The sequence below is a fragment of the Nicotiana tabacum genome, chromosome 7 (genome assembly GCF_000715075.1).
Source record: "Nicotiana tabacum cultivar K326 chromosome 7, ASM71507v2, whole genome shotgun sequence".
NCBI classification, from domain to species: Eukaryota; Viridiplantae; Streptophyta; class Magnoliopsida; order Solanales; family Solanaceae; genus Nicotiana; species Nicotiana tabacum.
In genome coordinates this window covers 41646721-41790899 of record NC_134086.1, presented here as the reverse complement: position 1 = coordinate 41790899, position 144179 = coordinate 41646721, and the positions used below count along the sequence as shown (strand labels likewise).

The 144179-nt window shown below is 36.4% G+C and overlaps 7 protein-coding genes, 2 non-coding genes and 1 pseudogene across 20 annotated transcripts; 5 read left to right on the top strand and 5 right to left on the bottom strand.

Moving 5' to 3' along the window:
- Nucleotides 1–3698: 3698 nt before the first annotated feature.
- On the bottom strand, nt 3699–10423 carry LOC107779804 (uncharacterized). Of its 2 annotated transcripts, none has more exons than XR_001646689.2 (2): nt 10029–10423; nt 3699–4236 (listed from the first exon to the last, which is right to left on the bottom strand). XR_001646689.2 is itself a non-coding variant. In XM_016600295.2 (2 exons), exon 2 carries the CDS (start codon nt 6852–6854, stop codon nt 5709–5711), a length of 1146 nt encoding a protein of 381 aa, XP_016455781.1. In that variant the 5' UTR covers nt 6855–6859; nt 10029–10392; the 3' UTR covers nt 3699–5708. The 2 variants fall into 2 exon arrangements, 1 of the variants encoding a protein (XP_016455781.1); XM_016600295.2 differs by having other exon boundaries at nt 3699–6859; nt 10029–10392.
- A 15657-nt stretch (nt 10424–26080) lies between these two features.
- LOC107825629 (uncharacterized) lies at nt 26081–28584 on the top strand. Its single transcript, XR_012711590.1, has 2 exons — nt 26081–26357; nt 27941–28584. It is a non-coding gene; the product is annotated as an uncharacterized LOC107825629 (transcript).
- Nucleotides 28585–29791: 1207 nt separating this feature from the next.
- On the bottom strand, nt 29792–41639 carry LOC107825628 (uncharacterized; annotated as a pseudogene).
- A 2318-nt stretch (nt 41640–43957) lies between these two features.
- On the bottom strand, nt 43958–45644 carry LOC142162063 (uncharacterized). Its single transcript, XM_075218368.1, has 2 exons — nt 45145–45644; nt 43958–44732 (listed from the first exon to the last, which is right to left on the bottom strand). The coding sequence occupies exons 1-2, from the start codon at nt 45642–45644 to the stop codon at nt 43958–43960; spliced, it is 1275 nt and encodes a 424-aa protein (XP_075074469.1).
- A 1325-nt stretch (nt 45645–46969) lies between these two features.
- Nucleotides 46970–53171, bottom strand: LOC107825630 (uncharacterized). Its single transcript, XM_016652505.2, has 4 exons — nt 52939–53171; nt 47776–48082; nt 47477–47566; nt 46970–47234 (listed from the first exon to the last, which is right to left on the bottom strand). Exons 2-4 carry the CDS (start codon nt 48050–48052, stop codon nt 47089–47091), a joined length of 513 nt encoding a protein of 170 aa, XP_016507991.1. The 5' UTR covers nt 48053–48082; nt 52939–53171; the 3' UTR covers nt 46970–47088.
- Nucleotides 53172–61417: 8246 nt separating this feature from the next.
- On the bottom strand, nt 61418–67056 carry LOC107825631 (uncharacterized). 5 transcript variants are annotated; one of them, XM_075257155.1, is made up of 10 exons: nt 66880–67056; nt 65056–65211; nt 64677–64787; nt 64360–64411; nt 64081–64173; nt 63408–63564; nt 63172–63261; nt 62877–63035; nt 62697–62781; nt 61418–61675 (listed from the first exon to the last, which is right to left on the bottom strand). In XM_075257155.1, exons 1-6 carry the CDS (start codon nt 66942–66944, stop codon nt 63532–63534), a joined length of 510 nt encoding a protein of 169 aa, XP_075113256.1. In that variant the 5' UTR covers nt 66945–67056; the 3' UTR covers nt 61418–61675; nt 62697–62781; nt 62877–63035; nt 63172–63261; nt 63408–63531. The 5 variants fall into 5 exon arrangements, 3 of the variants coding, with proteins under 3 accessions (XP_075113256.1, XP_016507992.1, XP_075113257.1); XM_016652506.2 differs by lacking the exon at nt 63408–63564 and having other exon boundaries at nt 66880–67033; XR_012711589.1 differs by having other exon boundaries at nt 64360–65245; nt 66880–67019.
- Nucleotides 67057–73020: 5964 nt separating this feature from the next.
- Nucleotides 73021–90743, top strand: LOC107825632 (putative serine/threonine-protein phosphatase 2A regulatory subunit B'' subunit TON2). Its single transcript, XM_075257154.1, has 12 exons — nt 73021–73483; nt 75939–76030; nt 76130–76192; nt 76465–76563; nt 77313–77471; nt 79079–79150; nt 79288–79420; nt 79642–79706; nt 86946–87021; nt 87824–87925; nt 89224–89416; nt 90163–90743. The coding sequence occupies exons 1-12, from the start codon at nt 73339–73341 to the stop codon at nt 90401–90403; spliced, it is 1440 nt and encodes a 479-aa protein (XP_075113255.1). The 5' UTR covers nt 73021–73338; the 3' UTR covers nt 90404–90743.
- LOC142162499 (small nucleolar RNA snoR104) lies at nt 89548–89666 on the top strand. Its single transcript, XR_012693759.1, has one exon. It is a non-coding gene; the product is annotated as a small nucleolar RNA snoR104 (small nucleolar RNA).
- A 2926-nt stretch (nt 90744–93669) lies between the features above and the next one.
- On the top strand, nt 93670–96978 carry LOC107787540 (putative serine/threonine-protein kinase PBL10). 7 transcript variants are annotated; one of them, XM_075257152.1, is made up of 10 exons: nt 93673–94126; nt 94210–94445; nt 94540–94615; nt 95054–95185; nt 95286–95494; nt 95736–95862; nt 95938–96009; nt 96107–96290; nt 96368–96500; nt 96589–96978. In XM_075257152.1, exons 5-10 carry the CDS (start codon nt 95291–95293, stop codon nt 96835–96837), a joined length of 969 nt encoding a protein of 322 aa, XP_075113253.1. In that variant the 5' UTR covers nt 93673–94126; nt 94210–94445; nt 94540–94615; nt 95054–95185; nt 95286–95290; the 3' UTR covers nt 96838–96978. The 7 variants fall into 7 exon arrangements, with proteins under 7 accessions (XP_016464612.1, XP_016464611.1, XP_075113250.1 ...); XM_075257151.1 differs by having other exon boundaries at nt 95043–95185; XM_016609126.2 differs by having other exon boundaries at nt 93670–93873; nt 94083–94126; nt 94210–95185.
- Nucleotides 96979–99833: 2855 nt separating this feature from the next.
- On the top strand, nt 99834–105349 carry LOC107787535 (GTP-binding protein OBGC, chloroplastic). Its single transcript, XM_075257148.1, has 7 exons — nt 99834–101052; nt 101305–101578; nt 102336–102624; nt 103622–103781; nt 104150–104258; nt 104568–104799; nt 104910–105349. The coding sequence occupies exons 1-6, from the start codon at nt 99935–99937 to the stop codon at nt 104643–104645; spliced, it is 2028 nt and encodes a 675-aa protein (XP_075113249.1). The 5' UTR covers nt 99834–99934; the 3' UTR covers nt 104646–104799; nt 104910–105349.
- Nucleotides 105350–144179: the final 38830 nt, after the last annotated feature.

The following is a 144179-nucleotide window of genomic DNA, read 5'->3' as shown; positions in this document are numbered from 1 at the left end:
TAATTTAAGGATCTAATGATAAATTACCTAATGATGAAATTCTTTTTCGATTTAAACTATAAATATGCAAAGTTAATTTTGAGTCAAATTCTTTTGGGACATCTACGTAGCCTACCAAGTTTACAAAGTTGATTTTCTAATACTGAAGTAAATCTATGTTGAATGACATTGTAATATTCAATACCTTTGCCTAATATTAGAGACCAAATTCAACTAAAATTTGCATATATTTTACCTTATTTAATAAACTTTGTCCTTTCCTTATTTCATTGAATTGAAACATATATATTCTTTGGATCAGAAAAACTATATATTATTCTCATCTGTCTAACCTATATTATTATTATTATTATTATTATTATTATTATTATTATTATTATTATTATTATTATTATTATTATTATTATTATTATTCCTGTTACTACTACTACTTTAAGAATTTGCTTCTTGTACTTTGTACATATTCCTCAATAAGAATCACTTTATGAAACTGGATGTTACGTGTTTCACAATTTATAACGCAAGACATATTCGTGTAAAGCACGAACATAGAGACTAGTACTATATTAAAAGAACGAAAGCCCTTAGCGTAATGTCGTTCACCTTTTTTATCCTTTAAAAATAGAGTTCACACTAAATAAAATAATCATTTGACTATTTTTCTAATATTTGAAAATATTTATTTAGTAATTTTCTAATATTTAGGAGTAGTCAATGAATTATTTTCCTAATATTTAGAGCTTTGATATTTGAATTTCCTTCTATTCTAGGAGTTCAACGACGGCATTCTAAGAATAGTCAAAAATAATATGCATACTATTTTTTCGGTCATAATTTTATCATTCTAAGGAAAGCTTAAATCTTAGAGAATTCATTTAATTTTTCAATCCCTTCATTAGGAAAGTTTAGTTCGTTTCAATTTCTTCACTAACAAAGTTTCGTTTGATTTTCAATCCCCTCAATTGGTAAGTTTCGTTCTTTTTCAAACCTTTAAAAATGTATTATATATTAGACAAAATAGTAATTTAGTTATTTCCGAAGGACTTTAAAATTATCTAAGATTTTTATTATTAATTTTTTCCTTATTTAAAATATGTATCTCTTTGTATAACAATATTAAATGCACTAAATCTCCTTTTATAAAAAAACTACTTATATTTAGGAGTTTGAGATCATTAATGAATTTGCCACTTTTATTCTCAAACAAAGTTCAACGTTAAAGTCTTTATGAATGGAGACAAGTTTAAAGCCTACGAACACCCAATTATGTCTTCTAAAAATCCTACCAAATCTGGTGGCTTTGTGTTCACCTACATACAAAATTCACAGAAGAAAAACTTTTTCTTTTTCTATTGATTCCACCAAATGACTTAATGTAATTTTTCATATAGTAAGTTATTTGTATTAATTTGTAAATCTTTGAGAAATTATGACAAAAGCATATGGAGTAACAAATATCCATAATTTTAGATTTAATATTAGGTCATACAAATAATAACATTTTTCAAAAGATATAGTTAAAGGACATTCTTTTCAAATTCATGCAAAATCGATAGATCAAATCCTTATATAAAATCGAACGATCTTTTAATCTTAAAAACAAACACTCATTATTTAACATTTATGTATAAAAAATAAGTACATATTATACTCTTTAATTCAATATTAAATTCTAGAAATACTTAATTAATAAAAGGATACTTGACAATTGCACGTCAAGTTCAAATGATACATCTAATTTCAGAGGAGACAAAGATATTATTATTACATCCCTATCATTTAATTTATGTATATCAAGTATACTCATTATTGTTATTTAACTTTTCCCTTATATTTCGAAGTTTTTAATTAATTAAATTTTATGTATTAAATCCTTCAGTATTTGAATTGTATGTAAATTTTTAATATTATACATATAACGAATTCTTTTTTTATTTAAATTATGTAAATTTTTATTTTATAACTCAAACATAATTTTAATAGAATATTTATATAATTATTTTAAATATATTTACACATCGAGATGGAGTACACATGCAAAAAACACGTACCCTAAGATTAGTTATTATAAAAGCACGAATGTTTCACGTTAAATATTGAAAGACGAAAATATCCCCAAAATATTAGCCGCCTGTTATGTCCTTCAATAAATAAATTATATCTTAAACGCTAATACCTAAAACCGTAAAAGCAATTCAAATATTGCAGAGTCCAAGTCAACGTGACATTCTTAGGGTCAAATTAGCAAAGGAAACGTATTCCTTCATTCATTATTTGAATGGAAATCAAAATCTATATTTATTATCTATAGTTCCATACTATAAATATTAGATAATCGAAAAGTTAATTGTGGAACCAAAATAAGTCAAATATTAGACAAATTTCAATTCTTCTTTGCAGAACCGAGTCTAAAAATTACCACAAATATCAGTGTTTACGCCTCATGTCATTAAAGTTAATTCTCTTTTCTTTCTTTAGCAAGTTATGCTCTACTTGAATCTTAATTAAACTGTATGTGGTCTAATCTGCCTTTAACTTTTTATTTTTTATCCTTTAAATCTTTATGGAAAAATATTCCAAATAAACACTTTAAATATTTTCTTCTTTTTTTCTGGTATATTATTATTGAATGTGTGTCTTCGTCGGTATAGACTAGATTTTGGAGACCTGGGCTTTATTTGTGAATTTTTTTAGTTCTAAATATATTTTAGATGTTTTACTATTTTTATAGTTAAATACCAGTTTTTGATTTTCCTCTTTCGTGTTGAAAGATTAGACGGAAGTGTTTAGTTTAATCAGCCAGAGAGGAGCAGCAGTTATGGTAACTTCAAGAGTGACAGATGCAATTAGCAAATTCTGAAGAAGTTTTAATTCAATTAGGATGCATTGCAGATTTTGATTTATACAAATTGCCTCGTGTGCCTTCTTCCTTCTCATGATAGTTTCAAGATCACAATTTGTAAAAATTATTAAGTAATTACATGGCGTGGCCATAAATTTTGAATATACCTATTCCATAAGTGTTTATTGCATTCTTGAAGTGATTTTAAATTTTTTAACATAACTCTTGATCACCCCCAACTATGCCTTATAAAAAGGACATGCGGACGTTGCAAATATAATCTGAGTATTTAGCCCAGAGTCGAACCTACAAGGAATTAACCTATCAATTACTCTTGTTAGACTTACTAAATTCTACGGAATCAACTTCCCAAACATTATAAATAACAATTGAGGGTATTTCTACCAACTACGAATGAATGTAAATAAGCAACTGAAAACTAACTATGATTAACTTGTAAACAATTAAGAGAAGGTTCTAAGGTTATGATTTCCCCATTGATTGAATCCCTTCCAGTTATATTTCACCTAGATTCAGGCAATAATCTCTATCAATCATGAGCACTCTTATTACCGTAAATCTCTCCCGAGTAATCACGACAATTTACTAGACGCACTCTCCCGAGTTACGCTAGCTAGCTTTATTTATTACGGCTTACTTCAGATTACACCCAAGGCTTCATTATCCTTAATCCCGCCTTTACACCCTTAGTTATTGATCCCTCATATACTTTGGGAGTGGTGTTATTCAACAATTACCTAAATATGCACTCTCTCCCGAGTTATGCATACTAAATAGGCACAGCTAATTGAGGATCCTGTCAATTAACTACAACAAGCACATAGTTGAACAAATAGAGATTAAACTGGGCAAACTATATTAACATAACAAGAAGTTCATCCTTCAATAGATTCCATCAAAACCCTAGACTAGAAAATTAGCTACTCATGACAAAACAAGATAAAACTACTAAATTATTCATAATAGGTAATTGCAAGAAAATAAAAGGAGATAGAAAAACTCTAATGTTTGGTTGATCTTCTCACACTTGTTCTTGCCTTCAAAGTAGTCTAAAAACAAGCTTAACACAATCTTGGGCGAGTTTCTAGAGCTTATAAGGGTTTGGAACAAGTTTTCCCGAATTTACACTTTGGTCCCCAAATTCCTGGCGAGTGAACAGTGCTATGCGGTCGCGGCAAGACCGCGGTGAACGCCGAGCATTCTGCCTTGACGCTTAATCTGTCGCGGTTCCACTGCGGTTCCACCGCGGTCGCGGTGGAATTTGCTCAGTCCATTTTCTTGCTTCCTTGTGCTCGGGTACTTCTTGAGTGAGCGTTTTCTTCACATTATTGCCTCCAAAACACTCTGTGGTGCCTCCTCACTTAGAATATTCCCTGCGAAACAAAAGAACAACATTTAGAGCATTTTGTTGGCAATTTGCCTACAAAACAACAATAAAGCATGATAATATTAAGGTGTAAATATCATCTATATAGCCTAATATCAACACCCCACACTTAAATCATTGCTAGTCCTCTAGCAATCCACCACACTCTATCAAAGTTCCTTCCCTAAACGACTCACACCTTGAACAATTTACCAAAGTTGCACCTAGTAGTGAACAACCTTTACCTCAAAAGTCGAATCTCTCGTACCATGCAACATTCGCGCTTACTCAAACTACTCTATACAAGAGTCAAGACTTACCTTTCCTTTGTGAATCACATGCCCTCACATCACACAAGAGAGTAGTTCTACATATAATGATATTTAGAACAATTAGGAACTTAGATAGACAAAATTCGCTCACTCTCAAAAAGAACATTCACATGCCACAGAGATGCACCATAGGCTTGCCCGTAGTGTACTACTCTACTAATCGAGCCCACTCAGTCTAAGATCAATAGGACTTTACTTGGTTGTAATGTAGGTTAAAGGACGGGTAGGATATATTTGGGAATAGTGACTAACCTCCCTAAGCACTTTTAATACAATTACATTAACCTTCAAAATCATACTTATGTCAACCAAACACTCCACCACTTTTTTTTTATTTACAACATCCCCATCCATTAGGTGTCATTGTAACAACCACCACTTATCAACTACTACATTTACTCATTCATTTTTTTGTGTGGTTCTTATTCTTTTACTCTTCAAAACTCTGCACCCTTTCTCTATTTCAATGGTTCCACTCAAAAACCAAATCACCACCACACACTTTTGCTTTTGCATAATTTCAATACCATTCAAGTGCTTAAGGCACAAACATACACCCGGTCAACCATTGAGCTTAGGCGTTACACTCTAGTGTTGATTGTGTTCATGTGTATTAACGCCAATGGATTCTCTTTCTATTTCAGCTCGTAGCTCATCAATGCTAACTAAAACTAAAAACAAAATAACAAAAACTACCGACACCCGGTTCAAGCTAAACCCTTAGAAAAGAACCGTGGCCCAAAGAAAAACCAAGGGGGAGTTACTACACTACCTAAAAATAAAATAAAAAATCTTTTTGGGATTTTCTCTAGACCAACTTCCCTCAAGAACTGTCTCAAATATCCGTCATCAGGAAGAGTCCTTATATATATATTTCAACTTATGTCCCTCAAGAGACCCTCAAGAACCCCGTCGAACGAGATCCATCGTCGGGACAAGTCACTTACCTACTTTAACTTACCTAATGAGATTATTTCTCAAAACACCAAAAACCATCAAAGCGAAACACAAAAAGAAATTAAACAACCAAATTGTTACAAATATATACATACATGGAAGTATCCCCCACCCCACACTTAAAATGTAGACATGTCCTCATGGCATAAAAAATTTAAAAACAGTGAGGTAGAGGAACTTCCCTGTAAGATCACTCCTGATCGGAGACGGTATCTGGGTTCACATGGCAAGCACGACCCAGAGCTCTCAGCCAGCCTAAGAATTTCTTCTCCGACTTCACCTGCCATTCAACCATCGCGTCTACGCGGGCACCCAAATCAGTGACTGAGGTATGCAACCCAGCCATCTCCTGCTCCAAAGCTGTCATGCGGGTACTCCGGCGGGGCTGTGATGGGCATGCCTCATCAACTCTCGTAGGTGGTGGGACCTCAGCTGCCTCCGCATCATCATCGTCAGATTCATCATCTGATTCAACAACATCTACCAGCGGCTCCATCCCAATTCTGATTTTTCTTGCCAGGAACGGGGCTTTCAGTGGCAATTTCCCATCAACTCTAGGGTCTTCAGGGACTCTAGCTAGATGGCACAGCCTGGTGACTAGAGAAGGGAAGTAGAAGCCTTTGAGCAACTCAGGTGATCTAATGAGCATCTCGTCATGGAGGATCCGAGCCACATCAAAATCCCTGTGGGCCATGAAATAGTAGATCGCTGCCGCCCGTGGTTGATTGACATCTGTCATATTGCTGGAGGGCAACATTCGACTGTTGATAATGGTGAGCCAACACTTAGCCTCCCAATTAAGAGACTGGGAGTTAAGTGTGATTCGGTGCTTTATCCATATGTATTCTCTATTTGGAACACAAATAGTCTCAAGAAGAGTTGCCCACAAGGCATTTGTTCGGCTATAAGTACGATAAACATCATATTCCCCCCAGAACACTGGCAGCTGGTACATCCTTCGGATGGCCTCTAGGGATGTATCTACCCGGGTATTGCATACAGTGACAACCCCATTCTCATGTTCCGGGCAGTTAGCATAGAACTCCCTTACCATCTGAACATTGGCCACCTCCGGTACCTCGAAGAAGATGTCCAGCTGATACCTCCTCAACTCATTGAAGATATTTGGGCATTCTACCTCTAAAGCTTGTCGGTCAATATGCACCTCATGTAGCAATTTCTTAGCTGCCTTTGCATTGTACTTGTCCTCTGCCGGTTTGGAGACAAACCTAGTGCTGTCAAACTGTGGTGCACTGGCCTGACTCCTACCTCTCGAAGAGCTTTCCGGTCCACTAGCGGAGGACCCGACATTGCGTCTCTTCCTAGATGAACTCATTTTACCTGTCAAACAGAGAAACATCTCTCAGTGAGTGTGTAAAATGTGTGACTATGGGTGGTTACTCAGACTTCACCACAACCATATCACATTAGCCCCTTATAACTCCATTGGGGCAATTTCCCAAACACCTTGTGGGCAAGACAATTTCTTTATGCACATAGCCCATATGGATACATTAAAGCTCGTTCCAAATCAAAGATTCTACTACACCATCACACCCCACAACACTTCATTCAACACCCACAAACATTCACCCCCTTCCACCACATTATACACACAACCCCTTCACCAATCAATCTCAAAAACGAAATTCAAAAGAAAAAACAAGAAGAAAACTAACAAAAATCAACGAAACATCACTACACAATTACAAATACTAGGCTAGCATATAACTACATACAATACAAAAAGAAAAGAGAGGGGGAAGGTGAGTAGCATACCTTAATGGAAGAAGAGGTGAGAGGAACGGAGATGAGGGAGTAGTAAGAGTGAAGAAGAAGAAGAAGAAAGGGGGGCTTTTTTTTGGGAGTTAGGGTTTAGAGAGAGAGAGAGATTGAGAGATAAAGAAGGGGGGTTCGGATGTTTTGGGTAGTTTTATGAGGGGGGGAGTTTTAATAAGTATAAAATATAAGAGGAAGAAAAGAAGGAAAAAGAAAAAAAAACAAAAAAAGTACCTGGTGCCCACCACGGTCGACCGCGGTCCTACCGCGGCCGTGGTGGGTTTAAAAGTCGGAGGCAGAATGTTAATGTCTCACGCGGTTCTACCGCGGTCCCACCGCGGTCGCAGTGGGTTGGATGACGCGAGGCAAAATACTCGCCTCTCACCGCGGTCGCGGTGCTGCCCAGAATTTTTTTTCTTCCTTTTTTTATAGGAAGGTACATAAGAAAAATACTAACAACAACGTTCGTGGGTTGCCTCCCATGCAGCGCCTGATTTAATGTCGCGGCACGACGCAGATAAGCGCATTTACAGTTCGCTCGACCTCTGAGGTTCTGTCAGGTGGATCTCTGTCACTTTTTTGGTTCAATCATTCCTACATATAGCTTCAATCTCTGCCCATTGACTCTAAATGTGTGAGAGTCTTTCTCCGAGGCAATCTCCATAGCCCCTGAAGGGAATACTTCGACCACCCGAAATGGACCAGACTATTGTGACTTAAGCTTACCAGGGAACAACCGTAATCTTGAGTTATAGAGTAATACCATGTCCCCGGGTTTGAAATGTCGCTCAACAATGTTCTGATCATGCAACCTCTTCATTCTTTCCTTGTACAACCTTGTGCTCTCAAAAGCCAGATATCTGAACTCGTCGAGCTCATGCAATTCAGTGATTCTCGTTGTGCCCGCAACCTTAATGTCTAGGTTCAGCTGTTTCAGTGCCCACCAAACTTTATGTTCAAGTTCCACTGGTAAGTGGCAGGCCTTCCCAAGCACCAACTTATATGGTGACATACCAATTGGTGTTTTAAAAGCAGTTATATAAGACTAGAGTGCATCATCTAGCTTTTTCGCCCATTCAGTTCTTGTGGCGTTTACAGTCTTGGTCAATACACTTTTTATCTCTCTATTGGACACTTCAACCTGTCCACTAGTCTGCGGGTGATAAGGGGTAACCACCATATGGCGTACATCATACTTTGCTAGCAACTTCTCGAAGGCTCAATTACAGAAGTGGGTGCCTCCGTCACTGATAATTGCTCTCGGGGTCCCAAAACGGGTGAATATGTTCTTCTTCAAGAATCCCACTGTCACACCTCCTTTTTACCTACACCCGAAAGGGGATATAGAGAGTTTTTTCCAACATAAAGTGACAATCGAAACGAGATTATTTTTATATAAAATTCAGAGTCGCCACTTGGGATAATTTATGGTGTCCCAAGTCATCGGTTCAAATCTCGAATCGAGGAAAAGATTGACTCTGTAGTACAGTCCGCGAACACAGAAATTCGGGTAAGAAATTCTGTTAACCCGGGAGAAGGTATTAGGCATTCCCGAGTTCTGTGGTTCTAGCACGGTTGCTCAATTGTTATAATTGGCCTATTTACTTGATTTTAGTACATGTTTTAGCCTATGGTGCAATTTTAACTTTAAACCCACTTTTATTTAATTATTTTTTTAGGAAGATTTCAACATTATTTAAAGCACGTCTTGAACCACGTCACATAAATGCACCCGCGGTCCCCAACATATTTTATCTAACATTGTTGAGAGTTGGATTTGGGTCACATAAATACACACCCGAGTTTAAGGAGATTAATTTAAATATCGCACCTAAAGCAACTACGCACTTTCAAGTTTGCGAGAGCCATAAAAAATTTAACTAAATGGCACACCCCGATTTCTAAAGGATTAAAATTAATTAAGTGAGGGCCATGGGTTATGAAGTTTTCTTGCGAATGGCGCACCTCAACTTGCTTCAAAAGAATGTATTCAACTAAAACAAACCATGAATGTTCATAATTAATTATTTCCTAAACTAATTTGAGTTGTTGTGAGGCCATGAATTATGAAAATAACTTTATGGATGAAGTACACCGTTTATTAAACCAAAGGTTTGCTTCAACTCAACACTTTACGGCCAAATTACTTGAACTAGATATCGACTTAACTCGTGAATCAATCCCACATAATGAGCACAACAGATGGACCTAATAATTGAAATATCAATTCCAAAGGCATGATTAGATAAAAAGTGAAAAGATCCCAACAAAATAAATTCTATACAAAAAGACTAAATTGCTAATGCTTCTGATTCAACAGAAAAAACCTATATTTTGCAACTTAAGAACTTAATATTATTAAATTGCTCACCAAATAATGCACCCACCCTTTATTAGTTCAAAATCAGCCTGCTTAAGTTTATTAATTTAAGTCTGTTGCCATCAAAATATTAATTGTGAAGCTTAACTAATTATCTCTTAATAAAGCAAGGAAACATGGAATAAAAAAAACTTATTCTAGCCATCAAAATCCAATTAAACAGATTAAACTAAAAAATCTATATAAACAATAATTTGCAACAAAATGGAGTAAACAAATATTGCCAAGGCATCTTGAAACATAGTAAAGAAGCATCAGTTCAAATATTTAACGAAACATAGCAACGACAAATTAGCGAAATAATGAAATCATGATATTAAACAAAACAGAAGAAGAAAAGAAGAAATAGACCTCAAATGAATATGAAATTTAAATGAGTGGCAGCTTAGAAATGCCAAAGTGACAAAACCGCGAACAAGATCTCCACCGGAGAGCCTCGCCGGACATCTCACTGAACTCAACCCATGATTTATACCTTTATTAATCTTGAGAACGAAAGAAAGAGATGGAGACAAAAATGGGTTGAGACGGAGTTTTTGGGTGATTTCGATTAGTAGACAACAATATGGAGATCAACTTGTCAACCAATCGCAGAGGAAAAAGGTTGGCTGTTATGGAAGGAGATTAAGAAGAAAGATCACTGAGTGTGTGAATTTGCTGTCCAAGGTGAGTGATGCGGCGCTAAGGATTTTTCCTATTCTTTGTTCCTTCCGTTGTATCTCCTCTCTACTGTATATCCCTTTTTAAGTATCAAAATGTGAGTGTCTAGAAAGCCCTAAAAATGTGTGGGGCCCCCATTGCTATGAGAATGTTCTCACCAAAATGCCTATGTGCTCACATGGAATAAACAAATAAGGACCCAACCACAAAATGGAAAGCCACGTTCAAATTTTGCATTCTACTTTTTGCGCTTTTCATTCTTTTCCTTCAGATATTCTTTCGTTTGTTTCTTTTTGGTTGCTTTGTTTGTTTGTTTTTCTTCTTTTTTTCTTCTAAAGTTGAATTAATTTTAAACAAAATAGCTTCACAAATTACTAATTATCTAAGTACAATAGGTAATAGTAAAATAGAAAGAAAATAATCATATTAGAAAAATCTAAATCCTACTTAGCATTCGCTAAAGATCTACAACTTAAAAATTGCACTAAACTAAGTAAAACTATTTTGTGAAAGTTTTCTTACTATCTTTTGTAAAATAAAATGTTAAGACTATTTTTTGTATTTTTTCAAAAATAAAACTAACTAGACAAAATATCAACTAGCTAGAATAAGGGAAAATATTTTTGTAGTTTCTTTTTTTTAGATAAAATAAAGTAAAGAGAGCGATACTAAACCTAAACTGAATATTTACGCTAAAATATGAAAAATCTTGGGGAGGGTCAAAAATCACATGTTTACAGCTGCCCCTCTTTGACTGGAAATACGAAGTATTTTCAGACAAAGAACGACTAGACAGGTTTTTTGACCCGACCCTTACTTACAGGGACCAAAAAACTAAGAGAAATGAGAATGTGATCGAGCCCTGGTCTCTGAGCTGCCTACATATCCTTGGCTATAAAGGAATCAGGCCACGTGTAGTTCAGAAGTGAGTGAGATGATGGAGTATGCCGAGGTGGAGAGCCGGTCGAGGTGCCGTTCCGTCGAGGTTCCGGTCCGCAGTCCTATTATTATATCAAAAATCAAAAAAAATGAAAAAGACTAACTAAGCCTGTCAACTATGAGTTACAAGATTCCTATCTATAAGTCTTCTGAAGCTTGATCTGAAGTCTTGAATGGTTCTTCATGCATACTTTAGATTTGAACCTCGGCGCTTGTTAGCTGCAGGTGCTAGCTTGTTTTTCTTTAGCTTTTTGGATCAAGATCGGACATGCAATGCTTGTGACCTTAGTCATGTCTTGAGCAATCCACCTCTTGTTTCAGCTTCTGCATTTTGGATTCACTCCCTTTTATTCCTTTTTTTTCTTTTCTTATTATTTTTTTGTTTTTGTTTTTTTTTAATTCTGGACTGAGATTACTTCCATTGATCATCTCCTCTATTGACTCGCCTTCTTGCCGCGAGCTTCTGCTACTTCTAACTTGAACTGTTTTCCTTTGAGACTTGAACTGCTTTCCCTTGAAACTCAAATTGTTTTCCCTTGTTCTCCAGGTGGGCGCCTGATTGCTGAAACTTGAACTGTCTTCCTTTGAAACTTACACGGCTTTTCCTCAAAACTTGAACTATTTTCCCTTATTCTCCAGGTGAGCGCCTGATTCTACAACAAAACAGACAAAACAAAAGAAATTTTTCTGCCCCAGTTTACACTAGGAAGATTTGTGAGTTGTTAGCAAAACTATAAATCACCTGCGCTGCTGATAAATGATGCAATGATGAGAGTAAAATTAATGGCTCGACCAGGATGTGTGTCTCTTATGCGTGATTGAACTTGCGGAAAACTATAAACTAAACTTGACTAAAGTAAAGACTGACCCTATTCTCCAAGCGGGATCCCTGATTTCAAGAAAACTAAAAATTGACCCTCTTTTTTTAAAACCAGACTTCCCTTCTTCTTTTTTCAAATTCAGACTTCCCTTTTTTTTTAAATTATTATCCTAGGAGAAAATTCACCGGACTAGGTTTTCTATCTTAGGAGAAAGATTCATCAGACTAAGATTTCGATCCTAGGAGAAAAGTTCATCAGACTAGGTCTCTTTTTCGGTATCTTAGGAGAAAGATTCATCAGACTAAGATTTCTATCCTAGGAGAAAATTCGTCAGACTAGGATTTCTATCTTAGGAGAAAGATTCATCAGTCTAAGATTTTGATCCTAGGAGAAAGTTCATCAGACTAGGTCTTCTATCTCAGGAGAAAGATTCATCAGACTAAGATTTTGATCGGGAGGAAGCTCCATCAGACTAGGACTTTTTATCCTAAGAGGAAAAATATGAAGATCAACGGCAAGATTTTATGCACAATAGCAAGACAAATAAAGGCAAAATTTTGAGAAACTTCCCTTTGTCGGCCCTTCTCTTCTTCTTTTTTCTCTTTTTTTTTGAACCATTTTTCTTGCACTGCTTTGTTCCTGTTTCACACAAAGAAAAATTTGTCAGTTTTAAAAATGGTGGTCAGTTTGTGGCCTTGAGTATTGGGCACCTTGGCTTCTGCTCAATCAGCTTGAGTCGGTTTCAAGAAACTTTTGCTCTGCATCAACCCTAATTGTTTCACACCAGTACCATTTGTATTTGCAACTCAAACAGCCTTATCCCAATTGGAGATCTTTGCTTAGGTGAACTTTTCCGATATCTTGAATGACTTCCTGCTTTTGAGCAATTTGTCTGCTAGAGAAAGTCACCAGTTATCTTTGCTTGCGCCAAGTAGGCTGACAAGAGTCTTTTGGGGAAACCTTTACATGAATCCTCAAAGCATGTTGGTAGTAATAACTGAGTGTGCTGGCCAAATTCACTTTATGCAACTGAAAAGCTGGTAGCAGATTTTGAAATCTTTTCTTGCTTGTTTTGAGAAGGACTGACTCAAAGTGAAGGACACAAGGATGCAAAGAAACAAGTATCAACAAGAAATGCCCCTGTCGGAAGGACAGAAGGAAGAGTTTTTTTTCTCAATAACTAGCCTTAATGATCATGACATGCATTTTAGACTTAGCGGCCGATCTATCAAACTAATTCACTCTTCCCTTTTACTATTCTTATGACCTTTGAAGTCGGGCTTGTTTATGCCAATTCTTCGCACCAGCTTTATGGCTCACTTTCGACTAGTGATGCCCCGAGGAGTTTTCACCAACAAGTCTCTCTCATTTATTCATCTCTACTTACCGTCGCCTTATAGTGCCCATGAGGGTTTCACTAGTAAGACTCTCTCATTTTTTTTTTCTCTTTTGCTTTCTTGTGCGAGCAACTTGACAGTGTTCTATGTTGCGTGAAAACTGTTGCTTATTGCATGCTTCTCTTGGCGTTTCTTGAATGCATATCGGGAGGTCTTCGTTTGGAAGGATTTTGGATAGGGTTGGAAAGAAAAGTCGGCATGAAGGCTCAAAGTAGACTCATACTGAGGGGTTGTAGACTTACAACTCTTGGAATAAACTCTTTCAAAAGTGAAATAAAATCTCTGCCCAGTTTCAGATACTGGGGATTTTTGGCTCCTTTTTTTTGAATTCTTATTTGGGTGGACTGAACCGTGAGGCTGCCTACGTATCCTTTTTTTTAAGGAATCAGGTCGAACGTAGTTCAAACATCTGACCTAACTATTTTTTCATCTTTCGTTTTTTTTCTCTGTCTTTTTTTTCCTTTTTTCTTTTTTTTTTTATTTTCAAAACAGGTTGCCCCAGCTTCTATTTTCTGGGGGCATGGACCTTTGCCAGTTCTTTTCTTCTTCATTTTTTTTTTCTCTTGAAAATTGCCCCAGTTTGTACTCTTGGGACATGGACTTTTTTTTTCTTCTTTTTTTTTTCATTTTTTTTACTCTTGACTCTAAACTTGATTCCAAAAGAGGTGGTCAAAGAAAATAACACAGACTCAAAAGGGGTAGCGAAGGATATAAATTGTTTGTGTAGCAGAAAAAGGGCCTCCCTGCCTCGAGAACGCCAAACATAGTATCTTTTCGTGATCACAACATTGATGAACATGTCTGTCTTCTTGGTGTGTCATGGTCACAAGACACTTTCCATCTCTTAATATCAAACTTTCCAACAAACTTCAATTGATTAAACATCATCAAGCCCGATCTTCACAATGATTTGAAGGTGAATTTTACTCGACCTTAGTTCCAAAGTATTCCAAATCTTTATTCATCCTTAAATGTATTTTTTTAGTTATCCAATTCCAGATTAAATCAGTTCCTAAGATCTGGCCAAACTTTTCGCATGCATGTCATGTCATTATAACTAGCGACAAAAGAACTAGGAACAAAATGACACAAAAGGACAAACTGTATTTTATTGAGTAAAGGATGAAATAGTTTTACAACTAAACAAGCAACCCAAAATACGAGTTACAACCCTAAAATAACCCGAATAATGAAAATAGCAACAGAACAGATAGACAAGACTCACACAAATAGAATGGAGGGATAGAAGGATTTGACTCAATAAAACAAATAAAATTTGGATCACAACCCTGAAATAACCCAGATAATAGAAAAAACATCAAAACAAGCTACCAAGATTCATTCCTAGTAAGGAGGGAATGACTTTTCAATTGCTAGGCTTGACATTTAGCCACAAATTTGCTCATCAGAATCAGCAGAGCCTTCTCCAATTTCAACATCATTAACTTCAGTTAACAAGTACCCAAGAGGATTCTCATACTCCATGTCACCAGGCATCATCCCTATAAAGTGTGCATCATAATGTGCAGATAAAGCATTCTGCGCGATATTCTGGGTGTCACTGTCTTGGATCACAATCAGGTTTTCCTGGATCATCCTTTCTATTTCTTTTTTCAAATCCTGACAGCTTTCAACATTGTGCCCCTGGGCATTGGAATGGTATTCACACCTTTTAGAAGAGTCAAATCTTCTTGCACGGGGGTCCACATGATTTGGAGGAATAGGTGCAATCATATCATACTGCTTTAATTTCTCAAACAAGCTTTCATAGGACTCTCCTATTGGTGTAAAATTATCTTTTAGCCTTTGTTCCCTTCTATACCCCTGTCTTGGATGTGGATTATAGGGCATTTGAAAATTTTGTGGAGGCTGGTGGAGATTTTGCGGTGCTGGTGCTCGCCTTCTGGGGTGTCTTGGTGGCCGGGCAACATACTGAGGTGCAAAAATAGAGTATTGAGGGTTCTGAAGTGGATAATAGTATTCAGGGGAATCATGGGAAACTTGATGAGGTTGCTCATATGCTCTCCTAGGACCTCTTCTCGACCCTGATGTCATTATAATTTCTTCGTGTTTCTCATTCGTGCCACTGAAATTATCAGATTCAACCTGGACAGCCTGAGTTGCGGCTTTAAGAACTGCTTGACTTATAATTTTGCCTGTCTTAAGACCATTCTCTACCATTTCTCCCATTTTGATTGCTTCCGAGAAGGATTTGCCCACTGCGGACATCATGTTTTGAAAATAATCTGGCTCTTGAGCCTGAAGGAAGACAGTGATTAGCTCGTGGTCGTCCATAGGTGGCTTAACACTGGCTGCTTGCTCTCTCCATAGCATATTCCCTGAAACTTTCAGTTGGTTTCTTCTTCAGGTTTGAAAGGGAATTACGGTCTGGGGCGATGTCGATGTTATATTGAAACTGTTTGACAAAGGCCCGTGCCATGTCATCCCAGACATACCAGCGAGACGTGTCTTGATCCATAAACCATTCGGATGCTACTCTCATAAGGCTTTCCCCAAAATAAGCTATTAGCAATTTTTCATTTCTTCCTACACCTCTCAGGTGATTGCAATACCTTTTCAGGTAGGCTATGGGATCTCCATGTCCATAATACTTTTCAAATTTGGGAGTCTTGAAACCAGGCGGCAAGTGGACATCGGGTAACATTCATAGATCTTTGAAGGCAACACTCTTTTGACCTGCCAACCCTTGCATGTTTTTCAACCGTTGTTCTAAGTTTTTCACTCTTTGGGTCATTTCTTCCTGTACCATCTTTCGAGCAGGCTTCTCAATGTTTGCAGGAAGATCAAACGAGTACGAGTGGTACTCAGGAGAGTGGTATTGCTCTTGCTGTGTAGCAAATGGTGACTCATGACGAGGCTGTCCTTGACCACTGACCCATGCTTGACATATTTCGGTAATTTGCTGTTTCAGTATTCTATTTTTCTCAAACACAGTAGACTCTTGTTGAACCCTCTGACCCTGAGTCTCTTGAGCACTTGTAACAGTTTCGATGTTAGTTATCATTTTTCCTTGGATCTTGTATTTCCAGCTTACCACAAACCGACCACCTCAACTTTCTTTACAATTCAAAACAAAACATGTTAGAATGGACTCATTCGGTCCTTATTATTATCAACATTTTTCACTTTTGTTTTTCATTTTTTTTCCTTTTTTCTTTCAATGGTTGATCGAACCTGATGTGGGTTGCCTACGTATCCTGTGTGAACATGAATCAGATCTTGCGTAGTTCGGGAAGATCATGAATAAAGTTAATAAACTAACTTTTTTTTGAATTTTTTATTTTATTTTTTCGAAAGAAAGACTTATAAAGAAGAAAGAGAATATTCTTGGATTTTGATTTTTCTTCAGCATTTTTGCAAAGAAGGACTTCTAAAGAAGAAAGATATTTTTTTTGAATTTTATTTTGACTTTATGAAAGAAATGCTTTAAAAAAAGAAAATATTTTTTAATTTTGAATTTTCTTTTCAATTTTGAAAGAAGAATGAAAATATTTTTGGATTTTTGGAAGAAATTAAAAGAAAATATTTTTGCATACTTTTTAAAAAACAATTAGGGTCTAAAAGAAAGGCTTTCTAAAGAAGCAAGTAATGAAAAATATTTTTGGATTTTTTGAAAATTATGGGCCGGAACTGATGAGGTTTGCCTACGTATATCACATCCGGTGAGAATCAGACCCGCGTATTTCGCCCAATTTTGACGGAACAAAAGAAAATATGACCTATTTTGAAATGAATTTTCTTTTTCTTTTTTTTTTTTCAAAATTTCAACAGAATTTCAGAGTAATTCAAATACCTACCTCTCACTCTCTTTTCTTTTCTCTTTTTTTTTCGATTTTCATTTTTTTTTCATTTTCTTTCCCTATTCTACAAGCCAGTCAGCATGCAAGCCGAAGCAAATGAATACGCAAGTAGCAAGTAGGATGCATCTGGATGGTCTTTTCATTTAGGGTACACCTGTCCTAGACAGACCCAACCCCTGTGTTGAGTCTCCAAAGTCAAATGCGCATGATGCAAACAAACGTTCCTACTAGGTATTCAGCATGAGGCTGCGTTATTCTAAGTTTAAAACCTGAGTGTATTGTTCTAGACCTGGCTTACCCGAGCGGACAACTCGAGCCGGGGGGGGGGGCAGCGTACCGGTAACCAAAAGATCATCCGGCTTTGTAACTTGTCCGAACCTTGTTCTATTTGGGATATGACACTAACAGAAAGAAGTCATGCCAGCGTGCACTCCTCAGAAAAGAGAAGATAGCGGCTTCGTAGCAGTTTATATATAGTTCAAATAATATCAAAGCGGCAAAAAGCAATGTTTAGCACATTAAGCCCAAACATGTAATAAAATCAGATAATAAATATAGCCAAATATAACAATTATTCTAAGCTCAAATTCTTGAACCCTGAACCAGTGATTCTGGGTTCTTTTCCCCAGCAGAGTCGCCAGAGCTGTCACACCTTCTTTTTACCTACACCCGAAAGGGGGTATATGGAGCTTTTTCCAACTTAAAGTGACAATCGAAACAAGATTATTTTTATGTAAAATTCAGAGTCGCCACTTGGGATAATTTATGGTGTCCCAAGTCACCGGTTCAAATCCCGAATCGAGGAAAAGATTGATTCTGTATTACAGTCCGCGAATACAGAAATCCAGGTAAGAATATTTGTTAACCCGGGAGAAGATATTAGGCATTCCCGAGTTCCGTGGTTTTAGCACGGTCGCTCAATTATTATAATTGGCCTATTTACTTGATTTTAGTACATGTTTTAGCCTATGGTGCAATTTTAACTTTAAAACCGCTTTTATTTAATTATTTTTTAGGAAGATTTCAACGTTATTTAAAACACGTCTTGAACCACGTCACATAAATGCACTCGCGGTCCCCAACATATTTTATCTAACATTGTTGAGAGTTGGATTTGGGTCACATAAATGCACACCCGAGTTTAAGGAGATTAATTTAAATATCGCGCCTAAAGCAACTACGCACTTTCAAGTTTGCGAGGGCCATGAAAAATTCAACTAAATGGCATACCCCGATTTCTAAAGGATTAAAATTAATTATGTGAGGGCCATGGGTTATGGAGTTTTCTTGCGAATGGTACACCTCAACTTGCTTCAAAAGAATGTATTCAACTAAAACAAACCATGGATGTTCATAATTAATTATTTTCTAAACTAATTTGAGATTGTTGTGAGACCATGAATTATGAAAATAACTTTGTGGATGAAGTACACCGTTTATTAAACCAAAGGTTTGCTTCAACTCAACACTTTACGGCCAAATTACTTGAACTAGATATCGGCTTAACTCGTGAATCAATCCCACATAATGAGCACAGCAGATGGACCTAATAATTGAAATATCAATTCCAAAGGCATGATTAGATAAAAAGTGAAAAGATCCGAACAAAATAAATTCTATACAAAAAGACTAAATTGCTAATGCTTCTGATTCAACAGAAAAACCTACATTTTGCAACTTAAGAACTTAATATTATTAAATTGCTCACTGTGAGCACGTGATTTTTGCCTCGCATGAATTACTCCTACAGAATCCCCAAAATTAGGATTTTTCTTTTTATTTATTTGGTTTTTAGGAATTAATTGCCCAATTTTCGTGTTTATTAACATTTTTGTGCGCATATTTAATTTTATTTAAATCATGAAAAATAGCAAAAATATCACGCATTGTATTTAGGATTTAATTTTACCTTTTTAAATTAATTAGTAAATTAGTTTGATTTACGAAAATGGAAAAATCACAAAAATAGCTCGTTTTCGCATTTTTAATTTTTAGCTTCGAATTTTGGTAGTTTTCTTTTAATTTGATATTTAATTAGTTGTGGTAATTATTATTTAGAGTTAATTAATTTAATCTGGTAGGATAATTTGGTTTAGGGATTAATTTAGGTTTTATTTCTAATTTTTTTTTGAAAAGAAAAAATGTTTTAAAATAAAAGGAAAATGGGAAAAGGAAAAGAAGTGAAAAGAATAAGATGTTTGGGCCAAATCCATAAAATTCCTCAAATCCCAATTAATTCAACCCCTAAAACCCGTTTACCCAAGCCCAAAACCCGTCTCACCCGGTCCAGCCCCCCTCATCAAACGACGTCGTTTAGGTGACCAGCAGATTTGAGCCGTCGAGGTTCTTTAATCCAATGTGGGGGACCGCTTAATATATATATATGTCCAAACGGCCGTACCCCCTCGTCTCATGTCTCTCAACTTCTCTCTTCAGAGATCGTTACCACGAACCCTATAGCGCCGCCCTCAAAACCTTGCCATCTCCAGTGGTGGCGCCGGTCTCAATCAACACCAAATCAACACCCCAGATTCCCCTTCACCACCTCGTTCCGAATTCTCACTCCTTTTCTTTCGAATCTGTCTGGAACGTCACAAATCTTGATTCAAAGGAGAAGCCCTAGCGCCGCCTTTGTTTTCTCCGGTGGCGGCGCCACCCCTAACCGGCCCCAAACGTCCACCCCAAAATCCTCGCAACCTCCCCTTCCCAAATCCCTAACCAATTTTCCTCGAATCCTTTGGCATTTTCTCGAATTCCAAATCTGAGTGCGAACCCTAAAAACCCAAAATCAATTTCTGTTGAATCTGTTGGCATGCATGACCATAGGCTTCCGATTTGTTCGAGTGTTGAAGTTTGATTCAACGCGAATTGATGCTACTCATTTGTTCTTGACAAAGAACAAGTGATTAGTATCAGTTCCGTTTAAATCAAGATGTCCAGCGTTATTTCGAGTTTAGTCGGTAAGCTTTCTTTATTTTTCTGTCCATTTTGTTATTTCACCTCCTACTCCTCTTCTTTTTCTTCTCATTTTTCATGAAGTAGACCGAAAATTGACCAAGGTTCTAAACCTAGGTTTCTTTTTCTGGATTGATTCATATTTGTATTGGTTCCGACTGTTTTTCAGTTTTCCTTTCAACTTTTAAACGTTGTTTTTGGTAAGATTATTTACTCGTCATGCTTAATCGTCACTCATGACTTTAAGTTTCTGATTTTTTTTCTAGTCGTATGATTAGTTTAATTAGATGTTGCTGACTTGGTAATATAGTTAATTCTAGCTCATTATTTTGTTAAACTCAGTCATTTAGTTTAGATTTTTGTTTTTGAAATCATTTAATTGGTTTCTTCTTCTGTTTTTCATGAATTGCCAAATGGATTTCCTGATTGGTTTTGGGCTTTGGGGTCATTTCTGACCCATTTTTAAGAGAAGCTCATTCATTTTGGTTTGAGTCTTGGGTCAGAATTGACCCATGTGGTCTGTTGTGGTAATTGACTAAGTCTTAAAGGGTAGATTAGGAAATCTAGGTGAGAGAATCTCTTATAACTGAATGGGAAGCTGCCTAGAAGGTGGGGGTTGGGACTTATGTGAAAACCTGCTTTTTAAACTAAGGATTAAATAGCAAAAATGAAAACTTCAAAAGGATGAAAGTGCAAAACTGATTTCATTATTGCTGCCCTAGTAACTTGCCTATAAAGGCATTATTACTTGAGGCTCAAGGGGGATTGGAAAAAAAAAGCTAAGAAACTCAGGGGAAAAAAACAGCTGAAATTTGGAAAAAAAGAATTACTGTTCCATTGAGTTCTATTTCTAATTTTTTGGAATTCCAACTTGCTAAGGCAATCTATGGTTCAGTTGGGTGTGTAAAATGGCTTGAACTTGTTTTTCTCTTAAAGTCTGGGTTTGAGTTCTGGGTCGAGGTCATTGTTTCATTATTGGTTGAGTTGATTTCACTGGATATTTGGTGGAATCTAGGACTTTTCTTGTTGCTGAGTTTTACTGCTTTGGTTTCTGCTGTTACTGGACCTGTTACACTGCTGTTGTAGCTGTTTGTTGCCCTCACATTTTTCCTTTTGTGTATTTTCCAGGTATTTCCCCAAACCGTGGTCAACAAGTGACTAAGAACATGTATTTCGAGTTGAAGCCTGACTGAATGCAAACTGTTTTTAACTCCATGACATTCATTTCCTCTATTTCTTTAATGTTCTGTAATAAGTCCTGAATTACACATGTTGTATCAGTTATCTCATGCCCTTAATATGATATCCAAGTGAATATGTGCTCTTTAAGAGTTTTGGGTGTTGATTAATTCTCTAGATTTTGTTACTTTTTGGTATTGAAAAAGAGTTAGTTAGTTTAAAGTCTCGTGCTATGTTTGTAAGTTTAGTTAAGTATGAATGTTCGTTAATCTGAAGTCAAGCATGTATCCTCAGTAGTAATTCAAAGTTTTTCCTGATGTAGTAGTTATTGGGTAGTGATGAGATTTAACAGTTTGTGTTTGAGTGCAAGAGTTTGTTTTGCTTTAGCATAGACTCGATCTTGAGTCTGAAACCCTCAGTTTTGTTCGTTACAGTGTTGGGCTCCTCGAGCCTTGAATTCTGAAGTTACTTGCAAAGGAAGATGGCATGTTGTTGTTATCTGGACTCGTTTTTGAGCCCAGCAGGGCATTCTTTTAGCTACTGGATTGTTTGGGTAGCAGATTTGACTCAAGGATGCATGGAAGATAAAATTAAAAATTTAGCTTAGTTAAATTGTGTTAATTGTTTAAAATCAGAGTTTAAGTTTGTTAATCTGACTTCATGTTCCATAATTAACATCAGTTTAATTTGTATGAATCATTTGAATCACGAGAACTTGGGCCTAGTGATGGCCCAATAAATGAAGTCAGGGCCATTAATTCAAATAATTCCGGTATTCTGCATGTGTAGAGATTCGATCTGGAGTCTCGCATTTGCCGTTGCCCATTCTCTATGGCTTAGGGCTTGCGTTGAGCATGTATTAGGGCAGACCAATTGTTGGTCTTTTAGTTTTAAATTGATCCGAAATTTTAGTCTTAAAAGTGTTGATCATTCTGTCCTCTAATTAATTGAATTCTCACTAGTTACATTACGAAATGAGCCATATCCATTAGAATATAACTTATGGCCCTCCGAAGCCTAGTTTGAATGCCTCTTTACTTTAGAATTAAAGTGCGTCGCGCCAAATAAAATCTCAAATGCGTGGCCCTCATTTAATTATTTCATTTAAAATACTTAGAAATCGAGGCGTGCCATTTAGCAAATTTCCATGGCCGTCACAAAGATAAAACGCGCAGTTGCTTTAGGCGCGTATTTTAATAATATTACCTTCCTAAACTCGGGTGTGTATTTCATATGACCCAACTCCAATTCTCAACAATGTTAAATAAAATATGTCGTGGATCACGGGTGCATTTCATGTGGCGCGGTCCGAGGACGTGTTTTAAAACGAACTTAATAACAAACTTGCCGATAATAGTTTAACCGAGACGACCATATTTGTTATCTGGCAGAGATTTATTTTCAACACAATGTATGTTATTTACTACAAAGATTCAGTATAGATGAATTACAATAATTTATAATGAGTTCCATATCAATTAAAGAATATTTTATATAGAACTTGAATTACTGGCGATTTTCTTATACTTAAGAAACACAATCGTGAATCCAACTTTAAGAAATAGATAGAGTAACATTTGTACTACACAAAATCGTTTCATATATAAGCAAAACTTCAGTATGCTCGTCCTAAAGAAATTAAAAAAAAACTTTCAGATGATAAACTTTTAAAAACAGAAATAGAATACCGGTACTACACATAATCGTTTAATTAATACAATTTATTGTGCCATTAAACCAGTAAAGAAGTGAAACTTTAAAATTATGTAAAGTTGAATATGTTACCTTTGCATCTTGTAAAATCAACTCGATGAAATTTGGTATTTCAGGCTTGAAACGATTCGAGATTTCCCACATTCGAAGGGCTCTAACTTTGAAATTCTGTTGAGTTGCTTGAAATTTGACTGATTTTATGAAGTATTGTAACCATATTTGTAAAGTTGTGTATTTTGAGCAAAAAGAAAAGAAAATAAAAGGAGCAGCAGACGTTTGGGATAGTATCAGCGTAGGAAACAGTTTTTAAATTATGGAGTTAGGTTTTGATACCCACGTTTGGTAAGACGATCGTGGAGTGTTTGGGATCGTGGAGTGTTTTTTTTTCTTTTCTTCGTGTTTGTACAATTCTCTATTTTTTGTCGAATTTTTAGGTTTATAATAAACTAAATAAAAAACTAATAAAACAACGTGGGTGTCAATTTATTTTTGAACTGATGAGACGCTCGTGAAGCGTCTTATTTTTTCTTTTTTCCTATTTCTATGTAAAAAAATTGTATAAAAAAATTTGGCGAATTCAGGTTTATAATAAATTAAAAACTAATGAAAAATTTAGGAGTCTATTTTTTGGAATTGGAGTAATTGTATTTTTTTTAGTTTTCAGTTTTAATAAATACATGCCCAAAAACGTGGACTCCATGATGTGAATAAATTTTGTAAGTTTTTTTTCTTATTTTAAGTTTTTTTGAATCTCCACATTTATTGGAGGTTGGTCCTAAAACTTTACACAATATTTCGTTGTGACACTTGGCATAATATCATGGATTTGCTTCTCCTTTTATATATTAACTAGTATTAGTACTCGCGCGGATGCGCGAACACTAATCATGTCAAATATTTATTTATTTGAATTATGTGCCAATAGTCTTAGAATTTAAACCTTCTTGATAAATATAGATAATTATTGGATATAAATTAAGAAACACTACATGAAAAAGATTAACCATTTCTCAAATTTCCTAGTTATAATTCTATTTTCTTTTTTGGTATCATTCTCAGCGGTGTCATTGGATCCTGAAAATAGTCAGGAAGCAAAATAATAACTCATAATTATGGCAAAACAATCAAAGGTTGAGACTAGGGGTGTTCATGATTCGGTTTGGATCGGTTTTTCCCTAAAAAGAAACCAAACCAAGTAAGTCGGTTTTTCAAATATTATAACCAAACCAATTAAGTATATTTTTTTCCGATTCGGTTTATGTCGATTTTTTTGGTTTTTTCGGTTATTTGTCGGTTTTTTCTTAAATATAAGACATACACTACCAACACACATTTCGACGACTATATTTTCAACGTAACACTATCAAATCAATTGCCCTTTGAGAAATCTATTAATTACCAAGATATATTGATGATAATTGAATCAAATAGTGATGAATAATTTAAGGACTCAATTAAAAATATATTATTTTAACATGAAATAGATTCTTACACTTAACAAAAGAAAGCTACCAATTAAACTACAATGTAAAGGTCAAGAACTGTACTAAAAGTGCAAACGATTAATATTTACTATAAATTTTTTAAAACTTTGTATAAAAGTATACATATATATAGGTGTAATAATAAATTTAAGAAGCTACTCCTATATTCGGTTTGGTTCGTTTTTTTTTTAATTAAAACCAAAACCAAACCAAATTTGATCGGTTTTTAAATTTCACAACCAAAACCAAACCAAACCAAAAAATATCGGGTTTTTTGGTCGGTTTGGTTTGGTTCGGGTTTTCGAATTTTTATGAACATCCCTAGTTGAGACTATGAAGGATTTTTTGGATACAGCTTGACTCTTGTATTACTACTTGAACTCTTATTTGGTGTGTTGATATCTTTCAAAAAATATTTCTATTTTAAAATTTCAGTTTCTAAAATTTTATTTTTCAATAATAATTATGTTTATAATAATGGAAGTAAAAATATTATCCTTAATTCAAAAACTCAGTTTAGTCGGGTATCTAAAAATTTAAATAATTCTTTAGCCAGTGAATTTATTTTTTCCAGTATGACTCCATTTTGATATTTGACACTAACCATATTAAACATCTGAGTTATTTGAATTATATATAAATAACCTTAAAATTTAAACCTTCTATATAATTATAAATAATCGTCAGATATTAATTAAGAAATACTACATGAAAAAAACTAATATTTTTTCAAATCTCGTAGTATTTTTTTTTTGCATCATTCTTATTGGAGTCATTGGAACCTAAAAATAGTCACGAAGCGAAATAATAACTTGTATTTATGGCAAAGCACAAAGGCTGACACAATATGAACGACTTTTTGGTTACGACATGACTCTTTTACTATGACTTGAACGACTTTTTGGTATGTTGTTATCTTTCAAAAAATATTTTATTTTGAAATTCTAATTTTATTTTGGTATGTTGTTATCTTTCAATAATGATTAGCTTTATAATGATGCAAGTGAAGATATCATCCTTAATTTAAAATCCACTTTAATAGACTATCTAAAAATTTAAATAATTTTTTAGCCAGCGAAACTTTATTTCAGTGTGGCTCTATTTTGAGTTTATTCATATCTCTAGCCACATATTTTAAATTTTGAATACCCTATATATACAATTTTTTTTCTTTGAATCATTAAATGTTAAATTAGTTGATTGTTATTATATAACATTGCACATATTCTCTTAAAATTATTAAGTAGTTTTTTTTCGACACAATACATGGCTTAACATCAATGCAAACTACTCAAATTGCATCTAAATTCAGATTCAAATATCATATCAGTTTTTAGTAATAATAATTTTTTGAAAACGACACACAATGTAAATTAGAAAAAAAATATATTATATGAGTTGAAAAAAATATTTTAAATCGATGAGATAGGATGATTTGCACTTTCCGTCCCTTTAAACTTTTTCCTCTCCACATACATTTCCTTTTCTCTTTCGACAAACAAGACATGCAAAGAAAGAGGGAGAAAATTTAATTGACAACCCAAATTTAATTTGCAGAACTTCTTCCCTTCCATAAACCCTACGACGGCTCCCCTTTCCTCCCACCCCCACCCAACTTTACACTATTTCTCCCTTCAGTAACCTCTATAGTTCTAGAAGAATTCTTCACGAAGATCAAGGTTTGTTCGCAGAGAATTAACTCCAGCTAAAGGTACGCATTTTTCAGAGTTTCACATCATATTGGATTTATCGTTTAGTAGTTAGAAAGCGTGAAGTTTTAGAGTTATTTCGGTATTTTACGAATTAAAGCTCCAATTGATGGAGCTAACTCCCTCTGTCCCGATCTGTTTGGTGTTTTTTCCTCATACCTATAGACAATTTGACCAACATTTGGAGCTAAATATACTAGACTAGTCTTAAAAGTAAAATTTAGATTACTTTAAATGTGATTTCTAGGTCACAATTTTTCTGGTATATAAAATGGAATGAGAATTAAATTTCAAAATATTAGTCAAAGTGTTGATCATCGCCCCCAGGGCTTTGTTCTAGTAGTAAGAGTGTAGCGCCTGACGTGCGCGTTAGGTTCACATCACAGGTTTGAACCTTGCCTCGAACAAACGTTTGTTATTTAAGTGGAGAAAGGTAGAGGGCAGCCATTATCTATCGAGTTTTGGACCTTGTGCCACTGGCCTGGGGGATTTCTCGATTATCAAAAGAAATGTGTCAATCATTTTTGGTTAGATGGAGAATTCAAAATGGGACATGTAATTTAGATAATGCTCAGTTGGGGAATGATCTATGGTCAGCTTCTCTCTGTTAAAAAGGATTTGTAATGGACATTGAAACTTTTTGTGGGATTTTTAGTTTAATTGTCTTAGAGCACGAAACTGTTTGAAAATAGTTTGCTCATGTTTTGAAGCTATCTTTGCTTTGCCCTTCTAATTAAAATTTAGTCTGATTGTGTTTAACTGGTCCATTGATTATTGAAAGTCTATTACATGGATTTCTTTTGGTCTCAATGGAAGTCTTCAGAGCAATATTGCTCTTCTAGTTCTTTAGCTTCTCCAAGGAAGCATTACGTGTAAAGAGCTTACATGATTCTTTTCTGAAGTTGGTAATATGTAACCACTTATAACTTTTGGATCTTTTCTGCTAGCTGGCCTGGGCTTGATATCTTGGTTTACAAGATCCATGAACTTGAGCCCTGTATTTATTTTTCCATTACTCAATTAGTGACCAAATCAGTTGTTATTTTTGACTATGAAGTTCTGTCTTTAGCTTTCCCAAGCACTTTTTGAAAATGCCAGATATTGACATTCTATCGTGATTTGGCAGAGGCATGGTCGTTCTATTTGTTTTTCTCTGAAATTATGTAGAAATTTTTAATGTATTATACAATATCACAGATGTTTTGAAACAGAAAAGGCATGAGATTAGTATTATCCTGGTGAATCCTTCTAGATATGATGAAGCATATCTTGGATATGGTGTTAAGATGTCTCTTTGAGTTTAGATCGATCGTTTGGCCATAAATTGTTTGCATCATAGCATGTACTAACTACTAAGTACTATGTAGTAACTCAATACAAATTGCAAATGTGAAATGCCGGAGTAATCTTCCTTTTTTCTGTATATTGGAGAGCAGTGTGTGCCTCCTAGGGACGGTTAAGACTTAAGACCAAATAATCTTCAGGTACTTGTAGTAGTTGATAATGTTTTTGCTCCAAGTAACCAAGTTGTGCACTTCATCAACAAAAATGAAAAGTAACCAAATTATGCTCTTTTTTTCTGCAGCCAAGCAACAAACATCTACGTGGTGGTTTTCGATAGATTCAAGTGGTAAATCATTGGATAGCGATGACTTCTCAGGAGAACAGTGAAGGTAGTCAACAACCAGCTGCAACAGACAAGCAGTTGGAGAGTTACTCGTATACTAATTGGGCAGACAAGATACAACAACAGTACCAGAAGATCAAAGAGAATGCAGAAACTTACCCCTATGTTTGGGGTTCATATATAGTTGTATATGGGGGATTTGGTCTTTGGTTTGCCTATAGATGGCGAAAGCTCCGTAAAACAGAGAATCGAGTTCGAGTCCTTCAAGATAGACTCCGGAAACTTGTTGATGCTGAAGCGTCAACAAGTTCCTCATCTGCTGCCACTAACAAGGCGCCTCCATCTTCTGATATATCAACCAAATAGATGGGTTTTTTACCCATGCAAGTGACTTCCTTTTCGTTTATACTGAAATTGGGAGTATTAGTATTATTTGGGGGCTAAAACTAAGTTAAAGTTGTCAATGAAGCTGTAAGGATATCACTCCTTTGTGTGACAATACGTGATCACGAAGCCAAAGTTAGCAGTCATATGAGAAAAACAGTTCTTACTAAAAGTTATGTACATTTCTGAGGGTTATATTTTTATCTTTTTTATTTTTTTCCCGTGCTCTCTAGCTGAATTTCGTGTTTATGAATTGTGATATGGTGATCTATTTGAATAATTTGTGCAACTGATACATCGTTGATTTTAGAGAAGAAAAATTAGATCATGCACTTCTCTTTCCTAATTATAACTGAAAAGATATCTGGTTGAGTGTAATTTACTTTTTAGAGGTGATGTAAAAGGGTACCAACATAATATGAGTAAGTTTAATATTTCGAAATTTTTATTTAAGATTATTATTAGTCCCTTGAACCAACAATTTTTTTATTTTCTGATACTTTAATTAAAAGAGAGATGAGAGCATTATCGTTTGAGTTATTTCCTAAAAGAGAGATATGAGAGCATTATCTTTTGAGCTATTTCCTCTCATGCTTCTTGTGCGACTAGATAATGTTGCCCATGCTTCGCATGGGGCCAAACAATTTGCAGCCTAAAGTTGTCTTTATTTGCAACAAAAGATTAGAGCTAAATGAACAAGATCGTAAAATGCGTTACAAAGTACGTATTACATAAACAACAATTGCTACTCTTTTACGCAGAGAGGTCAAGCCACAAGCAGAACATACAAATGTGCATACTAAAATTCAGCAGCAGCCTTATTCCGCAGTCAATTTTCCATACTGCGATGATTGAATTCCATAGGTTTAACATCTTGTACTGGTAGATTTGCAGGTCAGCCCATGGTGTTGGTGCAGAACGGCAAAGCAAGCATCTTAGAATCGGAAGGAAAAAGAATGAAAAAGGATTAAGCTCACCCATTTAGACATATTTTGTTCGTCAAACAATTATGATTGGGAAAGTATACTCAGGGTAACTGGATCCTGAGTGCCGTCGAAGCTTATGAACCAATTATAATGTCAACTGTATCTCATAACTTTCAATACATTTGTATATTCTGAAAGCATACATAGATGACAGTTTATAGCCCGTTTGGCCAAGCTGCAAAAATCAGCTTATTTTGAGAAGTGTTTTTTTTTCAAAAGTGCTTTTCTCAAAAGTACTTTTGGTGAGAAGCAGTTTGTGTTTGGCTAATTAGTTTGAAAAACACTTCTGAGCAACAATTAGTGTTTGGCCAAGCTTTAAAAAAGTGCTTTTAAGTGTATTTTTCTCAAATGTGCTTCTCAAAAAAGTGCTTTCTAAAGAGAAGCTACTTTTTCTGTTTCTCCAAAACTACTTCTGCTTCTCCTCAAAAGCACTTTTTTCCTTCCAAAAGCTTGGCCAAACACCTCAATTTTTGGCCAAAAGTGCTTTAGGCCAAAAAGAAAAAATACTTTTGGCCAAAAAGAAGCTTGGCCAAACAGGCTATAAGAGAGATTTGATAGTTTGAGGCATGATCGGAAGAGTAACTGAGGTCATTCAAGAATGCTAAATGTAAAAAAAGAAAAGAAACCTGCTCTCTTTAGCACCTGCTTTGGATAACTCTTCTTTCTTAAAGTTGACAAATCTTTCACACTGATGTCCAAGAATATACCAGCTTTTGTCATTTCTGAATGAGCTTTCTAGAAAAAGGTAAAAGAACTATAATTGAGCATCTTTACCATTAAGGAGGAACAGACCTCCCTGCATAACTCAAACACGGCAAATCAACATTCGCAGATTGTGTCCATCCATAATCAATTAACTTAATGCTGTGGATGCACTGTTTGTGTCCTTACCTGGCGAGCTAATATTTTCTTAATTGTGTCTGGATCTGCATGTGGTTGCACATCAACATTTGATATTACTGGTATTCTGGGAGTTCTGATCTCTGTTGCACCCAGAGCAGCTTCTAGTCTTGAGACAGCTGGATTCATAAAACTCAGCTAGACGTACCTGGAACAATCAAAATCCAATGTTAAGATGCGAACAGCATTGGCAATTGGCAGCCAAAACAACAGCGTTTGGAGAGAGAGGAAATACCGTCATTAGAACTTTGAATCATTTTGCTTTTGCTTCTACCACTTCCAATCCTTTAAGACCTCCGGAGACTGCATAATTTCCCAGCAAAAATATACAATGTCAACAACAAAACTAGAAAATGCTTAGCCAGGTGCAATATTGCAAAATGTATAATAAATATGGTATTTAGTCTGGTTATAGAGCATTTGAAAAAACTCACGGGGCACAAGAAATTTGCAATCTGAACTTTGTTGGCTTCATCAACTTCCTCATTAGCTGCATCACACAGTTTGTGGACCTTCTCGGAGTCCAGTCCAATTATACTAATCATTGCACTTTTTGCAGCATCAGCAGCATCCTGAAGGAAAGGGAAAGAGTAGATATTTTAGAGTTCCATGCAAGATATATATTCTTTTATCATTGGATTGTTGAACATTACCTAGCTTCTCCTCTTAGCTTGACCAGCTTAAGCCCATCCTCGAAACTGGCAGAGGTAATAGATCAATGGGGACAACAATGAAATTTAAGTACTTGCATTTTAAAGAGTGGTAAATACTGAATGATAGAAAAGTAACATCCAATACATAAGCAACTCCTAATGTATGTGTTTCCATAAGGTTATGCAAGGCAGGAACCTGAAAGCTCCTGCAAACGCCAGAGCAGTGTATTAGCCCAAGCTTAGACCACATGTGACATCAACTGAACTAATTATTTGCTGACCGCCCTCACGAGCACGGAGCATCTCTACTGCAGCTAAGCTAGTGATATAGATAGCTGGCTGGGAATAAGTAAGTTATGAGCTAGTCAAAAATTGATGTTAAGGTTATATCCTATTGTCATCACAAAGATCATCCATAAAATCATCTCTGGGAGGAGCAAAGTAAAAAACAAAGGCATCCATTAACAGCAAAATGTGCATACATTACAGAAGCCTTCCACTTTTATGTTGTAATCCTCAATACCAAACAGGATATGTGGAGCAAAACAAAAGGAAAATGATGAAATGATTAATGAAAGAATACCTGCCTTAAAACAGTGGAGTCTAACTTCTCTTTAGGACCATTAATACATATATCCAAAAGGTCAAACCTGTACACCAAGAGCTCAGAACGTGGATATGTTCAAATGATCAACTTTGCACCTTGGCGTCAGACTTAGGCACCGAGCCCTTTTGATGTGGCCAAAGAGCACAGCTTGCTTGGAGCTCAATTTCTAATTTCTTTTATTTCCACATTACAACAACAAAAGTTGGGGCCATTCAGTGGAACTATGTAATAACCTGATATCTTAAGAGTAAACTTTTAAGTTATGTTGTTAGTGATAATTTATTTAATTTTCACAGGTATTAATATGCATGTACATATATATTTTTTTAAAATGAGATTATCATTTACATAGGTGTAAAGTGCGATGGCTAGCCAAGTGACAATTAATAATTATATAATAATAGAGTGGGCTAAGCCCATCATTCTAGTTACGTGCAAGACCTAGAAGGGAGAAACCTAAAGTGACGAATAAGTGAACAATTAACTTTAGATAACTAAGAGAAATTTACTACAATGTAGAGAGCTTTTCGGTAGTGGCAGGGATTCTCTTGAACCGTTGGTGGCGTGAACTTAGAGAGCTAGAAAGAGTGAAATATTCTTGCACATTACAACTCAACTGTGATGGAAAGGTATAGATTTAATTTTATCACTATGACTATATTTCTTGAATTAATCTAGGAGGGATATTATCACTAATTCTTTTTCTTATAGTGACAAAGATCGAATTGGAACAGAGTGGCCATGGAAAACATTGTAGTATTTATTAGGCCTTGGTAATATGAGTAGAATTTTGTAATGAAAACCTTACTATTTAATAATGGATAAGAACTATTTGAGATTGTCTTTTTGAAGTCAGAACACTTTGCATATGGAATTCGTTTTAGAGTTTTGTATATATTGTTAAATTAGTTGCATTACATAAATTCATGTAATAAGGTTTGAATTCCTCAACTCACGTATAGTTACAGGTGCATTAATGAGCGTAAAGTTTAGGACGCTTAGAAACCCTTTTAAGCCAGGCAAATAAGCTTTGAATATGTGAATTATTAAGGGATTAGTCGACTGTTTAGCATATCAATTGTTAGATTTAGTATAAGAATTCATATTTGACTTATCATAGTATCAAGATTGAAACTTGATGATAGATTGGACTCTACGACTTATGGGTAACTCGATAATATAATTTGTTCGGGGATTTAGCCATAATCAATGGGGAGTCGACTTTTGAGTTAACTTTATTTTGAATGTTTCAAAAGAATTATGAGATCAACTTGACTATTATAATTGATATCGTTAATCAATACTTTTGGATAGATTGATGTTGTTGGAGGCTATTTGATTGGTGTTCTAGACGTTGCAAGGTTGGAAAACTTTTCGTTAGTGAGGTAAGTGAAACTTTAAGCTTTGATGCTTGCTTTTATAAAACCCGTTTTGAAAATGTGTTTTCTCTGCCTGGTCCATGTGTTGGGACAAGCGTGCGCTTGGCAGAATCGGTGGTCTTAAACTAGCCGTAAATATATTATTTTATGAAAAATATAAAAAAAAATATTTTATAATTAGTTTGATAGTTTGATTTGGCTGTGAGCCATGGTGTTGAGTTTGATACGGCTGTGCGCCATGATGTTGAGTTTGATACGGTTGTGCGCCATGATGTTGAGTTTGATACGGTTGTGCGCCATGATGTTGAGTTTGATACGGCTGTGCGCCATGATGTTGAGTTTGATACGGTTGTGCGCCATGATGTTGGAGCATTGTGTATGCCTTTGTACATCACCCGAGCATTGTGTATGCTATGTTACATATTTGAGGCATTGTGGTGTCATTGTGGACTCGTAAGTGTGTTGGTACATCACCCGACCATTGTGTATGCTTCTTGATATATTTGGGGCATTGTGTATGCTTCTGTGAGCATTGTGTATGCTCTGTTACATATTTGAGACATTGTGGTGTCGTTGTGTTGTGTATGATCTGTTACATATTTGGGGCATTGTGTATGCTTAGGTGTGTTGATAAATTTCTTTCACTGCAATTATGATAAGTCCTTGGTGGGTATTCTTGTGGGTTAATTCTTAATAACTCTGTTGATACACATATATTGAGTTATTGTATAATTATCATATTTACTATATCATTCATGTTGTGGTATGTTTGTATTTTCTAACACATGTTCCAGGGGTATTTAAAGTGGCGGGTTGAGGATCTACTGGGTTATATTTACGTATAACTCACTCCTTACCTGCATCTCTATGCAGATACCGTTGCGGGAGATAGAGCTAGTGGCTGACGAGTTTGTTCGAGTGGATCCTATTGCTGAAGTGAGCCACCGCATTGTTCGTGAAGGCGTTCGATTCAGACTTACCTAATTCATGTTAGTTATTTTCTTTTTTTCTTTGGGGTTTGCATACCCGTCAATAAAACTCATATTACTCTGTTAGATGCTCTATGGTCTTAGTGTGGGATTTGGGCTAGAGTTTTATTATTTGAGTGATTTTTGGTTTTCCTATTAATTGATTAAGGTATTGGGCAATAATTATTTCCTCTTTAATTATTAATAATACTAATAGGCCTACATTTTTTTCTCTTAGTGTTTGTGTAAATGATTAAACGTTAGAGAAAGGGGTTCGCCTGGCAGGTAGTGTTAGTTGAATGCCAGTCACGTATAGGGGGTAGTTTGGGACGTGACGAAGTTGGTATCAGAGCTTAGGCTTTAAGTCCCGCGTCATGGAGCAGTGTTTGGTAGAGTCTTGTTCATGGGTATGTAGACGTCCATACTTATGACCTTGAGACTACTGAACATCTAGGATGTTGTCTCTTCTTTCATTCTTTATTCGTGCGTTGAGCTGAACCAAGTTAAACATTGAGATAAACTTTCGCAGATGGCTAAGACACGCGTATCCTCCTCTGTCGGACGACACTAGAAGTTTGAAAATATGTACAACTAAGAGCTTCCTTGGGTACATGGGATTTGCATCTCTTGTTGTTGAGATTGGAAAGATCATAAATTTTGGGATGACTATTTCTAAAGAAAAACTTTGCCAAAATTTTTATTTTTAAAGAAGTTCGAGGGTTAGTCAAAACTTTGGACTATTGTAAAATAGTCTAAGGATTTTTTTTCTTTCTTTTTCCTAAGATTGATTTGTTTAAAATTCGAGGTTGCAGACACAACTCTCTATTGTGAGTTTGATCATGAGAGGAAAGAATTGAGCGCAAAACTAACAAACGTAATAGCTTAGCCACGTTTTGGCTATTGTGATTGGTAGTAAAAGATATTTTGAAAAAGAAAAAAAAGCTTATATAGTTCTCAACTTAATGTCTAATGAAGTGATTTGATAGTATTAAGATATTATACGTGTGATTGTGGTGTAAGAATGCATAAATTAAGTGCACTGACTAGAAGTATAATAGTGGCACTAAGTGATGCAAAACCTATTAATGGTGATCGAGAGCTTGTAGATAAGTGCCAGCTTGGGAGAGAAAATAATACTTAAGCATATGCTTAATGCACCAATATAGTAAGAGAATTTTATGAAACTTGGCACAGTGATATGTTTATCCATTAAAGTAAGGGTAAGACATGGAGTATTGAGATTGTCATGCAAAAAAAAAAATTACTTGACTGTCATCGAGAAAACTAATTAGTTCACACAATTTTGTTAACATACATTGTGTTCGCTAAAGCATATGTTTGAGTAAGACGAGAAACACGTTAACGAGATGGCAATATAGATGAGGATAAAGAGATGACTTGAGCACTTAGATGTATTATTTGCGGTTTCGACCTAAGTGGAAAAGTCTACTATTATTGGCTATTAAATATGTGTGGATCCGGTTTAGAATCACCATATATTTATTGACTGGTTATAAATTGGTACGATTGACCTTGAGGTTATCTTTGGCTTGGATTGAATGACTTAATGTTATCCTAAGCTTAGTTTACATGACAAGACTATTGGATGTTTCATTCCAGTTGAGGATAGTAGTGAATATAAAGGAGTCACTTGGTATGCTTATAGGCTAAGCTACCCTATCAATAAAAGTTCTATATATATAGTAAGTGAAAAGTATGTGTTATATCTAAGTATAACTTGGGGCACCAAGGGTGAGAAACTGATTATTAAGTTAGTTTTATTAGTTAATGAGTCCTCGAATGTGTTTTTAGAGAGCCTACCGAGTATACCATTTAATATGGAGAGAGATTTGAGTAGCGACGTACTGCAAAACGAAAAAAAATTGCTAGTCTATTTTCGTTATATGGACTGGCTTTATGGAGTCAAAGTAACTAAAATAACAAGATGCAGGACTTTGTGATTAAGAAGTCACCAAACCAAGTATATCACTTTGAGGTGCTTAGTTCTGTCCATTGAGAGGATCAGTAGACTATACATATATTCATCAATAATAGACATATGACTTATATTGGCATAAAGGGGAAAGTATCGTTTCATGCTTAGATGATTTGTATCTTCACTTATAGGTTATCTTTTATTTTAAGATAGATTTGTGATTGTGACATTATAAGTGGAAGGTAAATGAGTTGGATAATCTGAAGATATGGTCTAAGATCTATTTTAGTTAGTTTGAACTTCTGATGACATCTCTTGGATACCGAGGTCATTAGTAATGTCATGAACTAGAGGAACCAAGTGTTTAAATTGTTCCTTAGAATTCTTATTATTATGTTCATTAATGAAATATGGAAATATTTTCCTACTCGAATTGAGCATATGGAGGGGTTGAGGAGGGTCTTATAAACATCAAATAATCTTTTTAAATACCGAGATCGTAAGTATAATCTTTAATTTTTATACTGCGATATTTTGAATCATGTGATGCTAAGGATGACAGGTTGATGGCATTATGCTCACTAAGGCACTAGTATGTGTAAATTACAATTTTCTTTATTTGAATAGGTAAAGTTCATCTGTATGAGAGTCCTAACCTTATTTGGGGGGTAGTATTTAGCTCTTAGAGGGGAGTCCTACTTGATAGTGAAAGGAGAGGGAATATTATGGCTAAAGAGTCCAATACGTGTACACCCGTGGTGGTTGGTGTAGGGAGATTTATACTCGATGAGATATATCACTTGCAATATTCAGTACCTTCGAGATCTACATATATGCATTGGGATCTGAGAAAAAGAGTTAATGACAACTGAAGGTAATATATGGTATCATAAATATTATTTTTCAGAGTATGAATTGTTAATATACTAAATATGGGTGTTAGAGACTCGAGCAATCATCACAAATATAATTTTCTCTCGAAGGAAGTGAAAATAGATCATTGTAGACTTTGTAGTTGGTCTACACATTCATAGAGAAAGTTGTGATTATAGTTAGATGATCATGATATGCTCAACGAGATCGCATGCTTGATTTGCTTATATAACATAATAGCCTATGTAGCGATATGTTTAAGAAATAATGTAATATGATGAGATGCCCATATCTTATCTGTGACAAGAGTAACAAGGCGTCGAATATTTATATAGTAGTGTGTGAATGTATCCCACCACTGCTGTATGTGAGAGTGTTATGTGTTCTAGTGTTGTCGTACATGAGAGACTTATGTAGGGCTGCTTGGATGTATTTTAAAACTGACGTATGAAAGAACGGTGGATGTGTTCCATTATAGGAAGGTGGTCGGGGCGCTTTTATGTGTTCTAGTGCAATGGAGGCATTAGAGAGTATGGATATCCTGTCCTAAAATTAGCCAAATGGATATCATATAGCGAGTAGTTCATGATTAGCTGCTTTTAACCAAGTTTGTACCTAATAATAGTTACTAGCTTGTTATGCAGATCTTGTTGTTTGAATTAAATGAAGTTGGTGTAATTCTCCAGTTGGTTGGTTCAAACCTAGTAAGTCACAGCTATTAGGTCCAGAGTTGGTTCTGCAAGCTATGAAAATAAAGGGGCCGTGTTCGTAAGAGAACGACTTCAAGCAGCTTAAAGTAAACAAAATTCCTATAAAGATACGGAAAATAGTGGTAGGGAGATCATGAAGATGAAAAAAAATACTTATTTTGATACCACGAAGGATTTATGAGATTTTTTCCGAAAGACGATACGTTCATAATGAGAGATATAATTCAACCCGAAGAGGTAGAACTTGATGAGAATTTGACTTACTAAAACAGGTGTGATAGTTATTCTTGATAGACAAGCGCGGCAGTTAAGGTCGAAAAAGATTGCTTAAGTGAAAGTATTGTGCAATCAGCCTATAGAGGAAGCAACGGGAGAGTCCAGGCAGACAAGCAGGTATCTACCTGTAGATGTTTGAGACTTCAATTATACTTTCTAATTCGTTCGAGGATGAACTCTTGCTTAAATGGGAGAAAATATAATAACCTGATATCTTAAGAGTAAACTTTTAAGTTATGTTGTTAGTGATAATTTATTTAATTTTCACAAGTATTAATATGCATGTACATATATATTTTTTTTAAATGAGATTATCATTTACATAGGTGTAAAGTGCGATGGCTAGCCAAGTGATAATTAATAATTATATAATAATAGAGTGGGCTAAGCCCATCATTCTAGTTATGTGCAAGACCTAGAATAAGTGAACAATTAACTTTAGATAACTAAGAGAAATTCACTACAATGTAGAGAGCTTTTCGGTAGTGGCAGGGATTCTCTTGAACCGTTGGTGGCGTGAACTTAGAGTGCTAGAAAGAGTGAAATATTCTTGCGCGTTACAACTCAACTGTGATAGAAAGGTATAGATTTAATTTTATCACTATGGCTATATTTCTTGAATTAATCTAGGAGGGATATTATCACTAATTCTTTTTCTTATAGTGACAAAGATCGAATTGGAACAGAGTGGCCATGGAAAACATTGTAGTATTTATTAGGCCTTGGTAATATGAGTAGAATTTTGTAATGAAAACCTTACTATTTAATAATGGATAAGAACTATTTGAGATTGTCTTTTTGAAGTCAGAACACTTTGCATATGAAATTCGTTTTAGAGTTTTGTATATATTGTTAAATTAGTTGCATTACATAAATTCATGTAATAAGGTTTGAATTCCTCAACTCACGTATAGTTACAGGTGCATTAATGAGCGTAAAGTTTAGGACGCTTAGAAACCCTTTTAAGCCAGGCAAATAAGCTTTGAATGTGTGAATTATTAAGGGTTTAGTCGACTGTTTAGCATATCAATTGTTGGATTTAGTATAAAAATTCATATTTGACTTATCATAGTATCAAGATTGGAACTTGATGATAGATTGGACTCTATGACTTATGGGTAACTCGATAATATAATTTGTTCGGGGATTTAGCCATAATCAACGGGGAGTCGACTTTTGAGTTAACTTTATTTTGAATGTTTCAAAAGAATTATGAGATCAATCTGACTATCATAATTGATATCGTTAATCAATACTTTTGGATAGATTGATGCTGTTGGAGGCAATTTGATTGGTGTTCTAGACGTTGCAAGGTTGGAAAACTTTTCAGTGAGACTTTAAGCTTTGATGCTTGCTTTTCAACCCGTTTTGAAAATGTGATTTCTCTGCCTGATCCATGTGTTGGGACAAGCATGCGCTTGGCAGAATCGGTGGTCTTAGACTAGCCGTAAATATATTATTTTATGAAAAATATAAAAATATTTTATAAGTAGTTTGATATTTTGATTTGGGTGTGAGCCATGGTGTTGAGTTTGATACGGCTGTGCGCCATAATGTTGAGTTTGATACGGCTGTGCGCCATGATGTTGAGTTTGATATGTCTGTGCGCCATGATGTTGAGTTTGATACGGCTGTGCGCCATGATGTTGAATTTGATACGGTTGTGCGCCATGATGTTGAGTTTGATATGGCTGTGCGCCATGATGTTAGTTTGATACGGCTGTGCGCCATGATGTTGAGTTTGATACGGCTGTGCGCCATGATGTTGGAGCATTGTATATGCCTTTGTACATCACCCAAGCATTGTGTATGATTCTTGATATATTTGGGGCATTGTGCATGCTTCTGTGAGCATTGTGTATGCTCTGTTACATATTTGAGGCATTGTGGTGCCGTTGTGTTGTGTATGCTCTGTTACATATTTGGGGCATTGTGTATGTTTAGGTGTGTTGATAAATTTCTTTCACTGCAATTATAATAAGTCCTTAGTGGGTATTCTTGTGGGTTAATTCTTAATAACTCAGTTGATACACATATATTGAGTTATTGTATAATTATCATATTTACTATATCATTCGTGTTGTGGTATGTTTGTATTTTCCAACACTTGTTCCAGAGGTATTTAAATTAGCCGGTCAAGGTTCTTACTGGGTTATATTTATGTAAAACTCACTCCTTACCTGCATCTCTATGCAGATACCGTTGCGGGAGATAGAGCTAGTGGCTGACGAGTTTGTTTGAGTGGATCCTATTGCTGAAGTGAGTCATCGCATTGTTCGTGGAGGCTTTCGATTCAGACTTACCTAGTTCATGTTAGTTATTTTCTTTTTTTCTTTGGGGTTTGCATACCCGTCAATAAAACTCATATTACTCTGTTAGATGCTCTATGGTCTTAATGTGAGATTTGTGCTAGAGTTTTATTATTTGAGTGATTGTTGGTTTTCCTATCAATTGACTAAGGTATTGGGCGATAATTATTTTCTCTTTAATTATTAATAATACTATTAGGCCTGCATCTTTTTCTCTTAGTGTTTGTGTAAATGGTCAAACGTTAGAGAAAGGGGTTCGCCTGGCAGGTAGTGTTAGTTGGGTGTCAGTCACGTATAGGGGGTAGTTTGGGACGTGACAAACTATTTATGGAAAAGCTTTTTGAATGATTTCGTTGTAAACTATATTGTAAGTTGAATGATCATCATCACTATCTGTTGTGCCTGGTCGAATTAATAATTTTACACAATTGAAACTTTTTGCTCTTGATAGCGCTACGTAGAGCTGACCGTGCGAAAAAACAGGTTCGCGTAAATAAATTCCCACGAAGTCCAACGTTTGACCTTGAGCTTTATTTATTGTCATAGCAAAACATAATCTCACAGGAAATTGTGTTCTTTTGAAAGGAATAGGCAATTTTTCATCTGCTGATGATAATAATGGTATTCTGGGAATAAATACATGCGTATTCTTAAAGTCCCCGGAGGCAATTTTAGCACTTATAACATGTTTTCGAAGATCACGAGATATAAGTCATGTACCATTGCATAAACCTTCACAAGGATTTAAATTTCGTAACAACATAACAGGACAATTCTTTTTCAAGGTCAATTTATGAGGAGGTAAACCAGCAGGATGTAAAGTATGCAAAAAAATCTTCATATTGACTTTGATTGTTTGGTTCAATAGTCTCATCAAATGCAACATATGTTTTAGGATCACCAGGAAATTGAGCTATGAGCAAATCATTTATTTCATCAACAAAGTCATTTTTAGTTGTCAGAATTACATGTGAAGTCATAGAAGATGCATCGGAAAAACATGTATGTAGATCTGGATAATTAACTCTAGACAACAAATCTAAGGATTGATTTTCAAAAATGAAAGGGATAACAAAACAATCGGGGATTTCAATTTTGTCATAGCTATTTATTTTTTCTAGTCCATTTCCAATTCTCATCAAATATTCACAAAAGGTAGGATCTGTCTTTGCACGCATATTCTCCGATAATCTCAGTTTTTCGAGTTAGATTCCAAATTTCAGAATATAATAAGCTTTCTTGAATAAAATCTTTTTTTTCCGACTCCTAACAACCAAGAGAGTTTATCTAAAATCACCACTTTTCCTCCAAATAGAGCATTTGTATCCATTAGATCCTTCAAGAGAATATCAAAAGTTTCTATCACTTTCTTTTTTGCCATAGATACTTCACCTCAGACAATCAGTTTTGCATCACGTATTAAAGCTGCAAGTGCGCTTTGCTTACTAATGTTGCAAGAATATTGTTCATCGATATAAATAGGAAATTTAAAACAGGAATGAGCAGTTCGCCCTCCTGGGAGGATCGAAGCTGCAACACCTGAACTTGTTGTTGCTAAAGCAACAAAACCTTTTGATCATAACACCAGCTAATAAAGCACGGTATAGAAAAGTTTTTCCAGTTCCTCCAGGTCTGTCAACAAAAAATGCTCCTGATTTGATATGGTTGTGCGCCATAATGTTGAGTTTGATATGGCTGTGTGCCATGATGTTAAGTTTGATATGTTTGTGAGCCATGATGTTGAGTTTGATACGGCTGTGCGCCATGATGTTGAATTTGATACGGTTGTGCACCATAATGTTGAGTTTGATACGGTTGTGCGCCATGATGTTGAGTTTGATATGGCTGTGCGCCATGATGTTAGTTTGATACGGCTGTGCGCCATGATGTTGAGTTTGATACGGTTGTGAGCCATGATGTTGGAGCATTGTGTATGCCTTTGTACATCACCCGAGCATTGTGTATGCTTCTTGATATATTTGGGGCATTGTGCTTTCTGTGAGCATTGTGTATGCTCTGTTACATATTTGAGGCATTGTGGTGCCGTTGTGTTGTGTATGATCTGTTACATATTTGGGGCATTGTGTATGCTTAGGTGTGTTGATAAATTTCTTTCACTGCAATTATGATAAGTCCTTAGTGGGTATTCTTGTGGGTTAATTCTTAATAACTCTGTTGATACACATATATTGAGTTATTGTATAATTATCATATTTACTATATCATTCATGTTGTGGTATGTTTGTATTTTCTAACACATGTTCCAGGGGTATTTAAAGTGGCGGGTTGAGGATCTTACTGGGTTATATTTACGTATAACTCACTCCTTACCTGCATCTCTATGCAGATACCGTTGCGGGAGATAGAGCTAGTGGCTGACGAGTTTGTTCGAGTGGATCTTATTGCTGAAGTGAGCCACCGCATTGTTCGTGAAGGCTTTCGATTCAGACTTACCTAATTCATGTTAGTTAGTTTCTTTTTTTCTTTGGGGTTTGCATACCCGTCAATAAAACTCATATTACTCTGTTAGATGCTCTATGGTCTTAGTGTGAGATTTGTGCTAGAGTTTTATTATTTGAGTGATTGTTGGTTTTCCTATCAATTGACTAAGGTATTGGGCGATAATTATTTTCTCTTTAATTATTAATAATACTATTAGGCCTGCATCTTTTTCTCTTAGTGTTTGTGTAAATGGTCAAACGTTAGAGAAAGGGGTTCGCCTGGCAGGTAGTGTTAGTTGGGTGTCAGTCACGTATAGGGGGTAGTTTGGGACGTGACAAACTATTTATGGAAAAGCTTTTTGAATGATTTCGTTGTAAACTATATTGTAAGTTGAATGATCATCATCACTATCTGTTGTGCCTGGTCGAATTAATAATTTTACACAATTGAAACTTTTTGCTCTTGATAGCGCTACGTAGAGCTGACCGTGCGAAAAAACAGGTTCGCGTAAATAAATTCCCACGAAGTCCAACGTTTGACCTTGAGCTTTATTTATTGTCATAGCAAAACATAATCTCACAGGAAATTGTGTTCTTTTGAAAGGAATAGGCAATTTTTCATCTGCTGATGATAATAATGGTATTCTGGGAATAAATACATGCATATTCTTAAAGTCCCCGGAGGCAATTTTAGCACTTATAACATGTTTTCGAAGATCACGAGATATAAGTCATGTACCATTGCATAAACCTTCACAAGGATTTAAATTTCGTAACAACATAACAGGACAATTCTTTTTCAAGGTCGATTTATGAGGAGGTAAACCAGCAGGATGTAAAGTATGCAAAAAAATCTTCATATTGACTTTGATTGTTTGGTTCAATAGTCTCATCAAATGCAACATATGTTTTAGGATCACCGGGAAATTGAGCTATGAGCAAATCATTTATTTCATCAACAAAGTCATTTTTGGTTGTCAGAATTACATGTGAAGTCATAGAAGATGCATCGGAAAAACATGTATGTAGATCTGGATAAGTAACTCTAGACAACAAATCTAAGGATTGATTTTCAAAAATGAAAGGGATAACAAAACAATCGGGGATTTCAATTTTGTCATAGCTATTTGTTTTTTCTAGTCCATTTCCAATTCTCATCAAATATTCACAAAAGGTAGGATCTGTCTTTGCACGCATATTCTCCGATAATCTCAATTTTTCGAGTTAGATTCCAAATTTCAGAATATAATAAGCTTTCTTGAATAAAATCTTTTTTTTCCGACTCCTAACAACCAAGAGAGTTTGTCTAAAATCACCACTTTTCCTCCAAATAGAGCATTTGTATCCATTAGATCCTTCAAGAGAATATCAAAAGTTTCTATCACTTTCTTTTTTGCCATAGATACTTCACCTCAGACAATCAGTTTTGCATCACGTATTAAAGCTGCAAGTGCGCTTTGCTTACTAATGTTGCAAGAATATTGTTCATCGATATAAATAGGAAATTTAAAACAGGAATGAGCAGTTCGCCCTCCTGCTACAAAACCTTTTGATCATACACCAGCTAATAAAGCACGGTATAGAAAAGTTTTTCCAGTTCCTCCAGCTCTGTCAACAAAAAATGCTCCTGATTTGTTAGAAAATATCCTATCAAGAATCGTGTCATACGCTTTTCGCTCGGTATTTAATTTTCTCTCTAGAAGCAAATCTTTTTCTCTAACAATGATGTTTCTTTCAAATTGACAGACATTGGTTTCTCTAATAGCAGCTGAAGGTTTAATTTTTTCAGGAATAAGATTATATTCATTAATATCACGTCCCATCAAATGCAAAATATCATTGATATGATTTAAAGCCATAAAACGAATATCTTTAGCATTCATGTTAGGTAAAATCTTAAAATCTTCGGACATAGAATCTTCAAATTGTTTCCAAAGTTCTGTTGGGTTAGCGGGATTGCAGTACACCAATAATGTTGCAAATAAACGCCTTAAACTATATGGCATTTGATAATTTGTAGCTTCAGACATACATTCAACCAAGTTGTTATCACAGTGTAACAACCCTCTTTTTTCTGCAGCCTCTCTAAATGTACTACAACAGTTGCCGTCAACTTTACATAAGTCCTGATATGATTTTGGTCCTCTAACGTTTATCAATAATAATCTAAGATAATATCTTTCTCCTTCTGTTGGATGACATGTTACAACACGTCCAATTACAATACGTTGTTTTCGACGTGTCCACATTTTTTCCTTAGATGACCATACAAAGTACTCGGGAAATTCTTTATACAATAATAACAACTGCATAGCATCTTTATTTGTTCTGTTCATAACAAAGAATTCAGTTAACATTGTTTTTTGAATCATCGGATTACTTAGTATTCTATCAACATTATCAATACTTTTAAAAGAGACAAATTGTTGTCCTTCCAAATGTAATTGAAGGTGAAAAACACTTGGAGTCATTTCACTTATTGGGAAATAAAATAATCGTCATGCAGCTTTTGGGGGCGAAACTCATCTAGCAGATTGATATTCTTTTATTTCATCTATGTCTGTATCTGTATCACTACCATGTATGTGAAATGCAATTTTATCGTGTCCTTTGCAAATATATTTGTAAATATATTTCACTACCTTGATATCAGAACAAACTTCAACATTCATATGACAATTATACTTGCATAACAAAACTGGATTATATGGAACTACCCAAGAATTATCCAGAAGCTCACCTCTTATTTCTACAACTTTTCCGGTTCTTCTCATTCTGGAAGTATATTGGATATGAATTCTTCCCTTTTAATGTTTGTTCAGCAAAATCTTTTGGGTACTTGAATTTGCAGTTATTATTTTTCATGCAAATATTTGTAGGATTTAGCTTTCCACAAGGACCATGCATCATATGTTTAATAACAAGTGAATATAGATCGCAATCTTTTTTAGAATCAGGCAATTCTGCACAGACAAATCTATCATAAGATTCAGGAGTCAGTAATTTATGTTCATCAGCAAGTATAATAAGGAAATGAGCATGTGGAAGACCACGTTTTTGGAATTCTATAGTATACATGAATCCTGCAACTCTTCCAAAGACTTGTCTTTTTAAAATATCAGTCTTTAGTTCTTCCACCTTTGCTCTGAAAACTCTACTAACTAAATCATGTTTGTTCTGTACCTCATCAGTCTGTGACAAATGTTCTTTTATTTCTGGCCAAGAAGGATTACAAGTCATTGTTATAAAGAAATCAGGTTTTCCAAAATATTGTACCAATGCGATAGCATCCATGTATCGTCGGCGCATGTCCCTTGGTCCCCCTATAAATGTAATAGGGAGGAACGTTTTCTTTCCAATTTTTGAGGCTTCCCTTTCACCACATCTTAAAATATCAAGGAGTCCTTGCAAGACCTCAATCCTATATAAATCTGGATTAAATGAGAAGAAGTCTAATCTTTGTGTTTCAAGCTTTATATATACATCTACTATAAATTGTTGGAATATTCTTCCACAATGTAGCACTTCGTTTGTTTCATTATCTCTTATTTAAAATTTGTAACAGTAATACTCTCGACAAGACACTGTATCTCTTTTTCGTTTTCCTTTTTGTAGTGAGTCGTCTTCCATATCAAGAAATCCATCAATTGATCACATGTTTGATATACTGGGTAATTGTTCATGTTCACAATAAGCTCTACGTTTCGTCACATTATTTGTCTGAATAATTTTTTTGATTCCACAATGCCATCCATTTTCACCGAAGGGAAATAATAACGGATACTGCAACGGATCATAACATCCATAATAATAATGTACTAATCGAGCTCTATTACTGTGGGTATATATTCGAATATGTGGTGCACAAATGTCTCTAGGATTTTCTTGAAGCCATAATGCCGCAATCTCCGATGAGCTGGGTAAGTTATATGTTCGTTGATCTAAGGTTGAGTGGCATTTAAGAGCAATATAAAAATCAGATAATTGAGGAACATTCAAGAGAAATTTTAAGAAAATAGTATATGGATTAAATTTCAATATGTCCATCAACTTTTTCACTATCGATTCATTAATTTTTGTCGAACAAGCCATCCTATTAGCTAGTTCATTATCATGGTCGTAGAAGTACAGCTGTAAATTCCTGGGTTTTTCATTGGAAGGGATTAAATCATCTATAAAATGATACATTTGTCCTTGGACTCTAAATTTGTAGATACTACAATTTCTTTTTCGCTAGCTCTTTATCATACTTTACACCAAGTGCAAACATGTTGTTGTACGTTCTAATATAAGTTCGAAAGTTTTCAGATTCTTCAGTATTTCCAAAGTATAACTCTGATAATTTAGTTGACATTTTATGAGATGTCAACCTTATTGAACCACTGTTACAGCAAAATCCTGGAGGTTCATATTCGAACCTCTTTGCACGACAGTATTGGCAGTGCGGAACCTTTTTTAGAGCAACTTACTCACTTCGTAGCTCTTTAGCGGCCGGACAAACCTTTCTAGCCCGGCTATGAACTGAATATATAAGAAGTATCATAAAAAAAAGGGAAACACAAAGGTATATGTATGGTGGAGATTATTATAATAAAAAGTTTGTGCAAACCTTTGATTGGAACAGCGTTCAACGAAACAGGAGGCAGGTTAGATGTATCCGATGCGGACCATAAAATACAAATAGTCACAAATTATAATAATGTACAAACAATGTCATTCTAAAAAAAATACAATGTAAAGGCAGGTTTACAATAATAGGGGGATCCAATATACGCTTTCCTTTTTCTGGATTATCCATGACTCTAGTCGTGCAACTTTGAAGACTGACAGCTGGTAAACAGAATAGCCAAGACGTTTAAAAGCGTACAATGAGGCATCAGTAGATGCAAAATAGTGTGTAAAAAAATCATATAGTATTCTTGTATTTTAATTTATAGGCACATATAAGATAAGTAAGATATCATACTCAATCTGCAAATAAAATAAATAAGCATCCTTGTACTAATAATATATAGTGTATAAACATGAGTACAACAACATAACCTTTTTCACAAAGCGAAGGATATCGTTACCTGTTTCACGAATGATAGGGGGATCCAATATACCCTTTCCTTTTTCTAAATTATCCCGCGATGTACTCACGCAAGCTTGATGGCTGGTAGCTGGTAACACAACATCGAAGGCATTTAAAAGCGTACAACGAAGCTTCAGTAGATGCAAAATAGAGTACAATAGAGCACGTGCTATTTGACTATTTTAACTTATAGGCACATAAGATAAATAAGGTATTATACTAAGTTTCCAAACAGAATACATTAGCACCATTGTATCAATAACATATGGTTTCTAAAATGAGTACAAAACTCTTAACCTTTTTCCGCAAGGGAAGGAGGTTCTCGTATGGTAAGAGTAGTTTGTTTTAGAAATTCTGCTTTGTCCCAAGATGATGTTGCCTGCTCTAGGACAGCAACAATCGGACTTTCAAGAAGGTTGTGCTTTGCAAAATTTTGTCTTCTCATACGTCGCGACAGCAACATCGCTTCCCTTCTACGAGCAGATATTTGGCTCTGCGTATCACGCCGTTTAAGCTGCATTGCAGCCTTCTTTTTTTCTGCGTATGAGTACTTGTTTGGTTCTTTAGAATCCATCGGTCGCGGCAGTTCAACTTCTCTTTTCACCTATAAATATTTCCAACCGAAGTTCCCATGAGATGTTTTAAAAAGACATAAGTTATATTTTTAATATCACGGAACACTATATCTATTAAAGATTAATGTATTACCCACAGAAATACAATGAGAAAATTTGTTGAACTTCACTATTTACTTCTTCATCCGATAGAGGAATATTTTAGTGTAAGACTAATTTATCACAAGAACTTTTGGGGGGTTTGAAATATTTTAATTTAACACTTACTTATCATAACAACTTTCCTGGGGTTTGTCATGAGTTTCTACGACTGGTTGCCATTTTATATGTATGCGACTTTGGTTATTAGTGCTGCAACTATCATTTAATTCTTCCCGTGGCACAAATGGGTCTACTAAGTCCCTATATTATTAAAAAAATTCTACTTTGGAACTTTGGCAAATAATTTCCCTGAACACTAAACTTTCCTCTTTAGTTACCCTTTTTATAGGCTACTTTCCTCTCTGGTTACTGTGGTGTTTTAGCATTAGATTAGTATGATGTTGCAACAACATAATTGAACTTCCAACATACTTAAGAGATGATGTGTTACTTTCTGTTGAACTCAAGACACTCTATCGATCATGAGGTTTATATGATACACATGATGTACCAATCTTATGTCCTTGCTGCAGTAAGTTTTTTTTGATTTGCACCGGGTGTCCGAGTTTCTTCGAGCCCCGACTAATCCCGGGGGTGCACAGGCCCTCGGCAAGGAGTTTCCCGCAAGTGCACCACGGTTAATTCAAGTTTTACCCCGTCCGATGGCCCTCAGAAATTGTTTGCGCCCGGTGGGTTTCGAACTTGAGACCTTGAAAGGGAGCAAACCCCAAGGCTCAAGTCAATTGCCACCAGGCCAACCCCTGAGGGTTCTTGCTGCAGTAAGTAGTTTTGGCTTATTTGTTTTTTATTCAACTCTAAGTGTATGAACTCATGTTGGTTATTATTCTTTAAAATTTTGTAGCTATTTAGAGCAAATAGAACAATCTGTATGTCATTGAATATATTTTTTGTCTAATCAGTTATGCATAATAGTTGTGCAATCATTGTTCAGTGTGGTCATCGTACATATTGTATGATGCAAGTTACAATCTCACTGAAGACAAAGTGTGATAAATTAAAATTTTGTTGTTTACAAGCACTCCGGACATGCACACAGGATAGTGGCTTCTATAGCATTTACATTAACAGAACATTGTGAATTCTCCAACAGCGAGGAAATAAATCTTAAGAAAGTTTACTTATTTTTTCAAATTAGCATTCAGTAAGCTGACTACCAAATGCTAATCCCAACAGCTTGATTTCATTTACTATTTCTGTTTATCTTCTTAATTGATTTAAAGGATTGTGCATATATGTGGAATGAATCTCAGTACATAAAATAAGTGTACGCATGTAATCTATAGGAAAGCGACAATAATGTTTGATGAAAAATTAATTTTTCCCTTTTTATGTCCTATATCAAATTGATATAGGAAAGTCTGGGACAAAGGCGATGTATAAGAACAAAGGCGATGTGCAGAATTGTAACAACTATAGGGGTATCAAATTACTGAGTCATACCATGAAAGTCTGGAAGAGAGTGGTAGAAATGAGAGTGTGAAGTACGGTGTCTATTTCAGATAACCAGTTCGGGTTCATGCCGGGACGATCTACCACAGAAGCTATCCACCTTATTAGGAGGAGGATGGAACAATATAGGGATAAGAAGAAGGATCTCCACATGGTGTTTATCGATCTAGAGAAAACGTACGACAGGGTTCCTAGGGACCGTCCTATGGAGATGCCTAGAGGTTAAAGGGGTCCCGGTTGACTACATTAGGGCGATTAAAGACATGTATGATGGATCTAAGACTCGGGTTAGGACAGTAGGAGGCGACTCCGACCATTTTCCGGTTGTTACGGGGTTGCACCAAGGGTCTGCGTTCAGCCCTTTCCTATTTGCCCTGGTGATGGATGCCATAACGCATCATATTCAAGGGGAGGTGCCATGGTGCATACTATTTGCGGATGACATAGTCCTAATTGACAAGACACGACGCGGAGTCAACAAGAGGCTAGAGGTTTGGAGACATGCCCTTGAGTCTAAAGGTTTCAGGCTGAGCAGGACGAAGACGGAATACCTCAAGTGCAAATTTGGGGCCGAGCCGACGGAAGCAGGAGTGGAAGTGAGGCTCGACTCGCAAGTCATCCCTAAGAGGGGTAGTTTCAAGTACATTGGGTCAGTTATTCAGGGGACCGGGGAGATCGATGAGGATGTCGCACATCGTATAGGGGTGCAGTGGATGAAGTGGAGGTTAGCAATGGGAGTCTTGTGTGACAAGAAAGTGTCACCGTTACTAAAAGGTAAGTTTTATAGAGCAGTGGTTAGGCCTGCTATGTTGTATGGGACCGAGTGTTGGCCGGTTAAAAATTCACACATCCAGAAGATGAAAGTAGCAGAGATGAGGATGCTGAGGTGGATGTGCGGGCATACAAGGATGCACAAGATTAGGAATGAAGATATTCGAGAGAAAGTGGACGTGGCCCCCTTGGAGGACAAGATGCGGGAAGCAAGACTCGGATGGTTCGGGCACATTCAGAGGAGGAGCACTGATGCACCAGTGAGGAGGTGTGAGCGACTGGCGGTGGTGGGCACGAGGAGAGGTAGAGGGAGGCCTAAGAAGTATTGGGGGGAGGTGATCAGGCAGGACATGACACGACTTAGGATTTCCGAGGACATGACCCTTGACAGGGAATTGTGGAGGTCGAGCATTAAGGTTGTAGGTTAGAGGGTAGTTTGTGAATATTAATACAGCGCACTAGAGTGAGACTAACCATTTAGGAGTTAGTCTTAGGATGCTACTGATCAGCTACTGATGCAGCGCTATATCTATTGGATATTAGTATACCTTACATCCTTTTCTCCATCATTTTCGTATTTCCTATATTTCTTATATTGTTGTTATTTTTATTTTATGTTATGTATTATATGTTTTATTATGAGCCTATTGATAGTACTAATATATTGTCTCTTGTTGCTCTCTTGAGCCGAGGGTCTCCAGGAAACAGCCTCTCTGCCCCTCGGGGTAGGGGTAAGGTCTGCGTACATATTACCCTCCCCAGACCTCACTTGTGGGATTATACTGGGATATTGTTGTTGTTGTTGTTGTATGTCCTATATCAAACTGAAGATACTACCAGACCCAAATAGCTATTTAGTAGCTTATACTAAGGGTGTCTAACGGGCCAGGTTGACCCATAATCGGACCGGCCTAGACCGGAAAAAACCAGAACCGAACCGGCCCGGTACATAGGGGCCGGGTGGGGCTGGGTAGGAGGGGTAGAGGGGGTTGGTCCGTTTATTTTTTTTTAACGATTAACCGAACCGGTCAAACCCGGTCCACGTGAACAGTACCGTGTACCGGTTTAACCAGACCGGACCGGTACAACGGCTAAATCTTCTTCTTTTTTTTGTTTTTTTTAATTTTTTGAAATCTATGGGGCCCACTAACCGTTGGCAACGGTCACCCCTGGCAGGGATCCGTTGCTTAACACCCTTAATTGCATTAATAGCCTCTTTTTTCTTTAAAATTTAACCTTTTTTTCAATTTACAAAATTAACCTTCTTTAAAACTATAAATACCCCCCTCCTCTTCCTCATTACTTCACTCATCTCTCAATCTCAATTCTCAAATCTCAATTCAAGTTAAATCATGTCTCGTACTTCTAGAGTGCGCTCATATGTTTGGCAACACTTTGAGGTGGTAGAAGAAAATGAAGAAGGTCAGAAAGTAAAGTACAAGAAATGTGGTCAAGTCTTAAATCTTCGTTCAGGGTCTGGCACATGCAGTTTAAGGAGGCATATAAAGTATCGTCTTGAGCACGCTCCGGAAATTCGTATTTAAGATTTTAAGACAATTTGTGTCATTTTAAAATTATTAGACGTATTTATGCTTAATGTTTTAATTGTTAGATTAATATGAAGTATTATTAATTTATTATGCATGAAAATTTAGTTTTACTATTTTTTTGTTAATTTACTTTTTAAATGCAAACTTTAATTTTGTAATTTTGAAATAAATGTAGCACTTGCAATTTATAAGTGCAATTTTTTCTCATCTTCCTTGTATTCTTTATGTTAATACTTTGTATTAATATAACTTACAATAGTTATACAAAATACAAAAAAAAAAAATACACTAAAACCGGCCCGACCCAGCCCCCTCAACCCGTAACCCTTACGGTTCAATTTTTAACCGAATAAACCCGAACCCGTTAAACCCGGTAAGTCCCAACCCGTAACCGGCCCGGACCATAACCCGTACGGGCCCAAAAAGTCCCAAACTAGCCCGGCCCGGCCCACCCGTTTAACACCCTTAGCTTATACTGATAAAACAACATGAAATAGCAAGACTTTGAGAACATCTGGGCTTTTACAGATTTAACAGCTTATCAATGTGAACAAAAAATAAACTGTACATCCATATGTTAAAAGCTTCAAACTCTGATTCACGAAGACCAAGTGTGAAAAACAAACAATTAAAGATCTCATTGCAAACTTAATATTGAAATTTCTCTTCTTTGTGAGAAAAGACACAAGGCATGGATGGTTTAGTTCAATTCGTACTGTCTAATTGAAAGCAAAAGCGGTTGTTAGTATTTAGTCGCAGGTTTCCCCAACTATTTCAATAAACCCAAAACAATAGTAGAAATAAAAAAAATGGCTAATTCATTCAGGAATTGCCTCAAACACCTAAAGACAAAGCTGTTTGACAAATGAAACTCTCTTTGCAATAAAGCCCTAACATGCCATAAAAAATAAAATAGAGAAACACGGTATGCGAAGAAGGAGAAGAGAACTCACAAGAAACAACGATCCAAACGGGAAAATTCACAAAAGTGCAAAGATGAGATGAAGAAGCGCAAGGAGCCAAAAGGTGGAAGCTGGGAATTGACAGACGGCGGAGCTTATTTGATATTGGTGATACTGAATTTGCAATAAACCGGGTGTTAATTCTGCCTGCCTGGTTAGAAGAGAGAAGCTCTAGAAGAGGTTGTAGAATGCCCAGGTTCGGTATAATCCAAGCGAAGCATATAAAATTAGCTGAAAAGACAATATTACCCTTGAAATATGAATCAGACATGTCGTACACATGTGTGCTATAGGAGAAGATGTGTCCATCCTAACATAAAGAGTTCTAGCTTGTCATCTTGTGCCCGTCTTATAAACAGTTCATATATAGTTTAATTTAACGTGATAAAAATAATTAGTAAGTTTGATGTCACAAAAAGTAGTTTAAAAATATTTTTTTTACTTTAATATTACCAACGGTAATTTAATGTGTGAAAAATAATTTAATAATCTATTAACATAGTCATTAAAGTTCAACAATAATACCTAAAATTAACTTTAAATTACAAACGCCAATATTATGTTATTACAAGGAAAAAATTTAATATATTATTTGGTGATTATTGTGTAATATTCAAACTATTCTTTGACAAGTCCTTGAAAGATCGCCTAGCGATCGAGATATGTGGGTAATAGCTTGCGAAATTTCAACTTCAAATTTCAGTTACAATACTTGGAGCGAGCCTTTGTTCCTATAATATACAAGATTGGTCTAGGAGTGTGTTTGGTACGAAAATTGTTTTGCACGAAAACTTTCTTTTAAAAAATATTTTTTTGAAAAATAAAAGGTTTGTTTATTTATCTTTTGATGTTTGGTAAGTATATTTTAAAAGTATTTACATATAATCTAGTCAAACAATATAAGAGCGGAGATCAAAAGGTGGGGGATGTCGTAGGTGTATTGGTTTAAATTTGGCGACTTGATAGCTGTAGATAAATAGGGTCGAGGACGGGGTCGACCGCGGCATAATAGCGAGGAGTCGTCCTCAGAAGGATTATTGCCGAGGGCGAGCAGCTGGAGTAAAGAAGTAACGGTAGGATATGTTTAGAATGGATACAAGGAATATTCCTTATATTCCCTATGTTGTACTTTTTAGGGTTTCTTGGGAATATCCCTTATAAATAGGAAAATATATAGAGAAAAAAGTGGATCTTCACTTTTCTTGATAAGAACACTTTGTAAAGAGTTGACTAAAAAGAATATACAAATATTGTCTTGTTCACCGACTACTTGACTCAACATACGTTATTCATTCTCTGTTTGCTAGATCCAAAGATTCCTTATCCTCACTTCTCAACTTTTCACGTTGCTGTTAGGTGGAAGATTCATCTGAGTCATATTATTTACCTTGAAAATGGTAATGACAATTAGATTTGATTTTGTGGTTCTAAAAATACGTGATTTATTTGAATCTAGTTGTTAGGCAACTGATGCTAAGTGTGAGCTAGGAAAGTAAACTAAGAGTAAGAGGCAGTGTTGTTATTCAAACCGAACGGCTACGAATTGGGGTCTCGGACTGGCCTAAGCTGGGCCTCGAGGTCGAGCTGATGAACTTGACTGGGGATGATCGATGAAGGACTAACAGTTCCAAGGGCCTCAATAATGGCTCTTTATGATCAATGATAAATAATAAATGAGGAACAATCAATGAAACGCAATAAATGTAACCAATAAATCAAAGGAAAGACAATGGATAATGTTTAAGTTAGAGAGCAGAGAATGTTTTTGTTCTTGTATTGAATATCATGTGTCTTTACAAAATGACAAGGGTCCCCTTTATATAGGAGGGGGAATCCCAACATAGTACATATGCATTTATTACAAAGATAAATAGCTGGTACAACTATTTAATATCACAGTACGGACTTGTACTATTCTTGTAGACTTGGTCAGCTTTAGCCACGTGCCTTTTGGGAATTTTCCGCTTGTCTAAGATAGCCACTGATTTGCACTGCCTCAAGGTCGAGCATTGGGAACCCTCGGGGTCAAACCTCGAGATATGCTTCGAGGCTTCTGAAGATGGGCTATGGAATGTCACAATGATCATAAAATTAGACTCTCCGATTTTAGCCGTATACAGATAGTCCCCGCGTTTCTTAGAATAAAATAATATGAAAGGACTTTGACCTTGATTTTCTCGAGCCTCTCATAATGACATCCCGCTTATGACGTAAGCTTTCGTGGTGACTGAAACATCTCATCGGTTCATCTCCCCAGAAGCATTGAATACACTGTCGGTTCCTTTTTTCAAAAGCGGTGATTGCATCGCCGATCCGTTTCCCCAAAAGCATTGATTACGCCTGTTGATATGTTTCCCAAAGGCATTAATTGCGCCGTCGGTTACGTTACTGTCTTTCTATAAATGGGAGATTACTTGAACCAAGATTTCTCCCAGTCATTCTTCAACAGCCTTTAGCCCTTTTCCTTTCTTCATCCTCAACCAAACTTTTATTTCTATGGTTCAAACCCGTGACCGCAAGGTCGCACGACAACAGTTTTGCCAGTTATGCCACGGTTCTTTTTCGGAATCTTTCACCACTGAGTGGGATCATACTGGGTTGTTGTTGTTGTTGTTGGCCCGAAATAATGAGAGAGGGGCCTCAAGTTCTTCCCGTACCACATGATATGTGGACTGTAAACTGCTGCTCATCTCTCTTAACTTCAACCTGGTGTGGCACTTCACTCCTTCTTCTTTCCATGGAGTGACGTGGCGCTATCTACTAACTTTTGCATCCCACACCGGTGCAATATCTCAAGAAGTGGCTTCACAATAGTAGTGTTGGCGAGGCCCATACTGGCCAAGTTTTTCACCAGGCCACGATTTCTCTTGCTTGTTAAAAGCTTTTGATCTTTGACAGGCAATAGCCTCTTCCTTATCTATTGCTGCTTCGGAGGAGATTCTCGAAGACAACGCTCTGAAGATCAAAATGGGATCCCCGAGGAAACGGTTATCGCAAATGTCACTCCCGAGGATGTACCTTCGAAAGTGATCAGGCTTTTTAGCTGTTGTTTTTTGCTTCTTTGTTTGTGTAAGGACCCCCCGTGGGCTTTTATAATCGTCTTTTATCAATACATAAGTTTCTTTGATTTGCCTTTGGCATGTGATGAACTTCCATTGTACTTTTGATCGGTCCGAATGATGGACCCGGTCATCGTAATCCCTTTGGTTCTCGATTGGTTAATATGGTATTTATTGAGATTCCTTGTCATCCCTTGGACTAAGTCTAGATCGATCTGATATAAACTTAGGTCGTCGGGACTTCTGAGCTCGAGTTGAGTGAGAGCAGGGTCCTGATTTTCTTTGAAATAAAGCATAGCCTTTTTAGGCTTCGTTGCTAGTCCTCGAGTGAGAGTTTGCTTGATCATCTAAAAATAAAGATAACCCTTAGGCCTTTACAAACAGTCCCCGAGTGAGAGTTTGCTTGAACTCGGTTGGCCTCCAACTGAGCGAAAAATTGCTTTGAACTTAAAATGAAGATAGCCCTGAGCTTTATGAATAGTCCCCGAGCGAAAACTGGCTCGAACTCGGGTGGGCTAAATAATCGAGTGAGTGTTTGCTCGAACTCGAGGAAAAAAAAAAGATAACCCGGAGGCTTTAACATAGTCCTCGAGTGAGAACTGGCTCGGACTCGGGTAGCCCGGGGGCTAAATAATCGGATGAATACGATGCCAAGTTCCTTGTATCTGATGCCAAAGATAATTAGGGAGAGGCCGATGGGGCTGCAGTCCCCGAGGGGAAAGTAGATTAGGCTTTTCCTTTCTGATTCTGTGTATAATGCTCTTTGAGAACATTGTAAATGAAGCTTTGTATTATTTCACATATACATATAAAAAAAAGCCTTCTGGTCTTCCCCTTTCATGAATTTTTCTTTGTTTGTGTATGTCTTTCTTTGTCTTGAATTTTGACGTTTGTTAATGATTAGCCAGATGAATTGGCCTTCAAGGTAGAACCCTTAGGTTCACAAATTGGCCCTGAGGCTTATTAGGCTGGCCCGTAGGCTCTTACGCATTTGCCCTTAAGCACTTTTTAGTTAACCGTTTCGGGCTTAGTTTTCGAGTCGGGTTTCGAATCGAGCTCATCGACCCTTAGGTTTTTGAATTTTAAGCTGGCTCTTACGCGTTGGGTCGGCACGACCTCTAATATAGGCTGACGCTTAGGCTCTTATGTGTTGGGTCGGTACGACCTCTAATATGGCTTTATTTTTCCCTCGTTAAAGACTTTTTTGAAGTTTTTGTGTTCGTTCAACTCTTCTATGGTTCGATAAGAACCTCGATTGTGAGCCGTTATGTAACGATAAATGAGCACCTTGGGAATTTTCGCTCAATGGTTGAATTATTTCGAAGACTTTTTATTGCTTGGAGATGATATAATCGAAGCTCTTTTCGAATCCTTTTTATGCCGAGGGTAGCCTGATTAACTGGTTCTTTTCGAAGTATTTCTGAAGTAATTGAAGGCCTATGATTTTATGGCGACGGTCGGGCATCCCCGAGTTGCGTTAGTTCGGCCGGAGCCTTATGACCGTATTCATTGTGTTTGGCTATAGCCTTTTAGTCCCCGAGTGAGGTAGCCTCGGCGTCTATATCGAGGGTACGCCTTTTTCGGGGTCTTACAAATTCGAATATATTGCCCTGACTTTAAGATTGGGATTATGCCTTTTGTAAGGTCTTATAAATTTGAACATGCCTTACTTTAGGTCTTACATATAGGTTACTTGGCACAAGTATAATTCATGCCTTGCTTGAGGTCTTACAAGTGGGTTACTTGGCACAAGTATAATTCATGCCAAGCTTGAGGTCTTACAGATTTGATATTGCCTTGTGGAGGTCTTATGAGCTCGAGGCTCCTTATGGAGGTCTTACATTGTTGATAATGCATCATGGAGGTCTTACATTTTCTAGCATTGCTATATGGAGGGCTTTCGGGCTCGAGGTTGCCTGCTTGGGGTCTTATGGCCTCGAGTTTTTGATAGCTCGATGGGGTGACAGTCGGCGACAATCCCCGAGACATCGAAAGTCTTTGGCTCTGGAGTCGTTCTTTGTAAACTTGATGTTACCTCATTGAGGGATTACGAGCTTGAAGTTTCCGGCCCGGAGGTCTAAGGCTTCGAGTTTTTGATATCATTTCCCAAGTGTTCGGGAAATTTCTGCCCCTGGGTCCGTTTCTTGTAAAAATAGCAAAATTCTTTGAAGTACGAAGCATTTTGATGGTAAAAGATACTCCTTTGATTACTTGGTAAAAGTATACATGTTTTCGTCGTCAAGGATTTGATTATTCTATGCGGACACGGTTCATTTGACCGTTTGGCCCGATACATCATTTTTCTATCGAGAACCTCTTTGGCTCATCTTGATTTCTCCAGGGAGGTGATCTCCCGGGGGATGCCCCCCAGTATTCAAGGTTGATTGAAGAGAAGTCTTGAATACTTGTTAGATTCTTTTTAGGTATCATATAGATGTTACCTCGTTAAAACCCTTGCCGGTAAAACCCTTCTTGGGATAAAATCCGATCGAAGGAAAAGAGTGCAATGCATGCTTCAAAACCCAAGGTCTTCAAGCTGTAAGGTGCTTCGATTTTTCTACTCGGACACCTGCACACAGGTTAGTGTAATATGTAAATGAAAAGGGAGACGGTTATACCTTAGTAGTGATGGCGTTTCGAGCCTCGATATGCTTCATCTGCTTGCTCTAGGGACGCGGTATGGTCATTTGCTTACTCACTCAGGTGCAGCCAAAAATGTAGCTTGTGATTGCCACTTCGTTGTTTGCTTATCTTTTGGTTCCTTCGATGTTGAAGGTGTCGATGTCGGTGTTACGTCATGCACCGCGAGCATCTCTCTTGCTGCATGTTGCTCCCCGTATAGCTTTTTATTCCATCCTTTGTTGGAAACTCAATCATTTGATGAAGGGTTGATGATACTGCTCATGCAGTGTACCAATATCCTTCTGAGCAAGGCATTGTATCTCATGTCTCCTTCGATGACATGAAACTTGACATTTTAGGTTGTGCCAGTCACGTTGACGGTGAGGGTGATCTCCCCTTTCGTTGTCTCGCTCGCCATGTTGAATTCGTTGAGGACTCGAGAGGCGAGCACGATTTGGTCGAGCAGACTGATCTGCTCCACCACCCTCGACTTGATAATGTTGGCCGAGCTACCTGGATCCACAAGCACACATTTAATTTGAAATGTATTCACAAGAAAAGAAATTACCAATGTGTCGTTATGAGGCTAAGGCAGGGCCTCGATGTCCTCTTCGCTGAATGTGAGAGCGTCCTCGGGTATGTAACCTCGAGTTCGCTTTTCCCTGGTGATGGATATTTTTATTCACTTGACAGTGGGTTTCTGTGGGATGTCGATTCCTCCAACGATCATGTGGATGACATGTTGTGGCTCTTCTGTTTCATTTTTCCTGTTCGCCTCTCCTTTCCGAAATTGATTTATGGCTCATTCGTTGAGGAACTCTCGAAGGTGCCCTTTGTTGATTAATCGAGATACTTCTTCTCAGAGCTGTCTGCAATCTTTGGTCCTACGACCGTGTGTGCCGTGAAATTTGCACATCAGGTTAAGGTTCCTTTGCGACGGATCTGATAGTATGGGTTTTGGCCACTTGGTCTCTTTGATTTTACCTATGGCTGATATGATGTCCGAAACATCAATGTTGAAGTTGTACTCGGATAGCCAGGGTGCCTCTGTTGGTCCTGCGTGTCTGTCGAATCCGGCTCTGCTCATGAGTCCTCGAGGATTCTGACCTCGATCTATCCTTCCGTCGCTTTGGGGTATATTACACCTTGGGGCGTTTCTTCGATCTTCAGTGTACGGTTGATACCTTTACTTGTTTGGCTTTGATTCCTTTTCCAGGAGCCTGCTATGATATACTGAGCCCGAGGGGGCTCCTAGTTGGTCATCCTAGACCCTAATCTTTGATTGATACCGGTTGTGGACATCCGCCCAAGTTACAACGGGATATTCAACCAAGTTCTGCTTTAGCTGCTTCGAAGCTATCGAGCTTCGTTCGTTCAAACCTTGAGTGAAGGCCTGCACTGCCTAGTCATCGGAGACTAGTGGTAATTCTATTCGCTCCATTTGAAAGCGAGATACAAACTCTCGTAGGATCTCGTTTTCTCTCTATTTGATTTTGAAGACGTTGGATTTCCTTATAGCAACCTTGATGGCACCAACATGTGCCTTTATAAATGAATCTGCCAGCATGGCAAATGAGTCTATCGAATTCGGGGATAGGTTGTGATACCACATCATGGCCCCTTTTGAAAGTGTTTCTCCGAATTTTTTCAACAGGACGGATTCAATCTCGTTGCCCTTTGGGTCTTTTCCCTTTATAGCACAAGTGTAAGCAGTGATGTGCTCGTTGGGGTCAGAGGTTCCGTTGTACTTCGGGAGATCGGGCATTCTGAATTTCTTCGGGATGGGCTTTGGAGCAGCACTCGATGGGAATGGCTTTTGTACGAATTTCTTTGAATCTACACCCTTCAGAATCGGGGGTGCACCTGGGATCTGATCGACCCCTGAATTGTAGGTCTCTATCTTTTTGTCATTGGTTTCTATCTTCTTTTCGCCCGATTCAATCCTCTTTCTGAGGTCCTCGAGCATCTCTATAATAGCGGGGTCGGTTGCCTACCCATTGTTGCTCGATATTTTCGGCACATGTTCGGCTCGAGGAGCCGTTTCCGGTGCTGTTATGCTTGGAGTTTTTTGGTGGCTTTGCAGTTGAGCAATCGCCAGTTGTTGTGCCTACAACATTTCAAAAATGACGTGAAGGCTAACCTCACTACTACAAATAAGACCTTTAGCGGTAATTCAAAATGGCTTTAGCGGCAATAATAATAGCCGCTATATCTTTTACCGGCCATTAGTCTTTTGCCGTTGAAATTGATGTCGGCAAAGCCTTTAGCGGCTATTCTCGCAAAAGCTGGTAAACGGTATGTTTTATTGCCACTAAAAGTTATTATCTTTAACGGCAATTATTTGCGGCAATTATAATGGCTACTAAATCCAATCCAAAACGGCTAATTATACTTCTTTAGCGTCCATTATTATAGTCGCTACATTCAAAATATTTGCTGCTAAAAATCGCATCTTTAAGGGCAATTATTTGCGGCAATTATAATGGCTACTAAATCCAATCCAAACGGCTAATTATACTTCTTTAGCATCTATTTTTTATAGCTGCTAAATTAAAAATAATTTCCACTAAAAGTTCGCATCTTTAATGGCAATTATTTTGTGGCAATTAAAATGGCCATAATATCCCTTCTGAAAACATCTTAGTTTGCCCTTTTAGCTTCCATTCTAATGGCTAATATGTTTAACTAAATTGCCGCTAAACGTCAATATCTTTAACGATAATTATTTTACATCAATTATAAATAGTTTAGCCACAATTAATAATAGTTACTATATTCATACAGAATATGACTCAAATAATAAAATATATTAATATTAATTAAAAAAATATAATGTATCTCATTAATCTTAACAAACAAAAGGAAGTACTAATCAAAAACATTAATATTACAGTAATTTAAAACATAAAAATATATTGTTTAGACTAAATAACTAATGTCATTATATAATTAATTCATACGAATGATGGTCTTTAAATGATTTCCGCAACTTTTCATTATTTTGAAATTTTTTACCCGCTAAATTATCCAACATCAGACGGTTTGACCTGAAATTATAAAATAATTATGTCAAAAGATAAAGTATAATGTGAAAAAATATCTTGAACATTTCATCACTATTAGAGTAGCCAACTCCCTCACCTAACATTTGTAAGCAAAAACAACTAAGCTAAAATATGAACATTTCAATCAAATTGATTAGAACCCAAACTTCAACAACTACCTACTGAAACCTAGTAAAAATAGCTTGATTCTTCAATCCAACAATATTCTTAGCAGCAGATAGTCGAACCAACACTCGATTCAAAACAAAATTTAATAAAGAAGCAAAATTGAAAACAAGAATTAAGCAAATACTTTGCAAAGTGCAACTAAACGACAGCAGCATATGTAGATGACAACATATGTAGATTGCCCCAGCCACAATAAGGAAGAGGAAAGCCTCATATCCAAATAACAACAACAACATCTAAATGACAGCAACATCTAAAGATGACAACTTGTCGGATGCAACACTTGAGAAAACTTACTACACTGGTTTAAAAGCAACTTGTCCCAGAAGAGGCGGAGACAATAACATTTCCCCTCTAGATTTCACATCACCAGTCAGATTTGACAATACATATTTCAAGTTGTTGTTATGGGGCAAAGGACTTTTGAACTCAGATGAAGTGCTACTGACTAGGAAAGTAAAAAAGACTAAGGAATTAGTGAAGAGCTATGCTAAAAATAAGGAAATTATGAAGGCAATGGGGTATTTCATCCTAATGCACTTTAATCATTCTACATCCCTACAATGGTGCCACACAAAGGACACATCAATATACTGTTGGAATTCACAAGAGTTTCACGACAAACTGTGCATGATCAACTATGTGCACTTCTACTGGACACAAGAAGCAATGAGGTTTGCGGACAAGTTTGATATACAGGGAGAGAAAGAAAAACTACAGCTGCAATCTTGGACAATATGCTACTGGGAATATGATGGGATATCAAGAGAACAAGCATGGGTCGCACACGAAAACTGAAAAAACAATAGCGACGAAGGACAAAGATGAGTAGTACCATGAGAAGGTTGGGCATTTTCAGCAACACTAGGAATCTTTGATGTTTGTGGTACTCGTTCATGTCCACTATTGGCATCAGGGATCTAATAAATATCAACATGTTAGATAATAATACTTTTATATGATTAGAATTTCATTAAAAATGTCTAAAGCTTATGAAATGGAGTTATCTGTTCACCTGAGGTGGCATTGCTACTTTGAGGCATAGATGCATGAGGAGCATATTTGCGCATGAGTTGTCTTATTTGGAGTAATTCTGATTGCATCATCTTCTGATTTTGTTTCATCATATTCATTTCTTCATTTTGTTTCTCCTTTAACTCGATTATCTTATATTCTATCATTTGTATAACCTCATTAGAAGAATCATCCACAATAATATTTCCTAAGGAAGACCTACTACCCCATAGAACAGAAGGAGTTGGACCAAGTCCTAAACTACGAACATAACCACTTTTTTCATTTTCCAATACCTGAGAATACACATCGCCTTCCCAAGCAACACTACGAGGAGGTTGCTCAGTAAATCTCTCACTATTGCACATCCTTTCATTTGTCATTTCCTGACCATAGAATATACAATAAATCAATTTTGGAATTCATGAGTAGGAAAAAATGCACATTGTTTGACGGAGTCATCAAACCAACAAAATAAAAGAAAGAATAAATCTTACGACTGTCTTGACAGAATCATCATCCAGTGGCTTACCATTTGAGCTGGGAGAAGGATGTGCCCTGATTATAGCTTGGAGCTTAAGGTGATTCAAGCTAGATTAGCTAATCTTATACATGGATTTAAATTGTCATTGCTTGATAATATGACTCCCAGGACCTCAACATGGATGAGATTTTTGGGCTCTCCATACCTAAAAAGTTTTCATTTGTTGTTGTGATTAAGCCAAGACATTCACCAAAACTTTACTCTATTTGATTCAGCACTTCTATGGTTCCATCAAGATAAACTTCGTGTTATGTTTGAACTCGTGCTCTAAATCTTTTGTAATGGTATCGTCTACTTATCCATTTTAGATCTTGTATCTTTTTCATCCATGTCGAGTTCCTCAAGAGTCATATTATCAGGCAATGACCATTTAAATCCATATATAAGATTAGCTAAGCTAGCTTGAATCCATGTATAAGGTTATCATTTACTCATCCATCTTAAATCTTGTGTCTTTTATAAGAAATCTTACAACTGTATTTCAAGACTCTTCATCTAATGATTTACCATCCCTACGCTTTGTATGAGCTAAAATGTAAACTATTGCACGTGTAAGCTCTATTCCATCTATAGCCTAATAAAGCTAAATTGATGTCAAATATCATGCATGATAAAAAAAATATTTGTAGAATCTTATAGTATATAATTTATGCATGAATACCTTTTCATTCATAAAGGTTGCTATGCTTTTGGATCCTCCCATGTGAGGCATCTTTTGCTTAGCCCTATTGATTCTATTTGCTTGACTACAGTTCTGTCATTGCAACACAAAAAAAAATACTCATTAACAATACTTAAACGTATAACATGCAGTAAAATTTAAGTTTTTAAAGTCCAACAATAGAAAGAAGGTCAAATGTTAGTCCAAATAGAAAAATATTGTATACAATAGGCACAAGTAGCTTGAAATCGAAAAGGGTGAAATCAGGGACTAAGATACCTTTTCAGTCTGAGTTAAGACAAATGAATGGTCTCGCTCAGGGAGAATGTGCCTCCATTAAACAAAGAAACTGAGTGATTAACAACGACTAAGAGTCCTAATGAGAGGAGTGACAAAAAATTCTACAATGCCACAGTAGAAAGTGGTAGTGTTGTTAATATTTCACCCGCTACCTGGACCAAATAGCTGAAGTGAAAACTTAAACATGCCAAGGTCTTTATGAACTTGCTTTAAGATAACGAGGATTAATATTACAGCTAGCATAAGCATTTCTCCATTGTATTTTAAAAGCAAGTAAAATTAAGAAGGAACTCTACCTCTTTTGGGGAATTTTCATAATTGGCATTGCAAACAAGAGAAAATTCCAATTTAAAATTTTAAATACATCCTCCCACGATAGCTCAAGGGCCCAATCTATTGTAATCATCCTACCATATTCAATCAAATAGTAGAGGTAGTCAATAACATTACAATGATATTAAAAGTAAAATATAAACTAATGCCCTAGACAATAGCTGCAGTCTCAGACTAATAGTGCCGCCATCGGCTCTGAACCAAAATATCAAATACATTAGGGACATAATCTTGACCTAAAATATAATGTACCTGCAGAAAAAATATCGCTGTAGAAATTCACGCACCATTGTTGTATAGATAAATTTTAAAATATACTTTCTTAATCATCAATTAATGTACCTCTTTATGACTTCAATTAGGAAACAACCAAGCACCTTAGTAATTATGAGTATGTGCGGAGCTTGATGAGGTAATCCATAATCGTAATCGGCTCGAGCATGTGGAGGCGACAATTTGCTTTTCTCAAAAAATGATGAAGGGCAATTAACTCCAACCCTAGATATAAAAAATCACCTTAACATATATGAGTCTGTGAGGGAAAATAATTAAGTTAGAATACAATTTTTTATGTCTTTCTTGATAGTTTCTATAAGCTCAAGATTATTTGAACTAGAAAGAATTGATAAGATGCATCTATGAATGTAGGTTCAGCACATTGCCAAACAACAGATTTATGAAAGACTAGGGTGGACTTAATTCAAAATCTAATAGTGATGTCACTGATAACATAGTATATATCAAAAAGATAATAATGTAGATAGAATCTATAAACAAAAATTAAAGAGATTTAAAATGACACACCTTCTCTTTTGTGCTGAAATGATAAAACCTTCCCTTATAAAAAAATAAATCCCGAAGTGTATCTAATCAGATGCAACAAACAATTTTGAATTTCAAAAGTTAATTTCTTCTGCTTCTTAATGTTTTGATTCTAGAAGCTACAAGATATACCGATACATAAAAGTTCAAAGAATTGAGGAATTACAAATTTACAATCTCAACCTAATTGTTTATAAAAGAAAACTATATGTGATGCAACCGACTCTTAGGCACATCATCAGAGCCTAGAGATACCTAGTCTTAATTCAACCAACTCCAAGGCACACCATCCAACATTTTATAGTGCTTCTATTTATTTCATCCAAAATCACTTATTTTCTCTTAATTGTTCTTTAGTTTTACCAATCTTAAAGAAGGTCTGCCATGTTTAAAGTTTAACATCACACCATATTTTTTGTTCTAAAGTAAATCATTAGTCTAATCTAGAGTGCCCTAGTGAACATGATGTGAGCTAGATTAAAAGGAGTATAAGGATGCCTGTGGGAGTAGTACATACAGTTGAGAGAGTTGTACCTAACAGAAGGAATGTAAGTTAGTTATAAGTTATATAGTTTACAGTTAAGTCCAGTTATCTTTTAAGCAAAGAAATGTTATATACACATTTACTCTATTATGTTTTCCTATTTGGACAATTTGCGTCGTGGTCTTGGTCCGGTTCCTTAAGAATCTCAGTATTTGTAAGGAGTCGAGCTCCCGTTTTGCTTCTTTATCGACTGAAACCTAATAATTTTTTGCTTATTCTTAGCTACTTCTCTTTTAATTACTGCAATTTCCTAAGTTTCTAGAATTAACTGCATTAGAACAAGTCTTTCACTGCTTGCTAGTAACAAAATGGATCAATACATTCACTTGAAAAGATCGTTAGGATTTTCCATAGATAACTCTAATTCCAAGTATTCTTTATAATAATAGTGAAATTATTACCAGATTAAACACTTAAGAATCTGATTCTATCAATAGCGCATATGATTCAAAATTCAGTCAAATGATGAGCGGCGAGTAAATTACCGATCTATTTATTGAAAAAAAGATATGTAATCCATCAATCCATTTTGATAATTTTAGTTTACGTTCCATTTTATCTATGATTCCCGGTTCATGAACCCTAGAATATCATTATATACCAAAATATTAGTACTTCCATTATACTAAGATTAGGTCTCAAAGGATTAATCTACAAATAACTTTTCCCACATTCTGTCAACCTCTCTGAACTCATTCTAGTTTCCTTCTCCATTCTTTTTAGCATACTCCATTAGAATTTCAACAACCTAGAATTGCAGAAAAGAGATAGAGAGTAGAGAGAGATGAGTCGAAAATTACCTGAGTGAGCGATAAGGTGCCGACGATGGAGAAAGATGAGTTGGTTGTCGGTGACGGAATTTCATAAGTTAGATCGGTTTGTGAGAGAACAAACTTTTTGTTTTTTATTCAATGAAAAAATGGGGATAAAGTTTGCTTTTAACTTTTACTGTCCATCATATTCAATTGTCGGTGGAGAGGTTGCATTTTTGTGGCTAATACTCATTTGCCGTTAATAATTTGGCGTAAGAAATGAATTAGTAGCAATTAATTTATTGCCATAAAATAATTGTCGCAAAAAGTACTTTTTGTTGTAGTGCCTCTCGTTCCTCCCGAACTGGGGTTTTCTGAGCTTCTTGTTGGTTTTCTTGGCATATACTCCTGTTAGTGTGGGAGCTTATATCGATGTGTTGGGCGTTGCGTGAGCCCACATCCATGGGGGTTGGCTCTGGTGCGTCCTCAGGATTTCACAGTGGCATACCGGCGCCTGGAACAGCTATACCATTCTCTCCATGGTCCTCAGAACCGTTGTTTTCAGGTGCATTCACTAAGTTAGATATTTTGACCTGAAATCAAAGATTCTTGGATAAGAAAAAGTGTGAAGAATAACTTGTGCTTTTCAGTAAACCATTACTAAAGCAATCACTATTATTTTTAGCCCCACGGTGGGCGCCAAACTGTTTACTTTGAAAATGATAATTACAATTAGATTTGATTTTGTAGTTCTAAAAATACGTGAATTATTGTAATGCTAGTTGTTAGGCAGCAAATGCTAAGGGTGAGCTAGGAAAGTAAAGTAAGAGTAAGAGGCAATGTTACTATTCAAACCAAACGGTTGCGAATCGGGGTCTCGGACTGGCCTAAGATGGGCCTCGAGGTCGAGCTGATGAGCTTGACTAGGGATGATCGATGAAGGACTAATAGTTCCAAGGGCCTCAATAATGGCTCTTTATGATCAATGATGAATAATAAATGAGGAACAATCAATGAAACACAATAAATGTAAGCAATAAATCAAAGAAAAGACAATGGAGAATGTTTAAGTTAGAGAGGAGAGAATGTTCTTGTTCTTGTATTGAATATCATGTGTCTTTTACAAAATGACAAAGGTCCCCTTTATATAGGAGGGGAATCCCAACATAGTATATATGCATTTATTACAAAGATAAATAGCTGGTACAACTATTTAATGTCACAGTACGGACTTGTACTATTCTTGTAGACCTTGTCAACTTTAGCCATGTGCCTTTTGGGAATTTTTCGCTTGTCTAAGATAGCCACCGATTTGCACTACCCCGAGGTCGAGCATTTGGAACCCTCGGGGTCAAACCTCGAGCTATGCTTCGAGGCTTCTGAAGACGGGCTATGGAATGTCACAATGATCATAAAATCAGACTCTCCAATTTTAGCCGTATACACATATAATATTTGGGTGACAAATTCCATCTTATTACATTCATTGCCACGGTCTATATTTATTGCATGTTCTTATTATAATATTCATTGATAATCATTGAGCTCATATCCAACATTCATTATTCTCAAATATTGTTCATATCGCTGGTGCTCTCCAACATTAGATATAGAATTTATTATGTTTAACTAAAATTCACTCTCTATTTGATTATTAATTAGTTTAACAAAAAACTTAACACTTTTTGATCAAACAGTAGGGGGCGAAGTTTGGGGGGGGGGGCTAGGTGGGTGAGACTGTGGAGTGTTAGGGGCGGATCGAAGACAATTAGCATTGAATGTCCCTTGTGAATCTTGTTTTTTCTACTCTTATCAAGAAAGTTATTTTAATGAATTTTAAGAAAATTGCTTTCAACCAAACATAGAAAAAATGTTTTACTGCATTCCAAACAACCCCAAGCACAATTGTATATAAAAGTAAAATGAGTAATATGTAAATTGAAATACGTACTTGTCTCCATTTCTAAAGGTGGCATCTCGACTTTATTTTTCTCATTTAAATACTTTTACTTGGTAAAAATATATATAATAAATTTCTTTGACGATCATACTGATGTGATATCAGTTAAGCTAATGTAGAAAATTGAGTGTAAATCACGAAATAAATATCACATAAATTAATATGAAGAATCGATTATATTGATATCAAATCAACTTGATAGCCGAAATAAATCAGAAGCCGTTGAAACACTATGAAAATATGCAAAACAATAAAATAAAATCGAAAAATTAAGAAGCCGATAAAAGTGGTGTTATATTTGGTCTAGTTTCGTCTGTGTATTAAACAAATTGACTAAGTTGATTTGATTCAATTTTAAGTAAAAATATAGTCAAAGAGAATCATGAATGCCCTTCCCCTCCCAATTTTTATAATGGAAAAGGTCCAAATTTACCCCTTTACTTTCGGATATTATTTATGTTTAACTTCCGTTATACTATTTACCTAAATTTAACCTTACTATTATATAATCCGGGCAAATTTACCCCTACCATCAGTAAATTTTTAAAAATTATCCCTCAGTCCATTAGGTAACCCAAAATCTTCCAAATCCCTTTTAATCACTTGTTCTTCTTTGTTACACCTTGTGCATTCGGCGTTATCATGCCGTAAAGGGGCTAATTCGATAGGAAGATCATTTCTATGAGATATTTAAATGATGCGATAGTCATACGTTAAGATTGGAAGTCATTCGAGTTGTGGTTAAAAAGTCGACAGAGATCACCGCAAGTTACAGGTTTTAAATTTCACTGAAATTTGAATAAAATGTTGATGAGCTTTTTTCTCAATATATTAGGAGTTATAGTGTGTTCTACCCATCTAATTGAAGGTCTATGAGTCTAGTTTCCAACGCAATAAACCGTTCATTAATACGACTTCAGAGTAGAGAGATATTAATATTTTCGTACAGGGGTGCACACTGCTACGGGAGCAGTGCGCTTAGTCGGTTTTAGTTAAGAGTTTTTTTTATTTTATTTAAGTCAATTTAAAACAGAACCCCTGCGTTTTATCCTCTCCAAAACAGAACCTAAAACCTAGGAATTCCTCTCAAACTCCTCTCATCCATCTAGCCAATCATAACAACAATTTAGTCATCCTCAAGATGGAGAACACCATGGCAACTTCAGAATAGTGAATTCTTCGGTATTTCACTTTTCGTAGGAAGACTTTGCCTTGAAGTAATCTCGAATTTAAAGTAATTCTGGTCACATAAGGTATGATTTAACCTCTTCTTTGATCTTTGTAAACTTATACCATAAGAATTCCTAAGGAATAGTTGAAACCTCTAAAGAAATATTCTTAATTTTTTTAAGAAACCTCTCTTAATATGACTTGATTGTTGGGACTGTTCTATATAGTTTTATTGTGTTGTTTGGATCTTTGAAGACATGGATGGAATCGTGTCGATAAGGAGATGTAGTAAATTAAAAATTTGGTGCTGTGTTGCGGGGAAATTAAACTACAAAGGAGTCTACAAATTCATGCCCGCAAGTTGTTGGCTTAAATGTCTAAATAAAGAATTATGTAAGATATGAGCTTGAATTTGATATTGAATGGTTCGTATTATGTAGGAAAGCATTCCTAAGGTTTTCGAGGTCTCGGAAACCGTATATAACTCCATCGACAAGGTATGTAGGGCTTTCACTATACTTTTCGGCATGACTAGAATTCGAATAAACGTTTATCGAATTATTTCGTCGGATTCGAGTTATTTCACCTTCAACTCATAAAGATGCTTAGACCTAATCCTTTCTCATAGATTTCTTACTTTAGAGAATATCTATGAATTCTCTGTTTCCCTTGTTCCTTGCTTAAAAAGAACTAGAGCCTTTTTACTCGTTCTCCTTTCGACGTTCATATAAATCATGAATATTGTTCGCTGGAAAGTAACACTTACTTAAAAGGTACTCATAATACATAACTCTCATGTTCTTAGTACTTGATGGCTCGTAGTTGAAAATTAAATACTTTAGCGACAACCATGATAGTCGAGGAATAATGATGATAGGCCACTTCGACTTTTCTTAGAACACGTCTTTTAAGGTTAGTTTCACATTGCACTTATATATATGTATGTATTTACTTTCATTACCGAGCCGCACTATAGTCGGTCGGGTATGACACCTATTGTGTAACCACTGATCAGTTGGGATTACTAAGCTTTACGTGGCCGGGTACGATTCTACCGAGCCTTTATTATGGTCGGGTATGTTATGGATATTATATCTCCACAGAGGGATTTATTATTATATAATGTGATATATTATAAGTAGCGATAGTGAGCGACGATTCCATGAGCATACATTTATATTCATGTTGAATTTTAGTTTCCTATCGAGGCTAGTTTCAGAATTCAGACTGTCTCTATATCTCTTCTCTTGTTAATTACATTTTTCATGTTACACTTGTTGCCCTACATATTCAGTACATATTTCGTACTGACGCCTTTTTATGCGTTGTGTTCATGCCCACAGATTCGGATAGACAGAGCGGCGTGCCTCCTCAGTAGGACCCCCCGGATCAGCGTTGGGTGTCGCACTCCACTTCTTCGGAGTTGCTGATTTTGAGTTCATAGGTACTATTACAGGTGTATATGTGTAGTTTTGGGCATGTCGGGGGCCTTGTCCTGACATGTTGAGATTGTGTTACACTCTTAGAGGCTTGCAGACTAGCGGTCATTGCATATATATTTTTTTTGTATGGCCCTATCGGCCTTCTGAATAGCTGTTATACTGTTGTTGCAGCCTTGTTGGCCTAGGTTATATATATATATATATATATATATATATATATATATATATATGTGTGTGTGTGTGTGTGTGTATGTGTGTGTGTGTGTGTGTGTGTGCGCGCGTGCGCGTGTGTGTGAATGTCGTGTTGGACTCTTCTGCCTGCAGGTTATTACATTTCAGATCATATCTCATGGTTGGTTCGCTCGGGCCTTCGGGCATCGGGTGCCGGTCACACCTCCCAAGATTGGGGTGTGACATTCTTCTTGATTCACTATTTTCAGAAATTATTATTAAGGTGAATGCTAGAGGTACTAAATTATAAATTATTCATGAATATTTTTAATTACCATTGCATCAACTTCTCTTCTTTGGAATTGATTTAAAACTTTTATAATTTTTCAACCATATACATACCGTAAATTTTTTGTGGGTCTATTTGTTATGTATTATATGTGGTTGCTCATCTTGTATGTAAATATACATTGGAATATATTTGTGTTGTCTAGTTAGTATTCGGTCGACTAACTTAAGAGTGCACAATGCATATGCATTTGATTAAAGCAAAGTTGAACTCGACAATGCAAAGTCTCCATACCTTTCATGGCACGAATTCATTAAAGCCGGGGTATTGTAAATACTTTTAGAATTTAGATAAGCTACATAATTTAGATTATTTAATTTTACTATACTTTGTTTACTAACCACTGTATTATTTTAATATTTCTTTCTCTTATTTATTTTTTTCAATTAAGAAAGCCGATAAATACCAACTAAATCGAAAATAGTAAATTAAGAAGAAGAATAAGTGACTTAACTAGAATGATTAGGGAGATTTTGGGTCACCTAATGGACTGAGGGGTAATTTTTAAAAATTTCCTGATGATAGGAGTAAATTTGATCGAATAGTATAACGATAGGAATAAATTTGACCGAATAATATAACGGAGGTTAGCTATATAAAATAGTTAAAAATAGAGGAGTAAATTTGGACCTTTTTCCTTTTTAGAAATTATAGAAGTGTTTAAATATTGGGAGAAGTACACGAGTTAATATGTGTACCAAGCCAAAGTAGAAAGAGAAAAGACTATTTACGCGAGCAAACAACAAATAAGAGGCCATTTGGATTGGTTTAAGAAAAATGACTTTTTCAAGTGGAATAAATTTTAAGTCAAAAAGCAATAAGTTAGATTTTCCACTTATTGCTTTTAACTTGTTTTAACCGATTTTTAATTTATTTTAGGTACTTTTTAACATTACCAAACACTAAAAAAAAGCTTGAAGATTTATTTGACCAGCTTAAAAGCCAATTCAAACGTCTTCTAAGTTGATCATTATTAATCAAAAAAGTTTCCTCATCAAGTTTTGGAGTATAAAATCACCTTTATTCCAAACTTTACAAAGTTTTTATATCTAAATTTAGTCGGACCTAATAAATAAAAATAAAAAAATAAAAAAAGAGATGACAAGGAGTATCAAAATATCCGAGGATTGTTTTTTTCTTTTTCTGGACTGAATTTCGAAACGTAAATTTATTACTCCTCTCTTTTGTAATTGTTGTCTGGATTTTGTTCTTCTGCCACGCTCCCTGTGGACTCATCGGATCGAGCTCCACAGAGTAACGAATCGACAGGCTTCTGGTTCACTACATTTCTAGGGTTTCCATAGCTTGAAACTCATCAACATCAACACACCATTTCTGAGAAATTTCTCCAGTTAAAATAAAAAAAATCGTCTGTTATTTGAATTGGTGGGTTCGGCAGCTCAAAACCTCAAGCAATGTACAGTGGGTCAAGCGATGGCGAAGGCCCTGAGGCTCCGGCGCAGCAGCGAAAGATTCCTCCCGCATCCTCAATGCTTTGGGTCCGAAACCTCCGTAGATACATCGGATCCGGCGCTGGCCTCGGCTCCGAAGCCCTAATGGGTAAGTCAGTTTCTCTTCACCCATTTGGATTTCCGTTTGCATGGTTTCATTTGGTTTTATCACAACTGGTTTATGCATTTTCCATTTTTTCTCTCTCAGCTTCCTCTACCTCCCCCAATAGTTTTACTGTACTGAGCTTTTTTCTGAGTTAATTCATGACTTGTAATGATTTATGCATGTTGATCTCAAAAGGGTAACTTATATATGTGATATTTTTTGTGCTAATTTTAGTTATGGGAATTCGTGTTGTTCACCTCCTATTATGGGAATTCGTGTTGTTCACCTCCTATTATGGGAATTCGTGTTGTTCACCTCCTTAGTGAGATCCTACTCGGTGGTCGGCTGGTTTTTCTGATAGCTGTAGGAGATATTCGAAGTTGTGCGAGTTATCGTGGCATTAAACTCATGAGTCATACGATGAAACTCTGGGAAAGAGCGATAGGGTGTAAATTTAGGAACACGACAGGGTAACATAGAACCAGTTTGGATTTATGTCCGGTGGATCTACACCGGAAGCTGTATTCTTGCTAAGAAGTTTGATGAAAATTTATCGCGTAAGGAAGAAAGATCTACCCATTGACCTGAGGAAAGCATATGATAGAGTACCACGAAAGGTCCTTTGGTGGGTGATGGAGAAGAAACAATTCACATTAAATATATAAATGTCATAAATGACATGTATGAAGGAGTTGTCACTAGTGTGAAAACAATAGTAGGAGATACAAAAGAGTTTCCCATAGCAGTGGTTTTACACCAGCGTTCTGCATTGAGACCCTGCTTATTTATCCTAGTTATGGATGAGTTAATCAACGCAATATGAGATGAGGTCCCATGGTATATGCTATTTGTTGATGACATTGTGTTAATCGACGAAACTAGCAAGGGTATCGACCAAAAGCTTGAGCTATGGAGAAGCACCTTAGAGAGTATGGGTTTTAAAATAAGTAAAAGTAAGGCTGAGTACTTGCAAGTTTAGTCGGCATGAGAAGAGTGAATTTGAGGTGAGAGTAGATGGAATTGTGGTGCCAAAGGACAAACGATTTAGATATCTAGGCTCGTTGTTTCGAGAGAATGGAATGGTAGATGAAGATCTTACTTATAAAATTAGAACCGGATGGTTGAAATGGAAAATTGCTACCAGGGTATTATGTGATAGAAGAATGCCTACCAAGGTAAGTTCTATAGAACAGCTATAAGACCGACTATATTATGTGGTAGTAAATGTTGGGCTGCTAAAGTTTAACATATCCACAAGATGAGTGTTGTAGAAATGCAATGCTAAGATGGATTTGCGGTCACCCAAGATTAGATAAGATTAAAAATGAACGCATTCGCCAGAAGGTGCAAGTAGCTAGCACACATTGAGGATAAGATAAGAGAAGGTCGCTTGAGATGGTTTGATCATGTCCTACGCCGGCCTATAAATGTATCGGTCCATAGGTGTGAAACTATAATGGGGTCCCGGGGGAAGGTGTTAAAAGGGGGCGAGGTAGACTTGAAATCACATGGAAGAAAGTTATCTCGAAAGACCTACAAATCCTTGGTATAAATGCAGACTTCACTAAATATAGGGCACAATGGAAGAGGAAAATCCATGTAGGCAATAACTACTAGTTGGGAATAGGTTTTAGACTTGCTAGAGAATTTCTATTATTATCATTATTACTGTTATTATTATTTTTTTGTATATATTTATTTCTTTTACTTGCCCTTCTATTTTATGTTAGTAATGATGATGATACGATGATGATACGAGTTGAGGATAATGAAAGGAATGAGGATTTGTTTGCCGACCCCAACTTGTTTGAAACTGAGGCGTAGTTGTTGTTGTTTTAGATAAACAATGAGTAATATGATATCACATATTCACAGGTAATTTGATGGTTTTCACTCATTTGTTTTATTTACGCACACACCTACATTACACCTCCTTGGGGTGCAGCCCTTCCCCGGACCCTGCGTGAATGCGGGATGCTTTGTGCACCGTGCTGAACTTTTTTTACACATTAGAAAGCAGAAAAATTATTGTAAGGATGAGCTTCTCTCATATTATCATGCATTTCATGCCCTTGGAGCAAAGAACGCTGTGTGGTAGTGTACTTGCTTTCTATTGATCAAAGGTCCATTCAATGTTCAAGTGGGCGATGGTAATCAATATGCACTTGTGTCCATTGGTTTCAAATTGACTCCAAGTTTGTCGCTTCAGGATGGTTTATTTTTATGTAACAATTTGGGTTCCATTTTCAGAGCTGGCATTTTTTCAGCTAATTTAGTTGTTTAGTTTTTTCCTCTCCTATATTGGCTTTAGGTGTATATTCTTCTTCAAAACTTTCTTGTTATGATTTGGTTTGGTTTAACACTTCCCTTGGTATGCAAATCTGTCGCTGCATTCTGTAAATCATGAATCTATGTGCAGTATGCGTTATCTGACTATGTCTTCATGTTTTCATTTCAGAGCTTGAAACAAAAAGAATCTTGCTAGATATTTTTAAGGACAAGCAACAAAAGAGTGCTGAAGCTGGCACTATTCCTAGCTTCTATAAGAAGGTATCACATTGCATTCTTAGATGATAGTGTAACTCGCGATGTTTCTACCTTATATCCTACTCTCATCCTTACTACTTCTGTCTTTTTTCTCCTTTTTAGAAACCTGAAGAAGGATCTATTAGTCATAGGGTTCAGCGGCTGGCAAAATACCGATTTTTAAAGGTATTAATATCCTTTTCCTAGTTTGCATATGGTCACTGGTTGTAAAGCGTCAAGCATTGGGATCCAGCTTTCCAGTGCTCTTGGCCAAGGAGCTTTTCTCTGCTGTTACTGAGGGTTTTTTGTTTTTCTTGTTGATGGCCATCATCATGTTGATATTGATGAATAGTATCTTAACCTATTTTTAGAAAACAGGGTCACTGGGATAGTTGATATTTTTATAGTTCATGTCTGTGAAAATGTATAGAGTTAATTAACTTCTTTTATTTGTTCAGAAACAATCTGACCTTTTGCTAAATGCTGATGATTTGGATGCTATGTGGGTCTGTCTAAGAGAGAACTGTGTGATCGATGATGCAACCGGTGCAGAAAAGGTTAGACAATAACTTTATTTTCCTGATTTCAAATTTTATAACCAGCACCCAGTCAGTTTTCGATTTTCCAGCTCAAAAAAAAAAAAAGAAAAGAAAACCAGCACCAAGTCAGATCCTCTTTGGGAGTCTCTCCTCTCTCAGAGGCACCTACATGAACACATGGGTGCATCATTCAGAAAACTGTCAGCAGCATACTATTGGTTGAACTTTGAGACTATAATTCACAAAGTGTTAGAATGGAAAAAGTTAGAGTCCTCACCGTTTCGATATTTCGGCCGAATGGCTGTCATACTAAATCACACAATTAAAAAAAAGAGGCTGTCATACCAAATCGTTGTTGTTGCTTGAATCCTAACCTACTTCCTGTTACTTTGGCTAAGCTAATAGTCTAATATGGTAATACCAAACCTGAATGTATTGATGAAATAGGTATTAAGTGCTTATGGGTGGCATATCTCATTCTTCAAATGTTTGTTTTTTGCTCCTCATCGATGTGTTTATCTGATTGCTTGACTATATCTTCAACTTCCTTAATTGCTTCTCATTTATGTCACTTGCACTTCCTTTGTGCTTTGTTCTTTGAGTAATTAACCATAGAGATCATTCTGAACCATCTGAGACAAACAGACAAAAAAAGTTCTTCATTTATTTACTGTTGTTGTTATATTATTGTTACTATATATATTAATTCTTTGTTTTCTAGCAACATCTGTAAGCATGCTGAGAAAGTGATTCTTTGTCTTGTTTAGATGAATTATGAAGACTTTTGCCACATTGCCTCTGTCTGTACAGAACAAATAGGGCCTAAATGTCGCCGCTTCTTCAGTCCTTCAAATTTCATGAAGTTTGAGAAGGATGAATCAGGGAGAATTGCCATTCTGCCGTTTTACCTTTATGTGATGCGCACAGTGAGTATTATCAACCTGTACCTGCAAAGTCCTTTTAGCTTTACTTTTCCTCAACAGTGTTTAAATACACTCAGATATACTTCCCTGTCCCTGACATGGTGGAAGTATATTGAATCTGTTTGCGTTTTATACACCGAAATTTGACTGTTTATTGGTTTATTCATAAGCTTTAAGGTTGTTCAATCTGCTTTCTTTGTACATCGAAATTCATATATTCAATGCTTTGTTTGTACCCCTGATGAAACTCACTTCCTTTGTGAATAAAAAACATTGTACCAGTTAAGTGAACAACTTTGATCCTAATTTCTTGGAATGATCAAATCACAATATGTGCGTGTATGTGTTTCTGTGTCTTTGTCTGGCGGTCTTCCTGAAGGAAAAGAAGGAAAAATGTGAAGGAACTAAAGAAAGAGATAACGTAAATAAAATTACCTTATAAAAAAACACGATATGTGCGTGTATGTGTTTCTGTGGCTTTGTCTTGCGGTCTTCCTGAAGGAAAAGAAGGAATATGTGATGGAACTAAAAAAAAAAGGAAAAAAGAAGAGAAAACATAAATAAGATTCTGCTCGAGTAGTGATTGTGAGTTTTACCTTATAGGATTGCACCCCTCTGAACCACATAAATCAACTCTATTTTATCTGAAAAAGAAAAAACCAGGGCACTGTGAATTGGCCGTCCTCCAATTCTATAGTTGAGTTAATACGTTATTTGCAGGTCTTGAGATATTGCTATTTGAACTTATTTTGAACAGGAGCTTCTGTTGAGGACGTAAAGTTTACTGAATAGCTAAGTTGCTCGGACTCGGGTGCGGGTATCTGATACGGGACGGATCTGAGTATCGGATTCGGCAAAATCTAAATTTTAAGATTCGGGGGAGCGCATCCGGATATGGATACGGGTGCGGGGATTCGGCTAATAAAAAATAGAGCTATAAAAATATTGTAAATTTTGAGAGATTATGTGAAAAACTTACATGAATATTGTAGAATTCAATCTTTCACTCTCCAAGATGGACATTATTCTTTCATTCTCCTAAATCTGTTTTATTTTTTATTTTGAGAAATCAAAATCTCAATTTTTCTCCCAAATTTGTCGATGGACTCCGGTCAAAGTGTCTGAAGTCAGTTGACCGTATCCGGGACGGATCCCGCTCCCGTCCCGGTCTCGTATCGGGACAGGGACGGCATCAAAATCAAAGAGCCCGCGCAACTTAGCTGAATAGTAACGCATTCTGTCTCTGTAAGAATTTTATAGCGCGCAAACAGTTGGAAGTTTTTTGTAGTTCAAAAAGAGATCCTGTGAAAACTTCCTACCGGCAGGCTGCTTGGCCATGCTATTCTAACGAGGGTTCATCTTGCGAGATGTAAATTTCACTTAGATGTTGGTGACATAAGAAGTTGTGTGGTCTTTTAATATTTTCTTTTTTGGAAAAGTTTGTTATTTGATACTAGTTATTTTTTTGATACTACTTGTTATTTCCTTGTTCCTCTGGAAGAGTTGACACATCTTCTCTCAAGAGCTGGCTAAAAATAAATTAGGAAGAGGTCTTAAGCTCTCTGTGTCATATTTCTTACATTTCTAATATGATTTCTCTGCTTTTTTAGGTTTCACTTACTCAAGCCCGAATTGACATGAGCGAGCTTGATGAAGACTCTGATGGCTTCCTTCAACCCCATGTATGGTTCTTCACTATTCTCAACTCCAATGCTTTATACTTATTTGTTTTTTTGCCTTATACAGTTATTATCTTAGTAAGTAGCGCACACACTTGGACAAATTGAATTCACACATGCGCTTTCTTTTTTGGGGCCAGGAAATGGAAGCCTATATACGGGGCTTGATTCCTAACCTAGCACAGCTTCGAGACATGCCAGCTGCTTTTGTGCAAATGTATTGCCGTATAGCTGCACACAAGTTTTTCTTCTTTTGTGATCCCCATAGACGAGGTTTGTGTTTTTAATGACTTTTTTCATATTACGAGCTTTTGTATATGGTACTCCTGCTGTTTTGTAATCCAGCAAATCAATAATTTCCCAAGCACAAATATTCTTGCTTTATATACCCAATCCATTAGATATACTTTGCATTATCTTGAGCTGCTAGATAAACTCTTTTATACAATTGTTACTTGAATTTAGCTTCAAAAGTGCAATGTTGACCCCAACAGGTAAGGCATGCATAAAGAAGATATTGCTTAGCAACTGTCTTCAGGAGTTGATGGAACTTCACCAGGTAACTTCTTCTTGTCGTGTACTACTACTTAATGCAATTAAGCGTGGTTTAAGTGCTACGGATAAATACTGCATAAGTTCTCTCAAGTGTATAGCAATCTACCTGTCATTTGTCCTTGTGACAGTTTTTTTTTTGAATTGGTAACTATTGTATATATTAAAAACATCAGTACATAGGTTGCACTGAAAACCATATTTACATGAAGAGGATTAGTAGATGTTCTAATTCGAGACCTAGCAAGATCCTAGTATGTCTATGATTGTCAATGTATCTTCTATGTAAATCTGTTTGCACCAAAAACAAAAAAGAAGAATACAATTGAGTTTGATCTTCTGCACTGGATTGCTTCTATCTTCAAAACATCTCACGTTCCTTTCCCTCCAAACTGTCCACCAGATACAAGCCGGGATAGTCCTCCATCTATCTCTACTAGTTGCTTCAGCTCCAGCTTCTTCCCAGCTATAAAGGACATCTTTAAGCCTGTATAGCATTGACCATGAAATACCCCTAAGACTAATAAAGATTTTCCATAGTTGGTCTGTAATCTTGCAATGTAGAAACAAATGTGTGACAGTTTCAGCATTTTCCCCGCACAGAAAACATCTTGAGCACAGAGAAATTCCCCTTTTTATGAGATTATCCTGGGTTAATACCGCCTCCTTTGCTAGTAGCCAAGTGAAGCAAGCTACCTTGTATGGAATCTTTGTTTTCCATATATGTTTCCAAGGCCATGGGTCCACCTGTTGATTATTATGATTCAAAATCTTATATGCATCCTTCACCCGGTAAACCCCTCTGTTGTGCCTCTTCCACCAAAGTGAATCAAAACCTTCCTGTAATCCTTTAAATGCTTCCAACTCTATGTAAAAGTCAGCTAATCTTGTTATCTCCCAGTCATTCAACTGTCTTTCTTAGAGCGATTTTCCATCCTTGATGACTCCTCATATCAGCTACTGTCTTATGCTGGTTTTGTGCTAAACCAAACATATCGGGGTATCTTTCCTTTAAGCTTCCGTTTCCTAACCAGTTATCATTCAGAATGATGTGTTCCTTCCGTTGTTCACTCTTATGGAGGAGTGATTCTTCATTATAGGCCAAAGTTCTCTGATGGATTTCCACACACTTACTCCATATGATGTTCTGACTTTTTTTGACACCCAGTTATTTTCCTCACCATACTTTGCTTTGATCACTTTGCCCCATAAAGATTGGGGTTCTTGAGAGTACTTCCATAACCATTTCATTCTAAGAGCCTTGCTATGATTCTTCAAATTCCTTATTCCTAAACCACCTTGTTTTTTATCCATTGTGAGTGTCTTCCATTTAACTAAATGGAAGACCTTTTTCTCTTTATTACCTTGCCAAAGGAATGATCTTCGGAGTTTGTCCAATCTCTGTAAAATGCCTGCTGGAATTGGGAACAAAGACATCATATAAGTAGGAAGTGAGTCTAATACTGAGTTGATTAGAACTAGCCTGCCCCCCAATGATAGGTATTGTGATTTCCATCTTGACAGCTTCTTCTCACACTTTTCTATGACTGAATTCCAGATTTCTTTTGATTTGGATCTTGCACCAAGAGGCATCCCAAGGTAAACAGTTGGTAGGGACCCAACTTCTCCTCCCAATATCTGTGTCAGTTGCTCCATGTTGTTAACTTCATTAATGGGAAAAATATTGCTCTTTCTCCAGTTGATGTGTAATCCTGAGACTCCCTCAAATAAGACCAAAATGATTCTTAGGAATTTAAGTTGGTCCTTTTCGGCATCACAGAAGACTAGAGTATCATCAGCATATTGGAGATGTGTGATCTCTAGATTGTTTGCCCCACTCCTGTTTACCTCAAAACCTTTAACCCATCCACTGACTTTAGCCGTTTTGATCATGTTGTTCAATCCTTCCATGGCTATAATGAATAGAAAGGGGGATAAAAGATCACCTTGTCTTAGACCTTTGTGTGAATGGAAAAAACCTTTAGGAGATCCATTTATGAGAATGGAGAATTTTACAGTAGATATGCAAAATTTCATCCATCTATTCCATTTCTGCCCAAAACCCATTAGTTCTAACATTCTGAGTAGGAAGCTCCAATTTACATGATCATAGCCTTCTCAATATCTAATTTGCATAAGATTCCAGGTTCTTTCTTTTTTATTCTTGAATCCACAGCTTCGTTGGCAATCAACACTGCATCTATTATTTGTCTTCCTTTGATGAAAGCCATTTGTTGAGCATCGACAATTTTCCCTACCACCCTCTTAAGTCTTTCGGTTAAGACTTTTGAGAGCAATTTGTAGAAGCTCCCTATCAGACTGATCGGTCTGAAATCTCTCAATTCTTTCGCACCTGTCTTCTTTGGAATCAAAGCTATATATGTTGCATTGAAGCTTTTCTCAAACATCTCCTGAGAATGGAAGTTGTTGAAGGCCGCCATGATGTCTTCCTTCAAAATGTCCCAACACTTTCTGAAAAAACCCATTGTGTATCCATCCGTACCTGGGGCCTTGTCACTTGCACACATCTTCAGACAGGTCAAAACTTCTTGTTCCTCAAAGTTACTCTGTAAAAACTCCCTTTCTGATTCAGAAATTCTTGAGCTATTTTCGAAATTGACCATTGGTCTCCACTCTTCAGGTTCTTTGTATAACTCCTTGTAGAATTCAGTTATCTCAATCTCTATTCTGTCTGGATCCTCGACTACTTCATGTCGAATCATTAGTTGATCAATGTTGTTGTTTCTCTTGTGTGCATTTGCAGTGCGATGGAAATTTTTTGTATTCCTGTCCCCTTCTTTGAGCCACAGAGCTCTTGATTTTTGTCTCCATACAATTTCTTCATTCTTGAGTTGTTCCTCAATCTCCATTAGAGTAGCTGTTTTCCTCACTGATTCCTCCTCTGTCAGCGCTCTTAGTTGTTGTGTTGTCTCAAAACCTGCTAGTTGACTTAGCAATTTTGATTTTTGCAGTCCCAAATTACCTTCATAAACTCTGCTCCATTCTTTTAGCTTGCCCTTGAGAGCTTTTAACTTGCAAGCTAAAATGTAATCTGGTCGTCCTGAGAATTCAAAAGATGTCCACCAGTCTCTAATTTTGTCATCAAAACCTTCCACATTCAGCCACCAATTTTCAAACTTAAAGTATGATTTAGCTTGTTCCCACGCACCACAGTATAGAGCCACAGGTGAATGGTCCGAAATGAACCTTTGTTGGATAGTTTGCTTGATGTTTCTGAAGCTTTCATCCCATTCTTCTGAAATGAGAAATCTGTCAATTCTTGAAGCGGCTGTATGATTGTCCCCTTTGAACCAAGTATAGTAGCCTCTTTCAAGTCGTAGATCTATCAACTCCATATCTTCTATAAAATCCGAGAATTCCACCATCGCTTTGGACCTCCTTGAACATTCTCGTTTTTCAGAAGGGTACCTTGTAACATTAAAATCGCCACAAACCGCCCAAGGACCTTCCATCAATCCCCTCACTGCACCAATTTCTCTCCATACTATTTTCCTTTCTACTCTACAATTTGGGGCATACACTCCTGTTATGTGACATTGAAAATTCTGTAAAAGAGCCTCGAACTTGCAAGTCAAAGTGTATGCACCAGTCTGTAACACCTCCCCTTTCCATACTCTGCAATCCCATAATAACAAAATCCCCCCTCTCGTGCCGCTAGCTTCTAATCTTGCATACCTCACCCATCTACCACCCCATATTTGACTGATTATTTCCTTGATATCCCCCTGCACTTTTGTCTCTTGCATGCATATAATGTCTGCCCTCCAGTTCTGCACTTGACTTTTTATGATCTCTTTTTTCTTCTTGTCGTTTAATCCCCTTACATTCCAGGAAATTACTTTGATCTTCATATTGAAATGATTGATAGATCTCTTCCCCTACTCCTTTTCCCGTCACTCTTGAATTTGACATCAAACGAAGTTAAACCTTTTAATTCCAGTGATCCTTAGAATATTTGTTTCTTCACCTCCAACTCTGTCTCCACCCTTCTAACCTGTCTGCAACTGTCAATTTGCATTAACAACTCCAATGCTTCTTCTTCATGGCCTTGAAAATCTACTCCAAACATTTTCCCCAATTTGATAATATTTTGATGGACCCATAGTGTTGCATCCATGTCTATCCATTAATGGATTGTGTTGCTGAACTGCTATAGGATTCACCTCCTCGATTTCCCAATCTTGGATAGAGCTAAAGTGCTTTAGTTGTTCCAAAGCACTTCCAACTTGATCTTCCCCCATATTTGTGTATATGCTCTGCTCCCCTGCCTTCTGTTCCAGTCTTGCTATCTCTGCTCCACCTTCTGGCTGACTGCAACTGTTAAGTGTTGCCTTTGGCATACTTTCAAGGTTTTCATTGGGGATTGGATCCCCTGGAGTGGACTCTTTTGCCCCTAGGTAAGAAGGTCCTCCCATTTCCTCAATACAAGGCTTCAGCCTAATATCATCAGAAAACTCACACGAGAGATCATTAAAAATGACTTGTGCAGCCAAGTCGGAGTCATAGGATTTCAGCTCGTTGTTTGTCACTTTACTGCTCTGATTCATCGAACTCGAACCTTGTGTAAGTTGCACACTTGCCTTTCCTTTATCAGTGTTTTGCAATATGGTGCACCCCACTTGATTGTTCAAATATCTCTCTATTTCAAAACATTGTTCGTTTTCTTGCATCTTCAGCTCATATCTTGTCTGTCTTTCAGCCCAGATTGGGATGAAAAATTTGATACCGTCTCTTTTAATCCCAACCTCATTGGGAGTCTTTCTGCCATCACCAACAATTTTAATTCTTGCCCACTTAAGATGATTTTTGAGATCAGTTTCTTCTTCAGTAGCTATCCATCCCCCACAGAGATCTCCTATTTCTTTGAAGATCTTTTGTGACCATAGATGTAAAGGAATCCCCATGGCTCTAATCCAGCATGTTTCCTCGATTTGTGAGTTTGGAATGCATCCAGCAGTATTACTCCACCATTCCAGATGAAGCTTGAACTTTTTCCAACTCCATTCTCCTTGCATAATCTGCTCCGCCATGAATCTGTTTGGAAATTCAAAAAGAAACATGTTGCCTGTCATTTTATACATGTTTACTCCATATGCTTCGTTCCATGACGCACTAGCCCATCGCCTTATGTCTGCTAAAGTGGGTCTCTCATTGATTTCTTTCCCAAAAAACCCGACAATGCATCTTTTTAGTAAACCAGAATCCTCGCTACCTGTCGGTTCCACAACAGAGATATCTCCATTGTTTATGCTGACCTTTGCCTCTCGAAGGGTATTGGATTGCCATTTACTCTCCTTGATTGCTTTGACATAAGGGTAGTTGTCCACAGTGATTCTAGGTGGGGCTGTGGGATTCATTTTGGGGTCTGATGTATGAATCTTTCTATCTTAGCTGCTATGTCTTTCCAACCTGCATTCAAAGCTAACTCTGGAATTATAATAACAGACCTCCCTTTTCCCTTCAGTGACAGAATGCTCATGTATCTTCCATGAACGTTGAATTTTCTGGTACAGAAATGTTCTGTCATATGTTCCTTGTACTTCCATCGCTTCACTAAATTCATTTGATCTGTCGACGCTTCTTTAAGTACAAAACAAATCCATTCCATTACCTTTCTGCCCATGGATGAATGTCTCATCATGCTGCGGCTTCTCTCCACCCATTCGAACCATACCTCTTTGTTGGAATTCCATCTGGTGATGTCAAAAGATTTGAATCCTGCGTTGAAATAAATCCGGTTGTCTCCCATATTGTACAACCCAGCTGTTCAGGTTATGGAAATTATAAGGAGTATTTGATGGTCATCACAGTTGAGCTGTTGAGGTAAAAGAAACTGAAATTTGGGCTAAAACAAAGGTTTCCCGCTCCCGGAAAAATAAAAGTCGTCGGAAATCTGAAAAAATTGTACCGATCTGGTCGGAATTAGCAGTACAGGAAGCTGTCCAAATTTTTTTTTTTGAAAAGCTGCCGGAAATTGGCTCACGCGCCCGGCGCGTGGTGACTGGGTCGCCAGAAAGTGTCGCGCGTGGCGGCGCGTGGAGGCTGCTTCGTCGGAAAAATTTCAGTGGAGTGGTCGGAATTTCGAGGGCTGTCTAATGGTGTTCATGGAAAGCTAAAAATTCTTGTACTCAGGCTCCTCGGGGAGTGTGCCTGAGAGCTTGAGAGTTATGACTTTTTTCGTCTTTTTGGACTTTTTAGCTGTTGTCCCAGATGACAAAGTTATTATTAGAAATCTTGATACTTAGTATTCTTGTCCTTGTGACAGTTTTGATTGGGCTTTGTTCTCAATCCTTAAGAAATCCTCATAACCCTTCATTTTAATCAGCCTTGAACATTTAACTTCTTTCATGTAGCACCTCCTTCAGCAAAATTTAAGGTGTGAATTCTTTACATTAAACTATCTGTCCTCACTTAGTCCACTTTCCGGTTGTTAGAAAGGCACTATAAAATGGAATTTGAGGGATGGGGATGAAGAAGGATTTAATATTCCAGATGCCATGTTTCAGCTTCAGTTGAGTAATTTGATTCACCGAGGAACACAATAAAGTGATGACATATCTTGAGTTTGTTGAACGTCTTAGGATGTAAAAAAGTTGGAGAAACCTGACAAAATGGGAGATTCAAACCTGCATGTTACTTTTTCTCTGCCTAACTAATTCAATTTAAGTACAGAAATGCTTTCCAAATGAGCTATTGTCAGAATATCATTTAATAAGCTAACGAGACTTGGCGAAATACTGGAAAGCACTCTTATATCTCAAATTTGTTTCCTCAATTTCTGATACATATTGCAACCTAGCATTTTCCTGATATTATTGCTAAGTGTTGGGGTTGACAAGTAGAAGTTAGTTTATTCAGCTGTTCCCAGGACTTTTTTTTGGTTCCTAGAACTTAAAACACATAAAAGTGATGGTCCTCGGTTAGTATTTTGCACAATTTTATCAAAATTATTTGCATAATTCTTTGTTAAGAACCAACTTTTACAAAATATCACCTAGATTCGAAGTCATAGTTTGTTTACAATCTACACCTAAAAAAATCTGCTACTCCTTTGCGCGCACAAAGATGTTCACTAAACTATTTTGTTGCAAAGTTTTCACTGTATTCTGCAGGAGAAACATATAACTGTTTATAGTTCCTTATTTGTTCTAAAAGTAAGAATCTGCTTTTGCATCAGTTTTCCTTTTACTTTGAGGATGATATGTTCACATTATTTGTGTGCTAGGAAACTGAAGAAGAAGTTACTGACACAGAACAAGCTGAAAACTGGTTTTCCCTAACTTCTGCACAGCGCATATGTGGTCAGTGCTCTGAATTTCTTAATTTTGAAGCAGATCCATGTCATGTTTTGTTTACTGCTTTCCTTCTACCCAGCTTCCATTGGAGCTGTCTTTCTATTACATCGGGGATCTGGGAATGGGAGAGGGGAGACATTTAGAATCGAATCCACACCTATTATGTGTGACACTCTTATCAGTACTACTAAACGTAGACGGTAACTGTTGGTTGCAGTATGTTTTATGTTATAATTCCAAAGGTTCCTGCCGCCCGGATCATATTGTCTGCTAGTTTAACCAGCTCTGATACAGTATTCCCCTTTGAATGAGTACAGTTCCACATAGTACGTGCTGTAAGTACAGAACCTCTCTTAATTTCTTTTAAGCTGATAGGAAACAAAGGTTGTCAGTTTAGTGCTTCCAATTTTCTCAATACTTGGTCATGCTACAAGATTGTTTATAGCTTTTATACATGGGCTGGTGGAGAATCAAGTGTAAACGGCATTTAATAGATAAAAAAGGTAGTTATATGTCCAAATACTTGCTACTGTGGTTGTTGTGGGAATCACAGCATGGTATATCCCAATCCCCAGAATAGTTACGCTCACACATCTTTCCTAATATTCCCCACTTTCTCCTTATTCTTCTCCTCCCCCTCCTTTTTTTTCTTATTCTCCTCCTCTTCTCTCTCTCTCTCTCTCTCTCTCTCTCTCTCTCTCTCTCTCTCTCTCTGCGTGTGTGTTTTTCTCTTTTGTTTAATTTTATTTTTCTGGGTATTCGTTCTCTTCTGCCTTCCTTAAGATATATGCTTATATGAATTATGCAGACATGTTTCTTGCTCTTGATAAAGATATGAACGGAACATTGAGCAAGCAGGAGCTAAGGGAATATGCTGATGGTACACTAACGGATATCTTCATTGAAAGAGGTAAAACTGAGAGTCTGCTTATGTACCATTGATGTATCTTTCTTGAGGATCTATGGGATGTTTCAGTTGTGTGGTCTGCTGCAGCTGTGGTCTCTTTTCCTAACTATTTCTTTCATTTTCTGCAATTATTGCTGGAAATCCTATAGGAGTCACTCCCGTAGTTCACATTGAAACCTTGCTGTCTGAGATAGACACTTTGCATGTTCACCTACCTGTCACTAGACCTAGGAATCTGATGCCTCGAGATTTCTCTCCAGTCTAAACTAGGTAGGGATTCAGCCATGTTTCTTCTTTTTGATACTGGGGGTCACCATGGGACATAGGCTCCAAGATGGGAGCTGTCTTACCAAGGGAGTTCCTTGCCAATTGCCACTGTCATGGTAATCCAATCTGGCACCATCTTCAAAGGGCAGTGGGCATAGGCTCCAGGATGGGTGAGCTGTCTCACCTAGGGAGATCCCTGCCAGTTGCTGCTGTCATGGTACTCCAATCTGGCACCACTATCAAGGGTTTTCTCACTGGATGTTGAGTCTATTTCTCCAATTTATTATCAATATTGCAAGACAGGATTAGCACTGGTCAAGCAGTTGATTATGTTCTCATATATCCTATAGGCACTACCAATAGTCTTATCTTGCTGCCATCTTTGAAGTCCTACTATTGCCTCATTGCTAGAATCAGTTCTTGCACCACCTGTTGAGTTGTTACCTGCAATCTGGGAACACCTCAAATTTTTAGGCACCATAAAGAATTTGGACACATTGCATCTTAATAATAAATAAGATTAATATGTAATCTAAACACTACGAACATTACCTCTATCATCAGTATAGTTGCCCACTTGATTGCTGCAATCTTTCCCTCCATAGGTCATGTTTACAGTATCTACAGCCCAGGCTCCAGAGAACAGAGCGACACCACTCTTTATCTTCTGGATATTAAAGGATTTTGGCCCTTTTTGGTATGGATTATCCTGAAGTTTTCCATTTGCATGACCTAAAGTTATCCTGCCTTCTCCTAAAGGAAATAACGCAAACATTTCAAACGAACTTCAGCCACATCATGTTACTTTTCCACCTTGTCTTGCTGATTGTAACCTGATGCAGCGGACTACCAGAGAAAGCTCTTTCCCCCTTTCATCTAAACTCTCTTGTTATCTCATACCAATGTGCATTTCTCATTTTTACAGTCAGAAGTCATCTGGGTGCTTTTATTTTTAAACCTCCTATAGCTTTTATATAATCCTAGGATTGAATTCGTATTTGTTGTGAACTTTTTTTGGTTTGTTTAATTACTAGTTTTTGACGAGCACGTTCGGCGTGGAAAAATTGGAGGCGGCAATGCCCGTGAAATGGATTTTGAAAGCTTTCTTGACTTCGTACTAGCCCTGGAAAACAAGGATGCTCCAGAGGGTTTAACATATTTGTTCAGGTGTCTTGATCTCAATGGAAGGGGTTTCCTAACTACAGCTGATATTCACACGCTATTCAGGTAAAAGGAACATGTAGTTGTATTTTTGCTATGAGGAAATTTTCTCCACCTGTCTAGTCAGTAGTACATAGTTATTTCGTATTTGTTATTCCAAATTGAGAAAAGGAAAAACGAAATATGGAAGAGAAAGAAGGGATCACAGTTGAGTTTGAGATGTATCCTGATTCAATCTTCCTAAAAAGAGTTTCTGGGATTTCCTACTTGTGGTTCCTGAGATAGTGCTGCAAGTCTCAAATAACCAGATACATAAGCTCATTGAAGTATCAGCCACTCAATAGACTGAAGTGTTTATTTGATTCTATACGCTACCACTACTATTTACCACTCCCCTGTACACCAAAAAGGATGTGGGTAAGAGGACAAGAACCCATGAAAGTTTAGACGGTCTTGGGTTGACCTTGACCATCTAGGTGTTGAATCTCAACCTAGTTATGGAACTTCTTCCAGTGTCCAGATTAAGGCCTATTTGTATGATGTAAAATGTTTTTCCTTAATGAAATTCCTTGTATTTGGTTGTCTAGAACTGAAAATTATGTTTCTGTAAATGGAAACATTCCCCACCACCACTCTCCATTATATTATATTGCACCAACTTTATGTCCGACGAAACACCAAAAATCATTTTACATCATCCAAATAGGGCCAAGTATTTTATGTCTTACAATCAGATTTCTTCTTGTATCACTGAGCATTCCACTATAGTGGTCCATTTCTGATATGGAATGTTATTTGTATTAAAAAAACAGAGATGTCCATCAAAAATGGATTGAAGGAGGGAACTATGAACTCTGCATCGAGGATGTAAGGGATGAAATATGGGATATGGTGAAGCCGACTGATGCTTTGAGGATAACACTGGCTGATTTATTGTCATGCAAACAAGGTGGTACCGTTGCAAGCATGCTAATAGACGTGCGTGGTTTCTGGGCCCATGACAACAGGGAAAATCTTCTCCAGGAAGAGGAAGAACCCCAAGAAGAAGGATGAGAAGGATTCAAAGAGCAAATCATCTGTAATTGCACTAACATAAGATCCTAGTTTGCAGAATAGATTATCCTATGTAGAGAATTTGGTTTTACTTTAGTTGTGTGAATGAGAAGTGGCTAACCATGCTGTGATTAGGTAGACTCTCTTGGATGCTGAAAAAACCTCCAAGAGTTGTATGTTTGAAATCTTGTGTAGCAAACAGATTCTTGAAACCTGAGATGAATACAGAATCAAAGGTGCATATTGCTTGGTTCCGTAGGCATACCGCACAAAAATTGAGCATTTATATTAGTATAAGTTTTTTAATGAAAAGCTATGTCAGGAAACCTGTTCTCTTGTATCACCTCTGCCTTTTGGTTCACAACTTTGTCCGCATATATGTGGCGAAGTATATTCTGCTTTTGATGAAGTTGTTGATTTTTATCAATGTGAAACTGATTTGATGCGAGAAACCAAAGTCTAGAATTTTGATAACTATGATTAATCTCTCTGAATCTGGTTGAAGTCAAAAACCAAAGCACAACCAAAAATGTGTGAGAGATGATGTTATGCTAGTTGCTTGCTTAAGGAAGCAATGGGAAGAAGACTTATAGTCTGTTTGGCCAAGCTTCTCCAAGGTAAAAGGTGCTTTTTTTTTTCCAAAGTTGAAGAACTGTTTGGTCAAGGTTTCAGAAGAAAAAAGTGTTTTTGAGTAGAAGCAGAAACAGAAAAAAATAGCTTCTTCCTAGAAGTAATTTTTTGAGAAGCATTTTTTGAGAAAACTACACTTACAAGCACTTTTTAAAAGCTTGGCCAAAAACTAATTGTTGTTTAGGAGTGCTTTTCAAATTAATTAGCCAAACACAAACTCTTTCTCACCAAAAGTACTTTTGAAAAAAAACACTTCTCAAAATAAGTTGATTTTTCCGGCTTGACCAAACAAGCTATTACTAACAAAACAGAGAAAGAGAAGGAAAAAGAATTTTACTGAGTACTTTGTTGAGTTTGATTCTAGTTCTTGTCTCATTTAATAATTTTCTTCCTGTTTTTTGCCAATTTTCGTTCTTACCTCATTCTCCAATTAAAATTTTAGAGTGTCTTTTCATATCTCCTGCATCGAGTAGTTTTCTTTCTAAGAAATTTATTTCCTTGGTCTTCACCATCATTGTTATTAGCTTCTCCTTCGTCAAATAATATGTGTGTATATATATATTGGCAATACATATGAGCCACAATGAGATAGTCTTCCCAAATGAAACTCGCGGAAAGACATGAACAATGAACATAGTGGCTTTTCAAATAATTTCTTCTAACCAAAACACCATAGCATAACAAAACAAAATATATTCCTATTTAGGATTGAAGTGTAGATCGTTGATGTTAAAACACCAAGATAAATATTTCTTTGACAGTAAAAGTAATAAATGGGACTAATTACATTCGACTGAATATACATTATGGTTTTTTATAAAAGTACCTTCAGCTTTTAAAACAACTCATATGTATAACCACAGATTCAGAGATACACATATCCCTACTAGCTGCAAAACACACTGACAGCAAATTGATAGCAACGCCCTCTTTTGAGATTTTTAATTTTCCAACATTACTCTCCTCTTTATGGCTACTTTCTTGACCAGAGACTTCTAACTTTTCTCCTCTTTATGGCAAGTTTTGGGGCCAATTGGTTTTGTACCCCTCTCCAAATATGTTTTTAGTTTTATATCTCTTTTCTCCCGGAGTTATTTATTTTACATAAAAGAGATTGGAAATCACACACAAAAACCATTTTCTTTTATTCAAATTGTAAAAAGCTATGTCCAACCATTTACTAACTATTTTCAGCAGGTTCAATTGAATGCATAATTATATACATCAAATTTAAATTATGAATCTGTATCTAACTAGAGTGTGTATACATCTCAGAGATAGATATAGCTATAGTTGATTAAACATTTTGTACATATGCATAGAAATGTTTATGTATATGGGCCCTTCGAAACCCACTAACCTAATTAAATCCTGAATCCTACAACTTCGATTCCTGTAAATTTATTGTTTACATATTTAAAAAAGATTGTGAATTGAAATAAGCTTGGTTTGATACAAATTCAAGATTTAAATTAATTGCATCACACCTACACCCATTTATACTTTTTGTCAATTGGGTGCAAAACTTAATGTAAATGTACAAGTTTTAAATTATTCAACCATATATAAAAAGTTCAAATTAATGAAACTTGGGAATGATTGCACATGCTGTCGACATAGCTAGTATATAAAATACGGGTTCGGCTGAACCCTATAACTTTTAGTTCGGACCTTATATATATGTTAAAAGATATACGTACTAAATATGTAAAAATATTAAATTTCAAATTCAGTAACTCAAATAGATTATAGATTTAGTGATTCAAATACATAAACTTAAAATTCTATACTTACATCCCACCCGTGGGCTTGATATTTGTTGGGAGGATTTCAACAAGCAAGACCATGTCTACTGTCTACCAATCCCTTTGTGTGTGTTGTACAATGTAGCTCCCTCCTCTTCCTCCCAAAGTAAAAGACAAAAACTCATAAGAATATAACAAAACTTATAAATGAGACAGAGCAAGACAAAAATGGACAGAGCTCAAGAATCTTCCATACAAGTACCTCTACACCCTTCTGATCTCCAGCCTTTGGGGGTAAAAAAAGGTAAATGCCATCAGCTTAACAAGAGGTACATATAGAGGCAACTTACACTGATAGTGTAAACATGACTTGGTATTCACTAAACATGACTTGGTATTAGCAAATTATACTGATAGTGTAAATATTTTGTAACGTCGCACAAAATTTAAATTCAATGTGCATTATGTTCCCTGGAATAATTTTCTTGAGCCAAGGGTCTATCGAAAACAACCTCTCTACCTTCCAAGGGGTCGTTTGGTTGGGAAACAAGTGATCCCATGATTAATTATCCCGGGATTAGTTATTCCGTCCTCCCACGGGGATAAAAAAAATACTACAATCCCGGGATAATTAGTTATCCCACAATTTTATTCCAAACAAATGTGGGATAACCTTATCTCAAATTTAATCCCGAAATTAATTATCCCTTATCCCTCTTACCAAACGAGCTCTAAGAATAGGAGTAAGGCTTGCGTAGGCACTATCCTTCCCAGACCCCACTTGTAACACTCTACTATAAGTTGTTGTTGTTGTATGTTTCCCTCGAACACTAAATTTATTCCAGCAGCAATTTCAATTTGTGTGTATGGATTTGGGCGTGGGGAATGTCTTATTTGCTCAGCTGTCATGATCTGTAATGATGTGATGTCTCATTCTACCAACAAAAATAATAAACAGACACTCTCTTCTTTCCAGGTCATACAAAGAAAAAGAAGGCAAAAAGGCTGATAGTGTGGATACAAGGAAAAGACTTGGATTGATTTTTTCACCTTTTCTTTTGATTCCCTTTCAATTATTTTGTCTGTCCAGTACAAGTAAGTAGTTTTTTCTTACTGTTCCTAACCTAGTAAAGACAAACTTTTTTACTATCAGTTACAGCTACCTCAGATTGGATGAAACCTTTTCTTGCTTATTTTCCTATTTTGAAAAGTTCCAAGACTTTACTAAAAGCACATTTTTATTGGTAATTTCATGTCAAATTTGAGGTTTGTAACTAACACCCTCATCAAGATTTTATCTTTAGGGAAGCTCGGTGCACTAAGCTCCCCGGAACCACAATGGTCTATTGTACGTAGTCTTACCTTGCATTCTGAAACTCATATTTTATCTTTAGGGCAACTTGATGCACAAAGTATCCCGTATTTATGCAGGATCTGCTGAAGGGCCATACTCCTAGGAGTGTGATGTAGACAGAGACACACCCGTAGTGGTTGGCTTGCTTCCACGACTCGAACCCCTAATCTATAGGTCACACAGATACAACTTTACCGCATTCAAATTTTTATCTAATTATAAGATATTCTTGCTGTGTGAGAAATCTTAGACACCTTTATGCCAATTATCTTTCTACACAAGGGAATCAAAAAGTACTTGTACAACTGACAAGGTATGTAATTTTAACTGAATTGGTGTAAAGAGAGGACAGAATCTGAGGAAAGCTATAAATAATAAGTCCTCTTTTTCTTATATTTACTTAGCAGCAGGCCAAGGAAAAAAGTGAAGAAAAAAACAAGAGATTCTTTGTTGGTTATAAAAAGAAGGGGTTCTTCAACTGTGGTGAGAGCTTCTTTTCTTGAATGACATATTGGCATGTGTAAATGCATGGACAAGAAAGTGGGGTACTCTGAGAAATTAGCCAATGAGTTGTCTGAATATAAAGGAAATTGGCAAGCATTGCTTCCTTACCATAGTTTCTGTTTCCCAAATGGATTCTTGAAATCAACTAATTAACATTTCTCAAAGATTTTGTCATGTCCTTCCTCAGCAATTATTTTTCTAGTACATAATTTCCAATCAAGAGGACCACCACTTTCATCTGATTTTTCATAATGGAGTTCAAGTTGGTACCTTTATATTCATCTTTATGAAAAAAAATTCAGCTTTTTCAGCAGTAATTTTGACTTGAAAATTTCTTCATTGATCCATATCAACACAAGTGTCAATTAATGTTCAAATAAGTTGGATGATTTTCTTGGATGGCAAGTTCATTTACAGCTATAGGAGGAGGAATTGGAGGGGCAGTTGTCCTCTTGGGAGTAATTTTCTTTTTATGCTTTTGCGCGTTTCGCAACTGGAAGAATTCAAATAAGAATTCAGACGGTGCTTCTTCAGATCCATCTGCAGTAGGTAATGTAGAAAAAAATCATCATTAGTTTACTATAGCAATGGAGATGAACTAATTTGCCCTGCTAACTCTACTTTCTGCTAAATGTACTGACTAAAATAGTTACAATGGAGCTGAAGAGGGGAGGCCCAAGCCCATCTTTTAAGCAGTTCAGAATGGAAGAGTTGGAGAAAGCCACAAGGAATTTTGATGAGAGCAATCTCATTGGTTGTGGGAGTTTTGGTCTAGTTTTCAAAGGATTGCTTTGTGATGGAACTGTTGTCGCTATAAAAAGGCGCTCGGGTACTCCTAAACAGGAGTTTAATGAAGAGGTATGTCTAGCTATTAAAGGAGCTGACTGTTTAATAGAACAGATAGAAAAGGGGGAGATAACACAATTTTGAACTTCATATTTCCTGTTTTTAACAAAAAGAGAAAGAAGTAGAGATTAGAACTTCAAGAAACATGCTTAATATCAAGTCAATACAAAAGTTGAAGCAATCTTGAAACCATCTATATAATTCAATTATATATCCAAGTATTGATCACTAAACTTTGCATTTCCAATAATAGGTGGCTCATTTATCACGAATTCAACACCGCAACCTGGTTAATCTTTTAGGCTACTGCCTCGACAGTGGGTACTCAATGCTGGTTTTTGAGTATTTGCCAAATGGAAGCATGTGTAATCACTTGTATGGTATGGGTTTATTGAGTAAAGAGCCTTTGACTATATTACTCATTACATGTTAAAGTTGATTGGTTCTCTTATCAGATACAGGAAAGGACTCTGCAACAAAGTTAGAATTCAAGCAAAGGTTATCTATTGCTATTGGAACAGCCAAAGGTATATCATTAAACTCGTTCGAGATAAATGTTCTGATTAAATCAAGAATGAGAAACAGAAACAAAGATGACTCTAAATTTGTTATTAACTGCAACAGGTTTAAGTCATTTACATGGCCAACGCCCTTCAATAATCCACGGGAACTTTAAAACAGCTAATGTTTTGGTTGATGAGGACTTCATTGCTAAAGTTGCAGACGCGGGGATTCTGAAGTTACTCGAGAAAATTGATGATGCAGGTCCTTCTGGACTGAGTTCTGTGAATGCTTTTAGAGATCCAGAGTAAATAGCAAGTTACCTTTTTGAAGTTCCAGAGTTTTTTAAGCACTTCTTTTGATTCGTTTCTGTTCCGTGTTTAGGATAAATCAAATTGGAATACTGTGTGAGACAAGTGATGTTTACAGCTTTGGAGTATTCCTATTAGAGCTCATAACTGGAAAGGAGGCTTCAGATATAGATGAATTTGGATCAAACCAAAGTATACTAGAATGGGTAAGTTAAAGAAGCAATTTTTCAACCTGTTAACAGAATGTACCATTGATCTTGCTTATACTGAATATTTATGTGAACTCGGCAAAAGGTTGAAAAACAGCTGAGTTCAGACCAATTAGTGGATAATAGGCTGTTGGGAAGCTTCACAGCGGAGGTAATGAGGGATTTGATCAAGCTAGCGTTGAGATGCATGAGTTTTCCAGGGCGATATAGGCCAACGATTGAAACAGTCGTGTTGGATCTTGAAAGGATTCTTGAGAAGGAGCAGATGCACACAACTGTTATGGGAGAAGGTACTTCAATAGTTACACTTGGGAGTCAATTGTTTACAAACTGAAGCAATGAGACATCTATTTAACTTGAAAGATTTTGGCCTGCAAGAAACAACAAGTAAATTTGAATGGCTTTGTCCCTCTCCTCTCCGAATTCACAGTCCTTCCGCCCAGCTAACTGTTTCACAATCGTCAATTCTCCCAAACTTCATATTTCTCCTAAAATATGAAATTTACTTCCTTTAAATAATGAGTATATTCTTGAGCAACTTTAGTCCTTTAAATTTATGAAAAAGCGATCACTTTTAATTGCTGTCAAATATTTAAAATTTAACTTCCTTTTGTTTGAAAATAATCACATACTTATTATACTTTCTTTGAGTCATAAAATAGAAGGCGAGGATGATGAATATTGATTATATACCACTAACTCAATTAAAGAAGAAACTGTAAAACACAACTCCTCAATCATTAGTTATTATCCAACTGTGGTTGTGTAAAAATATTTATGAAAATTATTGTTATTTATGCTACCTACTAACGACAAATAAGTAACAAAAAAGTTGCTTTTATCATGATTTTTAAAATTTATGAAGTAACATAAATCGAAAATGACTCTATTAGTCTTCTAGAAATTTTGAAATAACATGATTGGCTTACGATTCCGGAAGAAAATGGTAAGTGACAACATAAAGCCTAAAAAGACTAATATTGAGGTAATATTTTTCAATAGAAATAACTTAATTTATATAAAATATAATGAGTTGTAGTTCGTTAGAATATATTTTGTCTTCAACTATTCTGTCCTTATTGCTTTAAATTTTCTCTTAGCCGATTTAAAATTACTATACTATAAATGATTTTACTTTATTTTATATCCTAGGAGTTTTGTCTACTTAAAAATAATAGTTTAAAAAAGAATTGAATTGGATCTATTGCTATAGTTAATTTTAAAACGTAATCATATTTTCTTAATTCTAAAGGAAATAATGTTTTTTTTTTTTGCAAATTCTTAGTATTGGTTCATTCCGAAAAATATGCAATAAAAATTCTATTCTTAAAGAGTAAAAATTTGTCTGACATTTCACTTTGGATCTTTGTATTTGAAGAATCATTAGTGTTATTGACTATTGCTAATCACCTCTATCTCTTATAAAGTTTTGCTAGTTTTTGGTTCTAATTGTTTAGTATCATTTTTTAATATTATAAAAATGACAAATAACTAATATTATTTGAGTAGGAAAGTAATTCAATTATAATAGCATAGAAATCAGAAATTACCATTAAAAAATTCATCATTAATTAATATTGTGACGTTTAACTATTTATCTTTTAATTCATCATTAATTAATACCATGACTTGAAATAGTAATTGATTTATGATATATAGAAAATAACACATTCACAATTATGTAAGGTAAACTCTTAATTATTTAGATTTCGAATAATGTTAAAAAGATTCTAAGAGCCCTTAGTACTTTAAAAAGATTTGTTTTATTCAATTTGTAAGTTATACTTTTTTTTTTAATCCCAAATTGCTAAAATTAATGAACGGATGATTGATTGACTCTAAAAAATAAAAATATAGCATGGCATCACCAATTCATAGAGGCAGCACAAAACTTGTTTGAATGCCTCTTTTGGCCCAATAACTGATGAAAGACCAAATAGCAATAGGTACTGCCTACTTACGAAACGTAGCAGTGCCTGCATCAACAAATAAGTACTATTTTTGTCTCCAATTATTTGTACAAACAAATCAATTAAGCTAAAAAACTAATTATGACAACTTTTTTTTATCCGTCAATTTCTTTTTAATAGTTAGAACTTTTATATGGTTATTAACTCTTTATTTATTTATTTGAGGTATATTAGGACTTTAAATTTCAATAAGCTTACATAAATTATTTTCTTATTTAAGCTATGTAACATAGCTATAATATTTTGCATGCTAATTTTTCTAATATTTATGTTATAATTTTAAGAGAATATAATGAATTGACAATTCATGAACTACGAGATACAATGATACTCCTACTAATAATTATGAAGGTGTCCTTGATTAACCCAAATAAAATTTTAAAAAAAGAAGAAATTATAATTTTAAGATACTTTCATAGTTGTAGTCAAATTACAAAAAAGAATTTTAGGTTTGAGCAAATTTCATGTGCTCTAGGAAAGGAAACTTATTAATTGATTTTAAATGCTCGACATCAACAGAGAAAGTCCTCGACATCAAACCTATTGTGGCTATGCTGTGTATCTGATGTAGCAAGCGAAAACAGATAAAAAAACGAAGCCATCAGAGGTTCAATCTCGCGCCCTGCAGGCGGAAACAATGTGCCTCTGCCATTGGCACCTTCTACCATTTGCTATTCCGGGTGGCAACTATTATTCCGGGTGGCAACTCTTTTATTTATCATCGGACCTTTTTCCTTTTTCGTCTTGCTGCAATTTTTACGATATAATAGTCAAAGCTTTTAAAAATAATTTAATTTTAAGAATTAACAATATAAATAAGGAGCCAAAGGTTTATCGGACATATACACTACCATCTCCATACTATACTTGTAAAATTTTACTGGATTGTTGTTGTAATTAACAATATAAATAAGAGTTATAATCACATAATCAGAAAACAATTTATTGTTGTCTACTAAAAGTCTAAACTTTAAGGAAACAAGAATATAACCACACTCTTATCATACTTCAAATACAAATATCAAAAATGAAAGGAAAAAACTTAGTTCCTCCATTCAAATTTATGTGTTATTGTAATTTAATTGAGCACAAAGTTCAAGGACGTAAAAGAATATTTGAATTTTATACTCTTAAATTAAATATATGTATAACATATCAAAATATCTTTTTAAATTAAATGGCTTAAATTATTCATACAAGGGAGTGTCTTATTGGAATAAAAGTTTACTAAATATAGAAGCCACATTCTTTTACAAACTAAAAAAGAAAGTAAAACACTTAAATTGAACAGAATAAAATGCTAAAAAACAGTTAACACATATATCATATTAAAAACAAAGTTGTAGAAAACTTTTAATAACCTTTTCAGCAATTATCTGAAGAAAAATATAATATCAATTTCTTAAAAACACCCGCCCAAACGGATAATTTTTTTTTTTGAGCTCTTCGCCGTAGCCATCCATGGCTTTCTCTTTGTTCACTACAACTGCATCAACTTTCTCTCCTCACTGCCAAGCACGACCCAATACCAATCTCAGTCGCAATAGAACCAATCCAAAGCGCGTGTCTACAAACACAACCAGAAGAAGGCAAAATCCCAACCGCCGTCAGCTCAAATCCGGCGAGTTTAGGCCGCCTCCGCCAATTACCATCGCCGGCGGTGATACTGCCACCACCTACACTCGCCTACCCCCCAAAGATGATTTTGTTCTTCCACCCCTTCACAGTTCAGCTGAAATTACGCTATCTGAATCAACTATCTCCTCCACCCCAGCTAAGAATCTTCGCCAAAAAATAAAGGATTCGGTTGATGATGTTGACAATTCGGAGAATTTAAAGTTTGATTATGGGAAATTCGAGCTGTACGAGGTTAATGATGATGATTTTGAGGACGATTCTGATGAAGAAGATGATGTGGGTGGTGAAATGGAAGGTTCTAGAAGTGGGGTGTTTGAGGGTAGTGGGAAATTCGAGTTGTACGAGGTTAATGATGATTTTGAGGACGATTTTGATGAAAATGATGATGTGTATAGTGAAATGGTAGGTTTTGAGGGTGGTGATGTTTTTGAAGGGGAGGGGAGCGATATAAAGGAGAAAGAGAAAGGGGTTCCTGCAGTGATGAGGTGTTTCGATAGGGCGAAAATATTTGTAAAAGCAGGGGATGGAGGGAATGGGGTGGTGGCATTTAGGAGGGAGAAGTTTGTGCCTTTGGGTGGACCATCTGGTGGTGATGGAGGGAGGGGTGGGAATGTGTATGTGGAGGTAGACGGATCGATGAATTCGTTGTTGCCATTTAGGAAAAGTGTGCATCTTAAAGCTGGGAGAGGAGGGCATGGTCATGGAAAGAAACAATTCGGTGCAAAAGGTGAGGATGTGGTGGTGAAGGTGCCGCCTGGTACGGTTCTTAGGGAGGCTGGGGAGGTTGGAATTCAAGGGGATGTACTTTTCGAATTGTTGCATCCGGGACAGAGGGCGTTGCTGCTGCCCGGTGGAAGAGGTGGGAGAGGGAATGCCTCTTTTAAGACAGGGTCGAATAGGGTGCCCAAGATCGCAGAGAATGGTGAAGAAGGTGCAGAGATGTGAGTATCTTTAATGATAATCGTTTCTGTTCGTTAGACTTTGATTTTTTATTGCATCTTAAGGGTACATTCAGCATCTAACTGTAAAGCATATTAGAATGTAGTTTTCGTTTGGTGGATCTATTGGGCTCTCATCCTTAATTTTGAATGCTTTAATTTTGAAGGCCAAATAAGCTTGAGTAGAAATATATCTTGGTCACATTTCTTTCATATTTCATTTTGTATCTTGCAAGTAACAGTCCTATTGAGCAGGTGGTTAGAATTGGAGCTTAAGTTGGTCGCTGATGTTGGTATAGTAGGAGCTCCAAATGCAGGGAAGAGTACATTTCTCAGTGTTATAAGTGCTGCTCAGCCAGCTATTGCGAATTACCCCTTCACCACTTTGCTCCCAAATTTGGGTGTAGTTTCATTTGATTATGATGCTACTGTGGTCGTTGCTGATCTGCCTGGTCTACTTGAAGGGGCACACCGAGGTTTTGGTTTAGGCCATGAGTTTCTTCGGCACTCAGAAAGATGTTCAGTCCTGGTACAAGCTTTTCTAAAGTGTTCTTTCTTTGCATTAGTTAGTTGAATGCGTTCCAATTCTGCATAAATGGAACTATTAGTGATTTGTTGAATCAGATTGAGATGGCATATTACCATATTACTATACAGTTTGCATTTTGTAATTTGAATGCTTGCTATGTTATAGCTAATTCATTGATGAAACTTCACTTCTAGAGCTATTAATCTAGAAATATTTATTTGAAAAGGTTAAACATAATGCAAACTGTAACGGGCAGCTCGGTGCACGAAGCATCCCGCGTTCACGCAGGGTCTGGGGAAGGGCCGCACCTCAAAATACAGATTGCAAACTATATTTTGATTTATTTTGTTCTTTTCTTGTTTCGAGTTTGTATTAGTTTGGTGGTTTTTATAAAAAGAAAAAGAGTAGTGGTTCACATTTAGCTATCCCCTTCCTTTCTAAGGTCCCAACATGGAATCACTGCACAATGTCCTTGGTCCCGTTGACATGAGCGATGGACAAAAATGGATAGGTGTTTTTTGGGTAAAAGATGTCCTCCACAACCCCCCCTCCCCTCACCCCACAAAAAATATTTTTTTGTTGGTCATTTCATCTTTTAGTAGTTTCTGTGTACTCTGTGCATCCATATATTTCATCGTTTACTTAAAAGTTCCGATTATTTTGCACTGGTGTATGGCATTTCTTTACCTTTTTACTGATCATTCTGAGATTGAGCTAATATTTTTGACTAATTGATGGAATTTTTATTTGGAGAAAGGTGCATGTGGTTGATGGTTCATCTCCCCAACCGGAATATGAATATGAAGCTGTTCGTCTTGAATTGGAAATGTTTAGTCCTGAACTTGCTGAAAAACCTTTTTTAGTGGTTTACAACAAAATGGACCTTCCAGACGCATATGAGAATTGGAAGACATTCAGAGACAGTCTGAAATCTCGTGGAATTGAACCCTTTTGCATGAGTGCAGTGAAAAGAGAGGGTACACATGAAGTTATTTGTGCTGCTTATGAGCTTGTTCGAAGAAAAAGAGAAGCTGCTAAAGAAGAAGGTAAGCGTTTCTTAATTGTCATTTGCTTCTATGTTACCAGTGGCCATGATTATGCTAAAATGCCTTTTATGTTCAATTAATTTGTTTTGACAAGTGCAATTAAGTTGAACAAATGTCTGTTCTAGCTAAATAAATATTTCTATCAAAAATTTTGTCCTACGTTCGTTGTTGGGTTGTCCTAAAATGTTGTCATTTCATAATTAGCACATTTTAAATACACAGAAGTTTCAAGGGCCTCTACTTTTACCTTAATCCTCTATTCTACCTTTCTACAATGCAAAAGTAAAAAATGGCGCTCATGTTTCTCAAGAAATAATAAACAATTCATGTATTCACTATTCTCTTACTACTTGAGCTTGATGAAAAACTGGACTACCAAATTAGGACAGATGGAGTAACATAGATTAAAATTTGAATGACGTGCTTTTCTCTTCCTTTATTTTGTTTTGCAACCCGTGGTGGTGGTGGTGGTGGTGGTGGTGGTGGTGGTGGGGGGGGGGGGGGGGGGGAACTTGCATTGCGCCCTTGCTCTTTGCTGTTTGTTTTTGTCTTCTTTCTTCACCTTCCTTTTCTCTTAAAGGGAGTGACCAAGTTGTGTGTCAGTCATGAAGAATTGGTTCACAGCAGTTAGATTTGCTTGGAGTTGCTTCGTTCTTTGTGAATGTGACATATGAAATGAGAGTGCTTACTGACCCCCCTCCCCCGGGGGGGGGGGAGGCTAAACTCGTAATAGATTTTTTTTTAAAAACTAAATAAAACAAGAGTATTTATCAGAAAATAAAGAAAATTAGAGGGTAGATTTGACGATTCCTGGTGGAATAGTCGAGGTATGCCCAAAACTGGTGTGGACACCACATTAAAAAAAAGGATTTTCTACTATGTATTTTCAGCACAGAGTTTCATGTATTGTTGTTAAATGGATGTCAAATTTTTGTGTCTGTGGGGTGGGGGGTGGGGGGAGTAATGCTGATTGTAATGTTTTTAATTTCTTGTACAGTGAGAATGGACCCAGTAAACTTGAACTATGTTGCTGACATGGTGAAAAAGCAGCGAGCTGCTCCCATAAGTGAGTTTGAGATCACCCATGATAGTTCTTCCAAAACTTGGTATGTTCAAGGATCAGGCCTGCAACGTTTCGTCCAAATGACAAACTGGAGGTATGGTTCTTGTTGTTCCCTGATCCTGTCTTCTTTTACCTTCTCGTCATCGCCTTCTATCATGCGCCTTTCCCCTATTTTCTTTTGGATTAGCATCCCTATGGAAGCATGTTTCTGTTGTAGCATATTGGCCCTGAAGTCAATTAATTGGATTTTCTGTTGTAGCACATTATCAACTTGAATTGAACTTTTTCTAGTGGTCTCAGAGATTTTAAGTGTACAGAGATTTTAAATTGGCGGACTATAGAGATTCCTATAGCCCGCTTGCTTCAAGGAGCCTGTTTTAAATCAAGTTTTGTTGGATGTATTTGATCCTTATCAAAATTACATTGAGTTCCATTAAAAAGGAATCTTGTTCTTTGCGACAGATATATGGACTCAGATAGAAGATTTCAACATGTTCTGGAGGCATGTGGTGTGAATAAATCTCTGCTCAAGCTTGGCGTGAAAGAGGGTGACACCGTCATCGTTGGAGATGTATGTCTATGCTACTTTGCTTCCTTATTTCCAGCTAATCTTAGCCACTGGACTGCATAATTGCTTCTTTTCCCGTAATTTGCATTGTACTTATTTGCTAATAGCTTATTATTCTTTAACTTAAGTTCAACTATTCAAGGAATACAGGTACTACACATAGCTTTGTTTAGCATGTCATGATGAAAAACTCTTTGACATTTTCTGTAATATCCTCCCCTTGCTGAGTGAAGAAGAACTCCTCCTTAACCTATAATATGTATACAAGTGTCAGGGATTAATTTGACTGAGTTTTGCTTCATTCGTTGCCAGATGGAGTTAGTATGGCATGATTCTGATAATTCAGGCCCTACAAGTAGGAAGAAGTGGGCTGCCGGACCAAGTCAATAATCTCATTGTTGCTCTTTACTTGAGCCTTTCGAATATGCTGCTAATCGATAAATCGTACATAAGACTAAACATCCTTGATGTGGATTTCCAAGAACTTAAACAAGTTCTGCTGAAAATCATCATGTATTATACATCGGCACCGTGCACAAGACATGTAAGTACCATAATTTTGTTCAAGACGTTGCTTAAAATTGTTACCTTTGTTTGCTAACGTGAACTATGCAGTTGGGTTCATCATAAAACTTATACTTGCTTTCCGTGTAGGTTCATACTATCAAGTTGTGGATAATGTAATTGTGCTTCCAATTAGCAGAGCGTTTTCAATCAAAATACCTTATAGAGCTGCAAGAGGTAAGGGGCGGAAAATATGGTTTCACCCATCATCTTGGTCTGCCAGAATAATGCAGCCTCCTCTTTCTGGTGCAATGTACACTATCCTCATTAGTTAATTTATGATAGTGACGGTAGAGTTATGTGAAATCTTATATTTTTGTCTATTTAGAAACATGGTCCTGGTTAGTAAGGATTCATATAGTTGACCCTAACTTGTTTAGGGCTGAGCCATAGCTATTGTTGTTGTTACATCTTAAAGTTTCAAATGGCTATATGACTGAGGCATAGTTGTTGTTGTTGCTGTTGTATCTTGAAGTTTCAAATGACCATATAAATAAGTTGAAGAAATGCAATAGCACTTTCTCTTCTAATTTTGGCTCTTTCATGATTGCTGAAGGATTATGGATCGTATAAACAATCTTACATTATTATTCACCGCATAACAATCTTCATATTATAGTCTTGCATAGCTAGTCTGTGATCTAAACAATCCTTTTTTCTGGGTTCTACCCCGTTTTTGTGCTTTTTCACTATGTTCCCTGAGTTTTATAATTTGATGACTTTGGTTTACTAGACATCTGCTTTGGATCTCAATGGTGTAGAAATTGGAAAATACAAGTTGCTCTCTGTAGTCTGATATTTGACGAAATCTCAGAAGTTAGGCTGGTCTTTGGATCTAAGTTCATAGGAACCAATTTTGTTGTTTTCTTGATAAAATTGATCCACACAACTCTAAACCATGCCCATTTCCACTATAGCCCATCTCCACTTCATTAATATATACTACTCCTAGGCTTTATTCAACTGCATTTGCTTTTGAAGTTACTTCTCTATCTATATCTATTTTATTGAATACTGAAGAAATTCTTTTAATTTCCGCTGAGCTAAACCAATATGTTTGATATTTGTAGTAAACCAATGTCAGCATTTAATAGCTTATTTCAATTTCCATTTTGAAAAAGAAGAAAAAAGAATGAAGATTTTGTATTGGATTAGAGATCAACTTTCTCTTCACAACCATGGATGTAGTTGCAAGTTCACTCACTAGAATAGGCAAGAATTCGATCTCCCTCCTAACTTTGCTTCCCCTTTTCTCCCCCCCCCCCCCCCTTCCTCGGTCGAAAAATTCACTATGTTGCTAGATTATTTTCTTTATGTACGTATATTATATGTTGAATCCTCTTGACTTATATTTTGACTATCACTTATGGGGAAAGTAGCATCACAGCTTTATCGGACAAGACGGTCTCTCCAAGAGACTACACACCTAAAGCCTACATCTTCGAGAGGATATTGTGCCTAACACCTTATGAAACTAAGAAGACTACCCTATCAGGTATTAGAAAAAATAATACAAACATTAGCTTTGTGCATTATTAATTCCTTGTTTGGTACATTTTTTCAATCGGTGTATTACTAAAACTTGTATTAGTTATACAACCTATTTGGTATTATCCTATGTGTAATTAATACATAGCAAACCATGGTATTAGCAATGCAAGGATTTTAATATTTGCATAAGCATGGTAAAAAACACAATTGCCCCTCAAATCTCTCAAAGTGTACAAAGTTAAAGAATGTGGAGGGTATTTTTGTAAGCAACTAAATTTTTAAGAAATTATGCAATGCATTAGTACACCAAACCAAATAGTGGATAAGAAATAATCTCAGCATAGCTAATGCTAGCATAACTAATCCCAGTATTACTAATACCAGCATTGCTAATACACCATGTTCGACACTATTCGTATACCTTCTACCAAACGACCTTTAAAAGTATGGAGAAAATGAAACCTTGTCAACGAAATCGAATTTCTAGTAAGCCAGGGGAATTGATTGGAGTTGGGTAGGGGTGGCAAATGGGCGGGTTGGGCTGAATGTGGGCGGGTCAAGATGGGTTATTGCCCAACCCAGCCTAAAGTGTACTTAGGCTAAGATGGGCTAAACAATGGGTCATAGCCCAACCCGCATTGCTAATACACCATGTTCGACACTATTCTTATACCTCCTACCAAATGACCCTTAAAGGTATGGAGAAAATGAAACCTTGTCAACGAAACCGAATTTCTAGTAAGCCAGGGGAATTGATTGGAGTTGGGTAGGGGTGGCAAATGGGTGGGTTGGGCTGAATTTGGGCGGGTCAAGATGGGTTATGTCAATAAATGGGTCATTGCCCAACCCAGCCCAAAGTGTACTTAAGCTAAGATGGGCTAAACAATGGGTCATAGCCCAACCCGCCCAACTTGACCCATATTTTAGATTCATGTTCATCTTGCATAAAAAACTTTTTACTTTAAAATGTGTAAGTTGAAAAATATTTTGCGAGATGGGGGTAGGGGGGTAGGGGTAGGGTGGGTGGGTGGTGCAAAAAAATACAAAAAATAGAAAATTAAAAATACAAAAAAAAAGTAAAATTTTTTTTTGGATGGGAGGGGGGTGCTAGGGTAGGTGGTGTAGAAAAACAAAAAAAATAGAAAATAGAAAATACAAAAAAGAAGTAAAAAAAATTGAGGGGGTTGGAGGAAGGGGAGGGGTAGGGGTAGGGTGGGTGCAGAAAATTTAATAAATAGAAAATTGAAAATACAAAAAATAAAAAAAATAAAATTGAAGTAAATTTCAAGATAAGTGTTGGGTTGAGATTCCTTTGTTTTGGGTGAGTTTTATGAGTTGTATTTGAGTTGTTTAATGGGTCAGAATGGGCTATAACAAATAATGGGTTAACTTGAGTTCAGCCCAAATAAACCCATGAGCTAAAATGTTGTAGCCCAACCCATTAATCTCTCGGTGGATTGGGCGGGTTGAATGAGTTTGGGCTCAAATTGTCACCCATAGAATTGGGACTGTGTACCAAGGACATGGTTGGCTCTAGTACTATATGCATCGCAGCAAGGACAATCATACTAATTGTTTTTTAAACTAAATTTTGAACTTGCCAAATGAACAAAGAACATTGTATTGCCAAATTGTAACGACCCGATCAGTCGTTATGAGAATTTTAGCTCGTTTTTCCCAATTTTGGCCGTTCGATGTGTTATTCAGCTGTGTTGAGTTGTATCGAGTTGGTAGGTTTGGCTTCAGAGTAGTTTTGGAGTGAAATGAACACTTAGTCTCTTAGTTAGAAAAGTCAACCGGAAGTTGACTTATGAGTAAACGAATTCAGATTTGGATTTTTATGACCCGATTAGCTTCGTTGGGTGATTTTAGACATAAGTGTGTGTCCGGAATGTAATTTGGAGGTTTATGGTAAAATTAGGCTTAAATTGGCAAAAGTTGGAAGTTTAGAAGTTCTTAGGCTTGAATCCGAAGTTGATTTGGTGTTTTGGTGTTGTTTTGGGTGTTCCGGAGGTTCGACTAAGTTCGGATAGTGATATATGACTTGTTGGAATTATTGGTTGAGGTCCTGAGGGCCTCGGATGAGTTTCAGATAGGTTTGGGTTGTGTTGCGCTCATTTTTCTTATGTTTCGACGTCGTTTCTTCAAGCATAAATGATATCATATTGAACGAATGAGCTCCGATTTCTTTTTTGATTGAAGCATTAGATCCGTATCGTAATTACGAACCCATAGCTAAAATAATCATCGAATTTGGACATCGTATGAGGATTTTATGATCATTTTACTAAGAATTGGGCTGCCAGATTTTTTTAGATTAATTACGGAATTGCCACTGACGTCGTAATTAAAAATCGGCACTATTTGCAAATATTGAAACCAACATATCTCCTTAATTATAAGGTCAAATTGAGTGATTCAAAAGCCTAACTTGACTAGAATTTCACAAGAAATCCATTGGAGGCATAAAAAGAGAGTTTCGAGATCGTTTGGCATGAGAAACGAGGCAGAATAGCTGGTAGAAAAATATATCAAATAAGAGTTTGTTCATTCGGTCATATTTTGAGTTGGGGAGCTCGAATTTGGGCGATTTTGGAGGCGATTTTCACCATATGGATTGGGGTAAGTGTTCTCTACTCGATTTTGGTTATATTTCATGAATCCATTTTCGTTTTTGGGATTTGATTAATGATTTCAAAGTGAAATTGAGGGAGTTAAGGCTTGAGTTTTGGAGAGTTTTAAGTGAGGATTTGAAGGACCAAACGGAGTCCGATTTTGACGTTTATATAGTTAAACTCGGGAGAGGACGAAGATTATTATTCTGCAATTTTTGACTGATTTCGAGACGTGAGTCCGCGGGCCGGGTTTTGGCCGATTTCGGATTTTTGGCATATTTTGTAGTTTTTTATTGTGGAATTCGATTCTTTAGCATATGTTGATGGTATTAATTTTTTTATGGTTAGATTCAGAGCTTTTGGAGACCGAGTCTAGAGACGAGGGCATCCCGGAGTAAGATTTTATGCGGTTGAGGTAAGTAACAGTTTTAACTCTAGCTTTGAGGGTATAAATCCGGAGAAATTGATATCATGTGATTGTTTGGTGGTAATACACATGCTAGGTGATGGGCGTCTGGGTGTGCACCACGAGGGATTGAGACTTGGTCCGTCCTGTGAGCCTGTGAGGCCTAATGGCTATTATCTATGGTTATTTGTTTACTTATTGTTGAACTTATTTACCTTCATGTTAGAGATCATGTTTAGGCTTTATTCATGCTCACATTATTTGTACTCAGTCATAAAAATTATTGTAGATGTTTACCTCAGTCTCTATTATTTGCTAATATGCTGTGATACTTGATGTGGGCTGTGTTCCCTTATTTGTTGATGATGGTGAGGCTAGTGAGGTACATGACTGAGTGAGGCCGAGAGCCTGGTTGTGAGGATATTAATACCATAGCACGTGAGCTGTCCGCGTAGCATGTGAGCTGACAGTGCGGGTTCAGGTATTGATACCATAGCACGTGAGCTGTCCGCGTAGCACGTGAGCTGACCGTGCGGATCCAGGTATTGGTATTATGACACGTGAGTTGTCCGTGCTTAGAGCGTGGGCTTTGAGAGCCCCTACGGAGTTTATACACACCCCCAGTGAGCACAGAGTGTTGAGTTTCTTGAGTGTGTTGAGTGCTGAGTGCGAGTGATGAGTGATGGAGTGACACTGCTGTGAGGTTGTATTTATTTGTGCTGTTGCTGCATTTATATGTTAAATTTCTTTGTGACATTTACTAAGTTATGAAATTTACCTGTTTATTTCTGTTTGTTTTTAAATTGTGAAAATAAATAATTGGACTGTTTTACTTAGCTCGTCATTACTACTCAGTTCCTTAGTTATTTCTGTTACTACTGAGTCAGTTGTACTCATACTACACCCTGCACTTTATGTGCAGATGCAGGTGAGTTAGAGCACGACGATCGTTGAGTTAAGGCCGGCTATCTTTGGAGACGGCAAGGTAGCTGCTAGCGTCCGCATGACCTTGTTACTCCTTTTGTTATTTCTTCTTTGGACTGTATTGACAGTTAGATAGTTATATTTCTTAGTTCATAGTTTTAGACACTCATGACTTAGTGACACCCCGATGTTTGGGGCTCGTTTCTGTATTTTATATTAATTATATTTAGAGTTGATTTAGTTTATGAGAAATTCAAATGTTGAAATGTTTTATTAATTTCTTATAGAGAAAATGCATAAAGACCCCATTCAACTTGTCCTGGAAAGTCATTTACAAACCTAATCTTTACGGGTGTCCTAACACCCCACTATTGTTTAAAGAATTGTATTTATTTACTCCCTCCTAAGGCCTGGTCAGCCGCGCGTCTTAGACAACCGAATTGAGCGCGTCCTTACTCTTTTAATCGTTGAAAACACCAAAAAAAAAGAAATAAATAAATTTTTAACGTTAATATAATCCCAACCAACGGTAAAATCCCTTCTTCCCCGATATTTTACCAAACCCAATTGAAGAACCTTAATTTCTTCTTCTTCTAATTTCTACAGAAAATCCCTCAAATTGCCCTTTGAAGTTTCAATCTTTGAAGGCAAAGGTTAATCTTTCTCCTTCCTAAGAACCCTAATTTCTTTCTTTTATTATTGTTATGCCTTTGTCCTAAAATCTAATTATCCGATCTTTGAAAGCGAATGCAAATTATCTGACTTTGATATTGTCTTTTTGTGTTGTAGTTGTTGCAATGCCTTCAAAAGGCTTGAATTTGACAAGGCTTTGCACGGAAAAGGAAGAAAATGAGTCAAGTGGAGAAATTAGATGCAACCATGGCTATGTGCTGCCTTTGTTAATAGCTTGGACCCCTCGAAACCCAGGAAGAAGATATTGGGTTTGTCCATACTATGGGGTAAATAATAGTAAAAATGCTTTCACTAATTGAGTTCTGAAAAATTATCATTCATTAATTTTCTTTTGTTATTCATCTTAGGGTCCACGATCTTGTGATTTTTGGGTTTGGAAGGATTCCGAAATTGATCCTAGGTCCAAATTTGTTATTCCAAAATTGCTTGACAAAATGGGTGAACTTGAGAATGCATTAGAAGGCTTTGAAAATCTTTCCAAGCCGAGGACAACTTTAAAGGTTGAAAACACCATAGAAGAGGACAAGATGAAGAAGATTGAGGCTCAATTGGTGAAATTGCAAGATGATATGGAGAAGATGAAAGAGAAAGAAAAGAAGTGAAAGAGTAAATTAGCTAAGTCAAAGGCTAGGGAAAATGTACTTTGGTTCATTATATTGAGGATGTGTATTATTCTTGTTGCTTGTGGGTATCCAGGAATCTCATTGAAAGAAGATGCAATGAGGTTGCCATTGTGAATCTAGTTTTGTCATCTCAATATGAATGTAGTTGTTGCTTGTAGGTTTTATTTTGTATGTTTACAATGGACCTTTCATTTAAATGTAAGCCTTTTGTAGTTTTGTCATCTCAATATTTTGTAGTATTCTCATCTCAATATGTATATGTAGTTGTTGCTTATCAATTGTTGTTTCTAAAGAAGCGTTATTTTTATATTGGGAAGTAAACTGCATACTACATAAACTTCAGAAATTGGCAATCAACAATAGACACACAACAGTACTAAGTTTTCTTGTCACCAACCAAAGTATTTCATTTCATGGCAAACACACATAGTATCAACCTATACAACTCATAGATCACCAAAACATCATATATGCATTTGTTGCATAAAAGTCACAAAATGAGTTAACAAAACAGCTGTTTGTTGTCATTGTAGCAGCAGCAAAACAGACACCAAATCTAACAATACAGAATAGCAGCAGCGAAATGCAGTCTATAGCTACCTAAAAATCCTTATCAAAATACAGAATTGCAGTCTATAGCTGCTTAAAATTTTAGCATAATGCAGTCTATTGCAATATAGTCATCAACAAAATCATAGCTTCATCAACTGGGTTGATTTGCAGTGGTGCTTTCCTGGCTCAACTTAACAGCCCTAGACCTTGTTTGAATGAGTTTCTTGCCTCTCAATTATTGAAGCTGCCTTGATGTCATAGCTTCTTTACCTTTCCATTTAACACCTCATGTTGGTTGATGGCCTAGATCTCCAGTTACTTCTGCCGAGGACCTCACATTCTTAAAGTTTGTAGATGACATTCCAGGCTGCCAAAACCCAATAGAAAATCAGACAAATGAAATCACCTAAATATGAGAGTTTGTGTTAGACTTACATTTTTTGAATTTTGAAGCCACTTTGAGTGTGTAAAACTCCCATCCCAACCATCCTTGGTTTCTTATATTGTGTTCTTACATCAGTGCTAGTACCAACATCCTACATCAAACAATCAAAAGTAAAAATCTGGTAATTATTTAAAAAAGAGAAAAAAGACATTAAAGGGAAGAACTTCACCTTTTCTTTAGAACCTTTTGGCCTACCCCTTTCTCTTCCAGTACTTTGCTTTGGTGGCTTTGAACTACCAACACTTGTAGGCACCAAACTTGCTGAAGTTGCAGCAGTATTACTTCCAGCAGCCTTTGCACAACCCCTTTTGTTATGACCCTTGTTATGACAATTGCTACATGTCATTTCCACTCCACTTTTGGACAATTTTCCTGTCTTATTTTCACCAGGCTCTTTTCTTCTAACTTTCTTTGGCCTTCCAGGCATCTTCTTTTCATGAGGTGGTATAACAGTTGGATTTTGTGACTCTGGCCACATATTCATACCCAAGACAGGATGAAAAAAGTAATTGTATGTTTTCATGTAAGTGGCATTACTGTACCAATGAAAAATATAGTTCATAGGCTCCAGATTTTTATAATGCAGGGCAGCAACTACATGAGCACATGGTATGCCTTTTAACATCCAAACTACGCAGGTGCATGTTTGCCTGTTGATGTCCACCAAATGCTTCACTTCACTTGCACCTGATCATTGCTTCACTTTACATCCATGTTCACCAGTCCAGAAAATGTTACATTTCATTGACCTTTCTGTGTTCTCTTCCAAGACTTTCATGGCCATTGGTGAAAAATCAGTAATCCAAGTGTTTCCAAACTGTCTGAGATGACCTATTTTGTTCATCATCTTCACCCTTATTTCTTCAAGCATTGTCACTATAGTCTTCTGCCTTGCTGCCAAAATCCAAGCATTGAAACATTCTGCCATATTATTGTCAATACTATCAGACTTGCAGAATGTGTTGAAATACACCTTACTCCATCTTTCAATGTTGTAGTACAACAGTTCATCAACTATCTTAGTCCCCAATTTCTTCATGTCATCCAGATTTTTCTTCAACTCCCACTCATAGGTAGACCTTGCACACCTCCAGAAGCAGTTCCTTCTCTCTATGCCCCTCCATTTCTTAGACCAGTTAGCTAGGATGTGCCTTGCACACATCCTATGCTTAGAATTTGGAAGCAGGTCTGCTATAGCATTCTCAAGCCCCTGGAAAATGAACAATGGTAGTTAGTTTTAAGTGAAATAGCAATAGAAAAATAACAATAAACTACAAGTGATTACCTTTTGCATGTCTGTTATTATGGTCAGACTTGTACCATCTCCAAACTGAAGATAACTCTTTAAAAGGTTGACAAACCACCTCCAAGTGTGCATATTTTCAATCTCAACAACAACCCAAGGAAGTGGAAGCATCTGATTATTTTCATCTTTGCAAACTGCTACAAGTAGTTGGCCTCTATATACCCCTTTTAAAAAACATCCGTCCAATCCAATGCATGGCATACAACTAGCTAAGTATGACTTCTTCATTACATCAAAACAAATGTAGAACCCAACAAACATTTTCTTCCCACCTTCAAAAGTTTCTTCACTAAGTTTCACTACACATATACTCCCTGTATTAGATCTAAGCAACTCATCCCTATAATCTAAAATCCTGCCATACTCCAGTTTATGATCACCCATTATCTCATTCAACACAATATTTTTTGCCCTCCTACAAACTGTCCTCCCAACATATAATCCCAATTTATTTCTAATGAACTCTTGAAACTTGAATATTCTATTGTTAGGTTGTTCTTTTATCATCTCATTGAACCTTTTAGCCAAGAACTTTGAATTATATAGCTTGTTTCTGTTAGTAGGGTCACATTTGTGAACTGGATTGTAGTTCTTGACTACAAAATCCTTAGTCCTAGAATCATAACTAGCAACTAGAAGCCAAGGACAGGATGCCTTCTTGCACTTTACCCTCACCTATGTAGGTTCATTTACATACTTTTCTATAGAAACCTTTTATTGAACAACATATTTAGTTACAGATTCTTTGAAATCTCTCACACTTGCAAATGCAAGTCCAGTTTCCCAAACTATTTTCTTGCAAGTCTTGTCAAAGATTACTCTTCTTTTAGTCTTTCTTTTTATAGCTTTAACTTTCTCTTGAACCTCCCCTTTACCTTCATCATCAACATCATCTGGATCTGTCTCAAAACTAGCAGCTTCATCTGATAGGTAATAAGGCTCATCACCACCTATCTTACCTTCTAAACTCTTCTTCTTCCTAGATTCATATTCATCATACCCCACATCTGGCCCTCTCTTACCTAGTTTAACATGTTCTTGTTCAGGAGCACTTTCTTTCCTCTTCCTCATCTCTACGGTCCTTCTTTCTGCCCTAAATGCCATGTATTCCTCATGTGTATCACTGCCATAATCAGCTTCTCCTTCTTCAAACAACTCCTCATGCTCTGAATCTGAGCTATTATCAGTGTTGCTACTAGATTCAGATGAGGAGTTTGAACTATCATCAGTAGTAACAGCTGTAGGCACACTATTATTGGCACTATTTTCAGCAGTATTGGATGCTTTTTCAGAAGTTCCCAAACCCTCACAGCCCCCTAAATCTTGACCAGATTCCTTCTCAAAAGTAACATTACTATCACCCACAACTTGGTTGACATATTCTAATAGAGGGGGGGGGGGACCACTACAACTTCTTCAACCATGTGATCTACATACCTCCAAAATATCCCCACTTTTTAACTCTTCACAAATATCCATAAGGTCCCTATCAACCTTAATTACTACCAAACTAGAACAATTAGGTGGTCTAACATAAATAACAGTAGAAGAACTATTGTAACCAAACTCTTTTACATAATCTAAAAACTCAAAATATGAGAACATATCAACATCGACATCAACACAATCAGTAATCATCCCATCAACATAATCCTCCACTGAAAAGGAATGTAACTTATCCATGGAGATTTTTCCACCATGAAAAAACCTTAGTGTAACAAGTACAAAAGACATTGAAATACCTAAATATAGTAGAGAATAAACTAATTAAGGATTAATAGTTACTATTAGACTCTTACATAAGAAGTCAGAATACATGCAACAAGAAAAAACTGAAAATTGGTTATTATTACACCTTAAAAATTGTATTTCCGTTCCTCGATTTTACATTGAAAACATTACAGTGAAGAAATTTGAAGCAAGTTCAAAGCCCTAGATACGGATAATATTAAACAAACTAAAACAGAGATAACATTTAGGGTTGATGATAGAAAAGGCTAGGGTTGATGTATTTACCTCCAAACTAAAACAAAGATAACATTTGAACTTGATTCTTCAGAGACCTTCAACTTCGAACGGGTCTTCAACCATCTCGTCAAATGAAACAATTAAAAACAAACGGAACCACAATGAACAACAAAATCGAAGGATTTTGCAACAGGTCCCTTCGATTTTGATCAGGCAAATTGATTTTGGTGAGGCTAATCGAATCTTTGAAGGTGCGGCAATAGGATTCTTCAATTTGGGAATTTTTCACTAAGGGGGTTAATTGGTGAATGAGAGTCTTTGTAATCTGTTATATTTATTTACGGAAGGATTTAATTACGTGGCTTCATAATAAAAGCGCGTGTTTTCCACTGAAGTTATTATAGTTGGGTCAGGCCTTAGGAGGGAGTAAATAAATATAATTCTTTAAACAATAGTGGGGTGTTAGGACACCCATAAAATTTAGGTGTGCAAATGACTTTCCAGGACAAGTAGAATGGGGCCTTTATGCATTTTCTCATTTCTTATAATCGGTTTAGTAATAATATTTAGGAAAATGGACTTGCCCTGTAACACGATAGACGCCATCACGACATGATTAGATTTTGGGTGGTGACACAAATGAATTTGACTCTTGAAATTTTTATTGCTGTACTGGTAATTTCACCTTCTTCTAATTCATTCACCATATTGTTGTCGCTTTCCTTTTCGAGATCATTAATGATATATGTGAGAGATCGGTCCTTTTTACAAAATATTCTCTTAGTCAAGATACTTACCTTTTCCAAAATAAGCTTCAACCTTCCAAAACGTCTTTCCCCTCTCGATAGCCTCCAATCATCCACAATTACAATGGTATGTCCTACCATTCCATACCTTTATTCTACAAATTGAGCTTTGACCCAAATGATCTTATATTTATGTTAAAAAAATATATACATAATTATTCAAAACTCAGTAAGCTACCTTTTCTAAAATCTAAAACCCGTAAACTCAATATCTCCATCTCTGACATTGAGGATCCATGAATCAGTTTTGAGGATATGCATAGCTAAGTGAAGTTTACAGAAAAAGGACACTTTTTTCATTCACAACTTATAAAGTTAAAACCGTATCTTTTGACTAACCAAACTTATTGTTTTTCCTCTTTTTTTTACTGTTTAAAGTAAGGGAAAACCCAAGCCTTTTAGGTACGTCGTATTAAATCCTAATACTATCTCCACACATATGTACGCCAACCTCGTATATATTCTCTACTACTTCAGTTAACTTTACCAGTTTAATTTTCCTAGTGAACCCAAATCTGTTTGGTCTTGACACGTGCAGTGGAATGTGGGATACCCCTTGATGACATGGCAACAGTGTCCACGTGTGAATGTTCATGGTACTTAGCTGACATGAAAAATATTTCTTGATTACGATAGGAAAAAAGAGGTCATGGGTCGTATTCGGGAAAAAGCAAAACGGGGTTTGGTCACAAAATCCCGTTTTTTGTTTCCTCGGATTGGACTCTCTTTTTGTTCCTCATATCTTCCCTTAGATCTTCTTTTTTTTTTCTCTCTTTTTAAAATCTTACACTAAGCAATAATTCTCGTATTTTACACAATTTTATGAAGAGTTTATAGGTTATTACAAAGAATATAGAAAAGTTTTACGCATAATCTTAAAAAAAATATTGAATATACAGGGCATATAGAAGTGTTAGAATTTGTAGCTTATGAATTTTAGACCATAATATTTTTGCTTATAGGATTCTAAATAGATTATTTATATGTATTAAATAAATTTTTTAACATAAATATATGTTTTGAGCCAAAACTACTAAATTCTATCAAACTTGTAGCTAACGGTAGCTCCGCCCAAAAAAACATCGGTAACTATCCCAAATATATAGATTTACAGTAATTCTAAATACAACAAGACAACTCAAGAGATGTAAAAAGGCCACAACAAATTAGGAGAGTTTAAACAAGGAAATTTTACCTCCTATAGCGAAGGTTGATACTTTATTTATTATATTGATGCTTCTTCAACAACCGTCTTCATTTAACCGGCGGCGACGCCCCAAATGGTGGCGACCTGGATATCGGTGGATTAGGGACGGAGTTTGGGGTTGAGGAACTTAAAGATTCTGTTACCTTTTTTTCCATTGTATTCCAATGTATCTTGTTGTATTCCATGTATTTCATTGTATTCACTGTCTTTTTTTAAAATTGTATTTCAATATATCTTGTTATATTCCATGTATTTTATTGTATTCATCGTCTCACTGTTACCACGAATGTTCATATATTTTTTTAATTAATGTAATTTATGTATTCAGATGTCCTCCGCTAATGCATGTCTATGAATTAATCCAATCTCTGAATAATACGGAAATCTCTAGATTGTCCCTCGCTAATGCATGTCTATGATCTCCAATTTGAAATCTTATCGCGTTAAAAGTACTCTCCGATGCTACTGATGATGCTTGAATAACCAGGATATCTCAGGCCATTATTGAAAGTGTTGGAAAAGACTTGCCACGCTCCCTCCACCATGCCAAAAGTTGTTCGTTGCCTTCCTCGTCTTTGATACTTTCCAATCCTTGATTAAGATAAGAATCAAGTTCATCATCAATAGAGGAATCAAAACCTGTTATATCATCCATATCTTCCCATAAAACTTTTGCTCAAGACTTAGAAGTAGAAGGAGCAGTTTCACAACCTGTTATTTTCATAGATTTATATTTATTAAACATTAATCTAGTATAAGAATATATGCTAGCTTGACAATCTCCGAGAGATGGTTATTCATTTTCTTGAACTGCTAAATTCTCATAAATTTTACGAACAAGTCCCGTTGCACCTCTTAGTTATAAAGATGAGTTAAGTAGAGTAGAAATTAAATAAACTTGGGGAATAGGAAAAAATACTTTTTAAATTTTGGAATCATTCCATTAATGGTCGGTGCATAAGTTGGATTTGTTTTATACTTACCAAATACAACAAAAATTCCACAAATATATATTTGTGAAACAGTAGGATAATATATACTAGAAAATTATTTTGTATCATAATAAAATTTTTCTAAAAATTTAGTAAGCTCTTTGATCCCATCCCAATCAGAATCAATAATTTGATTAGCGGGGATACTATTATGCATATTAAATACCTTTTGGATAGACACCCAATTATCATAAGCAACTTTAAGCATTTCATAAGTAGAATTCCACCTAGTACAAACATCTTTTGGAACTTTTCTAAATGGAAAGTTAGCACTAGCATATTGTTGAGCAAATTCACGAATTTTACTCGCTTTATTAGCACGAAAATATAGTCGCAAGCAGTTGTATTTTACTACAAATATCAGAAAATAAATTAAGACCATTTTTTACAACCAAGTTAAAAATATGGCATGCACATCTAACATGAAGAATTGCTGGATTAATTGGACAAAGTCTAGTTTTTAAGCTAGTTGTTGCGGTTGTGTTAGCAGAAGTATTATCTAAGGTGATAGTTAAAACTTTATCAATGAGTCCATAAAAATCAAGTATTTGTAGAACAATAGTTGCAATATATGCTCCAGTGTGTTTTGAATCAACAAATTTATAACAAAAAATATGTTTTTGAATGTTCCAATGATGATCAACCCAATGATATGTAACAGTTAAATAATCACAACCATTAGGACTACGACCTATATCAGATGTGATAGACACTTTACAATCTAAGTGAAAAAATACACAACGAATATACTGAAGATATTCGGTTTGAAATTTAAAAATATCATTTCTAACAGTGGTCTTAGGAAAACCTTGAAAAGCAGGGTTATAAATTTCTTGTATATAATGCACAAAAGCTGGGTGAGAAAGAAAAGTAAAAGGGAATTCACAGACAACCACCATTTTTGCTAAGTTCTCACGATCTCTATCTTTGTTATAAGGGTGTAAAATAGTATCAGAAGCATGGTCAAGTTGTTGTTGTACAAAATTAGAACCCCCGCCAGATCCACTAGGAGTGTCAGTACCGGTGCTAGGATTTGTGATCCTTAAGTAAGTGTCTGGTTAAACCCCCCGTCCCACCACTTTTTGTGTGTGCAAATTGTTGCTTACATTTTTCACATATATCACGATGAGTGACTTTATCACGTTTAAAAATTTCCATACCAGTGATGTTTTTGGACGTTTAGCCTTAGGCTTACCCCTTACATGGGGTAAAGCTCCAGACCGAGATTGACTCTGAGTTGGAGCTTGTGTTGCGGGACTAGTAGGTGTTTCATCTAATTCTTCCTCCTCATTTTCTTCGTCCTCAAAAAAATATCATTGTCAAATTGTCTTTGTAAAGTTTCATGATCTAGTTGTTCTCCGACATTAATATTATAACATGCGGGGGGTTGGAAAATGAAGTTCATCAATATGAGTCATTTTATCTATATGTTTTCTAATTATAGGAGAAGGGTTAGGATTAAGACTAGGATTAGGATTACTAATTCTTTCACCTTTACTATTTTTTTACTACTTTGTTTAAACATACTAAATATATTTTTAGGTGTCATAATTTAAATATGAAATTAAATTAAAAAATTTAACACAAAAACACACAAATGAAATACGAAAATAGAACACGTAAAGTGAACACAAAAATTAAGCACTAAAATGATACACAAAAATTATATATTAAAATTAGGAGATGGAACAAGTGCACCGTGATTAAATATTGAAACATGAAGAAATTGCCCAAAATATTGCTCCAAATACTTGACGAATTAATTTGAAGCTTGAAAGTTACTCCAAAAATTTGCCCAAATACTTGAAAGCTATCACTTGATAGTTGATAGTAAGAAAATTGAGAGAATAATATAGGTATAATGTAAGAGATTTGAGGAGGAAGATTAATTTTTTGTGGGAAAAAATAAAGAAGGATAGGGGTATTTATAGTAGAAAATAGGGCCAAAGTTTAATTTAATAAACTTAGGGGTTATATTAAAAGTTTGGGGGAGGTAGGGGTGTTTTTTTTTTTTTTGGGGGGAGGACATTTTCAACCGTTTTTGGCCTTTGGGAATGGCTATTTTTGCAATTGAAACCGTTGCCCAACGGGTAAAATTCAAAAAAGAAAAAATTACACGGGACAGGCGGGACGGGACAGGAAGCGACGGGACAAAATGGGACGGGGCAAACAGAACAAAATGTCCATCCCTTCCCATCCCGTATCCCGTTTAACATTGGCCCATCCCGTTTAAAATGAAGTGGGCCGGGCCGGGCCGGGACGCGGGATGGGATCAGGATGTCTCGTCCCGTTGGACAGCCATAGAATAGCGTAGTAGACCCTTGTATTTGTTTCAATTTGTCATTCCGATCCCTGTACTCCATAAAGTTTCATCTAGACACTTATAGTTGTTAAAATGCACTATTTTAAACCCATCTGACCGTTAACCTAGCTTATGTGGCATATATAAGGCTAAAGTGCTTGGCACACACGCGCCACAAAAGGCGTGAATACAAGGATGATTCGACAGAAAATGAATAAAATAAGAGAAAAATAATTTTTTTAAGGTAAAAAAAGTAAAACACAAAAAGGTAAAGAGCAACGAAGAACCCAGTTTTCTGTTGCTGCAATAGCTTCTTCCTTTCATCATAATTAAAGATAGACAATCATCAGAATTTCATTCGGCAAAATCCTTAGAATAATAATAAGTTCTCAACAGGAACTTCGTCCAAATATTCATCGAGAAGAATAGGAATTTCATCGGAACCTATCAAAAACTCATCGTTGAAATCTTTGAACCATCAATTGCAAAGAACATAGCAGAAAAGTTTGAACCATCACCGGCGATGGAGACCACCACAATTCTTTCTTCCACATCACCTTGCTGTAATAGAAAATTAAAAAAAAATCCTAGCAGTACAAGTCAAATCATGCAAGAACGCCAAAAGGCGCGCAGATACAAAGAACACAAACGAGGAAAAAATTCACGGGGTGACCGAACCTGAATGGCGTGTGGGGTGCACAAATCAATTGCTTGGTTTGTGAAAATTATTGGGTTTTGAAGTGATTGCTATTTCCTCTTCCACTTTCAAAATTGTGGTGGATATTCACAAATCTGATAGTATCTCTCCTGTGGTTGTTCGGTAGTCAGGTTTTAATGATTGCAGTGGAATTGGAGGGAGAAGAAGGTGAAAATGTTGCCTTTTTTAATATTAGCGTGATTGAGCAACACCCGGTCAAAGGGGTTTAGAATAGTGTGTTTTGACAATTGTAACCGTCTAGATGACAAACAGCTACAACTATAAGGGTCTGCTACGCTATTCTGCCAATTTTAAATAGCAGTAGCTACTTCTTATTTGTGCATTTCTACTTGACTTACGATCTCTAGCAAATTCGTAATTTATTGAATAATAGTACTGGACTAAAAGGAGTTACATATTTCATTAGAATTGGATTTAATTATGAGAAATTTCATTTTGTTTACAACTCCAACAGATTGTTAACCTAAAGGGGTGATGTTATTGTATTTTTTTGTTGACATGAGCGATTTTGATTTTGATGATTAATAAAGGAACACATGCATGAACTAGGTCCGTGGACAATGTACACATATGACGGACAGAATCAAGCAAAAGGCATGCACGTGAAAGAGATATGTATAAGTAGCTATTTCTGATAATCGCTGAACGAAAATATTGCATATTTGATAAGGAGCATGACTCCTTACTTGAAGAGAACTCTATCCAAGATAAGGGAATAGTTAGAAGTTGAAGCTTACTAGAACTCTTCCACCAAGAAAGAGTAAAGCATTAGAACTCTAGTTAATCCTTATTCTACTAACTCTATAAATATCAGTTTTATTTTCTTTTACAGATGACACACACATATAGAAGTAAAAACACGAATTGAGAATAGCAAGGCATTTTGTGAGCAATTCCTGTGAGATTCAAGAGTGTGATCCTGAAGCTACACGAACCAGATTGAAGAACCAGTTCCATAAAGAGTTTTATGTGTCTTTCTTTATTTCTAGTTCAAAGTGCAGTAGGCGTTTTGAGTTGTACCTTTCAGCTTTCTAAGAAGCAAATTATACTAGGTACCTGAGTTGTATTATTCAAGTTAGAGTTAACTTGAAGTAGTCGCAACAGCCTGTGGCGTGTTGCTACAAGGGTTAGAGTTAATCCTTAGGTTTGCAAGAGGTTGTAAACTCCAGTTGTATTGTTCAAGTTAGAGTTAACTTGAAGCCGTCGCAACAGCTTGTGGCTGGTTACTATAAGGGTTAGAGGTAATCCTTAGACTTGTAAGAGTTTGTAAACTTTTTTGTTGGCTCAGAGTTGTAGTAAAGTGTTTGGAAAAAATCCTACTGGGTAATAGATCGTAGTTTTTTCACCTTTTGAGTCGGGTGTTTTTCACATAAAAATCCTTATGTTCTTTACTTTTTGTATTTATTATTCCGCAACTGTAGCGTTGCTCCCAAACGCACACACAAGTATACGTGGTCGACAAGTAATATAGGATTGTAAGTCCAGATATCGTACCCACAAGAACTTATGGTTAATTATCAACTAAATTAAACCAAACAGTTAATATATTCAAGCGAATCCTAAAGTATGAATATTTTACTAAAATTAATCTTGAGTAACAAATTAAGAGATTAAAGAAAACAACGACAAACTTAAAGACGAATTCAATGGGAGAGAATATTCTAGAGCTATGGGTTAGATAACGATCCCGTTGAGTTTTCTACCTAAGTTGTCTCATTAATTTATCTAGTTTATTGATTGACGGGGTTAATATTGCTTGTAGACTTCTCCCGAAGTATAACTCGCATATTGGATTTATTCCATGCTCCTACTCCTACAAAATACAAAAACAACACTACAATGATAACACACAAAAAAATAAACAAAAAAAGTAAAAAAAAATGAAAAAGTAAAAAATAAATAAAAATTGGGTTGCCTCCCAACAAGCGCCTGATTTAATGTCGTGGCACGACGCCATCACTTTCACCACTTTTCCTTTCACTTTGAGGATATGAATTGCGCTCCAATTTTGCATCAATTTTTCTATCACGTTCCTGGGGCGGTGGTGTGAATACAAAAGAACCAAGTAAACAATGTTGCATCTTGCACTTCTTGGCTTTTAAGTGAGAGATGTCATTTTGTCTTCTTGACATCACAAATTTCAGAATATAAGCACTTTGTTCCCCATCCATTGACTCCTCCATATGCTCGAATGGATCAATTCTCATCTCACCAACCAAACACTACATTGAAAATGGTTAGAATGAGGTCCAATGCGGTCCAACTTTAGAATCACTTCACTTTTGACATCCTCACCTTTGCACATTTTGTCAACCTAACAATTATTAAAAATATTTTGATCGAATAGTTGGAATTCCTCTTTTTGCTCCATAAGTTGACCAATATCTACAACAATTAGTTGTAGGGCATCAGACGCCTCAACCTTTTTATTCAACTGAGCCTCCAAGTCATGGATATTAGAGCCAAATTAGTCTATCTCTTGCCTGAGCTCAATTCTTCCTCCTATCAGTTGTTCTGTCATATTTGAAAGACCATCACGAAGAAACTCATGAGATTTTATTAGTTGATCTTGTTCTCTGGCCAAGATTGGCTTACTGTATCTGCTTCTTCAAAGTTATTTTCTTGTGGAAACTCGCTCTCTTTGGCTATTTCTCCCTCCCCCGTCCCCCCGGCCTTCATTCTCATGATTGTTGCACTAATTCTTTGTATAACCTTTTGATTTTCACCGTATTGCTCGGCTACTTGCCTTATCATCATGTCATGTTGCTCGGCTACTTGCCTCATCATGTCCAATATACGAGCCACGCTTTCCATATCTTCCACTTTCTTGCTCCTATCAAACTCATAAATATTATTAGAAACATATAATAAGAATAACCAATATTCCACCAATTCTTGTTCCAAGATGCCATAAATATTATAAGATTGGTATTCACAATTTTTCCACAAATGTGGTCCTTCACAATATGAACATGGATCACCAAAATAAGAATAACCAATATTCCACCAATTCTTGTTCCAAGATGCCATGTCAATAAAAAAAGAAGTCAAACTAAGATAAAATAAAATAAAATAAAAACTTGAGTAGACAAAAAGTAAAAATCTAATCTAGTAGATTAGTTAATTTCTAAGTCCCCGGCAACGGCGCCAAAAACTTGTTGCTCCCAAACGCACACACAAGTATATGTGGTCGACAAGTAATATATGATTGTAAGTCCAGATATCATACCCACAGGGACTTATGATTAACTATCAACTAAATTTAACCAAAAGTTAATCTATTCAAGTGAATCCTAAAGTATGAATATTTTACTAAAATTAATCTAGAGCAACAAATTAAGAGATTAAAGAAAACCAATAAGCTTAAAGACGAATTCAGTGGGAGAGAATATTCTAGAGTTATGAGTTAGATAAAAATTCCGTTGACTTTTCTACCTAAATTGTCTAATTAATTTATCTAGTTTATTGATTGACGGGGTTAATATTGCTCGAAGCCTTCTCCCGAAGTACAACTCGCCTATTCAAGCTATTCTAACGCCTATATTCCTATGGAATTAGGATTAACAAGAACACATATGTAATTCCCGTATAATAACCAAACAAGGCGATTAGGTATATTCCTATCTTAACCGTAAATCCGTTCCCGATACTCGATTTCAATATCTTGCTCTACTCAATTTTATATGCAATCTAGAATTCCCTCTCCCGAGTTCAATCCCAGATTCGCAGATAGTATTCAATTGGTGATCAAGCAATCAAATGATTAAGCGCAAGATTGAATAAACAAACCAATATGATAAAATAATAAGAACAATTCAAGCTTCAAACTACAACGTTCATGTAGTACCCAAAACTCTAGAACTAATAAATTATGAAACTAAAAGAAGAGAAGAGAACAAAAACTAGTTAGAATCCTCCTCCAAGCGTGGTGTGTTCTCCTTAGGTCAAAAGTATGTCTCCTTCCCCTTAAAAGCACGTTTTCTTGATGTATTTATAGAGGCTAGGGTTTGTTGGGACGAATGGGGCTTCTCCTAATTCAAATAGGAGAAGTTGAAATTTTCTGCTTCGGTCCTGGTCTCGCGAAGTGACCCTCGCTTCGTTGTCCGGGACTTTTTTGGCTTCTTGTGCTCTGGTCCCGGTCTCGCGAAGTGACCCTCGCCTCGCTATCCGGGACCTTGTCACCAAATTTATACTTTCTCCAAATTCTTCCTTGTTTTACTTCACTTTGCATGAAAACTTTCCAAATCACTTCCAATTGACCCCTACACATATAAATAAAATCATTAAGCTCAAGTCACAAATATTCACACACAAATTAATAAAATCGAGGTAAAATGCAAGGTATAGCAAAAATATGGATTTTTAGTCAAACATCCAGTAGTTTAAGTAACACATAGAAAAATCGGGTCCTTCGATAATCTAGTGCACTTGAAAATCGGACATCACGCAAATCACTCCCTCTTGTATGGTACTTGATAAGTAGGGTTTTTGACTGCTTATTTGCTCTCTTTTACTTGCATTTTAGCTCAAAATTGCTCAAAGGTATTCCCGAGAACTAATGAAATGTGCTTTCGTGCAGGACTATTGGGAAATGAGCCAAAGAAATCAAAATCAATTCATAAAGGAGACAAAAGTGGACAAGGACCAAAACAAGGCAAAAAGGCCCACAGTGCGGACCACATAATACTTTGTGCGGCCGCCAAACAAGGAAAGAGCCATGTCAGTTTTTCTTCAGATTATGCGGACGACACAAATACTGTGCGGCCGCAGAAGAGGAGATTCAGAGAATTTGTTTTGGGCAAGCTAAAAATATGCTAACCCACCATAATTGTGCAGCCGTAGGATAGCAAGTGCGACCGCACTCACAATTATGCGGTCTGCAGAAGAGAAGAATCAAAGAGCTGAGTTCAAGTCTAAAATCAAGGAATGCGGGTCGAACTAAAATTGTGCGGCCGCGAAGCAAGAGTGCGGTCCGCACAAGAAAGAGTGCGGCTGCAACCCAGAATTGTGCGGCCGCAAAGATAGAACCTGTCAATCCAAGCCTATTTGTGCGGACAACACACATTATTGTGCGGCCGCACAACCTCCACACGGGCATTTTTGTCAGATATTTTCAGCCTAGTTTAAATAGAACTTTTTGTCATTTTTAGGTTAATTTTTAGTTTTAGGGAGAGCACCTGAGCCGTTTTCTTTACCGTTTTGAGTAATTTTGTACTAGATTAACTTCTAAACATTATATATTTTTTCCCTAATCAATTATTATGCATTCTATCTTAATTTCTTCTTTACTTTCTTCATTTTTCATGAGTACCTAAATTTTTAGCTAGGGTTGTGGCCCAACCTTAGTGTGGATACTTAATGGGTGTTTGATTTAGGGCTTGTTTGGGATTGTGTTATTGATATTTTGCCTTGTTCATACTTGAATTCAAGAATTAATGGTTGCAAACATTGATTCATACTTATTTGACTTAGTCTCTACTTGAGAAAGAGAGACTAAGTCTAGGAAAACTTGGTTAACAAGAAATTGCGGTGAATTCAAGAAATTGATAGCCCCAATTAAAGGGTCAAATCTAGAGATAGTAAAACCCAACTTGAGCATATATCACTTGTTTTGTGCAATACTCATTTGGACTTAAAAAGGCAAATTGGGCAAAATCATTCAAACTACTGAGAGGTATAGAGTGGATAATTGCGTGTGATTGCTATATAACAACCCCGACTAATCAAACTTGCCCTAGAGTGTACAACCCGTTAGGTAACCACCTAGGTGGAAGTCACGTCCCTAGATCTTTTATCATTTGAAAATCAACCAAAACCAAAAATATTGTCTCCTAATTTCATATTTGCAATTAATAACTTAAAGTAGAAGTAAAAACAACAAACAAGAAAGTGGAAGTGTAATTTGAGGCACATCATATAATTACACTAAATATATACCTAATCCCAATTCTAACTCCCTGAGGATTCGACCCTGATTCGCATTGGATTTTATTATTGCTTTGATCGCCTCAGTAATTATATTTGTGGTGTGAGTTTGGGCAACATTATTACTGAAGTATAAACATTATTTTTGCTTGCATTTTATGCATTAATGTTTACTGTTAGTAACTTTATTGGCTAACAAGTAAATCAGGTAGTACAAAGGAGTCCGGAACCCAATTATGGTTCTTTTGGACTCAAAATACATAAATAGGTGGGGGAAAAGGTGACATTTTTATGTATAGCGCCACAATACTTGGCGCTATACAGTAACGTTAACTGTGCCGTTACTGTATAATGCCAAGTATTGTGGCGCTATACTGAAAAAGCTGACACGCCCAGGTATAGCGCCACAATACCTGGCGCTATACATAAGTTTTATATATAGCGCCTGGTATTTTGGCGCTATACTCCTTTTTCCTGGCCCCACTAACAATTCCTGACTTCAATAATTCAAAAACATATAGTGCCAACTTTTTGGGCGCTATATATATATATATAAAAAAATTTGGCTAGCCATTTCATATATAAAGAGGTTAGGATTGTATAGAAATTCATTCAAAAAAAATTTTAACTCTTGTTGAAACGTTTATTGTTGTTAAATTCTCCAACATTTTTTCATTATATCTGAAGAAGCGTAGAATAATAGTTTCATTATATTGGGGGGGGGGGGAGGTTGTGAGGAGAATAACTCCGTGGGCTACAGTTTACCTGCTCAGTGACATGTTAAATTGCCACTTACAATAGGGTACGATAAATTGATATCGTTGTTATGCAAAAAAATGAGTGTGTGGAAACATTCAGTGATACTTAAAGTAACCGGAAGATATCCGTATTCCGTTACTCCGCAAGGGGTTGCTTTTTACTCGGAGTTTAACATCGACGATGATGAAATTTTGAGTGATTTTCTGAGGACCCCGGACGAATGCCGGGAATTTCTTGTAATCACAATGTTGGAGATGTACGTGAAGGTCGAAGACGTTCCAAAAAACGAGGTTGTGCGTAGTAAAGATAACCCCCAGTCATTGGGTGGTTATTCTGGAGCAGTTTTTGCCGGACAAGTTCCGGATGAAAGAGTTTTCCTTGATTTAAACTTATCACCACCGGCGAAAGAGCAACGAGAAAATAATTTATACCCTGCTTTCCATAATTCACAAGACGAGTGGTAAACTTCAATTTACATTTGTGTTAATTATGTATATTTTTGGCGTATTGAATTTGTATTAACGCTCATATATTTAATAGGGGGTACCGGCCGGATATGAATTTTACAAGTGGCCCATCTGGTAGTCATCACCTAATTGAAAACGTCCATCATGGAATTTCATCACATTACGACTTGTAAGTGAAGTGATATAGCCATATGGAAAGCATTTATTAATTCAATAGCTTATATTTTTGTTAGTTGTGCAGTGAAAACGAGCAAGTTGAACCACCCGTACTCACTCAATTGATCGAAAACGACGTATTACATCGGGATCTGGCAGATGCACAGAGTGAGGAACATAATAGTGATTATGATAACAATGCCGATGAATCCGGAGACGAGACACCCTTTTTTCGTGAGGATGGTGATGAGCAGGATGAGGAGGAAGGACCTGATTTGAAGAGAGACCCCCCTAGACGAAGAGTGTACGAGTCCGAAGTGTCGTTTTATTCAAGGGAGATTCCTTACATTGATAACTTGCCAACCGTGCCGGATGTGGAAGCTCTCACAAAGGATTTTGATGAAATCCAGACAGCAATGTGGGATGAGTCTAGACCAATGGTGCTTGCAAAGGGGATGCTTTTTCCTGATAAAGCGCGCTTAAGCAGGGCTTGTAAAATGCACAACATAAAAGAGTGTCGTGAGATGCAGGTATGGGAGTCAAGTCTGATAGTATACAAGGTTGTTTGCCGCAGGTGGTTTTGGCCATGTAATTGGATGTTGCGTGCGACCAAGAATAAGACAGGTATGTGGAAAGTGGGTAAATACATTCCCACCCACACATGTGAAATGGACACATTCAACGGGAATCAGTTCAACTTGGATATTGACTTGATTTCCCTTGTACTTATTCCGCACCTCGAAGCGTCCATAAGGTATACAATCAAAGAGTGCATTACATCAGTCCACCAGGAATATGACCATACCATTACGAAAAGAAAGGCATTTCTCGGGCGCAAACGAGCATTTGAAATTGTCTACGGTAATTGGGATAAGTCATTTGCATCTCTGCCAAAGTACATGGCCGCACTACAGCACTTTAACCCCGGGACAGTTGTTGAATGGAAGCTTGAGCAGAGTCCGGGAACACTAGAATACATATTCAATTACGTGTTCTGGGCGTTTTAAGCCAGCAATTGATGGTTTTTCGCATTGCCGGCCCGTAATATCCATAGACGGAACTCATGTATATGGAAAGTACAATATCAAGCTATTGATAGCTATGGCAGTGGATGCTAATGGACAGATATTTCCTCTAGCTTTTGTTGTTTGTGCCAATGAAAGCATAGAGACGTGGACGCTGTTTTTGCACCACTTAAAAGAGCACGTTGTCAAACAGCGCTCAGGTATTTGTCTAATATCTGATCGGCACGGTGGTATATTAAGTTCTGTGGAGAACTTGCCTGCATGGCAAGAACCTTATGCATACCACCGTTACTGTGTGAGGCAATTTAAGACCAATTTCCAGAAGGCACATCCCAACAAGGATCTACATGATTTGATGTGGATGGCAGCAACAGACCACCAATAACATAAATTCCGGAGGCATATGGATTCTATCAGGCAAGAAGACGAGGTAGCCTATCGTTGGTTAATGTGACATGACCCTGAAAAGTGGACGTTGCATGCGGATGGTGGTAGACGATGGGGAATTCTTACTACAAACGTGTCAGAGTCCTTCAACGGGTTATTGAAGTCGGCAAGAGGATTGCCCGTCACAGCCATGGTGCGAATGTCGTTCAAGCAGATGGCGGAAAGGTTTGTTGAACGGTCTGTAGTTGCAACGGAATTGATGGAGATGGGTGTTGAATTTATGCCAGTGCCTATGAAGAGATTTGAGAAATACAGACGACGAGCACATTGACATTCATTTTTGCAGTATGATAACGAAAGAGGTGTTTTTGAAGTTCGCACTGCTATCCATAATAATCGGGGTAATAATGTACATACCCTAAATGAATCTGCAAAGTTATGCTCCTGTGGGAAATGGTCCATCTACCACATGCCTTGCTCACATGCCATCAAGTGTTTTCAACGTGTTGGTTATGCGGAGACCAACTATGTTGATCAACAATATAGTGCCAAGTACCTAAACACATATAGTGGTCAGTTGCAGCCAGTGGATGCTGAGCATTATTGGCCTCCAGAACCATTTAAAATGGTGTGTAACAAGTCCTATTTGCGTAAAGACAGGTGCAGAAGAGAACGCGTATACGAGACCAAATGGATGTTAGTGACACCGTTTATACGCGCAAATGTGGTATATGCTCGCAAACAGGACACGACCGTCGTAAATGTCCTTCAGCTGGTTTGGGTGGCAAAACTAATCAAGCTCGTGGTGGGTGTTCTTCTAGTGTACCTAACTACCCATGAGTTGATGTTGTAATAATTAGTTGTTATGTCTATGTTGCAAGATTTATGAAATAAAATTATGCTTGTTAATTATGATTTGTACTTTCCCATTTTACCTATTTAAATAATAATTTAATAAAATTATCTGTATATTTATTATGTGTGTGTTGTCTTGTCGAACTGAAAAAGCTGACCAGCTGACATAAAGTTGTCTTGTCAACATCATGATATTTAACACGCAAAATATAGCGCCATTAGATAGTACATTATGTGTGTGTTGTCTTGTCGAACTGAAAAACTGACCAGTTGACATAAAGTTGTCTTGTCAATATCATGATATTTAACACGCAAAATATAGCGCCGTTAGATAGTACGTTATGTGTATGTTGTCTTGTCGGACTAAAAAAGCTGACCAACTGACATAAAGATGTCTTGTCAACATCATGATAATTAACACGCAAAATATAGCGCCATTAGATAGTACGTTTTGTGTGTGTTGTCTCGCCTATAAATAACGGGCTCATTATTGTTATTCTGTGTGCTCAAAATTTACTAAAAGCAAATATTTTATTAAAAGTAAGGTTTTTTTTTTTACTAAAAGCAAATATTTCACAAATGGCTCAACCTCTTCGTCCACCAAAGTGCAACTGTGGAAAAGAATGTTTGATGCAAAATTGTTGGGACGGTGGTGAAGTTGGACGCCGCTACTGGCACTGTATGAACTAGTTTTACAAGGTTCCCGGCGAACCTATTTGATTTTGAGAAATGGGTTGATGAATCATGTTATCAGGAATGTTACAAAGAACAACTGCAGTTTCTTCATAATATGTGTTTAAGACAACGGGAACATGAAAAAGAAAGCAACAGAATTATTGCAGACTTGAGGGCGAAACTGAAGAAAGTGGGAGAAGAAAAATGGAAAATACAATGGAATTGTGAAGCACAAAAGGTACGTAAAAAAAATATAAACTGGAACTTACGGAGGTGAAGGCGAAACTAAAAGAGGTAGAAGAAGAAAAAGAACAACCGGAAGAACGATTTAAGTGGTTGGAGCGGAGAATAAATAGCAACCGGGGCTAAACATTGGCATGTATGTGTTTAGTGTATTTTTCATATTTCATGTATTTTTATTATGTTGGCCTGCTATGTTTGTGTTTGTGCTTGTGTTTGTGTTCTAGTAATGTTTTCCTTGTTTGTTGTACTAAATTTTATTTTAATTGAAGTAGAAGTTAAGTTTAAGTGCTTGTGTTGTACTAAATTTTATTTTAATTGAAGTGGAAGTTAAGTTTAAGTGCTTGTGTTGTTCTAAATTTTATTTTATGAAACTATCAAACGAATGGAGAACTAAAAAAAGTAATGGGCATATTCGATTAAATATTGTTGTTAATATATACAAAAATATTGTTTACATCATGTCAATGTGTCCCGTATCCGGTGTGTCTCAATGCAGCCGCTGGCCTGAGGCGCATCCCCTCCCGCCCGGGTACGCTATCAGGATCATCATCATCAAGTCGTCTCCTTATAGCCGGATGCGGCGCAGGATGACATGTATCGGTGGTGCTGTCAGCTCCAGTAGAAGGCTACATAATAATATGAAACTTAGTATAGAAAACTACATAACAATTCACAACAATTTATATTGTCTTACCATCATCGTCTCTAGATCCTGAATGTAGTCATCTGTCGCTGCATCGCATGAAGCCTTAAAAAGGAAATTAATAAAGTTAAAGAAAATAAATAAGTTACAATTAAAACAAATTTAAATTCAATACTAATAAACTCATACATGCGCATGTGATGTGGAGCCATAACTTAGTCGGCGCCCACTATAAAAATTTCGGGTCGGTCGATCCTTAATAGTGGTAGACGGGCCTGGGAAGTATCTACCCCAATCCACTCCTTGAATATCCGAGCCCGTGATCAATAATTGACCCGATGGGGTCACCTACGATGTCACTGTAGTGCGATAAATTCCAAAGCTATAAGATGGCATGTCCGTCTCATGCATGCCACCTGCCATATCAGCAGCAACATCGTCAGCAGGAGCCTCAATGCTCCCTTGCTGGGGACCACCTCCTCTCCGCCCATGACCACATCGTCCGGCACCACCAGCTCATCGGGCACCACCAGCTAATGCTGCACTGTGGGTCGGGGTCGGGCCTAAATCGGCTTAATGGGCCCGGGCTTAGCGGTCCTGGGCTCTGGCGGTCCCGGGCCTGGCGGTCCCGGGCTTAGTGGGCTCAACGGGTGAGACCAGCCCATGACGGGCCTAAACCCATATTGTCCTGGGCTTAGCGGGTCGGGCCCGTGGGCTTAGCGGGCCTAGCGGGCTTTTTTTTTTGTTTTTTGTTTTGTTTAAGGCAATATCTTGTAAACCATATCATGGCTATATAAAATAGTAGAAATCTAATTATTAAAAGTGCTTGACGAAAAAGTAATATATATATAGACTATAGTATACTAGTATAGTATATATAATATATATATATAGTATACTAGTATAGAATGTTATGTATATATATTTCATTGTATATTTTCTTGTAGTATATATTGTATGTTATGTATATATATTCCCTTATATATTTTCTTGTAGTATATATTGTATGTTATGTATATATTCTCTTATATATTTTCTTGTAGTATATATATTGTATGTTATGTATATATATTCCCTTATATATTTTCTTGTAGTATATATTGTATGTTATGGATATATATAGTATAGCTTATATATTTTCTTGTATTATATATTGTATCTTATGTATATATATTATATCTTATATATTTTCTTGTAGTATATATTGTATGTTATGTATATATATTCCCTTATACTACAAGAAAATATGCAATGAAATATATATACATAACATTCTATACTAGTATACTATACAATATATAAATAATATATACTACAAGAAAATATATAAGCTTTCTCATCTCAAATTTAAATAAGTTAGGGAGACCTAAGAAGTATTGGGGAGACCTAAGAAGTATTGGGGAGAGGTGATCAGGCAGGATATGACGCGACTTAGGGTTACTGAGGACACGGCCCTAAACAGGGAATTGTGGAGATCGAGCATTAAGGTGGTAGGTTAGGGAAATTGTGATGTCTTTGTTACAGCGCACTAGAGTGAGACTAGCCAGTTAGGAAGTAGTCTTAGGATGCTATTGATCAACTACTGATGATGGGCTTTATCTCCTGTGTATTAATACCTTACATCTTTCTCGTATTTCCTATATCTCTTATATTGTTGTTACTTTGTTTTTATGGTATTTATGTTATGTTATGGATTTTATGGTACTTTATGTTGTTTTATTATGAGTCTATTGATAGTACTAATATAGTGTCTCTTGTTGCCTCTTTGAGCCGAGGGTCTCCTGGAAACAGCCTCTCTGCCCCTCGGGGTAGAGGTAAGGTCTGCGTACATATTACCCTCCCCAGACCCCACTTGTGGGATTACACTGGGTTGTTGTTGTTGTTGTTGTTGTATGTATATATATTCCCTTATATATTTTCTTGTAGTATATATTGTATGTTATGGATATATATAGTATAGCTTATATATTTTCTTGTAGTATATATTGTATGTTATGTATATATATTACCTTATATATTTTCTTGTAGTATATATTGTATGTTATGTATATATATTATAGCTTATAAATAATTGCAAGTTAAAGACAAAAAAATATTGCAAAAAGATATTCAAGGGCATGTCTTATAATTTTTATTACCAAAAATGGCATATCTTTCTTAGTCTTCCTCCCCCAATGGAATGAGCACAACAAGGTACTAATACCACCATTAAAAGGAAAAAAATCTAAAAGAAGATGTGCCAAAGTACAAGTTACACCATAATCTACATTGTATCTCTAACAAATCTCATAAATCCTTCAAGGTTCGGAGGAGGTTGCATTGGTGGTGGTGGAAAAGAAGCTTGTTCATCACCACTTCCGGGCGAAGCAGAATCCTCTGCAAGTTCCGCCATCATTTCTTCATAAGCTTCATCTATCGCCGGTTGTGATTCCGCAATTCCAAAGTTTCTTCTTTCCGAGCGGATCCAATCTCTGAATAGTACTGATTTTTCCAAGCTCTCCCTCATAGACGCTCTATGATCACCTATTTGAAGTCTTGCTTGACTGAAAGCGCTCTCTGATGCAACAGTTGAAGCTTGAATAGATAAAATATCCCGAGCCATCCTTGCAAGAACCGGAAAATGTTTTTCCCTTGCCTTTCACCTTTCCAAAAGATCAAAAGAGCCGTCTGGATTCTCCTTTTCAAGTCCCTGAGACAAATAAACTTGAAGCTCATTTAGATGTGAAGTTTCATCATAATTATCACCTTGAGAACCCCTGAACTCCGTCCAAGATTTAAGAGCTTTTAAGCCCGCACATGCTCTAAGTCAAGTTGATAAGCATTATAAATTGTTTGAGCATTAATTTTAATTGAGGTTTTGCATCTGCAAGTGTAGCAAGTTCCTCATTTGAAAGATCTAAAGCCTTATAAATATTTGAATACCAAAAATGAGGACCTCCCAATTTTATTGTAGGATTTAACATTGCAGCAAGACCATAAATAGGAGGGATAGGAAAAAAATATTTTTAAAACTTTTGTTTCATTTCATTTATAGCAAGTTGATAAATTTCCCCACCCTCCGAAAATTCAACAAACAAATCAGATAGTGCTGCAATATAAACTAAACAGTTTGAAATAGTCGGATAATATTGCCCAGAAAATGCATTTGTAGCAATTTGAAAATGTTCTTAAAAATCTAAAAGAATTTTAACATTCGTCCAATCTTGAGTAGTAAGCATTTCATCATCATCCTCACCACCTACCCGAGCATTAAACGTTGCATTAATTGGGTTTCTATATTCATATGCAACTACTAAACTTTCGTACATATAATTCTATCTAGTCGGGCAAGGTTTAGGAACCTTTCTTTCTATAAGGCCATATTCATCACATTTTTTAAAATATTCTCTTAGTCTACTTCTACGGTTTGAATAAAAAAGCAAATTAAGAGCCATTCTAACCTTTTCAATTTCTAAATTTAAAATTCGCATACCATCACCGACAATTAAATGATAAATATGACAAATATATCTAACATGGAAAATATTACTAAATGCAGGATTTAGTGTTGTTGTAAGTATGCCTATAGCACTAGTGTTACTAGAAGCATTATCCATAGAAATTGCCATTATTTTATCTCTAAAGCAAAAATATCTACAAATATCTGCAACAGTATTAGCTATAAACTTACCTGTGTGACGTGAATTAATTATTCTATACGCAATTATGCGTTTTTGCATTGTCCACTCCTCATCTATCCAATGACTTGTAACAGTTAGATAATCACAATCATTACCACTTCTACCAATATCAGTAGTAATAGAAATCCGATTAGGTATATGAGTAAATAAATACCGCAAATATTGTTCATATTCATGTTTATATTTATAAATATCGCTCTTAACTGTTGCGCGAGGCCAACCTTTATAAGTAGGATTAAAAACTCTTCGAATATAATGAATCCAATTAGGATTAGAAGCAAAAGTATAAGGTAAGCACATAACGGTAATCATCTTTGCTAATTCTTCACGATCTCTATTAGGATCGTAATATAAAATACCTCTGGTCACAGTATTAATTCCTGGTTGAACTAGATTTGAACCTGTACTAGGGTTAACCGTAGAATCTACACTTGTCCCCTCTAGCTGCGCTTTTATTTGTAAAAATCTAGCTTTATCTCTAGGGTGTGTTTTTATGTGCCTAGTCAAACTACCCGTGCCGCTACGGTCTCCAGTATATTTATGCGTTATTAATTTCCCACAAGTTTTACACTTAGCATTATTTTGTTCTCTTACTTGAGTAAAAAAATTCCAAATTAATGATGTTTCTAGGCGTTTAGCAGGTTCTCTATTAAAAGTAGGAGTTTCTACAGGTGGGTCGGTTGGTGCATCAGTTGGGTTATTAACAGGACTAGTAGGTGTATCATCTAAATCTGGTTCTTGCGTTTCATCATCATCCTCATTTTCCTCATTATTTTCTAAGATAGTTTCATTAGGATAAAGAGCATTTATAATTTCATCATCTAATCTTTCACCTGGTGCAACATTATGGCAAAATTCACTATCGGTAAATTGAAAACAAGGGTGATCACTATCAAGAATTACGGGAGGAGGAGGACGTCTAGGTTGGCGACTACTTTCAACTTGCTTATCTTTTCTAGGTCGGGGAGCCGGGGAAGGGTAGTTGGTTGGCCACTACTTTCACCGGTTTTATCTTTTCCCTTACCAAATATTTTTTTCAAAGAAAATGCCATATTAATTACAATTATGCAAACTAAAACACACAAAAATATATTCTTAAAACTTAAGAGTTGAAACGAGTTTACCGGATTGCCGAACAACTTCTTGAAAATTGAATATCGTTGAAGACTTGAAGACTTCAATTCACTAACGTCACAATTTTTTACGAAGTTTCAACAATAAAATAAGCAATTCTAGTAGAGAGATTGAGAGAAATTGATGAATTGGTGAGTAAAAATGAAAGAATTAGGGGGTATTATAGTTGAGAAATGGGGAAAAGTGTAATTATATAAAGTTTGGGGGCCAAATAGCTATTTTATAAACTACCAAACGGTCAAAAAAAGCCCCAAATGGCTACTTTTTAAATATGGCCGTTGGGTTGTTTTTTTAAATTTTTTTTTAATTTATAGCCGTTAGGCCCGCTAGGCCCGTTGGGCCCGGACCAGGCCCGCCAGCCGGTCCCGGGCTAAACGGTCCCGGGCTCGTGGGCTTAATGTTGAAGACCAGCCCGCCTCGGGCTTTAAGGGACTGTTAGGACCGGCCCACCAGGCCCGTTAGGACCGCGGACCCAGTCCGGTTCAGGCCCGACCCACAGTGCAGCATTACCACCAGCTCGTGGGATACCACGACCTCGATGGTACTGTACTGGGTCCATATAATCAGCCTCGTATGCCAAACGCTGATCCGATCGGACTCGCTGTAGTGTCTGGGCAGCCACATCCATGAATCGACGACTATACTCCTGCATTTCCACAGGATCGTGGACATAACTCTGCATCTGCTGCCCTATATGATAGACAGTATGCAATCCAATCACCTGCACAAAGTAAAAAAATATAAACTACATATTTGGCACTAAATTACAGGTATATAATTAATAATAACAGAAAACATACCAGGGCCTCGTGTCTCCCGGCGTATGGGACGTACCGACCGTGTGCCTGATGAACTGGGTTCTCGATAAAAAGTTGGGAAACAGTGCGGTACCATGCCATATAATGTTGAATAGGAAAGTGCTGCGGAGGTAGGGTCAAGTCCCCTCGCCTGTCCCAAGTACCCAACTACTCGTTAAGCCATGCCATAAATGTGTTGTCCGCCCTGGACCGATCATCCCTCTTATAATGTAAAGCATGCCATGCAGGCGGAGTCGGTATAGGCTGCGGCAGGGCAAACTGACGAAATACCCGCTCGGAGGCATGGTGCTCGACAATATCGAGGCACATGAGCGGGACAGAAGCCCTCCAAATATATCGGCCGAATGTGCAATACGCTGGCAGGGTACCTATCACCTCATCGCTGTACGACGTCCCGATGAACTATCAAATAAGAACACAAACTGTTAGTATGCGCAACACTAAGTTAATCTATAACATGTAAGTTTAGTTAGATATTCACCTGTGCGTCCTCCAGCAGATCCAACACATCCCTACAGAGGGGGAGATTATGATGGGCATCATACTCTCGTGCAAGAGTACGATGCATAACCCACCTACAGGCTAGAGGGAGTTGCAGAATTTCTACATTAGCCGGTAGTTGTGGTAGAGGTGGCTGAAACTGCAAAAATCGCTCCCAGACCCAAACCTAACATACAAAGTTAACGTAAAGTATAAGATTAACTATAACTAGGTAGAATTGTAACTAATGGAAATATTATTTGAATATTTTGTCACCTGTAGAAGTGGCAGAAAGCCACCAACGTCTCTATGTGTGCCGATGCAAGCCCGACACATCTGTCTGTACAGATATGAGATGACAACACCACCCCAGCTGTAGATGGTTGTATCCTTGAACCGGGCAATATGATGCAGAAAACGGAGGCTTACTAGGTTCCCCGAAGTGTTCGAGAACAAGACCCCTCCAAATAGAAGGAGCAACAACAGCCTCGTATATCGCTGTACATCCACCTCCGCTGACTCGTCGGTGATAGTATGGTGGATCTGCACCAGGTGGTCTCTAATGGGGACCAACTGTATACGACTAGACCCAGACACTACCTCCTCGTCCTCCGGCATGAAACCCGTGAGCATGTGCAGCATATCCCAATATGTATGCCGCAAATAATATCTCATGGCCGCAGACAGTAAAACTGGTAAGCCATCAGCGGACATGCCATATAAAATCTCAACGTCCTGGAGTGTGATGGTGGCCTCGCCGTTGGGAAAATAGAAAGTGTGCGTCTCCGGTAGCCACCGCTCAATCAAGGCCGTGATCAAAGCATAGTCGAGTTGTATCTGGCCAATCCTAATAATCCTATATAATCCCATCTCCTCTAGGTAATGGACCACGCGGGGATGTAGAACGCGGGGAGGACTCAAAAACTCCCACAATAGATCCACTCTCCTAGCCCGGAAAGTCTGCATAAGCAACTGTCCGTCCCATATATACTCGGATCTATGTTGGGGATGTAGGGCTAATAGATCCGACGTTCGAGGGTCGGGATGTACAATCGCGTCCATGCCGTCAACTGTAAATTCATATTTTTTAATAACTTAATTGTACGAATTATATATATATATATATATATATATATATATATATATATATATATATATATATATACCTATGGGTTCCGGGCTCGATATTTTGAGGCCCAGTGGCACCAAACTATCATTAATAATTATGTATTTTTTTATAATTTAAATTCATATTTTTTAATAACTTAATTGTACAAATTATTAATTATGTGTGTTAAAACAATTATTAACTTAATTGTACAAAGTTTGCATTTTCAACTACCAGTATAAGATACTTAAACAAAATGAATTCTAAACTAAAATACTACACATTACTATGTGTTTTTATTATAATTTAAATTCATATTTTTTAATAACTTAATTGTACAAATTATATATATATATATATATATATATATATATATATATATATATATGGGTTCAGGGCTCGATATTTTGAGGACCAGTGACACCAAACTATCATTAATAATTATGTGTTTTTATTATAATTTAAATTCATATTTTTTAATAACTTAATTGTACAAATTATATATATATATACACCTATGGGTTCTGGGCTCGATATTTTGAGGCCCAGTGGCACCAAATTAATATTGTAATTATGTGTGTTGATACAATTATTAACTTAATTGTACAAAGTTTGCATTTTCAACTACCAGTATAAGATACTTAAACAAAAGGAATTCTAAGCTAAAATACTACACATTACTACGCTACAAGGCTCTAAATTTTACTATGCTACAAGGCTCTAAATTTTACTACGCTATGTATTTTTTTATAATTTAAATTCATATTTTTAATAACTTAATTGTATAAATTATATATATATATATATACCTATAGGTCCGGGCTCGATATTTTGAGGCCCAATGGACACCGAACTATCACTAATAATTATGTGTCTTTTTATAGTTTAAATTCATATTTTTAATAACTTAATTGTACAAATTACTAATTATGTGTGTTGATACAATTATTAACTTAATTTTACAAAGTTTGCATTTTTAACTACCAGTATAAGATACTTAAACAAAAGGAATTCTAAGCTAAAATACTATACATTACTACGCTACAAGACTCTAAATTTTACTACGCTAAAAGGGTCTACGTTTTACTACGCTAAAAAGGTCTAGATTTTACTACGCTAAAAAATAATCTAAACTAAACATAAACAACAAATAAATTTAATTGCAAATAAAACACAAAACGGCATGAAAACACACACATATATAAATCAGGATATTAACAGACAAATTTATTTTACAAATTTATATTTTTTTAGAAAACACTAATATTAAATCCGGATAAATTTAACATGCTAGTTTCGAAAAAAAAACACAAACCGAAATAGAACACATACAAATCAAATAATATGCATTATTATAAATGTTTCAACTTAAAATAAATCGAAATACCTCGATTTAGAATTTTCGGAAAGCAAAAAAATTGAAATTTTGACTCCGGAAGTGTGAATCAACAATAATACGAAGCTGTACTCGAATGTGGGACCTACGTTCTTCAAGTTTTATGTGCCGGGGGACCCAAATTTTTTTTTAAAAATGAAGGGCAGCAGCGGGTATAGGGGGACCAAGAAGAGAAGAGGGGTTAAATAATGGAGGAAGAAACGATGAAGAAGACGGATGGAATTTTAAAAAAGGGGTATGGCGCCAGTTATTGTGGCGCTATACATGCGTCGTGTTAGCTTTTGCAGTATATCGCCACAATATCTGGTCTCGGTCTCGCGAAGTGACCCTCGCCTCGCTATCCGGGACCTTGTCACCAACTTTATACTTTCCCCAAATTCTTCTTTGTTTTACTTCACTTTGCATGAAAACATTCCAAATCACTTCCAATTGACCCCTACACATATAAATAAAATCATTAAGCTCAAGTCACAAATATTCACACACAAATTAATAAAATCGAGTTAAAATGCAAGGTAAAACAAAAATATGGATTTTTAGTCAAACATCCAGTAGTTTAAGTAACACATAGAAAAATCGGGTCCTTTGATAATCTAGTGCACTTGAAAATCGGACATCACGCAAATTACTCCCTCTTGTATGGTACTTGATAAGTAGGGTTTTTGACCGCTTATTTGCTCTCTTTTACTTGCGTTTTAGCTCAAAAATGCTCAAAGGTATTCCCGAGAACTAATGAAATGTGCTTTCGTGTATGACTATTGGGAAATGAACCAAAGAAATCAAAATCAATTCATAAAGGAGACAAAAGTGGACAAGGACCAAACCAAGGCAAAAAGACCCACAGTGTGGACCACATAATACTGTGTGCGGCCGCAAAACAAGGAAAGAGCCATGTCAGTTTTTCTTCAGATTATGCGGACGACACAAATACTGTGCGACCGCAGAAAAGGAGATTCAGAGAGTTTGTTTTGGGCAAGCTGAAGATATACGGACCGCACCATAATTGTGCGGCCGTAGGATAGCAAGTGCGACCGCACTCACAATTATGTGGTCCGCAGAAGAGAAGAATCAGAGAGTTGGGTTCAAGTCTAAAATCAAGGATTGCGGACCAAACTAAAATTGTGCGGCCGCAGAAGCAAGAGTGCGGTCCACACAAGAAGAAGGAGTGCGGCTGCAACCCAGAATTGTGCGGCCGCAAAGATAGAACCTGTCAAGCCAAGCCTATTTGTGCGGACAACACACATTATTGTGCGGCTGCACAACCTCCACACGGGCATTTTTGTCAAATATTTTCAGCCTAGTATAAATAGAACTTTTTGTCATTTTTAGGTTAATTTTTAGTTTTAGGGAGAGCACCTGAGCCGTTATCTTTACCGTTTTGAGTAATTTTGTACTAGATTAACTTCTAAACATCAGATTTTCTTTCCCTAATCAATTATTATGCATTCTATCTTAATTTCTTCTTTACTTTCTTCATTTTTCATGAGTACCTAAATTTTTAGCTAGGGTTGTGGCCCAACCTTAGTATGGGTACTTAATGAGTGTTTGATTTAAGGCTTGTTTGTGATTGTGTTATTTATATTTTGCCTTGTTCATGCTTGAATTCAAGAATTAATGGTTGCAAACATTGATTCATACCTATTTGACTTAGGGGTCGTTTGATAGGAGGTATTAGAAAAAATAATGCAAGCATTAGCTCTATGCATTACTAATACCTTGTTTGGTATCTTTTTTCAACTTGTGTATAACTAATACTTGTATTAGTTATACATCATACTTGGCATTATCCTATGCATAAGTAATGCATAGAAAACCATGACATTAGTAATACCAAGGCTTTAATGCATGCATTAGCATGGTTAAAGACAAAATTATCCTTAAAGTCCCTTAAAGCTAGAGAATATGGAGAGCATTTTTGTAAGCAACTATTTTTAAAAAAAATTATGCAATGCATTATAATTTTAATATACTACACCAAACAATAGATAAGAAATAATATTTGTATAACTAATGCTTGCATTACTAATACATGCATTATTAATACATGCATTACTAATACATATTATTCCGCATTATTCTTATACACCCTACCAAACGAACCCTTAGTCTCTACTTGAGAAAGAGAGACTAAGTCTAGGAAAACTTGGTTAACAAGAAATTGCGGTGAATTCAAGAAATTGATAGCCCCAATTAAAGGGTCAAATTTAGAAATAGTAAGACCCAACTTGAGCATATATCACTTGTTTTGTGCAATACTCATTTGGACTTAAAAAGGCAAATTGGGCAAAATCACTCAAACTACTGAGAAATATAGAGTAGATAATTGTGTGTGATTGCTATATTACAACCCCGACTAATCAAACTTGTCCTAGAGTGTACAACCCGTTAGGTAACCACCTATGTGGAAGTTACGTCCCTAGATCTTTTATCATTTGAAAATCAACCAAAACCAAAAATATTGTCTCCTAATTTCATATTTGCAATTAATAGCTTTAAGTAGAAGGAAAAACAACAAACAAGAGCGTAGAAGTGTAATTTGAGGCACATCATATAATTACACT

Excerpts from the sequence above, each read along its gene's own strand:
- LOC107779804 (XM_016600295.2), bottom strand. The coding sequence starts at position 6,854 with ATGAGTTCATCTAGGAAGAGACGCAATGTCGGGTCCTCCGCTAGTGGA.
- LOC107825632 (XM_075257154.1), top strand. The coding sequence starts at position 73,339 with ATGTACAGTGGGTCAAGCGATGGCGAAGGCCCTGAGGCTCCGGCGCAG. Across the intron at positions 76,193-76,464 it reads CAAAATACCGATTTTTAAAG|AAACAATCTGACCTTTTGCT; the intron begins GTATTAATATCC and ends TTATTTGTTCAG. Across the intron at positions 87,022-87,823 it reads TTCTGCACAGCGCATATGTG|ACATGTTTCTTGCTCTTGAT; the intron begins GTCAGTGCTCTG and ends TGAATTATGCAG.
- LOC142162063 (XM_075218368.1), bottom strand. The coding sequence starts at position 45,644 with ATGACTTGTAATCCTTCTTGGCCAGAAATAAAAGAACATTTGTCACAG. Across the intron at positions 44,733-45,144 it reads AAAAGTTGTAGAAATAAGAG|AACAAATAAAGATGCTATGC; the intron begins GTGAGCTTCTGG and ends TGTTATGAACAG.
- LOC107825631 (XM_016652506.2), bottom strand. The coding sequence starts at position 66,944 with ATGAAATTCCGTCACCGACAACCAACTCATCTTTCTCCATCGTCGGCA. Across the intron at positions 64,788-65,055 it reads CTAATTGAAGTCATAAAGAG|GATGATTACAATAGATTGGG; the intron begins GTACATTAATTG and ends TGAATATGGTAG. Across the intron at positions 64,174-64,359 it reads TCTTAACTCAGACTGAAAAG|AACTGTAGTCAAGCAAATAG; the intron begins GTATCTTAGTCC and ends TTGCAATGACAG.
- LOC107787540 (XM_016609126.2), top strand. The coding sequence starts at position 95,035 with ATGGCAAGTTCATTTACAGCTATAGGAGGAGGAATTGGAGGGGCAGTT. Across the intron at positions 95,863-95,937 it reads CATGTGTAATCACTTGTATG|ATACAGGAAAGGACTCTGCA; the intron begins GTATGGGTTTAT and ends TTCTCTTATCAG. Across the intron at positions 96,501-96,588 it reads ACCAAAGTATACTAGAATGG|GTTGAAAAACAGCTGAGTTC; the intron begins GTAAGTTAAAGA and ends ACTCGGCAAAAG.
- LOC107825630 (XM_016652505.2), bottom strand. The coding sequence starts at position 48,052 with ATGGATTCTAAAGAACCAAACAAGTACTCATACGCAGAAAAAAAGAAG. Across the intron at positions 47,567-47,775 it reads TCCTTCCCTTGCGGAAAAAG|CTACCAGCCATCAAGCTTGC; the intron begins GTTAAGAGTTTT and ends TTGTGTTACCAG. Across the intron at positions 47,235-47,476 it reads CCCTATCATTCGTGAAACAG|CTGTCAGTCTTCAAAGTTGC; the intron begins GTAACGATATCC and ends TCTGTTTACCAG.
- LOC107787535 (XM_075257148.1), top strand. The coding sequence starts at position 99,935 with ATGGCTTTCTCTTTGTTCACTACAACTGCATCAACTTTCTCTCCTCAC. Across the intron at positions 101,579-102,335 it reads CAGAAAGATGTTCAGTCCTG|GTGCATGTGGTTGATGGTTC; the intron begins GTACAAGCTTTT and ends ATTTGGAGAAAG. Across the intron at positions 102,625-103,621 it reads AGAAGCTGCTAAAGAAGAAG|TGAGAATGGACCCAGTAAAC; the intron begins GTAAGCGTTTCT and ends TTTCTTGTACAG.